The sequence below is a fragment of the Castanea sativa genome, chromosome 6 (assembly GCF_040712315.1).
Source record: "Castanea sativa cultivar Marrone di Chiusa Pesio chromosome 6, ASM4071231v1".
In the NCBI taxonomy this organism is placed as follows: Eukaryota; Viridiplantae; Streptophyta; class Magnoliopsida; order Fagales; family Fagaceae; genus Castanea; species Castanea sativa.
The window spans coordinates 14,186,424-14,330,602 of record NC_134018.1 but is presented as its reverse complement, the minus strand read 5'-3'; the positions used below and the strand labels follow the sequence as shown (position 1 = coordinate 14,330,602).

Below are 144,179 nucleotides of genomic sequence, written 5' to 3'. Positions count from 1 at the left end.
TTTAAGTGATATTATTGGTTTTGTTATTTATTTATTTATTTATTAATCATGAGTTTAATCATGTTTAAAAGACTTAGTTTATTCATGTTTAATAAAACTTAGTATTGTGTAATTTTTTAACAAATATTTTTATCATACAAAATTCTAATGAAAGAATGCTACATAGACATATATATATATATATATTTTCAAGGTTGATTCATACACGGTACATATAACTATGATTAAGTTGTTTTATCACAAACTATTTTTAACAAAATATTTTAATCAATTAAATGTGAATCTCATAACGTGCATCTCATAACAATATATAAAAATAGAATAACATGAATCTCATTAAAAAATTTATCAATTAAAAATCACTAAAATTATGAGTATAAAACGTAAAGACAAACAAATAGGATAAGTACTAATTCCTTAAAATAAAACTTACAGTGAGTTGAGAAAATTACACAAATAATCTTTGATATTTGAAGAATAATGGGATTACAACTTCCTTTCGAAATTGGATAAAGACTCGTGCTGATAACGTGTTATGAAAAAGAAAAGAAACATGCAATATCAATGATAGAAAAACAAAACAATTATATAATTAAACAATAAAAATTATTGACAAAAAGAAAAGAAAGTATAGGCAGATGAAATACAATAAACATACAACATCAATCATAGGAAAACCACAAAATTATATAATTAAAAAATAAAAAATTTACACAAAAATGAACGACAGTATAGACAGATGAAAGAAAGCAGTAATCAAACCTTAAGAATGGTTGAAATTTGTTTTGCAGAGCATAAACCAGAACCATGAAAATTGTAAAGACAAGTACAATCGGAATATCTAGAGAACCTCTTCTTATATAAGATACAAAAATACCCAAATACATGCATCATTAATACCGAGAGATTTTTTTGAAATTCTATGTGGAAAAGGGAGGTGAACCTGAAAATACGTGGGTGTGGAAAAGGGAGGTGAACCTGAAAATACACGGGTGTGAAAAAAAAAAAAAGCACATCGGAATTATAAATTAGACTCCAATTTCATATTTACATTGACACGTGGCACAGCAATAGATTAGAATTCTAATTTAGAATTTCAATTGGAGTTTCTCTCTGCTTCACCTACTATATATATATATATAGATTTAGAAAATGCTAAAGTTACAAATTTGTGTGAATTATGATGTGTGTAAATATGTATAGTGTATTATATAAATATAATATAACTTTATATAATTTAATAATTAGGAAATATAGAGGGTTTTTTTTATTATCTATTATTAATAAACTATTATGTAACAATTTCAAATATGAAACTCGTAGAAAGATATTGTAAAATTTTATACATTTGCGTGAGTTTTTTTTTTTTTTTTTTTGTCAATAATTGGAAATCTTCAAATTATTTTTTATTTAATTTAAGTTTCTTAATGGCTACTTCAACGATTGAAGCAAATCTCTTTCTCATCACATCTTGGCATGACAGCCAAAAAAAATAAAGAGTTGAGAATTTGGAATTTGAGGTTTTTTGTAATCCTTTTCAAATTATAAGGTTTAATTTAGTTAAAAATTACTTATGATCTCTACATATAGGAGGTATTTTAATTTTGGTCCTTGTTTTTTTATTATGTCTCAATTTAGTCCTTGAGTTTTTGTACATTTTAGTTCTTATAATTAGGGTTGGACGTCCTTATAATTAGGGTTGTCCAACCCAACCGATGGCCCGATCCACCCAATAAATCTGACCGGACCTACCGACCTGACTACTCTAGTGGTTGGTGGCGGGTATTCTTCTCTAAAATCTGAAACCATAGGTTCGGTCTCAAATCTTCTCCCCAAAACCCAAAGAAACTCGACCCGACCTAGATACATAGCATTTACCAGCGAGATTTTTTAGATCCGGCAAGATCTCAGCTAGATCCATGAAATCTTCACCTAATTTGGCGAGATCTCACTGGATTTGGCAAAATCTTGTAGGATCTGGTGAGATTTCGCCAAATCCAGCAAAAATATCATCGAAATTCATTGATTTTTGCTGTTAACTCGCCGGATTTTGCCGATTTTCAAATCTCCAGCTCTGACTGAACCGACCGCCATCCGTTGAAGGTCGAATCTGCCCGATCCGATCAACCACTCCGGTCAGCGGCGGGTTGAAACCTTGACCACTAGATCTAGTCGGGTCAGATGCGGATTGGGCACAAACTCGACCCGACCTAACCCGTGAACACCCCTACTTATAATGAAATTTGATAACATGGCTAACATGGCACATTAAAAGGTGACATCATAAATGAAATAATAATAAATTTTTAATTAGAATTTAAAATTATAATTAAAAAAAAAAAAAAAAAAAAGATATGTCAGAATGTTAAAAAGAAAAAAAATTCTTTCACCTATTACCTAAAAAAGAAAAAGAAAAACTCAATCCACACTTTCATAGTAACCAAACACCTATACACTACGTAGGAATCTTGAGTTAAAAAAACTTTACTGCACTCTCATAATTAGACAACCAAAATCGAAACACATACCTGTATTTTAAAAAGTTTTTTGGATCTTGGTTTATGTGCTTTCATGTTTGGGACTCCCATGACTTGGTCACTGATGGTGTCACAGTCCACTGTAGGAGTGGGTCCTCAATGTGCGGTGACCTTTCAATTGATGGGTAGAGTGAGTCCACAGTTGTTGCCAATCGTCCAATGTCGTGATTTTGATAGCGGCACAGTGACTGAGACAAGGATGGTGATCGAGCGGCGGCATAAAAAGATCGAGATGAGTTTGTTGCAGCGTAGTGCGGTGGTTCCTAAAAGTTATGGATCTTATTGGTGTCTCTTCTTTGTTTGCAATGTAAGCCTAGGAGATTTTATAGTGTTTATTGGCCTTTTTGCCAATACTTTTGTTACGTTTGATTGGGGAACGTTAAAAAGAAATTAAAATGGTTTTGTTTCGATTTCAAGTTCTTGTTTTGTGTTGTTTGGTTGAAGAGAAAATGTGGGGAAGTGATAGAAAGTTAGTTCTAAATTTATTAGATATTTTCCCTTTCTCTGTTTGCAATGAAATGGAAAGAAATCATGTTTGTTATGAAAGTCTTTTATTTCCCAAAAAAATAAAAAGTGAATGAAAAGAAAATAAAGCAGAGTTGAGTTTTTTTTTTTTTTTTTTAATTGGGAAATGAAGATTTTTCTTTTCTTGATATAGCTTTTTTATTAGTAGTTAATTTTTTTTTTCTTATTATAGTCATGTCATCTGTCAGTATTCCGTCATAGCATTCCATTAGCTACCTTATCAAATTTTGTAGATGAAAAATATTGTGCTAAAAACTCAAGGAGTAAAATGAAAACTATGAACACGCAAGGATCACAATGAAAGTACCCCCTAAATAGAATATAGGGGTGAATTTTTTTTTCTTTTTAATTTATTACACCCTTAAATTGTAAGATTCAAATGCAATTTTCCCTGAAGTATTTTATTAACTAGGAAAGTCTAAAAATACAACAAAATCTCACAATACTTTCATAATTACCATTTTTTTGAGTTGTGGACCTTAATACAATGACAAATTAATGTCTTCCATCAAAAGTGATAGGTTGCAGGTTCAAGTTTGGGAATCAACCTCTCCAATAAATTTGGGGTAAAATAACATATCATAGCTTATTCCAGACTCCGCAAGAGTGAAAGTTTTATGCACTGTATACGACTTTCATTTTATCTTAACCTATGGTGGGTTATCATCTTAATTTATTGTGAAATTTTGTTATGCTCGTAGTAGAATTCTTATTGATTTTTCATTATACAAATTTTAATGGGGAATAGACCAATCCTTATGCATTAATTATAAGCTAAATGCCTAGCTACCATATCTTTCAATAGTTAGCAAAGGCATCAAGCATCTTGTCATGTGTCTTTTTTTTTTTCTGTTATTGTATAAGTAATATATGTAGCTGTTTCCCACAAAGAAATTTATATTCTTCTTATTTCTCTTAACCAAAATAGAGAAAATGAAGAAAAGAATAGTCAAAAAAATGATTAGCCCACAACTACAAAATCAATCCATTACTTGATCTTTATCAAATGGTATCAGAATCAAGCTTGAAGGAGTAATGGTCGTAATAGTTGGAGAATGTAGTGGGTTCTTCAGCCACCAGTCAAATGAAGATATTCAAGAAAATGACTAAGACGTTCGCGGCGGCCTTGACTTGAGTGCACTCTTTAACATGCTCACCAACCAATAGGGCTATTGTGCAATGAGAGAACTCCAATACTAAAAAACAACAATATAGGAGGTCAAGCAAGTGCAAATGGAGCAATGACTCGTGACAACTCGACCATTTCATACCTCCCTAAAATGGTAATTAAAGTTGAACTTCCCTCATTTAACGCAAAAAGAAAACCCTATAAGTTGGAATTATAGAAATAATCAAATACTTGAAGTTCGCCAAATGAGAAAGTATCATTTATTAATATTATAAAGAGTTTTGTAACTCAATTAGTACCTCCTATTATGTCAAACACAGACATCAGGATTTAGATGATCACCCATCTGATGTTGTAATTATCAAATATATCAACAACAAAAAAGACTATTCAAAATGATTTAGAAGCCCAATGGATAAAATTGTGGATGCAAGTAATATAAAACATAAATAAAAAATATTTAAAAAACTCTAAATTGGATCAATTTCTCCTCAAAAAGTGAATTGTATACTTTTCATAACAAAACCAATAAACCCAAAAAAAATGGATTGTTCTAGGATAGATTTTTTAGGTAAAAAAGTGGGATTTGCGTTTGTGGAAAACTTCTAGTAATCAGGAAAGAAAAATAAGTTAACTCAGCTAATCATCTTATACCACCAGTTAATGATATTACATTAAAAAAATCTTTGTTGACACAATTATCAGACATATCATACCAAAAAAAAAAAAATTCTATTTATTTCAAAAAGAATTTTATTAGTTAGGAACAATTTTAAATGAATTTTTGAAGTTAAAATTAATTTTGTAAAGATGAATAAATATGCTAATATAAATAAGACACTATAATATTCTGAAATAATCTATTCTCAATAAAAAATTTGCATTTTTCACAAATCCATACCTATCCATTGAATAATCAGAATTTTGATGTAAGAGTTATATATCAAGACAACGCTAGTTTTTCATAGTAGTACAATAATATGATTCATCTTTTTTATCAAGAAATGATATGTTCATAATATTTTCACAACAAATTTTAATTGACAAATTGTTACTAGTAAGCAAAAGTATAATTTTAGTAAATAGGTTCAAATTAGAACCAATAATAATTTACCACAATATCACCTATGATTTGTTGTGAAAATGTTGTAAATGTAGCATTTTTATTTATTTATTATTGGTATTAGATGAGTATTAATGTTTGTAGTTTGTTATGATAAATTCAAATAAGTTAGATTATATTATTTGTTATGATAGATTCAAATAAGTTCATCTTTTTTTTTTTAGATTTAAATAAGTTTTTTTTTTTGATGAGTTATAATTATTTTTATTAATAGATCATAAGAAGTTAGAGACTTGGAGTTTATCTTTATTTGGATGGAAATCAGCCTTGTATTAATTTTAATTCAGCTATAAATAATGAATAACAATGAGTAATAAAATAAAAATAAAATAAACCTTACTTTCCTTATTTTATTTTAATTTCTTTTAACCCAAATAGTAAAATAAAATAAGTAAGAAGAGAATGATTTAAAAACTTAACCCATAGCTGGCAAACCTCTCAATTACTCGATTTATTACATTAGCACGTAACAAATCATCTACTATCCTACCTTACACCACCCCAAAACAATGATGACAATGTTGATATCAGTAATGGTGAAACAAATAACACCTAAGTAACTCATGTAAGTAATAATCATGGACATATTTTGTAGGTTTGAGCAATTTCTCCGCTGGCTATGTGGAAGCTTCCAAAGCAATTTAACTATTTGAGTAACAAAATTTCCAATTTATAAGTATCACTCTAAAAATAAAAAGGCTAAAATGCAAAACTGAGGGGCTGTTTGGTTTTTATGTTTCCATCACCCATAACTTTGTTTCTGTCACCCATAACTCAAAAATTGTGGGACCCACGGAGAGAAAACTTGTTTAGATTTGTTTTCAAGTTTTGTTTCCATCACTCAATTCTCTGATTTTTGAGTGATGAGTTATAGAAACTGAAAATACATTTTAGGTGTTTTCAAGTTATGAAAATAGAGTTATGATAGCATTTTTGTAAATACACACACATTGAGGGGACCCACAGTCAGTGCCTTGTCACTCTCCTTTTCACAATCCCCACCAACGGCTTTTTCCTTCACACTAAAAATCCAACCCACAGAAACTCTTCTCCATTCCCAAATCCAAGCATACCTCTTCATACTTCATCCCTTTTGGCCAACCACGCCGACTGAGCCCCTGCCTCATCCAACCTGCGGTGGCCACAACTCACATTGGCGAACACGACAGTGAGATAAGACCTTTGAAGAAACGTGACCCATTCGACGAACAACTCACAATGGGTCTCAGTCTCAGTCTCAGACCGATGCTTCGTTTGGAGGGCTCGCCTAGGCCTCCGATGACCAAGCCTTGGGCCACCGATGCTTCGTCAAAGGTCCGTTGGTCGTCGATTAGAGATTTCGGATCTAACTCGATCTGGCTTTGTTGTCGATCCAAAAAAAAAAGGATCTATGAAATGATTGTGTTTGTGTTTGTCGTCGATCCGGCTTTGTTGGGTTTGTGTTTTGATTAAAATGATTGTGTGAGAGATGGGTCTTGATATTTTTCTACAAAGGTTTTTTTTTTTGATTTGGTGGTGTATCATAAATAAGTATGAATGGAGTTTTGATTTGCTGTTGCATATTTTGAGAGTCGGAAAATGGCTTTTGGGTTTGGGGGAATTTTTATTGATGAGAATTTTTGTTATTTGTACTTCTTTGGTTGCACTTCACTGTGACAGTGGTGGTGGCAAAATGAAATGAGCAGTGAAGAAAATGAAATGAAATGAGTGTGAGGTGAGTAGACTAACGGAATTGCTTGACATGGTGCTCAGGTATGGGTCCCACAGAAAGTACAAAAAATTGAGTTATGAGAAGTTGGAAACAGTGTGCCAAACGTGCCACCTTTAGGGAGTTGGGGTATTTTGAGTGAGGAGTGATGTGTGACGAAAAATGAGTGAGGAGTGATGAGTGATTGTTTTTAAAAAACCAAACAGCCCTTGACCCTCTAACTTTTTTTAGATTTCATTTCAGTCCTCTAACTTTACTTTCATTCATTTCAGTCCTCTAAATTTTAGATTTATTCAATTAAGGCATTTCCGTTAACTTTTGTTAAAAATTTTTGAAAATAAAATCTGGAAAATATTTTTCAATCATTAATTGAATTTTTTTAACTTAAAAAATTTAAAGAAAAATTTATAAGATTGAAAAATCACCATAACATATAACAAAAGTTGATGGAAAAATCTTAATTGAATAAACTCGAAAGTTAGAGAACTGAAATGAACAAAAGCAAAGTTAAAAGACTGAAATGAAATCTAAAGAAATTTAGAAGGTAAATTTTGCATTTTATCCAAATAAAAAACCCTTAGTCATTTATGCTTTCCTCGTATTTTTAACATAAATGGACAAATTTCTATCAATCATCATGTAATGTGAAAATGATGTCATATTGCTGTAAGCTTGAGGTGTGAATGCTGACAAATTGAAAGGGGCTTGCTCAACCAGATATATGAGACACAAAGTAGTGATCTCTCCCTAATTTATGAGAGAGAGAGAGAGAGAGAAGAGGGGACAAACCCACACGAATGAGTGAATGAAGAACAAGAAAGACTATGATGAAGTACAAGCTGAGTCTGTGGGGTCTATGAGTCACATTGATGGAAACATAAAACAAATGCACAGCGCATGAGCTGGAGGCGAAAGAAGGCTGCTTCTCTGTTTACATCCATGTGTTTTTGTCATTCCAACAACATGCCTCGTCTCCTCTCCTCTACTGCGTGTCTTTTTTTTTTTTTTTATTCTTTTTTGAGGGGTGATAGTTATATATTGTGCATACCAAACATACAATATTATATTAGCTAAAAACACCAGTTTTACTATTTTACAATTATAATTAAAAGGAGAAATTACACTTTGCTTACTTGTAGTTTGTTCAAAAAACACTTAGCTTCGTTTGTCTTTCATTATCCACCTTTATTAAAAATAAGGGTAAATTTGTATTTTTGTTACCATTTTATGTCTCTCTCCTCTCAAAACATAAAAAACTAAAAAATCAAGAAAAAAGAAGATCTAAAAGCTAGGTTTTGTAAAAATTAAAATCTAACTTAAATCTTCTTTTCATGTATCAACTTTCAAATCTTCTATTTTAACACATTAAAAATTGAAATGATGCATTTTTATGGTGATGTTTTCCGGTTCCCAGACTACAAATCCTTATTTGCTGCTGCCTTTGGTTCTGGCAGCCAATTGTTCACTCTATAAGGATCTTTTTATTTTTATATTTTGTTTAGATTCATGAAGCTTAGTTTATCACATCACTGTCCTAAATGCCCTCTTCATTCTTTGTTTGTATTTCCAGCACTGTCTTCATTTTTATGCTTGCATTGGTTGGTGTATTTTATCCATACAATTGAGGAGCTTTGTTTACTGGTAGTTATATATGCACTCATATTTGAGATTGCAAGATACACATCATCCTTTTTCTATTGTCAACTTGAAGGAAAGAACTGAGTTAGTCTAGATGAATTATGTATGTGTATTTAGCTTAGGCCGTGGTGCTTCTTAGAGTAAGACCCAGTAAACTTAATTGAATTTTTTTTTCCATTCTTTGGTTTAGGTGAGGAAACACATAATTTCAATTTTTAATGTGTTAAATAGAAGATCTAAAAGTTGATATATGAAAAGAAGATGTAAAAGTTAAGTTTTAATTTTTACTAAACCTAGTTTTTAAAGCTTCTTTTCTCTTGATTTTTTTAGTTTTTTTATGTTTTGAGAGGAGAGAGACATAAAATAGTAATAAAAATACAAAAAAAAAAAAGAGGTGGGTAACGGAAGACAAACGGAGCTAACCTCATGTAGGTAAAGTGTCAATTTTTAAACTACAGGTAGACAAAATGTTTTTTGAACAAGCCACAGGTGGGCAAAGTGTAATTTTCTCTAATTAAAATTATGTTTTTAAAATACAATTTTACAGGATATATGTACCACGATTGGGTGGAAAAGGTTTTTTTTTTTTTTTGTTTACTCTCTTTGTTTAAGTCAACCACAAAAGATGGATTGAAACACGCCAGGCGTACACGCTCTGCTTTCATAATGGGTCGGTTTACTTCTCAAAACACATTCACCAAACATACACACATACAGACACAAATGACACAACTAGATTAACTGATTGGCTTGTGGCACTAAAATAAAAAATGAGTCAATCAACACTAACTTAATCTAATAACTTGGATGTGACAGTCTCCTTCTCTCACACACAACTAGATTAATTGTTTAGGGGCTTAATCCTCATTGATATGTCAGAAATACACTAACCTAGTCTTGATTAGTTTGATGTTATAGAATCTTGCAGTGATCACCTAATAGACCATGTGCGTGCCAAAGTCACAAGTCAATTTTAGTTTAAACATTTAAGAGAAGTCAACTGTCATTATTTCAGCTTGACTCGTGAACGTGCAAAGCAAATTGAATGGCCTAGATCCACTGGTTTGACTCTTGAGTTAACCAGTTGCCATCTGTGCAAAACAACAAAAAAAAAATTTTTTTTTTTTTTGAGGAGATATAATTTGAATGCACGCCCAAGGAACACTTAATTGACTCTTGATTATTATTATTATTATTTTAGAAATTGGCTAGTAATTGACTCTTGGAATTGTCAATACGGCAAACTGTCAACTTTAGAAACAATACAAAGCACGTGTTATTTTTATTGCTAGAATTCTATGCTCACAAGTGGCAGTCATTGGCAAGTTTAAATTTGCACCACATACGCAGATAGTTTTTAGGAATATAAAAATTAATAGATTTCCTAAGAACATTAATTTATAAAATTAATTTATAAAAAAATAAAAAAGTAGCTAACCTATTTTTTATAGTTTTTTATATTTTGTCATAAAAGTGATATTATAAAATTTCCTAAAAGTGTTCTAAGTATACCCATTAACAAAACCCTTTTAAGAAAACTAACATGAACAAGGACTACATCAAATTATAACTTCCGAATATTTTTAAGTTACCTCTATTGTTTTTATAGGTATGATACCTCAAGTGATCTTCAAATTATAATTTCCAAATAATTTTAAGGTACTTCTATTGTTTTTACAGGTATGATATCTCTAGTGATCTCAGTAAATTTTTTTCAATTGTTATAATACCAATCATTAATGTCTATTTACGAAAACAAATTGATTACTCTAATGAATGGTTACCATTATATGAGTATTATATCTCTAAATTATTAAAAAATTCAATATGACCAAATAAGTTATTTATGGGCATCGAGTGGAAAAGAAAACCTAGCACGTTAATAAAATTTTCATCTAATCTAAGTACACCTAATAATGCTATAACTACAGGAAAAATTATTGCAACGATGTGGGAACAAGTATAAAATAGATCCTTGCGTGCAAGGAAAAGAGATTTTACAAATCCAAGGTCGACCGTAAACCAAGGCCACTTACACAGTTACACCATATCTTGGGCTCCAAACTAGAGAAGTTCCCAAATGTGGGTCCAAAAGTGATTTGTTTTTTAATTTAAAAAAACATATCCACTTCTGAGAAGGCCTAAAATTATGGATTAATAGAAATTCACATCAATCACCATTAAATAAATTAGTCATATTAAAAAGTAAGAATAATGAATTTTTAAATAAAAAATTATAATATAATACATTCACTAAAATATTATTTAGGTAATATTTAAAACTACAAAAAAAAGGGGCTCATTTAAAGGTTTTTCCTTAAACCTTAAACTATATTGAGCCGACCATATGCAAACCATCAAGTAGACCTCATTATCTTAATAGTGAGCCTAACTTAAATTTTAGGAATATTGTAATTTGGAACTTATGACTCAATTATAATAGATTTTGATTGGAAAAGTCTTCTGCATTTAATAAACACATAGGTTTTCGATTGATGATACTCATTGAGTCTTCTTTTGTTGTTTTTCAATTAATTAGAGTAAGGTTTTTTTTTTAAATAATTCAATTGTTACAAGTATATGAAAATATTTGAACCATAAATTTTTTATAATGGAAACAAAGTAATTCCACTGAATTACAAGCACTAAATTAAAAGCTCTTGGCAACGTGAGTAAGTTCTTGACACTATATTATTTATATAGTTTCATTTTTTTTTCATTCTCTTCTTCATTAAAACAATACTTAACCCACTCAAGTAAGAACCATATGTGTAGAGAAGAATTTGCTAAATAAAAACAAGTAAAAATATTAATTAGAGATTGCTTAGAATATAAACCGGAAAAAAAAAAAGGCAAATTATTATTTTTGTTATTTTGAAACTGCTTCAATATGTGTACTGATCATAACCATGTTAAAATATGGTTTTAAAGTTAAAGCAAGAGAAATTCAAACTTTGTATGATAATAGGATTAACTCTTGTAGCATTTTATAATATAACAATTCATTGAATTTGTTTGACACGCTGAGATTTTTATCCAGCGAATGCTTTGGGTGCATCGCAGCCTCTCATTATATATATTAGATACACCTTTAAACGTGGAGCTAGTTTTTTATAATGAGCCCATCTATTATGAGAAATTTCGATCTGCACCGAATGATATTTCTTGTGATTAAACAGAATTTCAACCGTGCCATATTTTGAGTTGACAAAAATTTGTAACGTGCCTATCTACGTAGACTTTCACTTCTGTCTTTCTTTCTTTCAATCTCTCTTTTGTTTTGTTACGTAGACTTTCTAGCATTCCCTCAATTATGTTCTTCAAAGAGTTTTCCTTTGCCGAAAGGTGAAAGCAATTGGCAGATTAAGATAAACCCTATAGACTTAGATCAAGCCCTAGGGGTGCTGACAAAACCATGGTTATCCTTAAATTTTCCAAGAAATTAGAGGTCAAATTAGAAACGCAACATTCATCACATAACAAAACAAACAACGCAGAAGAAAAGAGCAATTAAACCTGTTGGTCTGAATTGAAAGTTGTATTGGTAAGCTATATTGTTTATAAACTTTTGGCTACTAAATGCTATGCATTTCCTCTGTTTTTTAGTGTATTTTGAGGCTAATAACTGTACTTTTTTTTTTAGCTAAGCATTAAAAAAATAAATATTATAATACTGTGGTTCAGCCCACTCATCATATACTCTTTCTTTAAGGGCCAACTAGACCTCCACTTTGGTCATCTGGGCTACACAAATTAAATACGTACAATAACAATAGTCTTCGACAATCTTCTAACTTTTTAAAAGTTGGCCTCCCAAAGGGACAAGGGTTAATGGAAAGAATTTTAAAAAATTGAAAATAATTCATACATATTATTAAAATAAATGAAGACAAATCCAAATAGTTTCTTATTCCAGTAAGATCCTCAAATGGTTTAGTCACTACTTATATTAAATTAACTTGCTCTTAGTATTTCGAATTATCATCATGATGATAATGTGACATAAAAACAAAAGCTTTAAACGTGTGGTATTAAAGCTAATGTAAAATTTTTCTCTTTGTGAAAACTTGTCCAAATACTTGTTATCCTTACCAACTTCCTCTATACATAGCATAGCTGATCATCACATCCTTCTTTAACTTTTTGTGTTTATTAAATTTATATTATTTGTTTATTAAGTGGGATTACCTAGTTGAAAATTCTCATCTAAATTTTAGATATTTCAGGCTTGTGTTGTGTGCCTTAGATGACCATCTCTCTTGTCATTGACTTTGTTTGAATTTTTCTCAATTGAAAATTTGTTATTGCAATTTCAACCATAAAAGAAAGACCTAAATTTTCAATAGGATGATGATGAGTAAATAAACAATTTGACTAGTGGGCATGTGTCTTATCATCAAAATGAGTCCTTTACCCCCACTGGTGGGTTGACATGGATCTTGACTCTCTTTGATGAAACATTCCTTTGGTCATCAATGGACCCCAACCTAGTGATCGAGCAAAAGCTTTCACAACCTGATTATAATCCTACAATATTTGAAGACTTTGTTTGAAAGCTATTTTATTGCCTTTCTCGTCTGCTTACGCTTTGTTGAAAATACCCATTCTATTATTATTATTATTTCCCTTTGTCCTCTGACACCAGTACTGTAATGCTCTCTTAAAGTTTCTTTTTCTTTGAAGAATAGCCAGTGAAACCTAACTTTAACACAAAATTTCCACAAAGTATATTATCATATGTTTGATTGCTCCAATGTTTATTTATTTATTTTTGTCCAATTTGGCAACAGGTTTAATACTCAATATTATCATTTTATACCACAATGTCATTCTAACGCCTCACCAACTACTGCTATAATTTTTTAAGACCTTATTTTGGGCCATAACTTAAGCCACAGAAGAACCCAAATAACTCAATATTGTTACTGACTCAAATGCCTTTCTACATATGTGAAGATAATCAAATTAATATCAGCAATCATCAAACCAATCATGAAGAATAGCCATTGATTTTTTTTCGAAGCACAGACATTTAGAATCGAACTTAGAGGATTTTTGTGAGACTAAGCCACGTGGATCAGACTGTAGGCCTTCTTGTCTAATAGGTGCACAGCATGACCTCATTTTTGCATCATAAAATGTGTTATTAATTTTTTAAAATTTTTAAGAATTACCATTACCATGCAAAAGCAATTTGAGCTATTTTAAAGGTTTCATGATGGTAATACGAAGAAGAGGGATTGAATGGACCTACTCCTTACATTCCCTTTCTTCACTTGTCATCATTATAATTGAGGGCTACCTCTTTCTATTCAAACCAGTCTTTTTTTACAAGTAAATAAATATATAAATACTATATGGATAAAAAATTTGAACAAATCAAATATACGCTCCGATTCAAAGAAATTGAAAAACAAATGGGCTACTCATGGTTCATTCATCCAATGGACCATTTCAACAATTTCAAGGAAATTAATTACCAAAAGAAAGTCGTATTACTTAGCTGAATGTTGGGATTAATATCTCTCTATATATATAAATTATTCTAGGATGTCAATCCCTGTATACGCATAAGTATATTTAGGAATAATAAAAAAATTATATACACAATTAATTTAAACCTATGACGTTTATTTTATGATAATAATTATTTTTTATCATTATGCCAAAATGCCAATTATAGATACAATTAATTGATGATAATAGCTAAAGGCCTTGTAGCTGAATTGGCACATCCCCATGTACAAAGTGCTTAAGGGTCTAAGGGAAAAGGGTTCAAGCTGCAGGATTAGCAGCATGTTGTAATTATTTCTCAAAAAAAAAATTGATGACAATAGATTTTACTAATTAAATTAACTAAAACGACAGACATAATCAAAATTAGATAAAAATAAAATGTTCTTACCTAAATTTAATATTATCATTTTTCTTTTTCTTTTTTTGAAATTTTTGTGAACTCTTGAATAATAAAAAAATCAAAAGATATCATTTGGTAAAGTATTCAAGTATCATATAGTTTCTTGACTTATACATATATAGTTCTTGATGTAAATTTTTATTGTAAGATCAATTGTGTTAACGTTTATTACATTTTTTAAATAAGCTATAAAAATTTAGTTATTATGAAAATCTATTGAAAGATATTTTTTATATGGTAAAAAAATTTATTGAAGTTTGTTCTTGAGTTAAAGATAAATTTTGGTAAGAGAATTTTGATTACAATTTAATAGATTAGAAATATTTTTGAATTGGGTTGAAAGTAATTTCAAATGGGTTTGAAGTACTTATAAATATATTGGAACTGTTAAAGATAATAGTGGTTCATTATGTATTGCCCCAAGTGATCCAATTTTGCATGGTGTAAAGCTCATCTACACCAAACCCTAGTTGTGTTAGTCTCTATATATACCCTACTAGGATTCATCGTATACCATTATATTTTAAAAATTTATATGTCATGGCTTTGTAGTTGTCTCTCTTTTTCCCTTCACACTTCAACGTTTCTACGAAATTTTTTTTACTTCCCTTCCATTTTAATAAGAAATAATTTTAAATACACTTGAAGTAATTTTAAAAGGAAAATTGGTTTTAGTTACCTCAATTGATAAAGTCTCTTACTATCAAATAAGGGAATTGGGTTTGAATTTTACTTACAAAAAAAAAAATCAATTAATGTCTTGGCTAATCATAAGAACAATCATTATAGAGAGAACTTAATTGGTTCAAATCCAATCATAACTATTTAAAAATTTTGAAGGGACAATTTTCACAAAATTATAATGCATGCAGAATCTAGTTGAAATATACTTCATACGCATTAAAGTGTCATTTAGACACCTTGCTATCTAATGTAATTCATGCTTAAAGGGTATAACTAAATTGACCAAATGGGCTAAACCTGGAGTCCTAATTTGGCCCAGACCTTGTGGTATTTCTAGTTGAAGTCAGAACAAGCTCTTTTTTTAATTACAGTTTGTTATGGTCCTTATGGACATTTTTATACGACTATTTAGCTCCGGTTCATGAATGTCTATAGGCCGAGCTCATGATGCTAGACTAGGGGCAGGAATATGTTTATGTTTAGACAAATATGGGCTTTAAACTCAAAACCCAAAAATTGAAGAATGGGTTTAAAACTCGTAATGATAATTATTGGATGGATTATTTAGCCGAATATCGATTCATTTCTGGTATTTATGAGCCCATATCATGTCTTTTTGTAAGTATTCAATCATGAGTTCGAGGCCCATTCTGCAAGCAGTAGCAAATGGGCTGTATCTGTTTTATGGCTCCGGATTTTGCCTGCCTCTGTATAAAGTACATTTCGTCTGATATTGAAACTTTTGGGCCTTTAATTATATTGGACATTTGGACCCAAAGCACATGGTGTTACATTTCTTGCTGGGCCCAATTGTTCGGCTTGTTTGAAATTCTCTTGTAAACATGGATGCTAATAAGGCTCCCACGGCTTCGTCTGTGGGCCTCTTACAATTTCTTGGGCCCGCCCCCATGTCTAACTTACCCCCACATTTTCAGTTGAGTGTGGATGAAAAATAAAAAACAGAGAGAGAGAGGGGATTTTTTTTATGTTACCATTTTTTTAAGGTAAATCATCTTATTTTTTCACCGCGATTACAATGTCTTCTTTGATTTTTTGAAACACATGATTGACCTTTCCTCCAATTTTAAAACATTGTTTTAATGTTGCCCATGCCATCAATGTTGGTGCTACCTCTAATAAAATTTGCTTGCACGAAATCTTAGACCAAACCCAAGATTATATCAATTACAAGGATCCAAAATTTAAAAAATACAATATATTGTATTCAAACAATACATTGTAACCATCATGATCACTCCCATCAAAATTTCTTGAGAAAATTTAAAACTTCTCATAATTTTTTTTTCCCTTCAATGGGGGAAATCCAATCCAACAAGCAAACCTAACCTAATTTGACACCCAATTTGTCAACTCAGACACAAACCCAATCATTATATGCCAAACTAATTTTGATTCGCCACTAAAGATGCTGACCCAACCTTAACACCCACTGGTCTTGATGCACACAACACGGTAGTAGTGGAGGTCCGGAGGAGTTGATGATAAGAAAAGAGAACCCAGGGGTATTTTAGTGATTTAATATGATAAAAATTAACAAAATACCCCTCAATTGTTCATATCCCATGTGTTTATATGGGTTCTAGATTTTCCTTCATAGTAAAGCTCAAATTAGATGACAGGGGATATTGAAATAAAGTTCAAAAATTATGGCATTAATTGTGTTTTTTGAAAGTTTTGAGAACATTATAGTTGAGTAGGATAAAAAAAATGTAATTTAGCCTCTTTTTTATTTTTTTGAGTTAGAAGGTTAATGTTGGATCATGAGATACAAACAATGCATTATAGATAAAATCAAATATTTCAAAAGATTGGCATAATAACTAAATCCAAACTAGCTGAAACAAGCATATTGATTGACAAAATTCACACATATCTCAAATTGTCTATAATCATTATTCAAACACATATATTTCATTCAAATACATATCTAAGATCATATATATAACAATCAAATTAGGGGTGTAATCGGTTCAGTTTGGTTTAGTCGGTCCTGTTTGTGTTTGTCTTACTGAAACTAAAACTGTCAATTTGTAAAAATCTCAATTGAAACTAACCAAAATGGTTGAAAATCAATCGGTTTCGGTTTTATTTTTGTTTTAGTCAGTTTTCAGCTTTTGTCCATAATTTTTTTAAAATAAAAAATATATATTGTTTTGGGCCAATTGGGCCTTGGGTTTTTTTAATTTGTTTGGGATTTTTTTAAAACTATTGCAATATTAGGCCTTTTTTCTTTCAAAAACCTATTTTGGCCTTTTTGGGCTTTTTACACGTCCTCTTTGTTATTGGACCTTTTAAAAAACCTGCATCGGCCCTTTTTGGGCTTTTTGCAATTTACACATCCGTACAATGCAAAAAAAAATAAAAGCATTTTACACATAGTGACCAAGAACCAATAGAAAAGTCAAATACCAGGGACAATAAATTATTCATAACCTGCTTTATTACAAATTAATTTTTCACAACCTGCTTAGCCTACTTTTGCTCCAAAAACTTTTTTTATATAACTTGCTTCGATTATTCATTAAAATACCTTAAATTAATCTCACATAACCTGCTTTTGATAATAATAAAAAAATCTTATATAACTTGCTTCTATTATTCATTAAAATACCTGAAATTAATCTTACATAACTTGCTTTTGATAATAGTATAAAATCTTACATAACCTGCTTCTATTATTCATTAAAATACAACCACAACAGTACTATCCCAAATATAAAAAATAAAAAAATTCCATACACATACCCATTCCTTACAAATGACAAACACCAAAAACCAACTCTCGTCAGATATGTTAAATGCCAAACAAATTTGGCATTTGCTATAGCGTTATTCTATCAATGGCATGGTATAGTAATTTTTTTTTTTTTTTTTTTTTTTGCATTTTTAATCAACTTTCTCTCTCTTTTACTGATAAAATATTCCTCTCCTCTCACCCATCACCCTCTATCTCTTTCTTCTTCTTATCTTGTCTATCTCTCCTCTCATGTCTCACCATCACTCTTTGATCTCTTGGTCTCTAAAGCTTGGGTATTGCTCTCTCTCTCTCTCTCTCTCTCTCTCTCCTGATTTCTTCATAAAAATTCTCTCATCAAAGCTCTTTCCATTCGGTCAATGTTTTGGGGTGATTAAGGGCCTATTTGGTTTAGGCCTTTTTTGAGTGATATCACTGGAAACTCATAACTCAGTAATGCAAAAAACGTGGGACCCACACAATTTTTTTTTTGTTTGGCTTGATTTCCTAATCTTGTTTTCATCACTCAAACTCAGAAATTTTGAGTGAGAGTAATGAAAACCGAAAACACTAGTTTCTGAGATACATAACTCAGTGGCATTGTTGTAAATATTCGAACTCTGTGGGACCCAGAGCTTCTGTATTGTCCCGTCAGTTCTGTTTGATATTACCGTTGCAAACAACCAACACCACCACAACAAACCCAGTGCCGATCCACTTCACCGAAACACCAAAATCAACCCACAAAACCAAACACTGATCCACACCACCGAAACACCAAAATCAACCGATTCAAGCCACGCCGACCCATAACCCGATCTCCAAACGCCGACCCATCTCCAAACGCTGACCCATAACCCGATCTCCACTGTAACACCACCGAAACATCAATTCAAGCCACGCCGTGACCCATAGCCCAATCTCCACCATAACCTAGCCCCAAAAACCCGATCAACCCACCATCACCAATCCGAACCCACCACTTTAAACCCATTAACCACCGGTTCAAACCAACCAAAAACAACTGAGAAAGAAACAGAGAAGAGAGAAAAAAAAATCAAATACAGATTGAAGAGGGGAGAGACAGAGAAAGCTGAGAAAGAAACAGAGAAGAGTGGGAAAAAAAATCAAATATAGAGTGAAGAGGGGAGAGATAGAGAAAGAGAGATAGAAAAAAAAATTTGATAGGAAAGAGGGAGAGTCAGAGAAATGAAAGGTAAGAAGTAAAGGAGGAAGTTTTTTTTTTTTTAAATGGGACGCAGGTAGCAATAGTAGCGTATTAGTGGTGGGGTCCACGATTTTGGGGAAAAGGTGTAGAGATAAGAATTGAGTTAAAGGTGCCAAACAATGGGTTTGAAAAATTGAGGTATTTTAAGTGATGAGTGATGAAAATTGAGAATTGAGTGATGAAAATTGAGTGATGATAAATTTTAAACCAAACGGGCCCTAGGTGTTTTGAGTCGATTGACAGTGATGGCTTTCTCTCTCTCTTGAAATTGGGTTGTGGTAAAGGTGAATGTGGTGGTCTTTGTTGATTTTGGTCATGTTGATCACTATGTTTGGTTTGATTGGTTGTTGGTTGAACTTGGCTTGGATTGATCAAGTGGTTGGATTTGATCTGTTTTCTGGGATTGGATTGGAGTGTGAGAGAAATAGAGGTACAAAGATATTGGAAACATGGAGTCTAGAGAGAAAAAATGAAACAAAAGAAAATAAGTAATTTGAGGACTCTGTAACTTTAGATATAGTTATCATCAAAGCTTCATCCAAAGGACATATGAAAGAACATGACGAGGATTAAGGAATAATAAAAATAAAAAAATAAAATTGCCATCACTTTTTATGGACATTAAAGAGGAGAAATTAAAATCCACAACTATACCTTAGTCATTTACAACTTCTACTGAGCAAGTAATTTTCATGAATAAATGCTAAAGTGAAATAAACGATAAAAGGATAAAGTGAAAAATGAGTATTTTTGTTAGATTGTTTATATTATTTTAATGGATTGGTTATATTATTTTAATGTGTTGATCTTAATATAAAAGATATGATGTATGACATATTGTAAAATGGTGAATTAAAATAGATAAAGTAGGTTTTAGTGTGTTAAAAAGGCATTTGGTATAGCACAGTTGATGTTAATGCTCTTACAAACAGAATTTATGAATAACCAATACATAACCTATACTTTTTATCCAACAAAAAAAAAAAATACATAACCTATACTCATTAAAATACAACCTGTCAACAGTATATATCATAGATTCATAAATCCAAAATTTCATACACATATCCATTCCTTACAAACAAGATTAATAAACAACCTTTAAAAAATATTAAAAATAGCTTGTCCATAACATATTCAAGATATTAAGATAGCAAAGAATTTAGATATAATATAGAGCAAAAAATTGGTCCAATGCTTAAAAACAAACAAGATTAAAAAATAACTTGAACCAGAAAAAATAAAATAACTTGCGCAAATTTCATAGGTAATATATCAATGTACACATATTATCCATACATGAATACCTACATATAGCGAATGACTCAAAATAAGTCAAAGACTCAAAATAAATTGACCTTACATCAATGTTAATAGGTCATATGTCATTGCCTATTGCCTAATACCATATACTGTCTATAAATAGGCCACTGTCAAAAACTCAAAATAAAAACCCATATCTATATATAAGCCATTGTCTACATATATAACATATCAATATTTCTAGTAAGTCCGCATATCAATATGTTGTCAAAATAAAAATCAACAAAACCTAATATCATTTGGCAAAATAACAACAAAAAGTTAATCTCAAAATCATCAATACCACCAGTCCAAAGAGCAATCCTCAATCATCAACTTCAATCAGTGCTGGTGTGGGCATGCCTAGTTCTGATAAAAATGTAATATCATTGACAAATTCTACAAACAAAAAATGAAAAACACAAAAAAGTCATTTGTAAAATAAAACAATACTTATACCAAGAACTCAAGACATCTAGTTTTTTTTTTTTTTTAATAAAGAAATAAATATACATTCTGAATTTTTTTTTAATAATAAAGAAATAGACATTTATATATTTTTTTGAATAAAAATAATGACAAACATACCTCTATCAAGTTTTCAAACTTTTCAACATCATCCATAGTAGCTCGAAGGCTAATTAGAGCCAATGAAAAATAGAGCCAGTTTTGATCACAAATGAGGGCTTCCACCATAGTGGGAGACAAAGAATTCCGGAAGGTATCAAGAACATGATGATCAGTTGGGTTAAATGCAAATTTTAAGGCTACAATGAATACCGGAATTACAAAAACACATCGTGCAATTTTTGAAAGCACATGGTATTGAGGAGAATTAACCCTCCACCAAGCCAAAATATCAAACTTCTCATCTGAGACATCTACACAACTCTCTGCTAAGTATTTATCGACCTCTAATTTGTTATTTGAAGAATCAAAACCCTTCAAGTTTTTAAATCTCATCATCCTCATTTCCCTCACATTTACAACTACACTAAAATCATCTCTCTTCATTGATCCACTAAATTTTTGACCTTGTGCTTGTGTAGCAGTAGCAGTAGCAAAAAAACTACTACTCCCCAATTGATTTTGAGTATAGCATCTTACAAACTCAACAATACATTTTTTACTCTATTTGCCATATTAGTTGCCTTTTTCTTCTCATACAAAGTAACCCAAACAATATTCAAGATACTGTAACTTGTATCGAGGATCAAGTACTAAGCCAACATACAACAACGATTCATACTATCAAAGTTTCCTCTGTACTTTTCAAATTTGGACTTCATGTACTCCATTTTTTTTTCAACAAAAGACCTTATTTTTCATACTTCTAGTCAATTATGTCTTGAATAGACATGAGCTCCAAAAAAAAACTATTGCTAGTGATATAATTAGCACCTGAAAACCACAAGGTTGCATCATAGAAATTTTTAAGAAATTTCTCAAAGATCCTAATATTTTCATATCCACATCATCCAGTCCCCAAGCAACTTCATGCACATCATTTCCTTATTCATTTGCCCCCTCTTTGATTGTTCTAAGATAATTTGAATCTTCTTCCTCCAATCTCTCAAAAGCCTTTTGATACTTCTCGGCTCTCTCTAACATCAAATAGGTGTAGTTCCACCTAGTGAGCACATCCAAGCACAATTGACTTTTAGAGGTAACTTTTCATTCTCCACACATAACTTAAATGCACTTAGTCTTTGTGGAGAGGATCTCACATATTGCACAGATTTCCTCACTTTCACTATTGTCTCATCCATTTTTGTAAATTTCTTACAAACAATTAAGTTCAAGATATAAGTACTACACTTCAAATGCAAGAATTTATGTTCTAAAATTGTTGTTTTCCAATGCTTAGTCTTTTTTTGAATAAAAGAAATGAGCCCACTATTAAAAGCAGCATTATCAACCGTAATTGTTAGAATCTTGTCCAACCCCCAATTAAGCAAACACATCTCAATCTCCTTCCCAAGTGTCTCACCCTTGTGATTCTCCACTAAACAAAAGTTATGAATCCTCTTGTGTATTTTCCAATCACTATCTATAAAATGGGTAATGAGACACATGTAGTTTAAATTTTGCACGGATATTCGTGTATCTGTGATAAGGCATACCCACTATTCTTTAAGAACTTCTTTCAACTTTTTTCTCTCATCCAAAAATATCTTAAAGAAAGTTTTGTCATTGTTGTGCGGCAATAGATTGGATGGAACCTAGGTTGAGCAACATACATAAACCTTCTAGAAGCAAGTCTCTCCATAAACCTAAAAGACAACTCATCTATAATAATCATCTTAGCTAAAACTTTCTTACATTTCTCAAAATTATACACTTGAGGCACAAGTCTCCCACTACTTTCTTCTTCTTCTTTAGGTTTGAATGCTAGGGTTGATTGGTTATTTTCCACCTCCTTATAAAGATATTTCTTACATAGTGATTGAATATGATTGTAGTGTCATTCAACTAAGTATCATAAGCATAGGTTGAGCCTCAATAGTTACAAGCTGCCTTAGGTTTCTTAGGATCCCCCTCTTCCATCCTAGTGAAAAGACCCCAAACAATAGATCTTTTTTTTTTTCTTGCATTGCCTACTATTGGTGGGAGTGGGGGTTTGCCTTTGTCTTCCAGTACATTGGTTGCCTCTTGGCCCCCTTCATTATCTTGGCTCTCTAAGATTTCTCGTGTCACTCATTTACAATATAACATAAAACAACAGTAAACATAATAAGTTAGCAACAATTAAAAAAATAAGTCCAAAATAAATCTATTTTATAATAAATAAAAAAATATGGCAACAATTAAACGATAAGTCAATAACAAAGAAAAAAAATGAAAAAGAGTCTAGTCTATAGCAACAATAAACACATCAATAAGAAATTAACAATTGAATAACAAAGCAATAATAAACAAATACACCTACATCACAGTTAAAAACAATTAACAAAAGCACCAACATTACAATTAAAAATAAACAAATACATCAACATCACTGTCAAGCACATGAGGTTATCCATTTTTTCAAAACCCTAACATCAATAAGAAAATAACAACTAAAGTTCACAGATATCAACAACAATAAAAAAATACACCAACGATAAATAAATTTAAAAAGCAACTAATTTAAACAAAGGAAAAATATTTTATAAAATATAAACACAACATCACAACAAGCACATGACCTATAGAGTATTTAAGTTTTTAGTTTTTAATTTTTAATAAAGAAACCAACCAATAGAAGTAGCCAAGCACATGGATTATTGATTTTTTCAAAACTCTAACTTTATTTACATATAAAAATTGAAAAAATAAATAAACATTTTACATTGTTACTACTAGGTGTGGACACAATGGGGGGAAAAGTGTCGAAGTCCCCACCTAGTTATATGGTTTAGGAACCATGAATATAGTGTCCTTTCAAGAAAGAACCTTTGATCTTATTACTAGAGTTTGAGTTCGAAGTTTAGGTACGTTCTTGGGAATGTGTTAGGCACTCAAGATCACCCAACCCTAAGGTTGGCATCCCATTATTTTGTCTCATGTCTTAACCTTATTAAAAGCACGTTCGATACTTGTATCTATACTCACACACACACACTGGCATACATTTAAGCATACAATTATGACATCATTCATTCCAAAACAACATACTTATCAACCTAAACCAAGAAAGCCAAACACAAAAGAAACCCTAGCATGTGAAATCCTATCATGAATCAAACAAGGCAGCCACCTAAGCATAACAACAAACATATCATCATAGTAAGGAAAACATATCATAAACCCTAATCATACATTTAAGCATGTTCCACCATATCATCAAAGTGAAACCCTAACACAAATGCATGGACATTGCTAATGTATGACTTACCCTTTATTTACCTCTCAGCAGCACAGTACCTATGGCAACAATGCATGAACATGTGGATGAATGACATTAAAATTAAAAAATACTAACTTAAACCATAATCAAAACATGTGATAACAAACAAACATGTTAAAAGGTGAACAAGCAATTATGAGGCTTAAATCATATGAAAAAAAGGTTACACAAAACAAACATATGAATGCAGATACAAAACAAACAAAAAATTAGGGTTTCTGGGTAATGGCATCATGCACACTAGAACAGGTCTACATACGCATGAGTTCAGCCTGCATGCATAGGCTAGATTATGCGTACGCAAATCCTTACCCAGAAAACCTAAAAACATAGAAACAGAGTAGAAGCCAAACAAGACAAAAAAAAAAAAGAAGAAGTAAATCTAGCAACCTAACATGCTTAAAAACATAAAGAAAGCCTAAAACTAATAAACAAACATATATAAAATATAAACTAAACAAAGAAACAGATTAAAGAAAAGATAAAGGCAAAAATGGAAAAAGAAAATTTCAAAAGAATACCTCAGAGAAAGAAGCTTCCAAGCTTAATTTTGATCGTTCCCCTCAGTTAATCTATTCACAAATCAATAGAAACGTGATTAGCAATCTTAAACGTAAAGGATTGGGACTAGAAAATGTCTCAATCAAATAAAAAATGATTAAAGGGTGTTTTGTGAAAAACTCTCTTTTGATTCACTATTTTCTAGTGAATTTTAAGTTTTTCTCGTGGGATTTCTAAGTGTTTTAAAAATTTACCATGTAAAGCTTTTTATAGTTGAAAAAAGGGTTTGGAATGGCTCCCAGACAATGTGGGGTTCGTTCTAAACCTCAGTCATTATTGTGGAAAACTTACATTTCTTATGCTCCTAAAACCTCAACTGTGTAAGCAGGCACTTTCCTTTATACACATGCTCTGGCTTGCGTACACAAGCTGCGACCCACGTACGTAGGCCGAGGGCTATTTTGGTCATTTTATTTTCAAAAATAGATTTTTGCTTAATTAAAAGGTTATATTTTCCATTTTAACGCTCCTCAAGTTAATTTAACATTTGATTGGGCTCTAAACTGGCCTTGGGCCTTAGAGTTTGATCATCATTGGGGAACGAGGCCCGAGTCGTAAGGGTATAAAATGCAATGTCTACTCTAGGCTATTAGCTTTAATCTCATAAAATAGCATTGATTTAGTATTAAACAAAACCAAAAAAAAAAAGAAAAAAAAAGGAAAGAGCGTTTTTGAGATTTTCAAAACCATAACTTTAATCATATGTAAAAAAAAAGCAAGAGAGAGTGAGAGAGAGAGAGAGAGAGAGTTGTTGAATGTTGAGTTGGTAGTTGATACACTTATATATAGAGAGAGATAATGAAAATAGAAGAGTCATGTGGTTAGAAACGAAGCTGATGAGCGTGGGGAGGCCAGCGACAATAACAAGATTTGGCTAGATTAAGGGTGTGAGAGGGATTGAGGGAGGTTATGAGAGTGCCTAAACGATGAATGTGGGGTAGGGTTTCTAACTCTTTTTTTTTCTTTTTTATCTGACTCAATAAGTTCTAGTTATTTAATTTAAGTTTAATTAGTTAATTTTAGTTAGTCTGATGGGTTAGATTTATTTGCTAGGCTAAATATATTTGGTTCCCCAACCCACACAATAATTCAAGGCCCAACACATTTTATATTATATATATATATATAATAATAATTACGAAACTAAATGTTATGGTTCATGTCAAGTTATCAACCTTCTTAAGTGCACAAATCTCTGTTGCATTTAAAATAATAATAACATTAGATTATATAGAAAATAAACTAAATATAAAATCAAACCTCTAAAAATGAACATAAAAATTTAAGTAAAGAAGAATGAGTAAATATTTTATAAGAATTATACCTCAATCTACTCAACATTGATAGTAGATTTTAGCATTACAAATATTCATACATGCGAATTGTAGCTCAAGTTGGCCAATTTAATCAATATCTTCATCTACGATACAATATTTAATATAACATAAGTGTATCATGAAAGCAAATCAAAGCTTATCAATAAAGGGTTAAAAATGTATAATTTATATGATTCTATTAATAAATTAAAATACCTTTAAATCTATATAACCAACTTTTAGAGTACAATGTAGCTTCCACGTTCTCAGGCAAAAGATGTGATCGATATGGAGTAAGAAATTTTTTTCATGTGCTAAAACTTGATTTAGATCCTTTTTTCTTTCCTATGTTCATGAGATCTCGTGCCATTAAAGAGAGCTCTGGAAACCAGTTGTAATGTTCTTTCTACGAAGAGATAACTTCTAACTTTGGATTTTGCTTTTTGCTAAGTCTAGGTTCTTCGACATACAAGTCCAATTGAGTTTTTTTTTTTTTGGGCATTATGACAACTTTCATAATGCTCAGATTCCTAATCATTAAAAAAAAAATTGCAATTATTTTGTTTGAGTCACTATTGAATTATTTTGTTTTGTTTGCCATTTGCCACTTTGTCAATTGTCACTGACTCACTGTGGCCACGTTTGTGGCTTTGTGCTAGTTATATACTTAGATTAGATAGATATTAACATATTACATTATTACTAGTAATGCCATATTGAAATCAAATAGACAAACCTGGATAAAAAAAAAACTTGGACATGTTGTTAGGTACTTAAATAGATATTAGTATATTATTATTCATTTTGTATTTTTTTTCCCTTTTATTTAACTTTTTATTTTTTTTTAGTAAATGATGATACATAGAAAATCAGTAGACTAAATACTCCCTGTTTTAATGGGCTAGTGGTTGCTTGGAAGGCTTGAAAAGAAAAAAACACAAGATCAAAGGTGACTGGGGTGAACTGGCCAAGAACCCTCCGATGCGTGAATTAGTTTTTTCTCTAGAATTTAGGAATTCCAACTTTAGGAGTGGTGGAAACTTACTTTCATTTGATGTGGATGAGTCCTTATATAGTGAGTTTTGGAGTGGTTACTTATTTAGCAACTTCCTCAACGTGAATGGAAGTTAGAAAGTTCAGACTTAACTTCCACAATTGCTGTAGAAGTTAGAAGGTTCAGTCTTATCTTTTACAATTGCTATAGGAGTTAGAAGGTTCAGACTTATTTTCTACGACTGCCATTAGAAGTTAAGAACTTAGTAGGAAGTTAGAGTGATGAATAAGGATTTTGCTCATACTTCATAATAGTAAAATCCAGTCTGGATTATAAGCTTTTGGATATAAATTTATCCTGAAATTTTCTAAGTATTGGGAGGTCATCTAGGTGCTTCCGTGGTGAATAATCTTCTTTTCTTTAGACGACCTTCTTATTCTGGACAATCTCTTTATACTCGGACATCCTTTCTGGACTTAGACGACAATGTAGATGAACTGGAGATAGTTCAATTTTTGGTTCACCATCAGTAAATAAGGGGTGAAACTGTCAAAACACACAAGTTCATTGTACATTTTATAATAATGTTATGTACCTAGGAGTACTCTAGCACACCTTGCTAATGCTATATAGTTTCTAAATATTTTTTAGGAAAAAAAAGTGAAAAAGGTGTGTTGCAGGTCGGATTGGGTTGGCCCACAAAAAAAAAAAAAGGGGCAGGCTGCAAGTTGGCCCATATTTAATTTGTAACAAAATAGGCGGGTTCGGGTTGGGCCAACAAATTTCAACCTGTTTTGCCATGTCTAATGTTAAGTTTTCCAAAGACAATCTATAACTTGACCTTGATAAGCTATTTGGGGTCATGTGTGTGTGTTTGGACGAGGTAATTTTTGTTATCTTATTTAATTTATTGTTTAGAAATATAAATGTACCTTAAAATGTGCAATGCTTTAAAAAGATGCATATTCCATTTTTAAATGAAATTTAGTTGAGGCAAACGAAATCTCAGAGAAATTGTATTTCCAAAAGACAGCAAATCTAACTACAAAGGACTGAGCATAATTTTTTGGGAGAAAAAAAGTTACTTGAATAAAATTGTAAGCTTGTAACAATGAAACTCAGAATTTGTTTGAGAAGTGATGAAAAGTTTAGCTGATTTTGAGTTTTTAGCTTATTTTTTGTATTATTTATGGGTCTCATTGTAATTTTTAGTACTATTCATTGGTCCTATTGTACTATTCAATAAGTTTTTAACTTTTTTATTTTTACATTTTGAGCGAAAAGTTTTCAATTTCAACTAAATAATATGTCCCAAACCCACCTTAGTCTATGATGAACATCTCCGGGCTTTGTTATTTACATGATACTAAGATAGCAATCAAGCCCGAATGCCAGTCAAAAGTATTGGGTTTGAGGTCTTACGGCCCATCATACTGGGCCGTATCCAATTAATTTGACCGCAAAAGCCATTTTCTAGAGAGGAGCTAGAGAGAGAGAGAGAGAGAAATCTGTGAAATCCTAATTAGCGATGGATCTTCTTCACAATGCGTATTCCACTGTTTCAGATGACGAAGACGAAGACGAAGACGAAGAAAAATCCGAAACCAAGCATCAAATCCTGTCACTCCCTTCTTCCAAGCGACCCAAACCCGATAACCCGTATTCCACTACCACAACAAGTACCAGTATCAAGCCGCATTACCCGAGCCCGAGCCTCCAAACCGAAGCTCCGGTTCCTGGCAGATACGTCTCCAAAAGAGAACGCGCACTCTTCGGTTCGTCTCCTAGGGTTTCCGACCCGAACCCGAACCCACCTTCCACCACCACATCATCCTCTGCCTCTGGTACTTGCTTTCTACCTTTTATAGATTAGCGTGATAAATTTATCTTAAATCATTGTTAATTGTAGAATATTTTGTGGTTTAGTAATTTACATTATGGTTAATTTGAAAGGATATTATAAATTAATTTCTTTGATTATTAGTGTGGATAGCTGTAATTAATTGTTTTACATTGCAAAATGATAACTTTTTTTATATTAATCAAATGATAATGATGTAGAAATGATACCACAGTAATGAGATTATTTTTTGGTGCTAAATATGTTCTATGAAACCATTTAAAAGCTGAAGGTCAATTTCCTATATCTCTGTCACTTTTTTTGGGGGGTGGGGAACTATACCCGAAATTCGAATGTCCAAATGCGTTTAAAAGATGATAGTTTTTGTACCTTTTGATTATTAATAAGTACCATTTTCAAGGGAGCAATGCTATGGTGTGAAATGTATATTGGTTGGGCCATGATTTAGGTATAATGGAAGTTTTTGTGAAAATTGCTTGTAACTTGTAAGTTTGCAAGAGCTAGACAACTTGGGTTCGATCCCCACTAGGAGTTCCCTTGGATTAACTGATACACAGTTCTGGTGGGAGGAGTCATGTATTCGTGGTTACTCTGCAAGGGTCAAGGGCTTTGCGTTGGTGAGGTTCAATGGCATCTTAAAAATTAAAAAAATAAAAAGTTTGCAAGACACACATTTTCTTTTTTGGAAGACAGGGTATGAGTTGTGTTTCTAACTTCATACCAAGTGAATTAGTAACATAAAATTTTTGGAAGACCTATTGATTGGTGGTTGGTCATCTCTTAGCATATGGTCTGAGTTCAACCCTGTTGGTAACCAAAGTCGTTTTAGTAATTATGATGGTCTTATAGATTAGTCAAGTGCTGAAAGAATCGAATTTCCAGAACTTAAGCAAAAAATAAAAGCTCCTATAAGCTTTGAAGATAAATGAGGTTCTAAAAATTCATTGTTAAATGAGTGGTTTGAATTTTGACACACCATCAACAACTTAAATAGATGCCGAAATAGTGTTAATTGTTTGAATGCATTGATGTGGAAAAATTGAAATTACTCATTTAACAATGAATGCTTAGGATTTTAAGAACTCTATGGCAGAGTTACCTTAGGAATTTTAGAGGATCACAATCCGTTATACTTTAATCTTTGCTTTCTTTTAAGTACAAAATTATTAACTTCTTGAATCATGAGCTAAATTACTGCACCAGTCTGCCATTGTCCGATGGTGTAAACATCAGAATGAGAGAGTAACTGAAAGTGTACTGCATCTGACAGCCATTATGGATTTGGTCATTGATGTTGACATGGCTAATGGAGATCTGTCTATATAGCATGGTGTGATATGCACAAATCAAGACATGGAACCAAACTTGTACTTATTGGCCTCTTTCGTAGTATTTGGGTTAATACTTCTCACATGTCATATTATTTGCTATTACTAACTAATCAAGTTCTATATCATGTGTTTCACATAAGTATACTAAATATTTATATTGTTTTAGGTGTTTATTGCATTCAGTGTTAAGGGGTAAACTTGATTTAGATGAATATCTTTATTATTGGTGGAAATATGTTACTGTTGCTAGTCTAAGCTGTTCTGTTATTGTTCTCAGTTTTTGGGAGTATTTCAGATTCAAATATACCACATGATATTATGTTATCATTGAGATGTCAAGGAGAGGATCGCACACGGCTAGGACGAATATCTGAGAGGCTAACTATAGCTCTACATGGCCATACAAAGGCTGTCAATGCTATACATTGGTCACCAAGTCATGGTAAGTTCTTTTTGTTAATTAGATGTTGATTTAATACTTGCCCTATTTTGTATTGTTATTGTACCCTACAGTTTGAAGTTATCATTATTTGCAGGTAACTTTATCAAGTAATCTGTAATTTTAATTTATTTTGACTTGCAATGTGTCTGCTACAATATTTAATAACAATATTGAGCAATATTTATGCTTATTGTATATATTGCTTGCCTCATTGATCTGTTGAATAGAGTTAGTCTACAGCCCATCTTCTTGCTTCTGCTGGGATGGATCACTCAATCTGTATATGGAATGTATGGAGCAGAGATCAGAAGAAGGTGCGTGTGTTAAGCTTCCACAATGCAGCAGTAAAAGATGTGAGATGGTCACAAAAAGGATTGTCTGTGCTTTCTTGTGGATATGATTGCTCATCAAGGTTAGTTGATATCGAAAAGGGAATAGAGACTCAGGTTTTCAGGGAGGATCAAGTTGTTGGCGTCATAAAGTTCCATCCTGACAACTGCAACCTCTTCCTTTCTGGGGGAGCAAAGGGTCATCTTAGATTATGGGATATTAGAACTAGCAAGGTGGTCCATGAATATATACGAAGTCTAGGCTCGATCCTTGATGTTGAATTTGCCATCAATGGAAAGCAGTTTATCTCTTCTAGTGATGTTTCTAGAAGCAATGTCAGTGAAAATTCTATTATTGTTTGGGATGTCTCTCGACAGGTTCCGCTTTCTAATCAGGTAAGTGAGTCACTCAACATTTTCCTCCTAAACTGTTGGTGGGAGTTTCTTTCTCATCTTGTTGGCATCATTGATTCGCCGTTCCATTGCTTAATGGAAGTGACAGAGGCATTGTGGAGTGGATCATAACTCTTTTATCCCAAAACTGTGTTCATTTATCTTATCAAAAAAAAAAGAAAAAACTGTGTTCATTTATTGCTTACTATATAACCCACTTATCTTAATTTTGGAGTTTAACTTATTGAAACTTGTTGAAATATATCTTTTTCCATACTCATAAGTACTGCTATCCATTTAATTAACTTCATATCTTGCTCAGAATATGTCCTTAAAGCCTTGCCAAGCATATCAATTCGTTGGGTATAATCCAGTATGATTCTTTTGTGGATAGGTAACAATTTCTTTTTACAAGTCAATGATTTCATTTGAAAAGAGCAAAAAGGGCGCAATTGTAGTACATGGGAAGTACTCATCGGTAGTGCCAAAAAGGGGGAAAAAATACAATGTATTTAGAAAAATTCATATCAGCTAGAAACTCTATTCAAAGTTTGAGTCGGTAAAATATCCAGTATGAAATTTTATCCACCAATGAGTTTATTTCCCTTTTGGGAAATTTTCTTTTATTTGAACTTCTATGTTTTTGTTATTCCTGTTCTCAGTCATTGGTAGGATGTGATTTTTATAATGACACGAAAAAATTGCAGGGTGTTTTTGTTTTGTTAATATCAAAGAAAAATTTTGTACTGTAGCAATCGGTGAGTCATTGACTTAAATGAATTGGTTTTGACTTTTGATGATATGATCCATGGTGCTTTTAGTATTGATATTAGTATAGTTATCATGCTTTTGTTATTTGATAATGGTTTGAATTAATGGAAGCTTTTTAGCAAAACACTTTTAAATAGAATTCACACTCATGTCAGAATTGACGCTGCTCTTTCTTTCCTTTGAAGAGGCATCTGACATGTTGGCTGCTTAACAAACACTTTGTTTTTCCTTCACAACAGAATTTTGTAATTTTAGCAAGGATTAATGACTGAGGCCATCGGGCATAGTCAGCAAAACATTTTTTTTTGCCTACTGAGAGTCTAATGGGCAGACACTTTAGTTCTTGAAATTTACAAAACATTGGTAAGTCCCCTAAATCATTTAATTTGTCACAATCAAGTCCTTTCGTCTACATTAATAATGCCAATAGATGGCGTATCACATTAAATAATTGATATGGTGAAGTAGGACAAATTTAGAAAATGGGTACTCATGTGCTTGTAGTGGGTTTAGGCTCACGGAAATTTGTGGATCTAGGCTTTAGATTTGTAGAAGAAAAGGTCAGGCTCAAATTTCACCAGAGTTTGATAAAATGGAGAAATGAGGGCAAGAATACTATTTCTCTTGAAGCAAACAAGTAACTAGAAAATTTTGGACAGCATTTGTGTTTAGGAATCAAAGTTTGGTTTGATGAGTTATTTGATGGTTTTAGTAGATAAAGTGCTTGAGGTTTTAGGATTTGACAGGTGAGAGGAAGCACTTGATTTGGAGTTGTAAGGAGGAAGGATATAATTCTTTTTATTTTTGATTTGTTCATACTGTGAGTAAAATTTATGGTGTTGAGGGGCTATATGAACACTACCACAAGAATATAGAGAAGAAAGGAACAAAGTAGGAGAAGTATCACACTAGGTAACACATGCTTCTCATAACCAAATAATCAATTCTTATTACTCAACTCCTCCAATTCTTTGACTACATTGAGCATAAACATATAGGACTTCTTTCTTGTACTACTAGCATTAGCACTCCTATTTTGACTAGTAAACCAAAACCCAATAATGCAATAAAAGACTAACTTACATTCAAAGCAAATAAACATAAAATATGTAGAATCTCATAACTCAACTAAATTGCCAAAATACACTTAATGTGCAGGAGTTATGGAAATTACAGTTATACCGCAAAATACAAACTAACCTTAACCCTAAGTTATTTATCAAAACAAAACTAACCTTAACTTGTAAAATAAAAGCCCAAATTAAAAACTATCTCAACCCTAGAATACTTATAACTCGACCCTTAAAACCATGTAACCTTTGCTTCAATTAGACTTCAATCATTGACCCTATAAAACAATCTTAAATAGACAATTTCAAAGTGTCAATAAATTAGTCTTCCATGGCTGCATCACATGGCATAACTTTATGATGATTTGGCAACTGGAAGTTCATAAAGAAGGGCAGGAGAGGAAGAAGGGGAGCAGGTAGAGGCAAGCCTTTTCAGACACTTGGAGGGAACAAAATGGTCTATGTGGATTTCCAGTTATGAAATCATCACTAAGTATTGTCATTTCAGCTATTTAATGGGACACATCATCTCTTGGCACTAGTGAGACAGATGTAAGAACTTGATTGCTACAAGCCAACAATTTAAATAATTGAAGGGACTTGATTGTGCCTTTTTAAATGTTACAGACCAAATTGGAACCTCTTCTCAACTTTAGGGACCAAAATAGGTGTTTACCCAAGTCTAGTTGGTACAGGACCATGTACAAGTAATTTATATTGCTGTATAAAAGTAGGGATGGTTAAAAGTGTGGGTTGTTATAGCACCTAAAATTCTTGTCCTACGAAAAGGCATTGCACATTAGGATTAGTCACGATAGATCCAACTTTTTAATTATTCCCTCAAGATTTAGTGTAGATACAATCTATCTTATTATTCCACCAAGATTTAGTCAAGATCTAACCTTTTTATTACCTAATACTTTCTAAACCTTTAAATTTCAAACCCCATTCAAGAATCCCTTTAGAACTTATCAAGAATCCTAAATGAGTGATGAATTTCTAAAGATCCTACATCAAATTGGTATGAATACCCACTAAAGCTTTTGTCTTGTGCCAATCATACTCTTTTTCTTCCTTTAAAAAAAAAAAAAAAAAAAATCAATATTTGAAATTCTAGTTTTGGTCCTTTCAGTTGAGAAAAAAGATGGTAATACTTTAGCCTCATGTCAACATATTATTCCACTGTGTGAATCTTAGTTTTCACTTTTATTGCTTGGTGAAAGTAAGGGAGGTCTCTGTTTTCTCTTGGCCATTGACGATGTCCATTCCTGATAGGCATACAAAATTTGGGATAAGGTCTAATAAACAAAATAGTCGAGATACTGATGCCATGTATTAATGACAGGTTTTGATCCTGAGGATTCTTAGAATTTTGGTTTATGCGTGTACTTTAATACAGTTGATACTGTGTTTACAATGCTATATGCATTTTGGATTTGGAGGGTGTCTTAAGATCACATGAATGTTAATTCCATTCCATTGTTTTTATCAATTGATTAGATATTTTATAAAACTTCTTTCTTTGCTAGCAGGTTTATGTGGAAGCATACACCTGTCCTTGTGTTAGGCGCCACCCATTTGATCCATTTTTTGTTGCCCAGTCAAATGCAAATTATATTGCAATCTTCTCTTCTAGTCCTCCATTCAAGCTTGACAAGTACAAAAGGTATGAGAACCATGGTGTCTCTGGATTTCCAATCAAATGCAATTTCAGCTTGGATGGGGAGAAGCTTGCTTCAGGCTCCTCGGATGGTTCTATTTACTTCTACAATTACAGGTCCTCCAAACTTGTAAGAAAAATCAAAGCATATGAGGAGGCATGCATAGATGTTGCTTTTCATCCAATCATGCCTAATGTAATTGCTTCGTGCAGTTGGAACGGAGATGTTTCAATATTTGAATGATTGGCCATTAATGATTATTTTACAATTGCTGGAAGGTTGGACCTGCTAAAGTAAAAGGAAGGATGTCAAAGATGAAAAGACAGGCCATAGTATGTCTGGATGTGCACTTGTACAGTGTTAGCAACAACGCTTTGCTTTGCATCTAATCTTTTTTGTGTGCAGTATCCTTTTTGCAGCATATAGTTTATATGTGTAAGGAAATGTTATAAGGAACTTTATCATGGCTAGAGAGAATGAGAAGAAGAAAATATAGGAAGGGCCATAAGGCGTGCAGTTTTGGCTACTATTAGCAACTATGCTTGTGTGCTTTGCATCTAATCTTTAAGTGGTCTAGGATGTGTTGTATCCCTTTTAAAGCATAAATGTATTTATGTTTGGAAATGCTATAAAGAACTTTATATCTCGCGTAAAAATAATGCGGAGTTCCATCAAACAATTCCTTCCAAATGCAAATACAAAGGACCCATTAACATGTTCAAGATATACAGGAATCAGGTTGACCTTCTAAGAAGCTTGATAGATTTGTGCCTTTCGTTTGAATCAAATATGCTTTTCTGAAGATAAGGTGAATCCAATCTGATTCTCTGGAAGTTGTTGAGGTGTTTAACTTGTCACAATCACACCTATAGTCCCTTGAATGTGATTGTGGTTTCTGATTAAGCAAGCTTTCATAAATCGTGGGTTAATAAAGAAAATGACAGTCAATAGGTCACCATCATCAGAAATATCGTCAGGTTGCAAGACGTAGGATTGCGCATTGAGACGTCAGGGCTGGCTCACTCAGGTGCTGAAAGTTATTTGCATGGAAAGTGGTTTTTTTTTCAACGATGAAAGAGGTTTTATTTTTAATTTTAACCTAAGGGGAAAGCACGCATAAGAGACATGTACGCTACGAAGAACAACCAGATAGCTTCTCAAAACTTTCTTAAAAAAAAAAAAAAAAAGAAGTAGAAAGAAAGAAAAGAAAAAGAAAGATATATAGATAGCTGCAACACATGTTTTGGCAGAATTTTCTCAAAAAAAAGAAAAAGAAAAGAGAGATAGATAGCTGCAACACATGTTTTGGCATTTTCAACATAAATGTCCAGGTTTAAATTCTCCTTCCACTGTAATTATCAAAGTTAAAAAAAAAAAAAAAAACAGACACCTATTGCATGAAAACATTATTATTTATTTTACTAATCAACTATCCTTTGTTCTTGCCCCCAAAAAATGGGAGTGAAAAAAAACAGACAACTAGGAGGAGTAAAAAAAAAAAAAAGGTCCATTGGGGTATTGCCCTTTTTATGATGATTGTCCAAAAAGGTGTATAGTGTATGTATATTTTTGACATGCTGAATCTAGGAGTTCACATAGATATATGTATACACTTTTAGAAAAATAAAAAATAAAAAATAAAAAGGGAATGGAGTAGGATTATTAGTTATGTGGCAATTTGGATGTGGTGCTAACACCAATGTCTAGGTACTTCTAACCAAAACGTACCATCATGGAACAGAGATGTGATTCATTTGAGCAGGTGGTGTGGGGGCATACACAGAGCTGTGCTTTTGTTCCTCCTCCACTTTCCTTTGATGAGAAAGCAAAGGAGGAGGGGCCAAAAAGATAGTTAAACAAGACACAATTATGCAATTTCCTTTACATTCTTCATGGGGATCAATTGTAGAGGGGACATGACATTCCACCTCTCTCCCTTTTTAGATGCATATGCAAATGGGACCAAAGCTCCTATCCTTCAACCACACCTCACAAACACAAGAGTCATATAATTATTCTAAAGAAAATTTTTTTTAGAACATGGTTTATATATATATATCTTCATTTCTCCACAGCACTATCTAGACAAACCAACAATTCTTCCAAACATTCGTGGACCACAATTCCCTCTTAAATTTGTTTTTATTGGAAAATTATGGCTATCCCTAATCTTATTCAACGCAAAGGAACACTGTTTTGCAGCCTAGCTACTAATGTACATTATTTATTTTTTTCAACTTCTATATGAATATGTTCCCCACCTTAACTGGTCTCAAGCACCCCCTCCCTCCTCTTATGTCTATATCTCTTCCTCTTTGTCACACCTATATTATCAAAAAACAATTTTAATGAAAAGGCTCAAAAAGGAAGAGCAAAGAAAGATGAAACTTGTTGAATGCAAGCTCAAGTATGCCCCTACTCCATATGACTGCAATCATCATTTAAAAGAGAAAAGAGAGAAAGAGGCTTTTTTTTTTCTTTGCGTACTTGTGGTCAAGCGGGTGCTCGCACCATTAGGTCCCACTAGATAGCCCATTTAGCGACATGAAACGATGGGCTGAAAGGTTTTACCTAAGCAAATTGACCTCTAGCTAGGATGGGACATTAACTCCATAGTCTATATCACTTTGATGCATTTGCTTTTGATTAGGAAACCAAAAACAACAATTATAGGGAATCTAAGGTCACACTTAGCGATGGACAGTCCTTTGCTTTGGAATCACAAATCCCCCCTAGTCACCTTAATTATCTTTCAAACAGTAAAGCCGCACAAAACAATGTTTACTGGCTTTCTCCACACAATTACTAATGACTATGACAAATTGCAATTGAAACAACATTATTTTTACATGTACTTATTATAAACATTGCTTTTATTAGCATCAATTACAATGTGTTACTTCAACACTTGTGAAATAATTTGTAAAAATTATTGTTTCCTTAAACTTTTTGATTGATTTGGTTGATGGTTGTAATTTTCTTCAATCTTTTATCATTCTTTTCATCTTTCTTAATTATAGATTAATTTTTTTCCTCCCCTACAAAACCAGGCCATAATCAAAATGCTTGAGCCTAGGCACAAAGGTTTATCACTTGTCTTCCAATCCAGGCCAAGAAAAGTAGCCGACAAACTCATTTTATTGGTACTAGCATGTGATTTGTGGCCTAAACCAAAGTCACCCATTTGGTTAATTCTTCTTTTTTGTACCCCCAATGCCTCCAGAATTTAAATAAATTTGGCCAGGCACCAATCATGATTTTGTTAAATGTCGTTTTTTCCTAATTAGGAAGCATTCCTTATTAGGTCTTCTGCGTAGGCCATATAGCCATTAATCTAGTGCTGGCACTTCATTATTTTTTATGTATTCTAGAATAAATCCCTTTTACCAAGTTTTATTTTTGCTCCACATACCTGGCAAACATGATTATAATCTTAGCCTCAAATAAGATTTCCTAATGGTAATCATATCTTAAAAAGCTATGGGCAAAATGTTTGATCTATGTCACCAGTTGACGCCAAGGTCTAGAAAGCTGAGTACAGCTAGAACCCAGTTGAATTAGATTCTTTAGGATTTGTTTGCTTTTGATTTTGTGCAAACAAGATATAATTTCAGCTTTTCTGAGATCTGAGGACTTCTTTTTTCCTAAACACTGTTTCAATAGTAATATGCTTATGCTATTGCGCTTACATGGACTACTTCTAGTCAACTATAAATCTTTGTCTAAGGACACTGTTAGCTCTATTATATGTTATATATAACATGAGTGCTAAATTTCAAAGTCGAATCTGTATATTTGTATTTTGGAAATATCTTCATAGTTATTGAATGTGTACTTTAATTGTATTCTCTCTTTTGCAAACTTAAATGCGTTAAAGATAAGATCTTTGAAATATATACTTGGTTTTTAAGAAATTTTTAATAAATTATTCTAAGAAACTATTTTAAGAATATTTTTATGAGAAAGCGAAAAAGTGATTAATTTTTATGAATGCTTTTTCAATTTTCAATAAAAAGTTTTCTAAAATGGATGATTAATTTGTATCCTAAAGATATATATTAACCGGACTCATAAAGGTTTTGTGAGATTCATGTGAAATTCACGCCGATGGAAAGCAACTCTTTCCCTCCTATGATTCAAATTTTTACATGTAAAAGTTTTTCCATTGAGTCTTCTTCAAATTTATTACAAGTTATGATTAGCAACTTGCGACAATTTTGGAATATGAGTCATTATACGAAAAAAAATCTAATACCTCAAACTAATAGACAATTTCTTTGCCACAACTATGATGCGGTAAAGTGGTAAAAAAAAAAAAATCAAGTCATTTGTAAGTAATAGTCAACTACTCATAATACTAAGTTAAAATTGTGGTAAAACGTTATAGAATAATTTGCAGTCCTAAAACCCCTCGTGACATACATGCACTTACATGCAAAATTCTTGAGAATCACTGACGGAAACATCATTCTATTGCTAGGACTACAATGATAAAGAAGAATCATATCCTTTTGGCATGTCAAAATATCATTTGAGCTAAGGGTACAAGTAACTTTTACGCCAAGCCAAGGGTAATTTGATCCTGATCGAGTCTAGCTAGTCCTTATGTGAGTATTTGAAGTAACAGAATTATAGGTAGAACTTCCTTTGTTGGTGAAAGGCACATAGACATAAATGATTTTGGATTCTGTTACTAGTTCAGATTTTAAGTTACAGACGCATGAACAGTGTCCCCTAATTTTTGGGGCACTTGACCGACAAGAGTGCACTAACTGTTTGCAGATAAAGACCCCCATAAGCACCATCGATCCATGGAGGGGATTAAGCACCCTCTTTTTTTCTTTTCTTTTTTTGTTTTTGTTTTTTGATAATGAAATGGAAGCACCAATGTTCGACTAATAGGTAAATGACAATGAAAGAAAACAAGATAAAAAGCGCCATGGAAAGCACATCCAAAAGGCCAAAGTTATCGGCAACATTTTTATGGTTTTAACACAAATGGATAAAGTCATGGATAAGGACTTCACTAGTCCATGAGACCCTCATGAGAGTGCATCATATCTGATTGAACTAGGCCTAAAAGGGTGTCTAATTTTGCAGTAACTTTGTGCTAGTGGATTTTTTTGACTGTTCCATTGGAGGGTGAAAATTTTGACAGCTGAGCTTTGCTTTTGTAGTAATGCTGTACTGTGTTATCTATTTGGTGCATGAAGTGGAGGACATGGAATCATACTTATAATTATCCACATAAAGCTAGGTAAACTTTTACTTTAGATTTTTCTTTTTCTTTTTCTTTTCTTTTCTTTGTTTCTCTTTAAAAAAAAATACTTTTCCTCTTCTAAGCCTGCATGGACACGTCCATGATATATATATATATATATATATACACACACATATATAGTACGAGCCAAGTACTTGCCTCTTGCATATTATATATATATATATATATATATATATAGTTATACACTGTCAATTCAATTCTATCTTTTTACATATGATGATCATGAAGATCTTGATCATGTCGGCAAAATGAGCTATATTGCATGTGCAATGGGAAATGTTAGGCCAAAAAGCAGAAGAAGAATAAGCAACAGCAAACACATATCTCCAAGAGGATAGTCTTCATAGGCAAACAATTTTTACGGTCCAAATTTCCATATGTACTGAATTGTACACTTAGCTATATCAAGAAATGTGCCACTGAATTTCAAGTCCTTCATGATGTGAAACTTTGCCCCAATAATAATAATGCCAATGACCTAAGAATAATTGGCTCAAACCCTCAAATCAAAACGCAAACATAATTAATTTCTTTATTATTGCTGCATTAAGTTTAAATTTCTATATAAGATAATTTTTCTGTTTGTATAATGACTCACTAGTCCAAATTTCTGAGTAGTGTCTAGGACTTACTTGCATGAGAAGCAAACAGAACTACCGAAGTAGTTTAGACCCACTAGTAGGGCCAATTAGGCTCAAAATATCAATAGGGAGGGCCATAGAGATACATTGGATAGAATTTGATAGACATAATAAGCATAGCAAGCAATTGCCCCCTGAAGACTTCTTAGCCATATTTTTCCTGTTTTCAACATGTTTCATTACATTCATGATTTTGTTACTTGATTACTTTTTCACCTTAAGAAGATAAAAAGATTCCAACAATAATGCAGCAAGGTAGGGTTGCTAAACTCATAGATGTTCATGTTCAGGGACCTGAGTCCATCATTACAAGAATTGGAAGCTGAGCCTCCTTACTGTGGGCAATGTTTAAAGCAAAACCTAGCATGTATAACCGTGATTTTGTGCCAAGTTGGAAGGTTAAAAATTTTCAAAGCACAAGCTTCAAAGCCCTTTCTTCGGTGTGTCAAAAAGGACCACTACTACCTTTAACCTTGACTCTTGCGTTATACATATGAAAGTAAAAAGTTGCATGTGATTAGCAAATAGTTTACAATTTATACATTGATATGAATCTTTGAATCTTTTATATAGTGAATTAAACTTGAGTCAGACCCACGTACTTTAGGTAATCATGGTAATTAACCAAAATGTCACGTTAGAATTGGATCCATTCCTGCCTTAACGATCCAGTGAAGATTTTTTTTTTTTAATATTAATTTTTTATGGATAGTTGAAATGTCTCTTTTTGTTAGTACTGTTTGTAACAATTTTCTCCATGTTACACCCAAATGGCAACATGATATTAGGGACCACATTATAGGTTTCATAAAGTTAATCATGTCTTAAAAAGCTGGTTTGGCCAAAATGTAGAAATTCAATGTGCTCTAGCCTGGAATTTTGTTTAAAATCACTTGGATTTTCATTTAATTTCTAGCTTCACCTCGTGCTGCAAGATCTCATTCACACATTCACTGCCCCCACACGATGTGATACTATTATTGACTGAATTACTACATATGCAATTAGAGAGTGACTTCAAGATATAGTTGTACTAATCTATATGCATATTTCTCAAAATTAATTACAGCATATTCAAAAGTATATGCTGGTAATGTAAATAATGACTCTAGGGTGTCATTTAGAAGCTATTGAACCTTGAGTTTCACTCTAAGGACTTCAACCTTTGATCATGTCCATATGAGAAGGTTATCAATACCTATCACAGTTAGTAATTAAGCTTCATGCCTCTACGTAATATCGTCCCTGTCATTTTCTAATTAAGTTGTCATTGAAAAACATGTCCATGTCTTATATTATATACATTTCATTAGCATAACATATTACATACGTGCCATATTCACCATATATATATATATATATATATATTTATCTTTTATATCTACGTAACCTAGCTAGTTTTTGGATATTTGATTCATTATGATTGTAACTCACATCAATATGCACACCTTTTTTTTTCTTCTTATTTTTGCTAGATATGCACACATCTTTTTCATTATATTATAGTAGAAACAACATAATTAAAATTAAGTCTAATTAAAAAAATCATGGCCACAATGATTATATCAAAAATATCAAAAAATCTTTCTTTTTTCTTTTTCTAAAAAAAAAAAAAAAAAAAAAAAGAGTTTTTCAGTGTAAACTCATTCTCGTGGGATTCTAAATTTCTAAGTCTATTTATATAGGTTTTGGCCACATTCACAGTTTCATACTTCCAAAAAATTAGAGGTGCGTGCCGTATTCCTCTTAGAGGACATTAGTAGTCAGAATCAACCACTGGTGGTTGGCTGCAGCCCTACAATAAACACATTTACTGCAATTATATATACGTTGGTCAAACATAAGTAACTTAATTTAAAAAATTTCTAAAAAGCATCTGATAGAGTTATGCATGTACTCAATTTTCTCCAAATATCTATCCCTATCCTTAGCTTTAATAATCACCATGTCTACTACATATATAGTTCTATATCACTTTCAGCCATATCTTAATATATCATTCAATTTTACTATAGGGTTTTAGGTTTGCACATGACTAACCCATGTTATTATAAGCTTAGCTAATTAATTATCATCTTGATTCTTGATGTTATCAGTCACAGAGTTCTATCTTTCTATGTTTATTGGCATCATATTCCCTTCTCGTTATATTACTATTTTTGTACCAACAAGGGTTAACTGGCATCTTATCTTTATGAACTTATTAGCTGGCATCTTTATTACCTTATCTCATTTTGATTCCCTCTGCCAAGATAATTGAATTCTGGTGATTTTAATTACTATCATATATAGATTGTGACATACATTTATTTAACCACAAGAGAAACACATTTAACAATTATTATTTCAATCAAATATTCTTCCTTTACCAAAAGAAAGGTTGCCCAATCTTCAATATTTGGCTCCAAATCAAAATATTTCATCCTTCATGTGAACCCCTTAATTACAATGAACATGCATTGCCATAAAGATAATGAATAATATATAGTTTTAACAAGAAAAGTGCATGACTTCAGGCTTGAATCATACGATGTATCCAATAATTAATGGACCTATCTGACTTATGTGCAGTTTTTACTCCAAAAAAACCCTTCTATTCACTTGCAGATTTCTATAGTTTATTTGATTAAAAAAAAATAGAAACTTGGGTAATGGGGGACAGGGGAGAAGAGCAAGGATTTTGGGATTTTTAACTTGCACGTTTCCTTTTTTTTTTTTTAACAAGTTTAGTACTATATATGATTATTAATATACACATTCTTACCATTTCCCTCGAGATGTTAAATAAAGATGTAAAAAATGGGATAAAAGGTCAACGGTCAAAGATTTGCATTACTGTCTGTGTCTCCCATAGTCCCTTCACACACATAAACACACATACACACACCCCCATTCTCTCACTCTTCACTCACACAACATTCCCAAAATCCCTCGCTCACACCAAGCACAATGCGTCCCACTTGGGTGCTGGCCTACCTGCTGCCTTGGTGCACCCGCCTTCCCCCAATTTCTCCTCCCGCCAAGCAAGAGGGTCTCACACTTTTTTTTTTTTATATAATATATATATATAGCTTCCTAGCCATCCGATCATATTACTAGTCAGAGAGTTTGACCGGTCAATTCGGCTGGGTATACAACACGTGCCGTCCCTTAAGTTAAGGGTCTGTTTGATTAGAGAAGTGGAAAAATGAGAGGATAGAAAATAGTGGGAGGATGAAAAAGTGAAATGATAGAAAATATTTTAATTTCTCTCACTTTTTTTTGGTTGGAGGTGGAAAAATGGAGGGTTAGAAAAAGTGAGTTTGTATAAATTTACGCATACACCATTGTTAAAAAATAGTGACCAATTAAAACAAAAAAGTGACAAACAACTAAAAAAAAATAATCACCCAATTTATTAAAAAATAAAAAACATGTTCTAAAAAAAGCAAGTCTAGTTAAACAAAAAAAAAAAAAAAAACAACTATCACACAAGAAAAAAAAAAAAAAAGCAATGGGAAAGAAAAGAAAAAAAAAAAATTGGTACAGTACACCCCCAAAGCCACGGCCCCAGGAAATTATAAAAAAAAAATTTTAAAAGCAACGTACAGTCATCCAAGAAAAAAAAAAAAAAAAAAAAAAAACTAGACAGAGGCAACGTGCCCAGCCACAAAAAAAAAAGAACCGAACATAGGTATTTTTGTCCATTAAATAGTCTCATTTTTTTTTTCTATTTTGGAGATAAATTTTTTTGGTGAATCCAAAGAGAAAACACTTAAATTCAACAATTTAATTTATTTCCTCCCCACCTAACCAAACACACTAAAAAAAAAATTCTTCCCATTTTCTCTTTAAAATTTTTCATCCACCATGATTCACCTTAGAACAAACACACTTTAAGAGTCTTATGACGGGAGAGTTAAAGAAAGAGTAAAAAGGGTGAACAAGTGGCGAGTGTCACGTGTAAAGATTTGACATATGCTTAGGTGGAGGATTATGTGATAATATGACAGTGACGTCAACTTGAATACCTTTTATCCAACAACTTCTCTTCAATTAAGGGTGAATGGGGATTAAAAAATTGGTGTGAAAAATACTTTTCACTGTGGTTGATGCATTGAAGTAGCACATTCACATTGGGTTCTATCCAATAATTTATTTTATTTTCTTGATCATTTTTTCTTTGTAAATCGTTTTGACTGTTTTTTCACTGCAATTATGGCCCAAAATGATATAATGATTAATCATTTTGTTTTAAAAACATATTTTATTTAGCAATGGAATATAAAGTCAAGGGTAAATTGGTTGGCTCAAATGTAATAGCACCAACTCTTGTTCAATGTGGAGGGAGATCACTTCAATAAAAGTAATGGGAAGTGAAAATGACTAATTTGTTAACACAACTTTTTTGTCCAAAAATTTATGAGAATATTATAAATAAATAAATAAATATATATATATATGGCTGTCACATTGAAGAAAATTGGTCAATTATGTTCGGTTATGCATAAGTATCAAATGGTTTGCTATTATCTTTGTTGACATTTTGGTGGCGTGTGTTGCGTACAATTTGTCTTTTGACCCAAAACAACATACGGATACGTTAGGTACCGATTACAAGGACAAGAAGTGACTGCTGGTGCTGCCTCCACTGCAATATTGTTTGTTTTCTTGGCGTGATTTTTCTGAATAGGCAATTGAAACAAACATACTTTATGTGCAGGGTCAGAAAATATTTCTTTCTTTCTTTCTTTTTTTCTCTCTCTCTCTCTCTTTTTTTTCTTTATTAAAGGTTTCTGTAAAAAAAAAAAAAAGGCATTGAGGGGTGCCAAAAAATTATGATCTAACCTTTATTAATGTACCTTGTCAATATACAATTTGCATGTACATAAATGCCAAAAAATTATTTGAATTGGCACAGTTACCAAGTTTGAAAATCAAAGTTCAGATTGTATTATTGCTGCACAAAAAGATCCCTTTTGATCAACACTACTTGCCAAGTTTTTAGCTAAAGTATTGCACTTGATCTCATTGATTTTCAAATTAGGCATTTTAGAATTGATTAAAGGTAAATAATATACGTTTCCTAGAGGATCACAGAGTCCCAAAGCTATAGCTTTGTTCCGACCTATTTAGTACCTTTAACCTTTTAGCCATTGAAGAGCCAATCCAAAGTTCTGAAAAGTGCATCTATTTTTGGAGGGATGGGGATAAAGTTACTTACACTTAATACAACTTATCAAACTCAATGTGTACCGACCTAAATTGTTTATACAAATTGAGAAAATATTGGCCCCAATAATGCTTTCATTTAAGCCGGCACTCTATACCAATAAAAAAAAACCTTCTTTTTTTTTTTGGGAAATTACTAGATAGAGAAAATCAAAACCACAATTAGAACAACTTTCTGTTAATGGTCTATTTTATCTTCCACTTCTTGAGTCATGGTTAGGTTAACCATACTAAAAATTTCAAACCCCCTTTCACTTTCTTTCTTCACACCTACAAATGGCAATGAATAATCAAATTTTGCAGCTCTTTTCAACCAAACCCATTTAACCGACCCTGCAGAGACCCTTTTCTTTATTCTCTTATTTTTGTACACTGATGTACATACACAGACAATATCATACGGACATGATTGTGTATCTGAGACCAGACTGAAAGACTGAATTTGATCAAAAGAAATGGGAGGAGCAGCAGCAATGTAAGAAAATGTTGCAAGTAGTAAATAAAACACATGACTATTGTACTTTTGTTGCAGCTACAGCCGACTTTTTGCCGAGGAAATGGCACCAATAATCTACACTCCTCCGACCAAATAAAAAACTACGTGAAGCCACAGGCAACTGAGCTGCCATTCGTACACGTGTCATCCTAATAAGTTAGGCAGCCAGCTGGCGCTGTCCCATTTAGATACTTTAACAAGAAATCTCTAAGGTAATGGTTATTGGAAAATGTTAAAAAGACAGGTGCCTGTTAAGGTACCAAAAAAAAATAATAAAAAAAAAAGTCACAAAAAGTAAAAAAAAAAAAAAAAAAAAAACTAAATAACACTTATAAAGTTGAAAAAAATGAGATAAAACTATAAGAAAAACAAAAGAAAAAATTATCAAATTTTTTTAAAAAAAGTTGTTAACAAGCACCTCTATATCACAAGATTCACAACCCATGATTATTACACTACCGTTATTACACACATGTACTGTACACACTTTTAGATGAGCTTCAAACACAATTTTATTTAAAATAAAAAAATTAAAATACAATTTTACTATTTCATAATTTTAATTAAAGAAGCGTTTTTGAAACATGATTTATAGGGAATGTGTAACAAGATTTATTCAATATAAAAATTCATACAATTTTTACCATACATAATTACATAGTATCTCTCTTACCGTTTATTTTATTTTATTGAGAGTAATGACAGCGATAGGGATACAAATCTGCTTATTGGCTATTGGAAGTGAAAATCCTCCTGCTTTGAACAATTATAATATAAGCAATATATGGAAGGCAAATATTTATGACAGATTAAAAATGCACCTATAGAGAATTGCTACTAATATACTCCCAATAAAGCTGAACTTATCCAGGTGTGTATCAAATATTGATGTAAATTGTCCATTGTGTAATTTTGCACCTGAATCTTCTCTTCATTTGTTTACTAGTTGCCAAGTAGCTCAAATTTTGTGGTTTGGGTGTGATTGGGGTCTAAGAATGTTGAATATTCAATTCTATGACCCACACCAATTTGTTAATTTTATTGTCAACCCCCCAAAAAGATTTGATGGTAGAGAAAACCCAACAAGAGAAGTTCACCATTTATGCAGCCTTGATATTAGAAATTTTGTGGCAATTGATGAACAGAGCAGTGCATGAGGGAATCAAACCAAGGAAAGAAAAATTGGAAAGACGTGTTCAAAGAAAATTTCAGGAACATTAGAAGGTTGTGTCCAACAAATCCAATAGATCACCACCTCCCCCTTCAATTAGTATCCATTGGGCGAAGCCTGAGAAGGATGCAATTAAGATCAACTATGTTGCGGCAGTAGGTGTTGAGGATTCATCCATTGCATTGATAGCTAGGGATTGGAATTGGAATTTATGGCATGTTTGGAAGTTTAGAGAGGGAGGAGAGTAGAGGAGAGGAGAGTAGTGGGAAGGAGAGTAAAGGGGAATGGTTATCGTCTACCTTGTTTGAATGTTTTTAAAATTAGGATAGAAAGGAGAGGAAATGATTTGAATAGACAAATTTACTCCTATTTGAAAATGGACTTGCAACATTGGTCTATGATTAATTTGTTAGATTAAATAATTATTGGGATAATTACAGATTATCTACCTGTGGTTTGCCTCTAATTTGACTTGCCTACCCGTGGTTTCATTTTTGACACTTTACCCATCTGAGGTTACTTTCGTTTAGTCTCTGTTACCCACCTCTGTTAATAAAGAGGGGTAAATAAGTCTTTTTACTTTCATTTTATGTCTTTCTCATCCCAAAACAAGGGGGAAAAAAAAAAGCAAAAGAAAACAAGATCAAACTAAGAAATAAACCCAGATTTCCTCAAACTAAGAAATAAACCCAGGTTTCCTCAAACTAAGAAACCCATCATACAAACAAAACCAATAAACCCCTTGAGCCAAAAAGCCAATTCAATCTAACTAGCCCCCTGAAATAGAAATATTCGAAGTAAACCTAGCCACATACCCAAAAAAATAAAACCCAAATCATGAAGAACATACCACTTTTTGGGTATGTTCTTGAGAGTCCGGTAATCAAGCATCACTGACCACCCAACCCTATCTTCGGACTTTTTGACCTTCACCTCATTGTAGAACCTCTTCCCCACTATCAAACCAGTCATAAACGACATCGTCATTGTCACGGACAATGAAGACGTCGTCTGGGAATTGGAGCTCAGCGCCTTAATGTAAATGCTATTGTTATTGTCGTCTTTACGGGTTTTACCATCGGATGAGAATGTGAAGGTCGAGGAAGATGGGTCCTTGGATTAGGGCTCTTGGGCGTTGGCAATGGAAGTGAAGAGACGAGTTTGGATTTGGGATTGGGATGAGAATGTTTTGAAAAATTTTGGGTTTCTTTTGATGGAGTTTAAGGTTTTGATAATCAGTGATATTGCCATTGAATTGAGATTTTGTTTTCTGTGCTCTAGGTTTTGCTGGAAATGTGTTTGGGGTTTTGACTATTTTTACTTCCCAAAAACACTTTTGCATTTGCAGAGGAATTTTGCTCTTAGAAAAGCTTTGGGCTGGTCGATCAGCTCAGTGTTTGGGCATGTGGTGGATATTGTTTTTGGGTTCAACTTCCTATAATTTTTCAGATTTTTGGTATGTTCTTCATATTCTTCATGTTCAAGATTTGTGGGAAGGTCAGATCTTTCTTTGTTTATTTATTTATTAATTCAATTTTTGGATTGATTAATTAGCTATCTGTTTGGTTGTTGAGAAAACTGTGAAAATTGAAACTAAGTAAGCAGGTGTATGATTAGGCTCAATTGTGTAAAGGGAATTCACTTTTTGGTCTGTAGTATGGAAAATCTCAAGCGCATTGCATTGTAGCATCTAGGATCTTAGTTTGGTGAGCAAGTTGGATGGGAGTGAGGAGTGTTTTGATCTGTTTAGGCTTTTGTTTTTGACATATTCTGTGTTAGAGTAACGGCTGAAGGAGAGGTGAGTTACGTATTAGTAACGGAGGGAATCATAGATAGGTAAAGTGTCAAAATTGAAACCACGGGTAAACAAGTCAAATTAGAGGCAAACCACAGGTGGTTAATCTGTAATTATCCCATAATTATTTAATCAACATTCTCATTCCATCAAATACCACTAATAAAAGTATAAAACTACTATTAATTATTATAAAATAATTTTTATTACCTCAAAAAAATTATAATAAAAATTAAAATAAATTCAGTTTTCTTTAACAAAGGCTCCTTTTCCTTTTTAGCATCAATGCTTTCCCGAGAAACAAACACCAACAAATAATCTATTAAAACTGAAATTCTCCTTCCTTAACCACCATTTTCCTACCTGAATTGAAACCCAGAATTATTCACTATGTTAGGACATATGTGGTTCACTTGTTAAGAACATATGTCGTTCTTTTATGTAATTGGCTAATCCTTTGACAAAACACACTTTACTTGTATTTGGGTAGATCTAGGATGTTTTAATACTTCAAGAAATAAGGTTTCAAGATTAAGTGTTAAAGCCATGCAAGTCTATCCAAGAAACAAGTTGAAGAAGTATCTGTCATTAAAGCTCGATAGCTGGCTCGACAGCTATCATCTATCGAGCTTAAAAAGCTGTTATAGCCCCAAGGCTCGACAGCTACTCGACAGCATCTCACATCTCTAGCTGTCGAGGTTTAAGAAAAACAGTTTTTCAGATTTGTTTTGATTTCAATCTGTGAATATGTCATTGGGTCTTCTTTTCTCATAACCCTAGACATATAAAAAGATTATATTTAAGGGCCGTCAAAGTAGACACAAGTTGCACAAGTATTGAGCAAAGTCTGTTCAAGAAATTTGTGACTAGAGACAAAGTATGCTCTAGTTCATCTCTTTGTGAAGAAGCTGCTGTGTTTGTGCACTGTAAGGTTTTGTAACCAAGCATCTTCTTGTTCTTCATTGTGAGGATGAATTGAAGAACTTTGCAGCCAATATCTTTCTCAAGTTGGTCATTGAAGTCGCGTACTGGGATCCGCGCAATTGGTTAGTCACGTACTGGAAGCCGTGCATTGAAATGAGAGATTGTCACTACAGAATAAGTCCAATTGGGTAGAAGGTATTGAGATTCATTTACTTTTAACCGCTTGTTTTGATAATAATGGATTCTTGAGAGTGGTGACCTTAAAATCACCCGGTGGGGTTTTTACCTTAGAGGTTTTCCTCATTCGTAAACAAATCACCGTGTCAAACTTATTTTCTGCAGCACTTTAGTTTATTGGTGATTTGTTTGTGCTACCACACGTTTGCATGTTAAATTGGTTAATTACGTAAACTTGGCTAATTAATCAATTAATCCATCACTAGGGGTCAATACGTTTTTGGCCTATCACACTATTCACACATGATGATGCCTCCACCGCCACTAAAGGCTGTGACACTGACTCACGTGCAGTACCCGAGAGGAGACCATCTGGGTCACTTCCTAGCCTGGGTTTCCTTGGTCCCTTCCAATCAAGCCTTTCATCGAATACCTTGCTGCTGAGGTTAGTCTTTGAATGCCGAGAATATGTGGGAAACTGGGTGTGACTGATTTTGTGTTTCGTGATCGTTGCTTTGTTAGTTTATGGATTTGGGTATTGGATCTTTGGATTTATGCAATTAGAGACTTTGTGTAGTATTCGGTTTTGAGTTTCTCTTTTTTGTTTGGTTGCTGAGAAAATATTGGATAGAAACTATAAAGATATTAAATTTAGTAGAAATTGTGCTTGGTTTGTACGAAAGCACTGAGAAGATTTGTCATTTGTAGTGTTAAATTTTCTCAGGAAACAAACAAAGATTATTTATATAATCGGTTTGTAATTTTGTTAATTTAGAAAGGGTAAATTAGGGAATTCATTTAGTCAATAATTTATCTTCTCTACTCGCCCTCCAAGTCCCTCCAATTTGGTGGAATTAAAAATGAGGGGTTAGAGATAGATGAAACCCTCCAAACCCCTCATTCCTTAAAAAACTTCCAAACAAGGTAATTGAATTACACTCCCTCCCTTTCCTCTACTCCCCCTCCTTTTTTAAACTTCCAAACAGACTATTAGTGTTTGCCTTTTCTTGTAAAGTAAACACCAATATTCCTGTCCAAACGGAGGTAGAAGTGTTACGATGGGCAGCTTCCATTACTGTGAAATACAACCTTGTTAATGTAGTTTTTGAAAGTGACTGCCAAACTTGTATTCAAGGCCTCTCTACCTCTTGTACTTCTATTACTTGGCATATTACTAATATTTTGTTAGAAACTAAGGACTTAGCGTATTTTGTACATTCATTTTCTTTTAGTTGGGTTTCTAGAAGGGCTAACAAAGCTGCTCATAAACTTGGACATTGGTCTCTTTGTAATAGAGTATTTGGATCTTTGGTTCTAACTCCACTCCTCTTGTAGTTGTGAATGTTTTGTTGGAGGATGCTTTCTCTGTTTCTTAGTTTGTTCTTTTACTAAAAGTCTTTGTTTAGCCAAAAAAAAAAAAAAGTGATAGGGATACAAATCACAAATGATAGACTATAAAGTGATAAAACTTAGTAAAACCATTGTCTCTTAAACTTGTTGCTTTTTAAAATATCATGATAGATTGAATTGTGAGGACAATGAGAAAATGTCTTAGGCATGGTCATAGTATCATTTCTTTTCTTTATAACATGTGGGTTAAATACATTGTGGTGGAATCCAAATAGTTTTTTTTTTTAATATGAGATAGAAAAACTATTTTTACACTAATCTAAGTGTATGTGTGTAAAACTTATTTATAAAGACTTGAACTTCGGCCTTTGTCACTCCACCAAACCTACAAGAACTTGTACTTAATTAATAATTATCACTCTAAGAATGCATGATATTGATTTCAAAAAGTTAATTTGTTAACTTAGCCTTTGTTTGGGAGGAGGGAATATAATGGAATAAAAATAATAATTTTAAAATATTATTCCCTTCACTTGTTTGAGAGTTTTTATGGAAGAAATGGAAAGTCCATTATCTTATTTGAGAGTTTAAATGGAAGAGAATTGGATGGGTAGGAGGGAACACTCATTCCTCTCTATTTCATTAAAATCTCAAATTTTCATCCCCCAAAATTGGAAGGAATATGAGGGAATGGAATTAAATTTAATGAATGTTTTACTAAAATCCCAAAACACTCCTATATATTCAACCATTTATTTTAAAATAGAGGTTTAATAGTAATATTGTCATAAAATGATTGATTTCATTCGATTCCCTCTATGTTACTCTCAAACAAGATTAACATTTTATTCACTTTCATTCCTTTATTTAAAATATTCAATTAAGGTTACTTAATTTCATTTTATTCAATTCCTTTCTTTTGTTTAAATATATTCTATTCCTTTCCATTCTCTTATAATCATTCTATTACATTCTATTCGCTAAGGTAAAATATTATTAAATAAAAATAATAAACTAAATTTAAGGTAACTTATATACAGTTATACACTAGATTTATGAGATCATTATTTGAGAGAAAGGGCAAGGCAACGCCATTTTTTGGTTATTGGGAAATGCAATTAGACTTTAACAAAATAAGTAATGGTTCGTTTGGATTGAGAAAGAGGAAGGGGAAGTAGAGTAGAGTAGAGTAAATTTAGCACAAAATTAACTTGTTTTTAGCCAACTCTACTCTACTCTCCCTCTTTTTCCCTTCCATCTAAACAGGCCATAAGGAAATGGGCTGCCGGTATTTTGTAGGACACCCATGTTACAAGCAGCATGAAACCAGTGTACTCTCTGGCTTTTTACCGGATATTGCTGGTCAAAAACTTCTCTCATTTATAACCCCTTGTAGTTGAAACACCTTGAGAAGGTGGATTCTAAATGGTTTCCCGTTCTTCCTTGAATGACAAGCACAAAAACATACGCATTTGAAGCACCACCCGTCACCACCGACCCTTTAAAAAGAAAGACAATTTTAAAATGGTTTTTTATAAAAACCTTTGGCGTGCAAAAGTCAAAATTTAACTTAAAAGGATTTAATTAAATTTTTAAGCATGAAAAAATAGAAAAAAGTGGTAATGTAACATTTGGGTTCATGGAACTTTGCGAACAAAAAAAGAGAACTGGTCAATTGGGTATGGGACTAAAAGATCAAAGGACCTAAAGTACCCTAATGCTTGATGCCAAGTCACTTCAAAGTAGAATTTTTGCGTGTTTGTTTGCTTTTAGAGTTGGTGCTTTTTCATCCAAAGTTTTAATTTGACTAGTGAATGCATGGAAGTTCCATGGTTCTATGTGTCATGGAAGCATCATGATAAATGGAAAAAACAAAATGATAATAAAATGCAGCATTTTACACATATGCCCTTCAATATGTACTCTTCGTTTACTGCAATAGAGCCATCTTGATATCTTTCTCTATATAAGCCCACTTTCTCTCTTTCTTTTTCCCACACACACACACAAAACCATCTTCACCTTTATAACAAACTCTGTCTCTCTCACAGCCAAAAACTTCATAGCTACCTGACCACTCCATCACGCTTCCAAAAAAAAAAAAAAAAAGAGAGAGAGAGAGAGAACAAACACCATGCCTGAGGCTCCAAAGATCTCATTGAAACCCACCGACTACAATCTTGTAGAAAAAAACAAGAAGACACTTCACTTCATTGAAGATGTCACAGCTAACGCTGATAAAGTTCAAGAACGTGTTCTTGGTGAAATACTCACACGCAATGCTAACGTGGAGTACTTGGTGAAACATGGTCTCAAAGGTCACAATGACCGTGAGACCTTCAAGAAAGTCATTCCTGTCAGCACCTACGAGGATATCCAACAGGAAATCAATCGTATAGCCAATGGTGATACTTCCAAAATCCTCTGCTCAAGGCCCATTTCTGAGTTCTTGACAAGGTGTATATATATATCATATATGTTACTTATTATTTTTGTTTCTTGCTTAATTTTAACAGTTTTGACTTTTTTGTGTGGTTTGGCTTAATGGGTTTGTTTTAATTAGTTTTTCAATGGTTTTTGTGAATGGACCATAAAAAAAAAAAAGGAATGGCTTTTTAGGATGGTTGGCTAACTGTGTGTGTTGGTTTTGGTTTTTGTAGCTCGGGGACATCAGGTGGAGAGAGAAAATTGATGCCCACAATAGAAGAAGAGCTAGAGAGGAGGTCACTGCTCTATAGCCTATTGATGCCTGTGATGAGCCAATTTGTTCCTGGCCTAGACAAAGGCAAAGGAATGTACTTTTTGTTCATAAAATCTGAGGCTAAGACACCTGGAGGCCTTTTGGCTCGCCCTGTTCTCACTAGCTATTACAAAAGTTCCCACTTCAAAGAAAGGCCCTATGACCCTTACACAAACTACACTAGCCCAAATGAAACCATCCTTTGCCCTGACTCTTACCAAAGCATGTATTCACAACTTCTTTGTGGCCTTTACCAAAACAAAGAAGTCTTAAGGGTTGGCGCAGTTTTTGCCTCTGGCTTCATTCGCGCAATCCGGTTCCTTGAAAAGCATTGGACCCTTCTTTGCAATGATATTCGAAGTGGAACTATGAACCCCCAAATTACTGACCCTTATGTTAGAGAGGCTGTCATGAAGATCCTCAAACCTGATCCTATGTTGGCAGATTTCATTGAAGCCGAGTGTAGCAAAGATTCTTGGCAAGGAATTATAACTAGGTTGTGGCCCAACACTAAGTATGTGGATGTTATTGTGACTGGGACCATGTCACAGTACATTCCAATTCTTGATTACTATAGCAATAACCTCCCACTTGTGTGTACCATGTATGCTTCCTCTGAATGCTACTTTGGTGTAAACCTTAATCCTCTTTGCAAGCCTAGTGAGGTTTCCTACACCCTCATTCCCACCATGTGCTATTTTGAATTCCTTCCTGTCCACAGAAACAATGGGGTCACCAACTCTCCCAACGTGCCCAAAGCTCTTACTGAAAAAGAACAGCAAGAATTGGTGGATCTAGTTGATGTCAAGCTAGGCCACGAATATGAGCTTGTTGTTACAACTTATTCCGGTAATTTTTTATTTTTATTTATTTTTAATGTGGTTAATTATAAAATTTGTAACATATGGCACTTGATTTTGCTTAACATATATTTGATGTTGCAGGACTATATCGCTATAGAGTTGGTGATGTGCTCCGAGTGGCTGGATTCAAGAACAAGGCACCTCAGTTCAACTTCATATGCAGGAAAAATGTGGTCCTCAGCATTGATTCTGACAAGACTGATGAAGTTGAGCTTCAAAATGCGGTGAAAAACGCTGTGAACCATTTAATGCCGTTTGATGCAACTATTTCTGAATATACTAGCTATGCTGACACCAAGACCATCCCAGGCCACTATGTGCTTTTTTGGGAGCTTAGCCTCAATGGGTCAACCCCAATTCCACCATCAGTGTTTGAAGATTGTTGCTTGACCATTGAAGAGTCCCTCAACAGTGTTTACCGCCAAGGCCGTGTTTCTGACAAGTCAATTGGGCCCCTTGAGATCAAGATTGTTGAGCCCGGAACCTTTGATAAGCTCATGGACTATGCGATTAGCTTAGGGGCTTCTATTAATCAATATAAGACCCCTAGGTGTGTTAAATTTGCACCCATTGTTGAGCTCATGAACTCGAGGGTTGTTTCAAGCTACTTTAGTCCCAAATGTCCCAAATGGGTCCCAGGACACAAAAAATGGAACAATGGAGATTAAAGGGAATCAGGGACTGTGGCCAAAGACCAAGACCAAGACCAAGTAGTTAATTTAGAACTGTTTTTGTGATGTTTTAGGAAAAAAGTTAATTCATCCTTTTTTAGGTTTAACCCCATGTTTTTATGTTACCCTCCTCTTCTTTTTTTTCTTTGAATATTTTAGTCTTTGTCTAGTATGCATAGAGACTTTGAGGTAGCCTGTGTACAAAAACAGTTCCTGGTTCAAGGAAAGCCTTTCTTCTTTTTCTTTTGAATTAATTAGTAGTATCTTTTTTTCTTTTTTTCCAGTTGTTCAGCTATTGTTTCTTGCAATAATCATCACGTTTCATGGGAATTTGATTCTTAATTCTTGGCATGAATCATGACCACCGAAGTTTCATGGGTTATCTAACTTACTAAAACGGCAGAGAGAGAGCCAGCTCCTCTGAACTCCTATCTTTTTCTATAATTTTCAAGAAAAGGACACCAACTTTTCCAATAGTAATTGAGTTAGTCTAAGAATATATCACAGTCCCATAAAGATAAATTAATCCATTTGTTTAGTGAATTGTCCACAAGACAAAAACTCTCTCTCTCTCTCTCTCTGAAATTAAACTATATTACTGTATTATGAAATAGAAGCATCTTTTTCTTTTGGTCGGGGCATAGCTTTCTCCCCTTGTATGTTAATGTCAAGTGACCAATAAAATAAATTCTAACCATGTTGCAAATAGAAAAAAGATGAAGAGCAAATTTATCAAACTATATCAACATTTATCAACATATGGGGATTCTATTTATTGATCAAAGCATATGAATTTAATAAAGCTATTCCCTTTTCATTGAAACAAAACATGCAGCCTTGCATGTGCTTGGTTGGTCCAGAAATTAGGGCTTATTAGTCTTATTAGAGATGGCTATAGATAAAATTATGAGATGGCTATAAATAAAATTAGGGCCCTTAAAGAAAATAAAAGGGATGTGGTGGGATCATATTATAGACACTATTTGAGGTCTATGACCATTTCCAAGCGTAATTTAAAAAATTGAAATATGTCTGCACTCTCATGCACCAGATCTTGGGATTCCCTTTTTAAAAAATTCTTTAGGTCAAAATCTCGATTTTATATTCAACCTTGACCAAGTATGCTGCAATGTTTAAGCCAAATTGCTTGTGCAATAATACAGTAAGTCCTAGGATACAAAGTTTGGTATAAAGTGATATTCTTCCAATCATAGTTATTCTCCTATCCTCCTGCTATGTTCTTAAAATTAAAAATAAATAATTAAACTTATTGTTTCCCTCAATAGTTGTAAAATATATTAAGACCAATTTATTAAAATATACCAATGAATTTTGCTAAATTGCATACATCTTAGAACAAAAATCCTATACTATAGAACTAAGTCGTTACTTCTTTCACAATTTGTTGAGATAACAAGTTTTTAGTCGTAAAAAGGGAAATTACAATTTTCTATCCTAAACTATTGAAATGTATAATCGACCCTCAATTTCAAATATACATTATATTTACCCTCGCGCTAAAATGACTTTAAGGTAGCGTTTGGTTATGATAAAAATTGGGTGGTTGGAAAATTGAGAGAAAATTTGCATTTTCCCTTATTTGGGAAGTGCAAAAAATTATAGGAAAAATAAGTAGTAGTACTTTTTTGTATTTTTCTCTTTATCTTGTTTTCTTAAAAAGGCATAATAATAGATTTCACATTTTCATCATTCCATCCAAACACACATAATTGAAAATTTTATAATATACGACAAATTACTCTCACTTTTTCATCTTTCCAATCAAACTAGTAAATTATAGAATAAATCCACCCATGTCTATTCAGGAAAAAAAAAAAAAAGTATTTCTAGGACGGTAGGACTTCAGCCAAAATCTCAGTTCCGGCGATGAAATCAATACTAAGCGTAGGCGGGAATGAGCACAAGCTGAAGCTGTCAAAAGACAAGAACTGGCAATTGAGGCCAAGAAAGTTTTGTATTGAAGTGGAAGGACAGATAAGGTAGAGTCAGAATGCTGTTTCCCAGTATCCCCTTGTATCAGAAAACAAACAAAAGCAGTTTTTGATTTCAGAAAATGTTTTCAACTCTCTGCCAGACAAATAACCATAAAATAGTGCCTCCCAAGACAATCCCAGAAAAAACATAGAGACAATTTTTTCAGGTTGCAGATTGAAAGAACAAAAAACAAAAACCAAAAATAACTTTGAAAGCACTTATGCTTGAAGATAAGGTCCCTTTTCTTTTTTGGTCGTTTGTGTTCTTGTATCACATCATATGTGATATGTCTTTGTCTTCTGATTTTTCGATACGCATCCAAAGGGACACAATATCAATATGTTCACGCCAATTCCACACCACACAGATACAGTCAGAGACGAATTTGGTCATTGACCATGTAGGACCACTTATTTTTACCATACATGTTTTTGGTAATTTTATTTTACAAAAGGTAAAGAAAAAATTACATTGGATTTGAATACTTGGTCAGTTGGGTAAAATCCGAGGGGATGCTGGCCTTAGTCTTGCCCTGCTCTCCCACTATTGCTATTGGGCACACAAACGGTTTAATTTAGTGGTGTCATTTCACATAAAAGTTTCATGGGACCAATGGACCATCCAGCCGTATATAGTCAAATGCTGTTGCAAAAGAAATATTTTGAAATATATATATATATATAATTAAAACAAAGGAGTCAAAACTATAAAGATTTGGTTAATCCTTTGGACATACGGGTGGAAAACTCAATAGATTCAAAAGATGTGGCATAAACTCAGAAATTCCAAGTTTCATCAACTGTTAATAAGATTTTTGAAATGTTTGATGAATATCGAATGAAACAGTCTTACATCAAAAGACTGGAGTCTAGGACTAGGACACTGCTTATGTGAAAGGAAAAAAGTGAAAGATACCATTTTGGTAATCACCAATAGTTTCATGGTTTTAAGAAAAAAAAATCTGGCAGACATAAACTGGATATTGTCAAGAGTACAACTGGAATCCTTTTTCACAACACGATTGAAAGTTATGTTTAAAGTTCAATGGTTAAAAAGAAGGTGGAATTGAATGACAAAAACCATCTAATCTAGTTGTCTTCTCATAGTGTGAGCCTGTGAGGTTCAGGCAAGTGTAGCATTTATGTCCAATCTTACCACTTACCAATATAGTATTAACTCAGTCTGTTCAGATACTATCATTTCAATAGCATAATGCTTCTTGATTGTCTGACATTGATGATAAGGCTGATATTTGGATTTGGATGGGTTTGTAATCAGTAGACAATTGAAAGCAACTTCAACTATGAACTTTCGTTGTTGCTAGAGTTGAAATGGTGGTTTAAAAAAACCCCCCACCCCCCAATTTCTCATAAAATTGTTTATGCACTTGTAACTTCGGTGCTATTATTCTCAACCATTTGACAATGTTTACAAGAGATCGAAGTTGGGGTTTTATGAGAAGCAACTTATGAATTAAAAGAGGAGGATAGAAGTTCATAAGGGCCTATTTGGTTGTGGTAAGATTTTATTTAATTTTGAGAATTTGAGCATGTTTGGTTTTTAAGTTCATACTTACATTTTTGCGTTTTAAACAACATTATACACATTTTTACACATTTTTTCACTTACACGTATTTAAAAAAATTACAAAAATCTCATCTCAAACTACTCTACCAAACACCTCTAAGATTCTTGTGAGTTTAAACTCATGACTACTTGAGTTTTTGAGAAATTAAATCTTAGTACTGGGTTCTAAGAAACTCATTGTAGAAATCTTGGACTTTAATATAAGTTTCATGGGATTCTTTAAAAAAAAAAAAAAGGTTTAATGGTGGGAAAACAATTCACTTGGTCATTATGTCATTATGGTAGGTCATACCTAATATAGAATGTTAACTAGTTTTAGGAGTGATTTGTTACGATTCTAATTAAATGCAGGATGCAGGAAATTAAAATTCTTAACATTTAGGTAAGATTTTAGAATCACATGAACTATGGGAATGGAAATATCCTTACAATTTTCAAACTCCCACAATATTAGTTAACAGAGCACTCATAATTCTAGTATCTCCTTAGAATTTTGAATTCTCACTTTAAATTCATGCCAACTAAACACAACCTTAATGAGTTTCCAAATCCATCTTAAAATTAGTATTATGATTCTTAGAGTATGTTGTCAAGGCTTGGTAATTCGGTGGCATTACATGTTTTTTTTTATAAGATAAACCCAAGGTTTGAATATTCTATTCCTATTGTTGTAACTATCGAAATATCCAAAAATTAAATGGAGATAATATTAGCATCATGATTTTTTTTTTCTATTGAACATGATTTATCTTTAAGAAAAAATTGCTATACAATTTTCCGAACCATGGCAAAGGAGTGCTTTTAAATTAATAGTTCATTAGGAAAGTTAGGAGCTAATTAGCTAAGTTCTTTTAGTTGAAAATGATAATTAGAGAACAAACACAACTTTTTTTTTTTCTTCTTCTTAACTTAAAAATATATTATACTTTGAACAATATTCTTTCAAATGTATGGTAAAGAAAAAGTCACCATAGTATAATGAGAAACTAAATTTTCCTTGTGTTAGAATGAAGAATTTTCAAAATGAAGTCATTAGTATTATGATTCTTAGAGTATGTTGTCAAGGCTTGGTAATTCGGTGGCATTACATGTTCTTTTTTATAAGATAAACCCAAGGTTTGAATATTCTATTCCTATTGTTGTAACTATCGAAATATCCAAAAATTAAATGGAGATAATATTAGCATCATGAAGTCATTTAAAATGGGTAAATTTCAATCATATTAATTTAGTTTTTCATTATTTGGATAAGTTTAATGTATAATATATGTATATATAAAATAAAAAAAATTGTAGCCTTTCTTCTTCTATTACTTCCATATAAACTTTTAAGATCTCACAATTTTACATTGCACTAGTTAATGGCCAGTATCAAAAAATTAAAAATTTAAGCATTATAATACTTGCAACGATGATAATAATGATTGTATCCTTATCTTGGTAGTGGCGGTGGTGACAATGGTTGTGGTAAAATGGTAATGCCAATGATTAGTGGCGGTGCTCACAACAACGGTGGGTAGTGGTGATGGTAATGGTGCTAGCGATAGTGATAGTAGTGACGACGGTGGTGACGATGGTGGTAATAGTGGTGATGACAGTATTGATAATGGTAGTGACAGCAATAGCGATACTGACAATGATGATATCAGTGACAATGATGGTGGCAATATGAAAATTAGTAATGATAGGTGTAGTGGGTAAAAATAGATCTTAACACAATTTATTTATTCTGAGGTAAACCACAACAATATCCAAAAATCGGGTATGAGTTAAAAACTTATTGAATTAAAATGGGTTTCTATTCCTATAACCCTTACCTTATTTTTTTATTCAGTGTTCGTGTAGGTTAACGGGTTTGGGTCTAACTTTTCTAGGTCTAAACTCTTTAAATATTTTTAAATACCAAATAATCTTATTCAATTTTTACAATCCCCAAAGTTTTACCATTTATATTTGAAAATCTCAAACCCACCCGTATATCTTACAATGCAATGGGTGAATAGATCAAGTTGGTTTAACACAAAATTGGGCGCCTAAAATACTACCGTATTTAATTAAATTTAAGAATTAGTATTCACTTTACACTAAATTTACCGCATTTATAATACAATATAAACATTATCAAAAACTATAACTATTCAATTTTTATCATATTCATATTGTTCAAAGCACTAAGCAAATACTAAAAATCCAATGTAATGTTTTACATTATTTCATATCACTTAATTTCAAGTCTTCAAGTTCTAACCATCCAAAAAAAAAATTACCTAAAGTATTTTATAAACCCTAGTTTTATTAAATAAAATTAATAATAAAGATTTTTTAGACCTGATTATTTTGGGTACTTAAGGTGTTAGATGCAAACCCTTTTCAAAAAGTTTGGACCTGATTATTTCCTAAACCCATTTAAAAATTTCAAAGATCTCTTACTATTATTATTGTCAGAAGTGATAAGCAATTTTTTTTTATTTTTTTTAAAGAACAAAATCAACCCTATTGTGACAGATTACCAATCAGTCATATGAAACTCTTTATGTGCAACCATTGTGCACGTGTTTGAATTGTTGGGGAGATAAACACATTGAAGATTTTCTTTAAATAATTAATGTAATATATAGAGACACAATTTAACCCAAAAAACTTAAGCCCACAAAAACGATCTTAGGAAAAGACCCAGTAAAAGAGTATTGCTAATGATGCTAAATAACGGTGTGACACGAGATTTCCATGGATATGGATGTAGGGGGTTTCCATGGATGTATGTGTAGGGTTGACATGTGATCCCCATGGATGGCATATAAGAGGCCCATGATGACGTGTTGATGACGAAAAAAGCCCATAAGGCAAGGGGGGGAGTGTGTAGGACACGTTCATGGCCCACGAAGAGGTCTTGAAGCCTATAGAGAGGTAGAGATTCACATGTGAGAGGGAGATTATTGGGTATACACATGTGAGTGAAATCTCACGTTAAATAATGATGAGAAGAATGAGTGGTTAATATAACATAATTGAGCACATATCCATTAGACTTAGGCCTTTTGGGTTAATGTGTCTCATAGGTTATATTAACTACTCAAGGAAGCTCCCCAAGATGTTGATATTCTCAACAGGAACCCTAAATGGTTAAGCATGAGCATGTGTAGAATTGAATTGATCACATGCATGTTTTATAGTTAGTTAGGGAAGCTAGTTGTTTTTAGCACGTGCGAATTATTTGGATAAACTCAATTGGTTTAGTTGTTTGAAGTTAGTTGGTATAAATTGATTACCATGTACTAATTGTAATTCCAAACCTTTAGCATGTACTATTGTAATTCCACACCTTTAGCACATGCTAAATTGGCCAACCATTAGTGATCAAGCTTGGTGATCTATATAAATACTCTTGTAATCAATTGAGTCATAATAAGAAAACTAAAGCATTTTTTATTTATTTATTTTTTATCTCTTTTCCCTTTAAAGTTCTCTTTCTCACTCTTAGCTCTCTTATATGACCCGTTTGGATGGAGGGGAGAAGGAGGGGGAGTGGAGGGGAGTAGACTTGAGCTGATTAAAAATAAGCTAATTTTAGGCTAAATCTACTCTACTCTACTCTATTCCTCCTCCCTCTCCCTCAATCCAAACGGACCTGTAGGGTCATTGGGCCCAGGAAATATGTGTGGGGTGGCCCAAGAGTATTCTTTGGGCTAAAGGCCCAGTCCGAGGACACTGAACGGTCCGAGGGTGTATGAATGTTAACTCATAAAGGCAATACTAAATAAAAAGAGATAATGTCTGAGCAAGTATGTCCAAGAAATTAGTCCGAGGAAGATTATGACATCGGCTGTGTGAAGCCAAGGTAGGACAAGAGTTGGTTAACATCCACAGACTATATTCTAGAAAATCCTATAGGTAAGGGTAGACACGGTAAACGTGGAGGATAAGGAGAAGGGCGGTGGAATATCTGAGATAAAGCTGTTACCACTGCTCCCGCATTGAATGCTCTGCAAACTGCTATTTTGGCCGCATTAATGGAGAAGTGAGACCTGAACATCAGTGTGAAACTTTGCTCCTATCTCTAAAGACTTCAGGGGAGTTGGATAGGACAAGTATCTAAACTAGGAATCTAACCCTGACGTGGAAGATGAAGAAGAAAAGAAGAAGGGAGTATAAAAGGAAGAAGGGACCTTCAGCAAAGGGGATCGGGGAGAGGAGAGAAAAAACACTGCAGACCTCACTATCTATAATTGTAATCTATCTTGAGAGAAAGTAATATAAAGTCATCCTTGGCTTGTGTCCGAGGAGAGGATTTCTTTCATATTCATGTAAACTGTTCCTTGTGTGTACCATTGTGATCAAAGCCCATCATTTTTGTTATCTAAATATCATTAGAACCTAGATTTCAAGCTCACTCTCTACAAATTTTATTGTAAAAAGGTCTTTCAAGCCCATCCCCTTTTGACTGTGGGTTCGGGCCTGAATTGTGTCCTTACAGGACCCATAGTCTTGTTTCTCTTGGAGGTAGACTGACTTAAGGTAGTCTTCATTACTTGCACATCCATCCCTCGCTTTGATACCAAGTTAATACATTCAATTTAATTTGTATACGCACCTCTCAATTCTCTGTCTACCTCTCCTACCTATTTTGATTGGAATTAGGGTAAGGAAAAAGATAAATGTTGAGTCTACAAAATGGAAAGCTAAGAATGGTTTTCTTTAAAGGAAACGAAACCTCCAAAATACTAATTTGAATAAGCTTTTCATGAACTTATTTTATTCATGACATACATTTTTCATAGGATATAAAACTTCTAAAGAAAACAACAACTTAATAATAAAAATTGTTTCAAACTCAACTTTGATGCTACTACTTTCCATGACATAAATGCATTGGGCTTTGGGGCAGTCATTCGAAATGAGGTGGGAAAAGTTATGGCTTCTTTGTCAGCAAGAGGTCCAACGGTAATTGATTATGAGGAGGTGGAGGTTCTGGCTTGCCGCAAAGCGCTGGAGTTTGCAGTCGACTCAGGTTTCTTAGAGATGAGCATCGAGGGAGATAATGTAACTGTCGTGAAATCCATTTCTTGTTCACGGCCTATTCACTCTCGCTTGAGACACTTGTACGCGGATATTCATTGCATTGCCTCAGGTCTACATTCCATGTCAATTAATTGTGTGCACCGTATTGCAAATAGTGTAGCACACTCCTTATTAGCTTGATATACTAGATGCATATATGATTAATTTGTTTGGCTGGAGGACTCCCCTCCAAATGCATTAGAAGCGTTGTATTTTGATTCTCATTAATTTAATCAAATGATAGTTGTTTCGGTTTCGGTTTCAAAAAATAAAAATAAAAAATGCTTGAAATTAAATGATCCCTATCCTAACCTAATAACTATTTTGGATTTAGATCCTCTACATTTTCTAGGGTACTCTACTAAATAGATTTCCTTAAATCCTAACCACTCTTTAATGATTTAATGGTATAGATTTTACCATGTCAGCATTCCACTAACAATATTCCTAAAATAATAAAATAATGTTGCAAACAAAATAATTAAGATTATTGTTAGTGGAATGCTGACATGGCAGAATTTATACCATTAAATCATTAAAGAATGGTTAGGATTTAAGGAAATCTATCGGTAAAGTACCCTAGAAAATCTAGAGGATCTAAATCCAACTATTTTGGCTTAAGTGATAAGACTTGTTATTTAAATGTAAACATATATTATAAAACCTAGCTACGGCCAATTACCTTCTTGTCTTCTACAGTAATATCAACATACATAATAGACACTTTTTGACATATAAAGGATAGTTACATACGTATACTTTAGTTAAAAATTTAAATACATTCATAAGTTTTTGTTTTTTTTCCCCCCTATTTATAAAAATTTGGTGACGAATTGTGCTCATGCTCACCTAATGGCAGGCAGCATGTTTTCAAAATTTCTTCTTTCTGTCATCATGAAGAAAGTGATTGGGCAACCATATATTGTACCACATTTTGCACTTTAGGCCGTAAAACTTTATTGGCATTGTTTTGCCATGATTATTTCTCTAAAAATCAACTAGTTCTTCTTTATTTTTTTTCTTTTCTTTTCTTCTTTCTTCTTAAATTGAAAACTTATTAGGCAAAAAAATAAAAATAAAAATTGAAGAGTGACTGTAGGATAATTTACGAGAGTTTTGTCCCTTCCGAGACAAATAATAAAATTGGAGCTATAGAGTGAATTTGTGAGAGTTTATATCATAGGATAAAGTCCATTACGTTTTGTGTTGATTGGAATTGTTTTAACACTTACTCCATTGCATCCATAAATTTAAAATAAACACTCCTTTCCACGGAGAATATAAAATTAAGGTTTTTCTTAAGGTTAAATTATAACTTATCCATATGTGGTTTAGCTAAAATTTAAGTTACTTAAATGTGATTTGAAATTTGACACTTTAATCATTTAAGGTTAGCTCAGTTAGAGTTTCGTAACTTATCTATGTTAAAAACAGGGCTAAATATGTAATTTTGCTCTACTTTTATGTCTCTTTCTTTCAAAAACACAAAAAATATAAAAATACAAAATCAAATAAGATAAAAAAAAAAAACCTAGCAGAACACTTGCATTATGAGATTTCAAATTATAGGTAAGCAAATTTTATGTCTTTTTCCTCCAAAAACACAAAATCAAATAAGATAAAAAAGAACCCAGCAAAACACTTGTATTATGAGATTTCAAACCACATGTAGGCAATTTAAATTTCGATTAAATCTTAGATGAGAAAAGTGTTAAATTTCAAATTACAGATAGACAACTTAAATTTTGATCAAACCACAAGTTGATAAGTTGTAATTTACCATTTTCTTAAAAAAATTTTAAAAAAAAGATGACAAAAGGTCAATTCAAATCTTCATAAAAAAGGCCATTTTATAAAATAGAAAAACAAATAGAAATATTTAAAGTGTGATTTTTTTCTCCCTCATATATAGTTTGCAGTGAAATACAAAATGTCAGACTCAAATTAAGCTTGCAACTTAAGGCTAGAAAGATATTACTTTAGTTCAAATTGTGTTTGAATGAGAAATTTTGATAAGAATAACTATGTGAAAGAATAAAAAGTGTATTTGAAGGAATGAGTAAATCTTTTTTAAGAAAGAATAAAAAATGATATTTAAATAAGATAGAAAAACGCTATAAAGTTTGTAAAAAATAGTATTTGAATAAGTATATAGTTAAAATTAAAAATAAAAAATAAAAAACCTTTGCCCTTTTAACTTGGTGAGAAAATACCTACTCGGTTGGAGATACTTGGTATAAATGTAGTTGAAAAAATAATTACTAAACTGAAATTTACTTTATATTTTCACCGTATTTCTTTCCTATTTTCTTCTCATAAAAAATAATAATAATAATAATAATAGAACTTAAGATAGTATTTTCAATCAAAATATATATATATTTTTAAAGTTTTAATTTATGATCAGATTAAGACATTAATAGATTTTTAGTGTAGGAAAAGATTGAATCCAAAATCACTTATTTAACTATTAAAAATTTTATCCGAGGAATATTTAGAATTTAAATTTTACAGCTTGAATTATGAAATTATCTTAAAAAGAAAAAGAAAAAAAGAAAAAGAAAAGGGAAATCGGCGAGGATAGGAGTTGGGCAACGAAGGAAGGAAGGAAACATATCGACGTAAGCATGGGAGGTGTAGGGTCCGTGCACGGTTCCCCAGAAGCGTGGAATCCGGTAAAAGAAATATTTCTTCAAGGGGGGGACCGCACCTAGGATCTTGACACGTGGCAAGCTCCAGCGTTGACCTGACGTGTTCTCTGAGGGGTCACTCACACCTCACTTTCTTTTAATACTACCAAAAAAAACGAAAGAGAAAGGGAGTGCATGGGACCCCTTTGGATTTCGCCAATCACACCACAGAGATCCACGTGGGGCTGTCGTTTTTTACTTTTGTTTTGGTCGGCCCCAACTTATAACACTGTTTATTTTTGACCCCACTTCAGATGGATATGCTTTTTTGTTAGTTGGATTAAATTCTACTGTGAAAATTAAAATTATTAAATTTAGTAGGATGGGATCAAATCCAACAGTTTATTTTGTGTGTATTTTTTTTTTTCATGTCTATATTTGTGAAGAAATGATATCTCACGAAATTATTAGTGGCAATTACTAGTAGATTAAAAATAATAATTTAATATTAAGTTCAAATTAGAACTAGTAACAACTTACCACCTATAATTTGTTACTAAAATATTGTGAAAATAATATTTTTCATATTTTTATATTTAGGAGTTTCTAAAACAAAAATACAAATAAAATAGTTATAAATTTATTGTTCACTATCAAATATTAATCCCCAAATATATGCATAGAAGAAATATTTTTTCTATTATTTTTTTTTTTTTTTGTTGAGAAACACACACACACACATATATATATAGGGAAAGGGAGATGAGATAAGTGAATGACTCAAATGTTGTAATGTTATTAATATTTTAAAGGATATTGATTTTTTTTTTTGTAACCATTTAAGATATTCATAATGCATTAAAATTTGAACCATTATTAAGAGTCTTGTACCTCAATTGATATATATATATATATATATATATATATATATATATATATATATAAGGTTTATATCTTTTTTTTTTAAGTATTAAAATTAAAAAACACACTGAATTGTTCTTTTTTTTTATGGTTAAGTGATCCTATAAACTATAGAATAACTTTCCGCATTATCCATATTAAAAAATATTGATTAACATTATTTAATATCAATTTAAGATAAATATGTTAAGTGAAAATCAATCATTTATTTAACCATTTAAAAAAATTTACCAAAAGCCTTATAGTTTACTTGGTAGGTATGAAGTTCAAATTTCTCTACTATGTAATTATCAAAAAAATTATTCAAATTAAATAATAATAAAAAAAAGATCTAAGGGGAAATCAGATGCTGCCAAAACTCGCAGTGGTAGGTGGTCTAGGCATAATAGGTTATTTTCATGTGGAGAAAGTAAGGTAATAACAATGACATTTTCCAAATTTCAATTGCTATCGTGGTCGTGGATGGAGTTGAGTGGGGGAGACCATCACTCATGGTTATTCTGATCTCCATATTACTTCAATCATTAGGTTACAATTTTTTTGTCCCAAATTATTAATAGTCCTGTAAAACTAGCTGAAGTGCTCAAGGCTCAAGCTCGACTATATATATAAATATAATTTTCTCGATAGTAGTAGTACTTTCTCAGTACATTACTGTACTATATTTAAATAATGAACAACTTACTGCACTTTGGGAAAACAAAAGCTGCTTATGCTTTGTTGGCACTTCTCTGTCCGAAGGATTTCTGGGTCAAATATGTCTTACTCAGAGCTAATTCCTCATCGTTCTAAGGGAAAAGCTGTGAAAACGCCCCAGAGTATTATCTTTCACATATCAAATTGCTGCTCTAGATTTTGATTTCATTTTTGTTCCTAGATATAGTAATATATTTGGCTAGATTAACCCTGGGTTGGTCGGGTTGATTAGACCCTCGGTTTTAAGGTGATTGTACTAGACTCAACTGGGTGGGTTCTCTAGTTCGAGTCTTGCTACCTGTATTTTGAAAAGAATTTTTGAGCTAGCGCTTTACCCCTCTATGGCCAATCCGGCGCGAACAGTGATTAGTCTCTTTGATTGAAAGTTTTGAAAAAACACTGCGGAAAACCAAAAAAAATATATTTAGCTAGATTTTGGAGATGGAATAGATAAACAACATAATGTTTAAGATAGTGTTACCACAAAACTAAAACACATAAAAATGATGTAAAAAAGTAAGTGAAGATATTAATATCATCAAGATAGAACGCTCATCTGAGATGGTTCTTCTTAGATATTTTTGAACAAGTTATTCTAAATTTTACAAACCAATATTAAACTTAAACAATTAATGACTTAAGAATTCTTAATTATAAGCCTGCTCAAATGGATGAAAAGATGCATAGTAGGCTTGATGTTCATGCACCTCATGAAGTACTTTTCTCAAAAGTATTGCTCTACTCTATCCCCATAGTTTGTCCACTTGTACTTTTTTCTTGTTTTTTCATTACTTTTTTAATGTAAAATTTTCTACAATCTTTGTATAAGTACAATAATATTTCTATTAGTTTATTCTTAAGCAAGATAAGCTATAACACACAGAACCAAATATATATTTTCAAAATTTTTTTTTATAAAAAGTTTCTATGAACTTTTTTCCCCCACTATGAGAGTAGGAGTGACATTTTCTGCTTCGATCGTCATTGCAATAATTTGGTGGTGGAAAGCTACATCTATGACATTTTATACGATAATTAATTGGTTCACGTGTAAGTAAACAATAATAAAACAAAAACATAATGAGAGAGCTTAATTGGTTTCAGTGAGGGGAGAGGATTCCTAAGCATCTAAACAGCGATGGTGAAAACACAGTTCTGAGTGTGATTGAAAGATATATGAATGAATGAACGAATGAATAGGGATCAGATGGAAAGTTTTGAGACTACTTGACAAAAAAAATTTAGCAATGCTTTTAGCGACAATTAGTCCAACACTGACAGAGATAGCGAGCACTTATAACTGCATTGAGCTTGATGACAAATCAAAAGTGAAAATTTATATTTCAGGAAAAAAAAAAAAAATCGATGGATAATGAAAGTTGTGACAATAATTAACCATAGATGATTCACTGTTCAGCAAGCAGTCAAACTCGTTGCAAGAAAAGTTAATTAGCTGAAAAAGTGAAAGAATGGCATGGGAATCGCGATTTTTGAGAGTAAGATGATAGATATATAGCTATAAGATTTAGATGAAACCAAGAGAATTTTTTTTTTTGGGGATATAAACATTAATAATAATAATGATGATGATGATGATGATGATGATGATAATAATAATAATAATAATAATAATAATAATAATAATAATAATATTATTATTATTATAGTCGGATTTTTGTTGCCATCTTTGTCCTTAGCAAAATTATAGATTTATTTCGTTGGACTTACCAAAGAGCTAAAAAATAAATTAGTAATGTGAAATTAAATAATAATATTAATTCCATCCAATATTGAAAACATTGTAATGGCTGATTTAGCTAGGAAAGTTTTGGTTTCTTTTTCTTTATTAGTTTGAATGAAGTCAGTACCACCTGACATTAAAAACATTGTAATAAATGATTTACCAGCCGTTGAATTTATTTCAAGTTATTTTGTATCTAAAAAAATCCTTTAAAAAATTAACAATATTAATCACTTAACTCAATTAAACAGTTTTTTTACTAGATATATAGGGGGAAGGAAATATCAAGCACCTCTTGAACCTCACTCAACTCAGCCTATTAATTCCAATTAAAAACTCCAAAGCAGCCCAAAAAAAGAAAAAGAAAAAGAGAAAGAAGAAGAAGAAAACAAAGACATAATAATTTTCATTGTATAAATATAAGCACGCAACTCTGTCTTTCCAAATGTGAAATGTTTGAAGGATGCATTACAATATTCCATATATAAGAACTGCAATTTGTTTGTTTGGTCAGAAAAGAGCTGCAACCCTACAAGTTTTATTTTCCCTTAATTTCTTTTATTATTTAATTTATTTTTTTGCCCTCTCATCTGGGTGTTTTCTTAATCATCATGCATGATAAGTGTTAGATAGTTCAGTTTACCATTATCCAAAATTGAGCCAAAAAGTTGAGAATTCAAACAAAAAAGAAGTCCCCGTAGTGGGTAACATGTATATATTAACAAAATATATATCATACTACATTATTAGAATATTAATATGAGGAGCCAATACTTTTAGAAAAGATATATATATATATATATATATAGGTGCAGTATTGTTGGGCCAAAACACACGTGAAATTGTAGGGTTGAGCACGCACGATGAAGGCGACTTGGGTGGTTAAAACGGCACAACTCCGGTGGACACGTCCGACAGTGGACACAAAACACGTGTGCCTCCTAAAAGAATGTTGACTTTGACTGGCCCACCCGCACGTGAGGAATATAATCAATGTTTCCTACATGGGCCCTTATCATGGGTTTTGGTCGGCCCAGTTTGGGCCCAAATACTTGTCATCCACAGTGGTCTTAAAGTCTTGTAACTATATCATTGGTTATATAGCCTTCTTCCATAAAGATCGACTCCAAACCGGTTTGAATGAATTGAAAGAGATTCATTATGTGATAATTTATAAGCTCTATTCTTATGTATTATTAAAATAAGTTACATGATTTATTAAAAAATTATGTGAGTAAAATCATATGTAAACAGTTTTTACTTCATCACATAAGGATAGAGTTTGACTACAAACTTGGTTGTAGTCAATGGTTACAAACTCTTACTAAAAAATATTAATGTGATTACATATTTTAAAAATCTAGCTATTGAATTGCATATTCTTTATGTTACATGTGTCAAATTTCATATCAATTAAATATTATTTAGTATTTAATTCATAAACTTAGTTTTTTAAATATAATTTTAAACTACAAAAACTTGAAATTTAAATATTTAATTGATGACATAGCTATTTATCTTTGATCTTTTTGAAAGTTTACAAGCATGAAAGATATAAGAAGACAATATTATCAAATGATGGATTTGGTAAAATTCACATCTAATAAAAAAAATATAGAGTGGAGTTGTAGCCAAATTCTATTCATTACATAATATATTGGAGCAAGATAACTCCCAACCTTATTGGAACTAAACATTGTCCTATAACCTTTGCTTTAAAAATAAAAATAAAAAACTATACCTCCAAACCGGTTAGGAAGAAAAAAATTTCAACCCACCACGTGGCGATTGATAAAACCATCTACATATACTTTTAGTCACATAGAATATTTAATGAATTATGACTTATTTAAATAATATACAATTATGGTTTTATGAATTATCACTAATTTAAATATATCCTTTTACCACTAATTTAAACACACTTATTTAAATATATATATATATATATATATATTTATTTATTATGGATATAGTCAAAATTGAAGTTATGGATGGTCATCGCTCTATAATGATTTTTTTTATTATCAAGATAAAATATCAATTAATTTTTTTATATAAATAAAATTTAAATGTATATTCTTTTATTCGCTGACTACTTACTTTACGTGTTGGGTTAACTAGAAGTCTAGAACTAAAAGCCACGACAAAGCATGCTTCTTGTACTCATTCTAAGAGTTAAATCCCACTTGCATATAATTGGTTCCAATAATTGCAGGAGATTTAACTATTATGGCAGAAAAGAAACAAAGACGCAACTATTATGATAGGAAAGTGGTTTAAATTTGTTGCCGTGGATGTTGGACCTGTGTCATAACAGAGAACAAACAAGTATATTGAAACTACTTAATCAAAGTCAGATTTTTATACAATTTCAATGAAGTATCTATGTCTAACAAATAGCATTATGACAAGATTCATATACCGACATTAAGTCTCACACAATCGGCTTCAACATTAGTTTAAAAGATCACACAACACAATCATGCCATGACAAAACACCTAACTTATCCAAATATTATTGGTCAATGACAAACCCAATCATAATTAGGTTCATTTGTGGCGTGTTGTTATAGCAAGTTGTAGCATAACCTTGGAATTTTATGGGTCCTAAAAATTAAATATATACACAGACACCTTTTCTTTTCTTATACATATTGGTTTAGCTTTTTTAATGTGTTTACAGAGAACATGCTTTTTTATATATTAGCATGGGGCTAAGATTCTTCACTAAATGACTACAATGTCATAGTATCATTAGTAGTAATGGTATCTTTCTTTTCTTTCATTTCTTTAAAACTCTTTTTAATATTATCTTGTTGAGGACTGTTGAGCAGTTTATGTCTTGTGTCCTTCTAACATCTAGCACTGTTGAATTCAAATAACACCTGATAATTACATGAAAGCTATAGAACAAAAAAGAATAGGGATTAACAAATAAGAAGGAAGTTGATGTTGAAAATAGATAAGTGAAAAGATATTACAGAATATTAATTTGAAAGGGGACACTTAGACAATATGGATAAAGAATAGTCACCTAAACACAACCATTGGTTAGTTATGGATCACTCCAACCACATCTTATCTTTTTTGACCACACAAGCTATTAAAACGAAGTCTTAAAACCAAGTTTCATCACTGATTACTATTTAAAACATTCTTAATTACATAAAGAAAAGGACGTTCCTTTTGTTTTCAAATTAATATTGCACTCTCATAGTCACCCAAAAGAAAGAGCAAAAAAAAAAAAAGGAAAAAAAAAAAAGTGTCATAGTCTAGGATGGTGACCTCAAGCATTACATTCATGAACACTTTGGTTAGCACCGAGACTCTTTTTTTATACATATAAAAAAAAATTTCCCTCCCCTTTCTAGTTTCTTCTGCTTCTTTTACCCTTATTTCTAACTTGTTTAGGGATATTGATCTTTTCAATATGGGGTCTGCGCATGATGCTACAATAGAAGTGGAAGCCTAAAACCTGATAAGATTAAATTCACCCCATATTTGAGGCAGGTTGTATTGAAGCCTTGGACCACTCCAATCATGTGTTAGCTTTTGAACTGCAATGTGCTTGGGTTTTTAGTTTCTATGCTCTATTAAATGTGAGTGAAATGCTTGGATTCTTAAGTACATGATTGGAGTATTAAAGCATAATTACTGGTTAATAATTGTTATCTAGTTTGGACCATCAGGAATAGTATATATGTGCATATCTAGTGTAAAATCACTTTAAAATTGAGTCAGGTTCTATTCATTGTAGCCTTTGGACCACTTAAAATAGTAGGCTAACTCCTGAATCACATTGTGTTTGGGCTTTTCCTTTCTTCAACTTTCATGAGTTGGACATGCTTATGCATGCTTCTTTGGTATATTAGATTACTGCTAAGATTCCACAATATTTGCCTGCTTGAAAGTATGATTGATGATTAATAATTGTCATTATTCGTTCAGTTAGGGCTGTTGAGGAGCATATATATGTCTTCCTAATATCTAAAACAATGCAAAATTAACTAACTCTTGTTTTCTTAGCCAATGGCTATATCCTCAAAGCTATTAAACAAGAAATAATAAATTGATTTGTGTTGATGATGAGGTTTTAAAGGGGAAGAAAACATAATAATATGGTTAGGCAGAGTGTAGTAGACAAGTTTGATAAAGAGGTAGCTACGAGAACCATTCTTTTAGAGAGCTAATTATATTGTTGTTTACTTCTTGTTGTTCTCATTCTATGAATGGACCACATGGCTGCTAGAAAATGGTGATAATTTAAACTTTAGGTAACACTCTCCTGTATGATTACTGCCGAAAAGACTTAAAGGAACCCAATTGAAAGTAGGAGCCAATTCTTTTCTATAACACACTAATTTTTGTTTTTGAAATTATCAGTCTCATCTGGGGATGTAATGCTTTTGCTTCAAAGAAGAATCTATTTAGAGACATGAGAGTTTGTCTTCTTATTAACTTTTGTCTTATCTTGTTCTTTTCTCCTTTTTCTTCTTCAAATGGGGATTGGTCTCATTATTATTCTATACTCCATTATGCTTTGGATCACACATGCATGATGACTTTAAGAAAATATTTTACGAAGCAAAAGGAAGATCCTGTAATACTTGTTTTAAAAATAAAAAATAATAAGTGAACGGTCCTAAAAGGAGAGGAAATATTATACTCTTCTATGATATTTTTTTCTAGCATTAAAACAGTCTTATTTGGTGAGGTTGTTTTTTACCTGAAAAAGGACTATATATGTTTAAATGTGAGATTTTCTGCCTTTGTATTTTTCGAAGTTTTTCTTTGCTTTTTACTATTCTTTTCATCATAGTGTCCTTTGCGCTTGTAAAAAGATCTAGTATTGAAGTGGAACATTAAAAACAAAGGGCATCAATAATTAATAACTAGCAGCCTATGCTCTTTCCCTCCACACCAATGGATTGGATTCAAGCTAGTAAGAAAGCTGAATCTAGACACCATATTCACGTTAGATTCCCCAAGAATATCGTGAGCATTGATGTCACAACGAAAGTACTTGTATACATTATTATGAACATTTGATATAACAAAGCACTTCGAGTGTTATAGGCATATAGTCCTTTTTTCATGCATGATTAATTCCAAAGTACCAAATTCAATAGTGTGGACAAAGGAAGAAAAAGGAGCGAGGGGGGGGGGGGGGGATTTTGCATTTTTACGTACAATTTCAACAAAATTTCTTGGTTAGCACGAGACAAAAATTACATAATAAGAGAGAGATAGAGAGAAGTTGCTTGAGTTGAACATAATCACCGTACTTATATTATTGTTTTTTTGCATGCAATACCATTTTTTTTTATATGATTCTTTGTCTTTGCTAGGATAGATTCGAATTTCGACTACCATCACATTACCCCACCTCATTTCACATGCAACCAATTTTATAGCCCCTTTTTTTTTTCTTTTTTTTTGTGATAAGTATAGCCCTTTTGTCACAATGGAGAAAAAGGAGGCCCTCCCTTTATGTTGATAAAATTATAATTTGCTTAAAAATAGAGAAAAGAAAAGGCAGTAAAGTAGAACATGAAGTGAACTGCTTTGGCATGGGTAATGTGCATTCACCAAAAAAGTTGTTTATATGTTATTGGATTTCTCCTCGCTCGACAGCCTCCCTAAATTCCATCCCACCCCCATTACCACCTGACCCAATGGACCACTGGTAATAATAATACATGACTCCAACTTTGCATTATGTGCACAAGAAAGAAACATAGCTCCTCCCCACCCACCACTTCACCCCTTTAGCAAATTATCTATGAGAAAGAATGATTTGATTTAAGTCAAAGAGAATGAAAAATGAGAAAGATTTATTTGATTCAAGTTGAGAGAACAAAAAAAAATACCATTAAAAAACATATAAAAAATACTAAAGAAATGACATGTTAATTAAAAACGTGACAAAGATTATGATTTTGGATTAAAATTATAGAGAAGAATATGAGATGAATGGCCCGATTAGTCTATCGAAAATCCAAACTGACCTGGTTGTTTTTAGGGGGAAAAAAAAAACTTGGAGGGTGTTTGGTACATGCACTTAAAAATTGAAAACATGTGTAAAAATACGTGGGTAAAAAAGTGGATGAAAATACATATAATATTGTTTAAAAAATGAAAACATGTGTAAAAATACGTGTGAGTAAAAAAGTAGGTAGAAATATATATAATGTTATTTAAAAAACGAAAACATGTGTTTGAGTAGGTGTACCAAACAGGACCTTGGTTGCTCTTTAGCAATGCACCAAAATCGTAATACTCTACCCCGGTTCCAATTCAGCCCATTTTCAATCACAAAATTGTGGCAAGGTCCAAGCCCAGACCAGACTAAAAGTGTTCAATTCGTGTTATTAGACTATCCATTATCCATATGAACATAACATGTGAGAATGTAGAAAACTGGTTCCAATGAAACCCGAAAAATGTGCAGATCGACGAACCAGGCCCAACCAACTAGGAATAAACTCAGATAACAAAGACAAACCCGCCCCAAATTCTATCCAAGCACGTTGTAGAATGAGATTTTAGTAACCCAACACAATAGTAAGAAAAGTAACTCAAGGCCAATTTAAACACTAGTGAATAGTGATTAGAGAGTTTAATCTGAGCAGGAGCCTCCACTGGAAAATAAATTCTCTGACCGCCCAATATGATTATTGAACAATTTCCCAGTGTCTAGCATTCCAGAAGAACCAGTAAATAAATGGGATTCAACAGGTTTTCAGGAAAATAATGTCAAATTGTTAATCTTCCTTTGTAGTCCATTCATAACCTAAAACGTACTCCAACAAGCCCATGTCTTTCACTTCACCATTCATTCATAGAAAAGGAGGGAGAATAGACTCTCAAACCTTGCAAAGACAACAATTATATTCAGGGATCGATTTCTTGGTAAAGTAAAAATACAAATAATAATAAATTTAGATAGTGCAAGTTTACAACACTGGCTTCGGGAAGCAAGACAAGAAAATATTTCTCTAGATTCTAGAGGGGAAAGAAAAAATATTTTAGGAGATTTCAGACAAGCATTGGCTGCAATGAGGAATCTTCAACTAGCTATGAAGTTTCTTTTTAATTTCAAGAATGACTCTCTAATGTAAAAGAACCAACATACCCTGAACGCAGATTAATAATTTTAGTTAAAAGAGTAACATTCCATAGTATGTAACTATGTATTGCTCATGTACCTATGGATGCGAAGAGCAGAAATAAACCTTATACAAGGTAACGGCATTATGCATGACACGGTTCAAAATTATTGCTTTCTGAATTCAAAGAATTTGACGACGCATACCATAAGCTGGGATGGAATTCTGTAAATATTTCCACCAGAAATAAATTTTCAACAAAAAAGATAAACTAGCAATCCTCACAAAAATATTTGCGTTGAAAACCAATGCTGAGTCATGTTACACTTACAGGGGCATTTAAACATCAAAAGGAAAGATAACATGAATCTGAAATTGTAGTGCTTGGCCATGTGAGTAAAATTTCTGTGGTAGCACTGCTCAAATTTGTGAATCTTTGTAATAGGATAATTCCTTCTGTAATGACAAAGTAAAAGGTATTAGTACCAGTCTACCAGAGCGTGTGCTGTTAGCAGACAAAAGAGGTATTTTTCAAAATGGAGAGAGGCATTCATAATAATAGAAGTAATTCACACAAAATCAGATTTAAAGAGGTGCAGGTTCTTATAACTCAAGCCAATGGTTCAGTCCAGCTCTGCACCACGACAAATTCAAAAACCGTGAAAAAATCAAGAAATCAGTATGGTCTATGTGCATCCTCTCTAAACCAGTGGGCTAGCAGTAATAACAAATGACACAGACCACATCACCCATCAGGCCACTTATTATAAGACACGCATTCCCAAAATCAGCAAAGCAATCCAGGTGGATAACCAGAAATAAGTTAGAGGAAGCACCAATTTGCATCTGGTTTAATTGCCTATACAAACTTTATCAAGTTAAAGAACATAGATAATGCCACCATTCAAGTGATGTGCTATTGAGTGGAAAGCCATGAGCACAGCAGTTCAATTTTGTGGATGGTTTAGGATTTAAGGAAAATAAACTCAGCCATTCAGTGTCACAGGCTTCAATCATGCAGATTAAAAAGGTAAATTTTTATTATCCATTTTGAGCTGACATCAAACAACTATCTTAAAATGGCTTGATTTACTCAATCAAAGCTTAAGGAGGTTAAAAAATATATAAAAAAAGGATAATAGAATCAGTGACTATTTAACAAAAACTTTTATTTAAGAAAAAAAAAAACCACCTTTTACATATCCCACTATTTGAGAGCTATGAAGCACAAGTGCTTCCTATGGCCCCTATATTTTAGGCACCAAAGTTCCTATAAAGAGATCCAGCATTTGAAACCAATCAATGGCAAATACAGAAAGAGATCCAGCCATGGAAAATTAATTTATTACTATTTCACAAATTCATCTATTCAAGACTAAGCCCTGTAGCCTAAATGTCTACTCTACTTTCCAAAATAAATAACATATGGACACTATAAAGGGACATCACAAACCTCTTACATATGCAAGTTAAAATTAAATCAGACTACATACATTCCAACTCTGATCAAGCAACTCAGTGGCAGAAATAAACTTAGAGAGTGATATATTTTACAAAAATATTTTATATAGACAATTCAATGAACTATTTTAAAAACCTAAGACCAAGTACTTAATTTCTACAAAATAAAATATAGCTTCCACCTAATGAGATAGATAACATGGGTTGACGGATTGCAAATGGATTTTCATATTGGTGTGTAGTATAACTTGCCCCATCCTCCCTTAAAAGTTACCATGGCTTTTCATTGAAGTCGTGGTGTGCCTTTGTGTTAGAATCCCTTTCCCTCTCCCTTGTATGTATGTGTGTTTGTTTCTCAAAAAAAAAAAGATTTATTTTATAAGTCCCATATGTGAAATCCAATTAAAGTAAAAGTTGTATGGTTTTAAGGGCCTAGCTATAGTTAAAACAGTTTTTAATTTGGGTTATTATTTTACAAGTTATGTTTAAATTTGTATTCAAGGGCAGAACTGTAGTTTATGCAAGGCAATCCCTGTGAAGTAAGGGTATTTTGGTAATTTAATTGAATATAGAAATATCTAGGAGATTCTAAACATCCTAGATATTTCCAAGTCAATCTTTTGTTGACCTTATTAGGATTTTAGTCTTCTACTCAAAGTAGGGATCCTAATGCTACCAGGACAAGAAAGAGGCCTATATATTCAAGGGTACCTAAAGAATAAAGAGGGTTGAATAATAGGAATTCAGCATTTTGGTTGTGAAAGGCATGTGTGCCTTCGTGCGGTCTTTACTCCTTTCTCATGTACTATTCACGGGTACTGTTCAGACAGCTTGTGAACACCCATAATTTTCTCTGTTTCCCTTCTTTCTAACAGCTTCAGATCAAGTCATTCCTCATACCTATCTAAACCTAAAACTCCATGTACTTTCTCTATTAAATAGCAATCAAATGGCTCATCAAACTACCATTTTATTCCTAAAAACTACCACTGTCCATAATTTTCTAGCAACTTGTTTACTTCAATTATTCTTGTCCTTTTCCCCCATCTTATCAAACCCTAGATTCACAAATTCTCTTAACATTAAACCCACCACAAGCATATTTAGATAGGTGTCCCCAATTTTTCATACATCAAAGATACTACGGTTACCAACCCACATTGCATAAAAGCATATGTACTAAATTCTGTATACATTTCTTAAGAGATATAAGGCAACTTCGCTTAATATGCCTCTATTTAAAAGACGCATGTAGAAAATCTTAGGAACACGGAGCAATGCTTTTTCTTTTTCTTTTTTTTCTTTATAAATAATAAGGAAGAATCTCATGCACTCTTGGTGAAAACTAGTCCTAAAGAAATCGGGAAAATAAATGAGAATTACAATCGAAAAGAAAGAAAATTAATAAAATCCATAATAGTGTGGATCCCGCTATGGCCCAGAACACAACCATTTGAACAATGATATCATTAAAGACGATGTTAATCTAACAAATAAGAGTTTTGCCTCTTCCAAAGTTTGCTGGTTCCTCTCCCTCCATACTGTCCAAAATTAGACACAAAGTAGTTAAATTCCAAACAAAATGAGGAACATTTGTTAGGAACGGAATGCGGCAATAAAGGCAAACATTATATAGTCACCTTGCCTTAGATTGATGGCGCAACCATAGCATATCCTCTTTGGAAGCTTAAGATTAAGGCAAAGCCCAAGAGTAAGCTTCCATGGTAGCTAAATAGGATTTTATATTTTATATTATATTTTATTTGGTTATTCTGGAGTCAATGGTGTTTTCATAATTCTACAATTGTTGGGTATGGGAATAGCTCTAGGCCTTGGTTTTCTTTTATTAAGAAGTAAGTCTTATTTAGTTCATGGGCCTTTATGTGGGAGCTTTAATTCAATTCAATTAGGATTTGGTTTACTAATCAAAGTAGAAGACCTTCTTTCACTAGGAGACGTTTAAGGTCTATACAATGAATTTTTTTTCCAAATAACATAAAATATCAAAAAATTTAGTTAGTTGTCACGTTTCAAAACAATGTTGTAAACTAGCATCTCGAATGTTTAAAACTCGAGTTCCAAGATAAAATCGAGTTTTTAAGTCTCGATTTGTAAGTCGTGGGAGCTGATGTGGAAGAAAATCCACATGGAACTCGAGTTTTTAAGACTCGAGTTTCACCATTTTAACTTCTTCTTCCTCACGTTCTTCTAAGTTCTGACCCAACATCCTTCTTTGTGTAGATTTGAAGACCAAATCGTCCAATCACCCACATAGCCTTCAATCGTCCAATCGGAGCTCCAACGTTATTGGTTCTTCCTCTGTTCTTCGTCGTTAGATCACTGTTCTTCATCGTCAGATCGTTCCTCTGTTCTTCTTCAGGTCTGTTGTTCTTCAAGTACCAAAATTGAGTCGTAGAGACTCGGTTTTGCTTTTTAGAACTCAAGTCTATAAGACTCGAGATCTATCTGGCATCATATTTCCAACTCACCAAGTGGGAATCGAGTCTTTAATCCTCGAGTTTTAGACTGAAATCGAGTCTGTAAAACTCGAGATGCTAGTTTGCAATTTTCTTCCAACCGCATGTTAACTTATGATATTCTTTCTTCTCACTTTGCTAGTCTGCAAATTCCCTCCTATACAAGTGATTTATTATACTAAAAAAATAGGAGTTTGATTTATAAAATATTGAGTGTTTTGAGTATTGAGGCATATTGGCCTTAGTGTTCCTTTTCCTCTCTTTCTCTTCTTTCTTTTCTTGTGGTACTTTTCACGGTATTGGTCACGGACACTATCAAAGATATGAAAAAAAATTCTATTTCCGCATCTTTTTCTTCATTCTAAACCCAAAATTCACAAATTTCCCCAATTTTTCCTATTTCAATTTGGTATCAAAGCCAAAAATCCTACCACATGTTCTTTGCTAAAAATTTCTTCCGCCAACTACGTGACAAAATTTCTCATCCAAAATAATTGTGACTAACAATTAGAATCTCTTTTTAAGTCTTCTTATCAAGACTAAAGAGGACTTTTAACTAGTTGCGTGAGAAAGGGAATTCAGTGGAAGGAAAGCTTGAAGAAATTATCCATTATGAAAGGAACTTTGGATAGACTATCAGCCATCATTCTTGGTAAATTTTTGTTGAACCCACCATGATCAAGACCCCAAATCCTATAAATCAAGTCCAAGTTCAGCCCCAATATTTCCCTCAACTTCAACACCTGTCTCCATAAATTCTTATGGACCAAGCACAAACCAGATGCCACCATAGCAAACACAATCCAATTTTGTGTTCACACATCAGCCTTATCATCTCAAGGCGAGCCTAGATTGGCTGGTGCAAATGGGGTGATAGACTAGAAGTTGATGATTTGTTTGGAGAGGGCAATCCAAAGGTGTTCTTTGATTGGTTGCATAGTGTGTGTGTATATAATAAAAATTTTATTGAAACCAAGACAAGCCCAAGTACACTAGGGGTGTACAGTGGGAACAATACAATCAGTCTCTTACAATGCTCAACATATCAAAAAGATTACACACAAAAAAAAGATCAAAAAGCTATACTCCAATCAGGCAAAGTATGAAAGAAAAGGGACTTAATCTCAAGGATATACCATTCACATTCCCACCAAAGACACCGCATAATATAATGTGGCAAATCTTCCAAATAGTGATATTACGATGCCAGCCAAAATTACCCTGTCAAGATGCTAACAAATCTAGAACCCTCTAAGGCATATCTCATTGAACTCCAAACAAACAAAACACCATGGACCACAACTTGCGCTATAGGATAGTGAAGAAGAAGATGATCTAGCGACTCCCCCACTCCATTTACACATTGTTGATACCCATTTTCACGACACATTTTCTACAAGTCCAATTCAACCAAATCCAACTTCCTTGTGGGATCAATTCATGTATTATATTATATTTTATTCTTTTAAGCATGGCCCAAGCCCATGTGACTTATTGGGGAAATTAAGAAAGTGTGGTTTGGAGGATATGGGTCGGTTCCTTTTGGACCTTTTGCATTAGCCCAGCTCATACATGCTACCAAGTGGGCAAGGGACACTGGTAGCACCTCTTGCTCATAGAGGAGGTCTTGTACCTGAAATTTCCACCCTAAAAGAGCTTTCATGCTCTGGCTGATTATGGCCTAAAGTTTCTGCTCGAACCCATTTTTGCCTTTAAATATAGTTGGCTCCCATGGGCCAACTCCATCTGCTAGCCCTCACTTAGGTGAGCCTCCCAATGGTCTGAAGTTTTTGACCAAAGGCAACCAATTAGAGCAAACCCACTTTATTTCCAAAATCATGCTAAAAGCATACCAACCTCTTCCCTAAACAAAAGCAACCCAAGCCAAAACACCAAATTAGTATCATAGGGGATAAAAACCTCTTCCACTACGCAAAAACTAGTCATTAGCAACACTTCAAACTCTATACAAAACTCTTTCTTCAGCTCAAAATTGAACCAACCACGTTTTCCCCATAGAGCTAAAACTTGAGAGTAAAACCCACTGAGCCAGTAAACATTCTCACAATTCTGAACCTTAGGGATGGAAATATGGGTACAGGAGAACCTTCCCTCTCTTCCTCACAACCTCTCTCAATTTCCTCTTCTCGCTGACTGTGGATCGAAGTTTCAGACCTGTTATGTTTTTATGTTTATCTGCACTTGTTAATAGCATTTTGATTCTCTCTTGTCAAAGCACCATTAGCCTTTTGTTCATTATACATTTCAAATTTTGGGCTTGATTCTCCACGATAAACACTTCTCAAGAACCCAAGGGGAGATTTGGGCCATTCTCACATTTTTGCCCCTTGTTGCAAAAACATCCCTAACACACATATAGCACAAACCTAAAACAATACTGCTTCTCTTCCGTAGATTATCTAGAGACAATCTTTTCCAAGACAAGTGCATGAAAGGGGACCTTCGATCTCCTCACAATTTTCCAAGGAAACAACATGACATTAGACGAAGATGAAAGCTTTTTCAATTAGTATAGCTTATGTGAACAACAAAACCTCTTATTCACAAAGGCTAAACTCAAAGACATAGCAAGAATACAGTGGGAAGAGTATCAAAAAGCTCAATATTAGCCATTTGATCTTGGGAGAGCATTCAAAATGCTATGACTCGTTACTCTGTACCACATAATTACAAGCAATGAGCTCATTTGCAATTTACACAAATGGGGCGAGGGGGTTATTCCATTGAAGAGCACACCAACAACTTCTATAGCTTGCCTAAGAGGTCAGGTTTTCCATGAAATGAAGATGTTATGATTGCTAATGTATAAGAGTCATTCCATTGAAGAGTACACCAACAATTTCTAATGTAAAGGAGTTGTTCCACACTACCATCGTAGAACAAAATGGTATCATTAGTGAATAGTGAATGCGAGATTATTTGTATCCTTTCTAACTTTAAACCAAGTGATTTCCCAATTCTCCTCAACATTCTACATAATACCCCCATGAACTATATAAAAGGCAAAGGCAAAGGCAAAGGTAAAGGAAGATTACCTTGCCATAGATTGATGGCACAAGTATAGCATGGTTGGAGAAGAAATATCCACTTTGGAAGCCTAAGGTTAAGGCAATGCCCAATAATAAGTGTTCATGATAGTTAACTAGGGTTTTATATTTTATTTTATGTTTTATTTGGTTATTCCAGAGTCAAGGGTATTTTAATAATTCTACAATTGTTGGGTATGGGCTATGGGTTTTCTTTTATGAATAAGTATCATATACAACTTATGGGTCTTTTTTGTGTGGGCTTTAGTTCAATTTAATTAGGGTTTGGTTTACTAGTCAAAGTAGAAGTCCTACTACTAGGAGAAGTTAAGGCCTATATTAAGTTTCATATTGTACTCAAACAAGGGGAGTTTGATCAATAAAATATTGAGTGCTTTGAGTATTAAGGTAAGTTGGCCTTAGTGCTCTCTTTCTTCCCATTATTTTCTTGTCTTTTCTTTTTCTTCTCTCTTTCTTGCAGTATTGTTCAAGACATTATTCACAGATGTGAAAAAAAATTCTATTTCTGTTTTTCTTCTCGTTTCAACCATAAATCAAACTTTTTTGTTTAGAACCCTAGTCCTTCTTCCAGGAGGTTCTAAACCCAAAATCCATAAATCTTTCTAAGCCTTAACCCATCACAACCACACGTAACTAATTGCCTAATTTTCCCTTCGTCATAGACCCTTGAACTTGTTGAAAAAACCTATTGGGGAGCTATTTACCATCGCTGAAAATCATATTATAGTCACACAAAAGTGAATCCGTCATTTCTACCTATCACCAAAACCTATTCTCTCCATCAAATAGAGTGGAGTATTCCATTTTGCCTGATCATAACGTCTCCTTCCACCACCCACCAATAGTGTTGAAAAAATGTCGTTGTAAAGCCATCAAGTCCAAAGACTTTATCTCCCCTCATCTCCTTGAAAGCCTTTATAACTTCTTCCTTCCCAAATTCCCTCTCAAAGAACGACTTATCTTCCTTTTCAATCGATGAAAAATCTTACATGCCGACTGATGGTCTATGATCCTCCAATTCTTCGTACAAAGATTCATAGAATTGGACAATCTGGTTTCTTACTCTGCTTCCTCCTTGTAAGTAAACCTGTCCACCTCCAAGCTCTCAATGCAGTTTGTTCACCTATGTGGCTATGTGAGTCACCAATTTATGGAAGAACCTAGTGTTGTTGTATGCTTTTTTTTTATATATATTGCCCTTCTATCTCCTTGAAACTTCCTCCAAAATTTCCACCCTCCCCACTTCTGGTTTTAAATTTTCCCTGGCTCCCTTCCTCCTATGACAACCCGTTTTCTTCTTTCTCATCTATGCTTAGTATGTCCCATATCCCCAGATTACCATTTGCTCCATTCCTTCAAATCTTCTTTTCGGGTTTTAAGTTTCCTTGCTAGAGTGTAGCTTAGGAGGCCATTAAAAGTGCACCCATTCCACCAATTCTGAATTCTCCACAAACCCATCCACTAGCAAAAATATTTTCAAATTTAAAAGAACACTGACCTCACATCATAACCCCTACCCCTACAAGAACAGGGCTATGATTGAAAACTAGTTGTCGCATTTGCCTTTGAACAACATCCATGAAATGCTCTTCCCACTCCAGTGAAACCAATGCAAGGTGAGCATGGGACATGGATGGTGGATCATAATTATTTACCAAGTAATGTGCCTGCCTCAAGTGTCAACAAAATTTTGTTCTATTATGAATTTGGAAAACTTCCAACATTGCAGAACCATTACAACAATACAAACTAGTATTTTGCTAAGAAATCTAAACACATTAAAAGTCACTTACTACACACCATGTCATTACCCACTTCTACTTGACTTCTCTCAACTCCTCCCATAAGTTGTTCCATTCTCTATTATCAATCGGGCTATAAACCCCATTGCACGCCAATATAAAACCACCATCTATATTTTTAAGTAAGAAAGACAACAAAAGTCTACCAACCTAAATGTCAATTCTTTCCACTATTCATTTGTCCCAAATCAACAAGACTCCCCTTGCATTAATTATATCAAGTACCACCTAATCAACAGAAAGGCTTCTAACAATATTGAGATCCATGCTGTTAATTATGGTTTTCTGACGACAAAAAAAAATCAAATTTCTAATCTTCAACATGTTCTTCATCCCATTTGTTTATTATGGTCATTCAACCAAGATTCTAGGACATCTTACATAACATCATTTGATGTAAGTTGATAACCTTGGCACTGAGGCACCCTCTCTCTCTTGCAGCTCCCTACTCTTCTTTCATTATAATTAACGATGGATACCATGTTTCTAAGCTCCTGGATACCGCTTGATGCTGGATTCACTGTATGACAAGAACTGTCCGTCCCTGTTGGCCTCTTACAATACCCTCAACAATTATTCCTCAAACCCGTCAAATTGGAAAACCCAAGTACTTGTTAACGCCTCTCAACTTCCTCCCCACCCATTCTGAAGCTTACATTCTTCCTGTTGGGACACTAGCAGTAGGTTTTGTTGCATCCTTGTAATCGGGTCCATTCGACTTAACAATACAGTAAGGGGCTTACCTCCTCCCTTCTTGCATTAAGTATCAATACAACGTCAGGATTAGAATCAGGCTCCCATTTTGCAGATTTTCTACCCACAAAACCTGGACTGCATTTGCGGTCAAACTCATCTTGATTGAAGCTTCCTTGTGATTTGGGTTCATTGCATTTGGTTTTGCTGCCATAAATTCGTCCTTGACTTGACCTTCCTCCAACAACTCATAGATCAGCGACAATATCAATGCCCCTCAACTTATTTCCTTTTCACTGATGCCTCCTACAACTGGATGATCTTCCATCAATTGGTCTTCAAAAAGCTAGGTAGAAGAAGATCCAAGTTTGTTTGAAAACGTTGTAACTTCTTCATTCAATAACCGAATGATGTCCCGTGGAGCTTGTGCTAGCTCTATTTCTTCAGCCTTGATTCTCATGGTCCAAGCTTCTCCTCATTACTAACTGATACTTTACCTTTTAGATCTGAGTTTATTTTAATCCCAATTTTAGGCTTGAACCCATGCTTCTTTACCCACCAAGCTGCCATTTACTCAGGTCAGCCCAGCAAACTTGCATATTTCTTGTTGGTTCAACTGTGATATGCAATGTTTCTTTAAAAGTATCGGTTTGAAAATTGAAATTTCAAGATGGCCACATGTTAATGGTATAGCCTTGATGTGGACTATTTTCCCTACTAGGCTTTAACATTGAATTACCTCCCTCTGTGCTTAGAATAACATGCTTTGTTTCCTTACCTGAGTAGGTTCTGGGAGAGAATCATGTATAGCAATTAATCTTCAATGTGCAGAACACCACTGTGAAGGGCCTCAAAAATTGGCACCTTTTCACCAGCGTGGCATGAAAATCCCTCTTCCCCATTTTTACGTGTTACCTATAGATAGCCCTTCAGTACAGTGTCAAAACTTTCCCACTCATTCCTTCCAGACCCTGAATAACTCCTTTAATCCTTTTCACGACTTGCATGATTTTCACAAATTTCCACAAACCACCCTCCCTTGTTCATCCTACAAATCATCTTGGTTGCACAATAGTCATCCTGACAAACTTAAAGGTCTTGCTCACATTCCTCCAATCCCTTAACTCTTCCATGCAACTCATAAGACATTTCATGCTCCCCAATCCCATACAATCAGACCCTCAACATATACTACTCCTACTGCTTGCGTCTCCCAACATTATAATTGAGAGAGTGAATGCTTTTGATTCTATTTTAAACAATGTATCTCCCTTATTGCTATTAGGGAGTTCTGTGTTGATAAAGGCGTATGAATCTCCCCATATGTTTTCTGGCTTTCCCAAAGCATACGAGTTTGTGAGAGATGAGGTATTGGTATTAGGTAGGCAGAAATAATGGGTTATAGATGATTGGCTTTACATGATATGGGATAATCTATTGATGATAAAAAGTTGGAAAATTGGGTATAGGTTGATTGGGTCAATTCCATAACTTATGCAGTGGTTGAGGAGAGGGACGTTAAATAGGTTTACTCAACTAAAGGTATTGAGGTTGGTTTTAAGTTTAGTTTGCTGGTGGGGGTGTTTATTGTAGATGATGGCAGAGGGTTTGTTGTAGTTTGCAGCAGAAAGTTATTCACTTTCAGATTATCTTCTCTCAATAATATATTAGTGTGAGACTTGGGGTTTGCAACTTTGATTGATTCTCCTACTATCAAGTGCTGCTTAAGTCAAGCACCCTCTACAAATTACCACAATTTAACTCCAAGAACTAAACAAGTAGGCACAGCAACCACACTCAATACTTAGCCACCTCTAATTAGTAACAAACCTATTCCTCTGAGATAAGACACTTTCCTTAGTTCCTCCCCCAGCCACTTTGTATAGTTCCTTCTTTCACATTGGCTTCTCTCTTTTCTTTGGGGAAAAAAAAAACGTGTAAGGAGCTAGGTATTGAGGCAACAATACTTCTCAAATACAGTGGGATTAAATTGGGATGACAATATAGGCTTTCCATGTTTTGGGAATCAAAATATATAATACAAACATGGTGAAAAGGGGTTGCACACGTGGAGATGCTAGGTACAAATTTTTTTTAAGGAAATCAAAATACATGCCACAAATACGCATCAGAATTATTCAGAAAGTGCTTAGTAAATTGAACCATTTGTGGATTTATTCTATTAAACCTATTTTCAGCTTTTGTAGTTCAGGTTTTAGATTAAAAAAATAATTAATAAAACAAAAATGCATCTATAAAAAATAATTGCACATCACATATCTATATCATATTGCATTGGAGTTTGACGTAATAGAGCTAGGGCATTTTCTTTTTCTTTTTATAAGTAAAGACTTATTATTTTAAGACATTAAAACTAATAAGACTTTACTTTAAGAAAAATGACATGCCAATTAAGTAACAAAGAGTAGGACTTCAGATAGAATAGAATGACAAAAATAAATACATGTAATCTGACTAATCTGTTGAAGATCTATAACTGAGCCTAAATTTTTAAGATTAAAGTTTCGTTGTTGTTCTTCTTGTCATCTTATTATTTTTATAAGGAATCATAAATAATAAGAAGCAAAAAAAATATTGTTTTCATCCTTAAAGTTCACATGAAGTTAGGTTTTTGTCCCTAAAATGTCAAAAGTTTTTTTTTCCCTTTTTTTTGATAAGTAAAAGAAAATTTATTGCAAGAGACTACTTCATGTCCAATTGACATAAAGAAGTCTAAATAATTACAGATAAGCATAATAATGTACATAAAGACGACGACTTTATAAATTTTGAGATGGAATTGGTAGTGATGAATCCCCAAACGTGAGACCAATCAAATAAAGAACTAGTAAATAGAGCTCATAAATGAGTCCCTATAGTTTCTGCATCCTCAAACATAAAATTCGTTCCCGCCATATTGTCCACATCAAACATAATGAAACTATGTTCCAGATATCCGAACCCAATTTCTCCACCCAAGCAAAAGATCAATAACCTTTTTCCTGTATCACCCCCTGAACGCCAAGTGATCTAAAGGCAAAACTCCACAAATCAAACACAACAGTACAATGTAACAAAAGATGATCCACTAATATCCCGGTGCACCAATACATACAACACTACCCAACAAGCATATAACCTCACTTCAAGAGATTATCACACAAGTATTTTCCCCAAAATTACAGTCAATACTACCCAACAGTAAACTCTATATTTCTCCTCAACCTCCACTGCAATTGGTCCCCAACTTCTCTAAGTGGGAGGTTTGAACAAAGAAGATACAATACCAATTCAAACATCCAATCATTAAAGTCTCAGTGAAAACATCCCAACCCCTCCCATCCCCCTCATTTTGTCTTACCAAAATGGATTCCACTGACATATCTCTAGCTAATGAACAATTATAACAAGACTGGAAATGCCTCCCTCAAAGGCAGATCTCCAAACCAACTGTCATGCCAGAAATGGACCCTGCTACCAGTGCCTACTTAAAAGTGAAAGTATTGCATGAACCTATCCCACCCCTAGTGCTCTTACATAAACACCATCCATGAGCTCTTCAAACAGATTTTGTACTCCAACCACCCCAATCCTCACTGAACTTCACAACTACAACATTCTGCCAAGGGCATGTTTCCTCCATTTCGAAATGCTATAACCATTTCCCTAGCAGAGCTTGATTAAAGGTGACTTAACTACCTAACTCTCATTCGTCCAGGTGCAGCCTAGTAGTTGGAGGCTTAGAATGAGTTGTAACTCAGACATCCTAGGTTTGATCCCAACTAGGAGTTCCCTTAGATTACCTAATACACAATTCTGGCCAATGGGGTTGTGTGTCTGTGGTTTACTCTCCAAGGGTGGGTCCAAAGAGCCCTACCTTGGTGAGGCTCCACATCATATAAAAAAAAAACCACTTTACTCCCAAACCCCCATTAGCAATCGGAGTGCACACCGTGTCCCATCCCACCAAATGATATTTGAAATCGTCACCCATGCCACCCCACAAAAAATTCCATTGTAATCTCTCAATCCTAATTACCACACTAGTAGGAATGGTGAATGAGGAACTATTGAAAACATTACATGATATCCTTCTGTCCACATTTGTTAACTTTCTATCCTACATGTCTAACAAAATGCCTAGGTGGCATTACTTAATCTAGCATTCACCACTAAATAATAAAATAGAGCATTGTTTTATATGACCTAGACCAAAACATTAAAAAAAAAAATTAAATCTCTAAATATATCAATTTCCTTTCCTTTCCTACATTTACTCAACAACCAAACATAAGCTTCCAAAAAATCAAAACTCAAACACCAGAACCGTGGCCAAACCTCATCAACCAAACCAATCAGAAAGGCATGTAAGTATCAAATAAGGGTACCACACTAGTCAAAATTGCTAAGGTACTACGTTTCTAATCAATGTGGAAGAAGAGAGAGCTACAAGCTTTTGAATAGCGCATGGGAGCTACAGATCATAGCTTTCCATCTTTAATTCAGCTCTAATCTTAACTTAGCTCTCTCTCAAAATGTTAGACTTCAAAAAATTATGAAAGCTCATCAGAAAAACAGATTTGATCATAGCCATCATGTTGGTATAATATAACTTCAGCTTACAGATTGAGAAGCAGCTAGCAAGGACTTCGAACCTGGGTTGTCAATCTGTTTCACTTTAAACCCTCTTTTTTTTGGGATAGGGAAATAGTTACAAATTTTATTTTGTTTCTTTAATGAATTTAAATAATAAACCATACGGAATTTTCAATGCACATGCAACTTAAAGTCCAATATTCCCTGGCTGCCTCTTCCCTACATATTCTCTAGACTAGTCTTTCATGAACCTGTTTCTTTCCCATTGAAGCCAACCCCAAAACAAAGATTCAGTGGGTTACTTTACAATTTCGTGAATATCATTGACACGCTTATAACTTATTTAATTTCAAATAATTCTGCAGTTGCATCAATAGTGCCTCAAAGTGTTGGGAATGCCACAAAGTTGGACACATATACGGCAAACATAAATGCATGCCAAACAGTAAGAGTGACTCTGCTTGCTACTACCTTTTTAGATTAACAGGAATAGGAGTCATGGCTGGAGCTGGATTAAACATCTGCACAGTTGAGGGACTTAACATTGGAAGTATTGATGAAATAGTGTGATGCCAGAAAAGCAGGCCATTACTAAATATTTTAATTTTTTTAATGTGTTTGTCCATGTCATATCAAGTAATGTTTTTTATTTATTTAGAGCTCCATTTCAGATTAATTAATGTCACATAGGCATTCTGTTAGGCACGTAGGATAGAAAGTTAACAAAATTGCATAGAAGGACATAGAGCGTAATGTTTTCAATAATATTTAGGGACAAAAAAAAAACTTTTAATAGGTTAGGGACCAAAACTGAACTTCATATAAACTTCAAGGACAAAAACTATATTTTTGCCATGAAATAACCATAGCCATGCCATATAGCTCCTCAGCATGAAGGAAATGTGGCTTTGTAATTTGTGAAATATTTATTATCTTCTCAAAAATACTCCATATTTAGTGTCAAACTTCCGATATGAAATATACGACAGAATGAATTAAATGCATTTGCATCTAAGGTGGAAAATGTATAAAACTAGCATCCAAGAAATGGTCCTAGTTTATTTCATTTCCTTATAAGAAGAACACACACACATATAGAGAAAGAGAAAGAGAGAGTTTTATTTATTTAGTACTCTATGTCAAATTAAGTAATGTCACATAGGCATTATGTTAGACATGTAGGATAGAAAGTTAACTGAAGTAGACAAAAGGACATAAAGTGTAATGTTTTCAATAGTTTAGGGACAAAAAATAAATTGTTGATAGTTTAGGGACAAAAACAAAAATTCATATGAACTTCAATGACGGAAACAATATTTTTGCCAAGAAATAACCATAACCATTGCATAAAGCTCCTCAGTGCATGAAGGAAACGTGGCTTTATAATTTGAAAAATATTTATTATCTTCTCATAAATTCTCTATATTTAATGTAAAACTTCAATAATGTGTTATCAAAATGAATTAAGTGAATTTATTGCACCATTAATATACATTTAAAATGAAAAAAAAAAGTAGCAAGAACACCATAAATATATAAAGTGAAATCCAACAATGGGATTTTCAAAATAAATTCAATAACAGGTTATTAAGTGATGTAACATTACTTAGCATCACACCAGATGTAACTTGAGCCCAACCCATATATATGTAGTAAGAGAGAGAGAGGTATCAATATAGTATATCATAATTTTAATGATTTTAGAGCTACATGAAATAAACTTATAAAAAAAGTGCATGAAATAATTCAATGAAAAAAAAAATGAAACACCATATATGATAACATTAACCCATTTGAAATGCTAAAAATATTGTCATTCCATATTCTTTCTTTAACACACTATTAATTATGTTCTAATATATCATTATTAAAAGATAAATTAAAAATGAAAAAAAAAAAGAGAGTTAAAACAGCATACCTTTTTTTTAACCAAGAATGGCATTAAAATCATTGCAAGACACTGCAATGGTAGGTTGGTAGCCATCAAGCAATACAAACACATGCCGAAAAGAGGTTGCAGTGTTGCACACGTCTCTTTTCTGTGACTGACTTATCTTTTGATATCTATATATGACCTCAGTCTCTCAACTTCCATGCATCTCCACGGCTCTCCCTTTCATGTTAATTCAACCCTTGATGATGAATTAGCATCTCCAATTTATTCCATTACTCCCCTGCAACAATCGCTAGAGGTAAGAATGGTTTAAGGTTGCCTTTCATGCTTTATTATTCTTTTAGCTTCAATAATCATCTCTCTAATGAATATCTTGTCAATGGAATCTCCATGGATTAGTTCATACTAGCAAATAATCAAAGTCACTCATTTTAAAGAAAAACTAATGGGTAAGCTTGATTTGGTTACCACCCAAACTTTGCTATCTAGATTGTTTGGAACTTTGCAGCAGAAGAAAAGAATATGATAATAATCACCAATGTTCAAGAATAAATATAATTTTATGGGTAAGCGGTAAGCCTTAATTTGTTAACTACTCCACTATGTTTCCAAGATAAATGATACTGACTTACTTTCCCATGAACTTCCCAGCTTCTGATTTTTTTTGGATATTCTATCTCATAATTTTTTTTTTTTTGGAGTTATTTTCCATTTATGAAGCACATAATAGATCATTCATATCAGAAATTTTTTTAATTCTTTAAACTTTACTTTTGTTCCATTTCATATACAACCCCCTACTCCAGAAAGCAATTTCCATTATATTACTGATTAGGAAACTTGGACTTTAATATTTTTTCAATGCTCACTATCTAAATACATGATTGATTTGCCATGATCTGACTATTGAAACGAATTGACAAAAGTTTCCATAAGATTTCTTTTCTTTTCTTTTTGCATGTAATTAAAAAATTTCATGGAGGTTAAAAATTAAAACACCAGTTTTAAGCAAGGAGTCAGGCACAAAGGATAACATAAGGGAACATACCATCACATGTGCTCTTCTGATATAATGTATAGTTTATTGATTCTTGTGCCTTAACTTCATTGATTCACTAACTTGTCCATGAAATTAAACTCCAATCTAGCCTAGTTAGCTGATTGATAAATAGCTCACCAAGTATATAGGCAAGCAACAAGTTTTCTTCCTTTAATTTTTGATATTCAAATTCATACCTCCCTCATATGTTAACATTTTTTTACACAGCTCTCAATCAAAGATCAGTTCTCATAAATGAAGAAAATTAGAGGCAGCAATAACAGTAACAACAAAGGCAAAAATGAAGGTAGGCAAAGTAGAAGAGAGAACAAATCTGAAGGAATTGATTACATAAGCCACTTACCAGAAGCAATTATACTTCATATCCTCTCATTCCTGCCTTTAAAGGAGTTGGTTGCAGTAAGCTTTTTATCAAGACTCTGGAAAAGCATGGTACTGGCCCTCATCTCAATGGTACCATCAAACTTAAATCTTGATGAAATTAAGATGATGGGAAAATATGTATGTAGGAGAGAAATCTGCTATCCCAAATATGGCGATGGTCATACCCCCGATAGTGCTCATCAATGCCTATGCCATTCAGTACGAGCAGCAAGGAGGAAATTCAAGGAGTTTGTGGACCGAACTCTCCTGCTTCACACTGGATGCACCATTGAGAAATTACGATTATCTATCTGTTATGACCAAAACATGCCACTAAAAAACTCTACTGACACTTATGATGCACACAGTGAATACACCAAAAGAATTGACAAGTGGGTTCAATTTGCTTTTAAAAATAACATCAAAAATTTGGAATTAGACTTTTCCAAAGGGAAAATGTTTGAGCCCACAGGCTGGGATAAAATATATGACATGCCTCATGGCAATTTTGCACCCAAAAACTTGAAAACTTTTATTCTCAACTACTGCAAGCTAAGTCCATCTATTTTTGTAGTTTTTGGTTCTCTTCAAAGGTTATCTTTTAAGCAGGTGAAAATTTTTGGCTGCTCAGTACTGACAATAGGAGAGCTTGTAGCCAAATGTCCCACTCTAGAAGACTTAAGCCTGGAATACTGTATTATTCCAAATGACTTTATGGTAAGTGACCAAGACATGAAGATCAAAAGATTGTCACTGATCAACAGTAAAACAGATGAGTGGCCCATGTTTCCTATAGAAATATCAACTCCAGACTTATTGATGCTGACTATGGTAGGAGTATACCTTATGAACTCAACCGTTCGAAAAGCATTGAATCTAGCCAATGTTGTAATCGACATCAAACAGAAATATGGAGACCATATACAAGGAGATGCTCTAGGTTTACTGCTGACTAGTCTAAAGCATTGCCAAACTCTTACATTGAGCACTTGGTGCATTCAGGTACTAATCTGTGCTCTTTGTTAAGTATTTTTACATATTTAATTTTGATATATCTTCTGTGAAGAAATTTCCTGTTCTTGTCTGTAAGGTTCTCCCCACTGGTGAAAATTTGCTACAGCAATTGCCAATTCAACTCCTAAATCTTAGGCACTTAAAAATTGTAGCGGGCTTAACAAAACAAGAATATCCTGGAATAGCTTGCCTATTAAGGAGTTGCCCCAACATGGAGAGATTGACTCTAGATATGCGTAGACCTATGAATGTTGTTTGGGTGGGCATTACTAAACTCTCCTGTTTGTTTTGGAATTTTCTGTTGGAAACTTCTTAATCTAAGGCTTTTATATGTTATTCATTTAACCATACAGAATGCACTCCAAGATTTCATTCCAAACATATTTGACTTTGAAGAGAACAGCTATTGGCAATCACAAAATCTGCCATACAAGTGCCTGCAACACAGTCTCAAGAAAGTCGAGGTGAATGGGTTTGTTGGAAGAAGCAATGAGATGAAGATGATTCAGTTTTTACTGGAAAATGCAAGAGTACTTGAAAAGATGGTCATCTCCTTCATTGGAAGGAATGCTTTTGCAGCGAGCACCCAGCAACAACAAAATAATTATATGCAACTCCAGAACAATTCACTTCAGCTGTTAAATTTCCCAAGGGCATCTTCTCAAGCTCAAATAGAAATTTTTGGAAACCCTTACAACAACACCATGTGATATTTTCTAGAATTCTCTTTGACCTTGTCCATTGTCCTGAAGTATATCATCATCAAGCATTTCTTCAACATGAAGAATATGACTGTCCTATTTCAGTCTTTGAAAGGCCGTAGGTGTCATATGCAGAGTTGTCTGTGTTTCTGTGTGTCAAATCTGATATAAACTTCTTCTTCTTTGCAAAACTGGAAATCCATAATATTCTCTAGTCTATTTTATATTGATTCTAGCTAAGAGGTAATCCATAAGAAATCATTTACAATATCTTGGTCTATCACCCACTGGCAAGAAAGATCTCATCTGAAGGGAAATGAGTGTATTATATTTGTGTTCCAGAAGGGTTGGTATGCCTCCAAAAACAAACAAACAAACAAAAATAGATTATACTGAAAATTAAGATTTTGAGACATATGAGCGTTAACATATAAGAAAAATTAACCCATGAAATACATTCATAAAAAGTCAGAGGTGCCACCAATCAAAGATAGAATAAGGGAAACTCTTGGTTCCATCTTTTGCAATTATAACTAGTGAATGAATAGGATTGGAGGCTTTGTGAGAAAGACGCAAGGATGCATAACATCAAGTCTATTTGTATATAGACTTGTAAGGAGAAAAAGAATGCTGACAATAATAAGAATAAGTAGAAGTTGAACCATGAGGCTTCATTGAATTAAAAGAATAAGTACTTATAAGTATTTCTTCACATTTATCCTCCTATATGTGAACTAGAGCTCTTTATAAGCATTGAACCCAACAATCAAATTTCATCTCAACAAATAATAATAAAAATTTATATCAAATGCTAAAAAAGACAAGATAAACCCATTTGAAATGGCAATCAAATGCAATGATATATTAGTATTTAAAAGTACCACCATCAATCAAATTTTATAACAATCTGTGACAACGAAAACAAAATTAAATTCCTAGAGTTAAACCAATTACACAACCTAAAAATATATATATATACAGCAATTGGAAAGTTCATCACATAAAATCACTACAAAACATGTCTCACAAAAGAACTGGCCTACCATGAAACAGTGTATCAAAAGAAACAATGTGTAAACTAATTACAAGAACCCATTTGAAGATTAACACTTTCCTTGAACAATTAATGTCAAAAGTTCAAAATTAAAAAAAATTAAAAAAAAAAAATTCCTCCAAGAATGTGATTTTGGGGATGCAGTAACGCTTGGGAATGATAAAATTCAAAAATAAAATAAATTACATAAAAGAAACAACGTTTGCAATAGAATTTAAGGAAGTTAAAAGGCATAGTTACCGGTAACGATTAGTGTTTTTGATAATTCCGGAAGAAAGCGAGAGGGGGGCATAGAATGGTCCTATGAATTCAAAAGCAGAGAGAGAGAGAGAGAGAGAGAGAGAGAGTTAAACTAAACATTGCAAAAACAAAAACAAACAAAAAAAGTATAATAACATTGCTAGCATTAAAGCGGCGTCGTTATGTTCAGGCCCTGCTAGTGTGTCAAAGTTGGGCCGGTACACTCCAAGACTGGTCTATACTGGACTTTCTTGGATTAAGCTGATGGGCTGATAATTGGGCATAATTGATAGCAAAAGTACTCTAAAACAATGTTCTTCTTTTTCTTTTTCTTTTTTTATTCCAATGAAAAAGCTTACAATTTTATAAATAAAGACTTTTACTCTAAACTAACCTCACACGTAGTTCGCGTTTACAATGAGACCTTTTTTTTTAGCACAAAAAAAAACTCTATGTTTTCATTTTATATATATAATTTTTATTTTGAGGACCTAATTTATAATAAGTGGATAAAGTAATTTGAAAATTAAAATAAAAGTGGTTCTATTTTTTAGGGAATATTTTAGTGGGAGTTAAAGTGGCATTTTTATCAGATTGTCCTTTAGTTTTGTCTCTACTTAAATATAAAGGTGTAGGGGTATTTTTAAACTAAAATTGAGGAATCTAAACAAGAAAAACTCCTTATATAATAGTATATAGATATTGGGGTTTCTATTCTGTTGTGCCTCTCGTTTTAAATTTAGTTATTAAAGAATTTACACACTTATTTATTGATTTTTCCTCGGCTAAGAATTTGCATACAACCAACCAATTTTTTTGTTTCTCATAACAAAAATTAAAAACACCAACCAATTTGATAAGCTGACCCAACGCAACTCAATGCCCCAAGTTTTTTTTTTTTTTCCTGGGTTGAAGACTTGGGTTCGGTTCTAAATATATATATATATTTTTTTTTTGAAAGATTAAGTTCGTGTTTAGTTAATTTTTGTATTTTGATTTAATTTTAGTTTGTTAAATTGATTCTTTTAGTATCTTAAGAACCATTTTTATAAAGTTTGAACATCAAGCACAATTGTGTAGATTTTAATCATTTATTGAATAATGAACTTTTTTTTTTGAGAATCTATTGAATAATGAACTTAAATAGGTTAAATTTTTCTATTATCATTTATTAGGCCAAACAAAATGATCCATTACTCAACTTGATAACCAAAACAACTCAACCTAACCTAACCCTCATGGATTGGATTGAGTTGGTTTTTAAAGCTACCATGAGTTGTGTTTGCAAATTTTTTAACTCAAAGTTGGATTGGTTTGAAAAATACTAATAACCCAACCTAACTCATACATAGGAATGACAACAGGTCGTGTTTGAGGCAGGTTTCTTTATGCCCAAACCCATCCTGCGGGCCTGCTTTTGTAATCCAAACCTACCCCGTTTATTAGACGAGTTTTTTTTAACCCTAAACTTGCCTTATCGAGCTCCACAGGCCCGCGGGCCCTACCAACCATGCCACCTCTGGCCTAATTTATGGCCCAACCCATGGCCCAATAAATAAAAATTGTCTAAATCTTTAAGCCATGTAGAATAGCATAACATGAACATAAGCCATCACAAGAACAATGCAAAACAAAGTAAAATGCACAAAGATTCAGCTCAATAATACAAATCAGAGTCTAACACCATAAATACAAATCAGATGTTTCATAAAAAAAAATAATAATAAAAAATGCAGATCAAATCAAAGTCTCAACCTACCACTATTTCAACCCCTCCAAAACTCTAAAAACAGAACTACGAAAAACCCCAACAGATTGGAGTCTAAGACCATAGATACAGATCAAATCTTTCATAAAAAAAATGCAGATCAAATCAGAGTCTAAGCCTACCACTATTTCAACCCCTCCAAAACTCCAAAAATAGAACCACAAAAAACCAACGAAAATCCCTCATTTTTCCAATCAAGACAAGGTGAGAAAGGTAAAGAGGAAGGAGCGACGTCTGCGGCGAGGTGGAGGAGTGAATAGCGTGGTGAGGGAGGCAGGGAGGAGCTAGTGATCTCTACGGCGAGGTGGATGAGTGAGCGACGTGATGAGGGAAGCAGAGACCGACAGAATCGGTGAAGTGGAAGGGGGACCTGCGACAGCAAGTGAGAGTGAGAGTAAGGGAGAGGAAGGGTGGTTGAGAGTGAAGGATAGGGGCCGGCTGAGAGGTGAGGGATTAGGGTTAGGGAAATGAATTTAGATATGAGAAAGAGTAGTATTTATAACTAGATTTTTTTTAATTTTTTTAATAATATTATATATACGGGCGGGTTCGAGCCGAGTGTGCACAATACCCGAACTCGCTACGAGTTGAGTTTATTGATGGGGTTCAAATTAAAGTTAGTTCATCCATAGTGGTCATCCATGACCAGACCACGTCCAGAAGGTTTTGCGAGGAAAGAAACCCAACTTAAGCATCATGAGCATGAATAGGATCCGTCCATGGGTAACGAGATCATCCAATTTCGAGATAGTCATCCATGACCTAAGGGCATGGATGACCAAACGACACTTAGTGAATTTTAAAAGAACTTTTCAAAGGTTCAATATAATCAGATCATGATGCACCATTCCTAAAACGTGGAGAGGATTCCTCATAATCCGCTCCACATTCTCCACGTTCCCCATTAACTCCACACATCTCCTATGGTGGTAGTGGATCCGAATAAGTAAACCCACTCCTAACTCTTTATAAAAAGATCAGGTCACATTCACCCAAGGTAAGTTCGACCATTCAGAGTTTCCCATCCTAGTGTTCTAGAGAGAAAACTAACTTAACTGTCGGAGGGTACTTAGCCAGGTTACACCGGTCACCCATGATAGCCCTTTCTTTCTTTTTAGGTTATTAAGCCATCACTATGGTCCAAAGCCTTTTAGCTTACTAATTTTCCACCATCATCAGTTCGCACCGTCTGTGGGAAAGTAGGTAGTGAGCAAAGTTTCTAAGTGCTAACCGCCTTACTTTCCAAGATTGTATGATTCGGACTAAGCAAATGGCCACCAGTCCAGAACACTAGGAGAGTTGAAACGCCTCTAGTCACCCAAACCATGCACCAACACCACCACTAACCGCCAAGCAATAGTTGCAATCCATGGCAGCCGCAATGGCAGACTTAACATAACAAAATCAGGAGTTAACTAGAGAAGTTAATAGACACCGTTGATAGCGACGTGGCGAGGAACACAGGCAAAATTCAAAGAATGGAAGGGCAAAGAACGTTGCTAAGGGAGGCGATTAGTCTAGAAGTACCATCACTTATAGGGTACCACACTTGGAGAGAGAGATGGATCAGATGAAAAGAGCTATGAAGGAGATGAAGGACTCCAAGAGGAGGGCAAATCACGTGGATGACCTTGTCCACAAGACTGACTCTCCCTTCATTGCGTCCATCACAAGTCATCCTCTACCTTCCAAATTCAAAATGCCTATCTTGGATTCATATGATGGAACATGGGATCCTTGTGATCACATTGCCACATTCAAGACAACCATGCATTTCCAAGGTGGTCTAGATGAAATCATGTGAAAAACCTTTCCTACCATGATGAAAGGCCCAGCTAGAGTATGATTTGGTAAGCTACCACCGAACGCCATAACTTCATTCCAGGAGTTATGTTGTTCGTTAATAACTTTGTTGGGGCTAAAGGCATAAGTATTCCTTGTCCAGCTTACTAAACATAAAACAAGGAGAAAATGAGAGTCTGCATACTTTCATTAGTCACTTTAACAGGGAAGCCCTATTAGTAGATGAGATGGATGATAAGATCCTCTTGGCAGCCTTCTATAATGGGGTTACTTTAGATTTGTTCATCCACAAACTGTATGACCAAGAGCCACAGAAGATGGCTGAGTTAATACACTTAGCTCAAAGTTTCATGAACGCTGAGGACGCTATTATTGGCAAGAAGAAGAAAAAGGTTGAATAAGTGGAAATTAGCAATGTAAATCATCCTGAGTAAGGCCCTCGTCCAAAGAAGGCCAAGATAGGGGAAAAAGGGATCGAGACAGCAAGAAGGCAGGGTCGTCCTTAGGACAATACTCCAACTACACTCCCCTGAATATCCCACTTGACCAAGTAATGATGCACATTAAAGATGACCCATCCTTGAAATGGCTCGAGAAGATGAAAGGAGATCCTAGCAAGCGAAACAAAAGCAAGTACTGTTGTTTTCACCAAGACCATGGACATGATACGAACAAGTGTTACAACTTGAAGCAGCAAATTGAAATTCTCATTAAGCAAGGAAAGTTGAAAAATTTCCTTGGACGACACCACAAGAACGAAAGGTAGCCATTAAAAGGCAAAGCAGAAGAACCAGTGCGTCAACCACTTGGAGAAATAAGGGTTATTGTATAAGGGATGTCAATTGGAAGCTTGTCTAAAGCTAAGAAGACCTACTTGCGGGTAGTCCAGAATTTTCAACTAATTGACAGACCACCAAGGATGATTAGAGAAGACGAGCCTCCCATTACTTTCATAAATGAAGATGTGAGACAGCTACACCATCCTCATGACGATGCAATTGTTATTACTTTGACGATTGCAAATTATACAATTAGAAGGGTGTTCATAGACGATGGGAGTTCAGCAGACATCATCTACTATCCAGCCTTCCAGCAAATGAGAATCAACAAGAAGTTACTTCTTCTAGTGAATGTACCTTTAATTGGATTATGAGGAATGAAATTTCTACCAATAGGCACTATCTCTTTGCCAGTCGTGGTTGGCTCTTACCCATGACAAATTAATAAGGAAGGAAACTTCCTTGTTATGGATTGTTCGTCCTCGTACAATGCCATTAAGGACAGCCAACTTTGAATAGTTGGAAGGCCGTAATGTCCACCTATCACTTGTCTGTCAAATTTCCAACAGAGTATAGCATTGGGGAACTACAAGGAGACCAACAAGCTGCTAGAGAGTAACTTAGCAATGTCGGCAATGGACGAGCAAATGTAGACGATGAACATTGATGAAAGAAGAACAATGGTTGAACCGATTGAAGTATTGGAAGACGTACCGTTGGACGAGTCTAACCCAGAGAAGTTTACTAGGATTGGAACAAGCATGGAAAAGAAGACGAAGCAAGACCTTGTCCAATTCCTCAAAAAAAGCACAAATGTTTTTGCTTGGAGTCATAAAGACATGCTTGAGATTGACCTAAGTGTGATTACTCATCGTCTAAATGTGTCATCATCTTACAAGCTCATCAGTCAGAAAGGAGAGTGTTCACCCTATAAAGAGACAATGGCATCAAAGAAGAAGTCTAGAAGTTGGTAACAGTAGAGTTCGTTCGGGAAGATGAACTCTAGTACCCTGATTGGCTAACTAATGTAGTAATGGTTAAAAAAGCTAATGGCAGATGAAAGATGTGTAAGGGTTTGTGCCCTAAAATCCAATTTATTGGCATGTCATAATTAATTAAATTATTTAATTATATGAGACTATTTATAAATGAACTAATAGGACATTATCATAGTCCATGAGATGCATTGTATGTGATTTATGTGATTTATGTGATTTAGTTTTAGAAGATGTAAGTCACAAGTTCCTTATAAACTCAAAATATAGTTCGTAGTCGATGATAAAATTGGGCGTTACATCTACAAAGACTATAACACATCAACTAAGATTATAACACATCAACTAAGATAATTTGTCTTGATCATGATAGTGGAGACTTCTAGTTGATGTGTTGATATGTCTTAAGAGTTAAGATATATTGAACTGGACTGCTGTGAGATTAATTATTCAATCAACAACTGTCACCTGAATAATTAATCTCACGACTTCTAATTTGATAGACTTATAATCCTGAGAGGGTAGTGAACCCGATCATGAAATGTAGGTTACTTTGATATATCAAGAGTGAGATCTAATATTCACGGTCAAAACCTTAGTATGTTGAGTAACCACACGTAGTGTTGAGGGAACACATATTTTCAAGATGGAATGCATAATCTCTTTTGTAGAGACACGAAATATCCCTTTAAGATAAGTTTAATGGGAACTGGTTATTCAGGGCGCCCACTTTAGTAAAGAATTACTAAAACTTATATTTATTGAAATTAGATTTCAATGAATGTGAATAACTAAAAGATTAAACCGGGTACTCAAGGATAAAATAGTTGTTTACAAAGTGACAGTTCATTATGACTTTGCTCACTATGGATATTTCATGGAGGGGTCAAATGATATTATTAGAGTCTTGGAATATAATTTATTAATAAGGCTTAAAGTGCAATTATATTCTAATCTTTTGTTTTAAATTTCACTACGCCAAGGTACGCTATATTGTTCTTAAATTCTGAAATTTACATTGTGCATGTTATCAATCACGAATGAAATAGATTCATGTTTATTGCTTCCGCTGTGTGTTTTGTATGAGATACAGAACCAATTTTTTCCAACAAGATGTACGTGGACTTTACAGATTTGAACAAGGCATGCCCCAATGATAGTTATCCTTTTCCACGCATTGACCAGCTGGTGGACTCAACAGCTAGACACCAACTGTTGAACTTCATGGACGCATTCTGAGATTACAACCAGATTAAGATGGACGATGCAGACTAAGAGAAAACATCATTCATCACAAGCCAAGGTTTGTTTTGTTACGAAGTAATGTCATTTGGTTTGAAAAATGCAGGAGCTACCTATCAAAGGCTAGTCAACCACATCTTTCATCCACAAATTGGGCAAAATGTTAAAGTATATGTGGACGACATGCTGGTCAAAAGCACAAAAGAGACGCAACACCTGGGCGTCCTCCAGGAGACTTTTGACACATTTAGACGATACAACATAAAGTTAAATCCAAACAAGTGCGCCTTTAGAGTTGCATCAGGAAAATTCCTTAGTTTTATGGTTTCACAAAGAGAAATTGAAGCAAATCTTGATAAAGTCCAATTAATTTTGAACATGGAGTCCCCAAATAACATCAAAGATGTCCAGAGCCTCACTGGACGAGTAGCAGCCCTTAACATGTTTATCTCAAAGGCTATTGACAAGTACCATTTTTCAGAGTGTTAAGGAAAGCACTTGAATGGACGAACGAGTGCCAATGAGCATTTGAAGACCTTAAGGCTTATCTCACTTCAACTCTGTTGCTGAGCCCGTCTAAATCAGGTGAAGAGTTATATCTCTACCTAGCGGTGTCCCCTCATGTAGTGAGTTCATCCTTAATCAAGGAAAAAGGAAAGGTACAGAAGCCCATTTATTACACTAGCAAAGCTTTAAGAGGAGCTAAAGGACAGTACCTATCTATGGAAAAGTTAGCCTTCTCATTGGTAACAGTAGCAAGAATGCTCAGTCCTTATTTCCAAGGTCATGTCATTAAAGTCTTGATAAATCACCCGCTAAAGAAGGCTATAAATAAGTTGGAAGCCACTGGACGATTGATCTAGTGGGTAGTGAAACTTAGTGAATTTTGACATGAGATATTGGCTAAGGGACACAATAAAAGCTTATGCCCTTGCAAACTTCATTGCCAAATTTACTTCTGCCTATAATCAGCAGAGCGAAGACCAGAGGGCAAAACAATAGGTCCTCCGTGTGAACGGCTCATCCATACAGCATGTAGGAGGAATTGGAATAGTATTGCGATCACTAGAGGGGGATCATGTGGAGTATGTCATTCATCACTTGGAGCAAATTCAGTTCTTGTCTAGGGAGACTCGCAGCTGGGGATAGGCCAAGTGAACAGAATGTGTGAAGCCAAGGAAGAACAGATGAAGAAGTACTTGGGCAAAGTTAAGCAGAGTATCAAAGGCTTCATAACAACCTAGTTTCAACAAATACCAAGGGAGGAAAATGTGGAAGCTTACGTCCTAGCCAAGGTAGCATCTGCAGACGAGATGATGGGCAATCAAATTAAAGTTCAGTACGTCCCAAGATAGACGTTCTAGAAGTGAATCAAATAAATATAGTAGCCAACTGGACTACTCCCATCATGTCTTATCTCAAGGATGGACTCCTCCCCGAGGATAAAGAAGAAGTAAGGAAGTTAAGAGTAAGAGCAGCTAAGTTTGTCCTCTTGGACGAAGTACTATATAAATGGGGTTTCTCTCAGCCCTACCTGAGGCCTTTGACTCCAGATGAGTCCCACTACATCCTAAGAAATGTCCACGAAGGAGCCTGTAGAAACCACTTAGGGGCCAGATCTACTAGCAGTCCATACAGGCAAATGCCAAAACTTATGTCAAAGCGTGTGAAAAGTGTCAACGCTACAACAATATACCTAGACGACCATCAGAATAGCTCACTCCAATGGTGGCTTCTTGGCCCTTTGCCTAGTGGAGACTTAACATCCTTGGTCCCTTTCCCATGGGGACAAGGCAAATGAAATTCTTGGTGGTAGAGATTGATTATTTTACTAAATACATGGAAGCAGAGCCATTGGCAAAGATCATCGAGTAGGACATTAGAAACTTCGTCTAAAAGAACATTATCTACCATTTTGGAATCCCTAGGGTGCTTGTCTTAGTCAACGGACGCCAGTTTGACAACACACCCTTTAGAGAGTTCTACGAGTAGTTAGGAATTAGGAATCACTACTCCTCACCCTCCTACCCACAAGCTAATAGACAAGCAGAAGTTGCAAACCAATCCTTATTGAAGATCATCAAGACTCGGCTTGAGGGGGCAAAAGGGATATGGCTAGATGAATTACCCTATGTCATTTGGGCCTATAGGACGATAGTGAGGACTCCTACTAGAGAGACTCATTTTAAGCTAGCATATGAAAATGATGCGGTAATACGTGCAAAGGTTGGTTTGGCTAGCTACACGGTGGCCCACTATAAGGATGAGGAGAATGAGAAGCAACTCCGTCTAAACCTCGATCTCATTGACGAGTTAAGGATGGACATGGAAAAAAGGGTGGCATGCTACAAGAACTTGACGACTAGGCACCATGATGCATTGGTTAAATCAAGGCAATTCAACATTGGGGACCTCGTCTTAAAAAGGGTGTCTCTAGCTACAAAGGATCCCACTCTTAAAAAATTGGGACCTAATTAGGAAGGACCATACAAAGTTATCAACTATAAGAGATGAGGGTCATACTATTTGGAAGCCTTGGACGGATGAAAGCTAAAGCATCTGTGGCATGTGGAGCATTTGAGGAAGTATTACTAGTGAAAGCTCATCAGGAAGGTTAGCATGGATGAGACTAAAGATTACTAGTGACCAATAGTAGTCTATTTATGTTATCTTTCAGCACTTATATTTTTTAGTAGTATTTTATGTTTTCTAACATTTGAATTTCCTAAAAAACACTAGCTACTAGCATGTGTTATGTTTATGGACAATGTCATGAGCGAAGTCCTTTTATCTATAAAGCAATTTGAATTCCCTAATAAAGAACTAGGTACTAACATGAATGATGTCTATGGATGATGTTATGTACAAATTTCTCTATTGTATATAAAGAAATTTGAATTTTCTAACTTAAGTGTTGATGATTCTCTATGAAAATAAAGTCCATAAAAAGTTAAAGACATCTAAAATCTCTGGACGCAGAGATGTATTGTCATGAGCCATCCTTAGACGAGGAAAAGGCAAATTATCATAAAACCTTAAGGTAAAAACATAAGTACAAAGGGAAGGAACAGAAACCTCCCAGTACACTTGTCCAATAACATAGGATGAAGAAAGGCATGCATGCAACATACAAAGAATTTCTATGGATGACATATGTCCAAGCCACTGAGTAATCTAAACTATGGACAAAAAGAAAACTTAGCCAATTAAAAATTATAGAAATAAGTCCAAATTAAGGACAAGGAAATATTTAGCCACCCTAAAGTAAAGTCCTAACTATGGATGAGGAAATACTTGGATATTAAAATTGGCAACAGAAATAAAAAACAAGCATTCAAACATGTACGGAAATATATTTATAAATAAATTAAGAGTAGACGACCATCGTCCAAAAACCTTTTAAAGTAATAAGCCTAGAAAGGCAATTGTATGAAACTTTGTCCTTAAACATGGATGAGGTAATGTACTTGAAGAAATTTAAATGGTCCAAAACAACAGATCCTAAAAAAAAAAAAAAAAAGAGAAAAAAGAAAGCAAATAAAGGAAAGTAAAATTTTTGCTTGAAACTTAAATTTATTGAGATAAACTATTAGGGGCATCGCCTCCAGACTTTGGGCCGTCCTTAGCAGGATGAGGAGTGGAAGCATCATCCTCGATATTCACGTCCTTTAAGCTCGTCTGAAGTAAGGAGCTCTCAGTTGTAGTATAGAGCTTGATAGAATCAAATTCCACCCTAGGAAATGATTCAAGGGCGTCCATATGAAAATTCTCAAAGCCCGCAGCATAATTTTTGTCTAGGAGGTCGGTGAACTCCTTGGACGTCTTGAATTCCTTAATCACTTCATCTCTAGATTTGCTCAAAGAGGACCTGAGCTTGTCATTCTGCTTCTGAAGGTGGTCTAGACAAGTGTCCTTCTCCACAATATCAATCCTAAGCTCCTCAGCTAGATTCTTTAACTCTTTCACCTTGCCCTCTAGCTTCATCCTCTCCCCCATTTTTCGTCTAGATTCCTTCTCCATGTCACAGACCTTCGCCTCTAGCCTGACTCTATCCTTGTCCAATTCATAGGCCTGCCTGGACACTAGCATAAACTTGGACATAGCTTGTATTAGGAAATATGGACGTGAGATAAAAAGAATAAAGTTCAATATTAGCATCACTAAGGACGAGTCAAAATACCTAGAAGAGGTCATGAACTGTGGATCGTTCAAACTCCTTCATGGACATGTCATAGCAGATGACAATGTCTTTATTAGTCACTACCTGCTTAAATTTGTCCCAGGCAAGACCTTCACTTCTTAGGAGGGTCATTGGGCCACTATTAGGAGGACCAATAGGAGGAGGCTTGGACAAATCTGTGTCAAGATGAGTGAGAGAAGCATCAACTTTAGGCTTAGCCATAGGAGCAGCATGGTCAAGAACCACGATAGGAGTGATGGGCAGCGTTGAAGAGTAAACCTTTAGTTTCTTGTTACCTCAACAACTGGGGAGATTATCCATGTCCAATCTCTTGGACACCGTCTTCCTCTTTTCCGATGAGGTTAAAGCGATGGGCTTCACTATGGATGAGGTGGGAGGACGAGTTTGGTCAAGAGCCTCGTCCCCAAACTGTACAACCTCATCACCAACAATACCTTTCCCTTTGTTCTCTTTCATGGTTGTCATTCCTACACACACACACAAGTATATATATATAAAGGACTCATTAGAGTCTGGACAGACTAACTAGCCAAAGTGCAGTAAAAAAAAACTTACATCGACGGGTCATAAGCTCGTGGGCTAGTGCTTCTTTAGTAGGCTCGGGTCCAAGTCCCTAACTCGCTAGACCGCGAAGTGTCACCAAAAAGTGAAAGGTTCTATCTACAAATGAGCGTGCTCATTGGATGCAGTCTAGGAAGAATCTGGTCAAAGAGGGTCACCTTATAGCTGAAAAAATAATAATAATAAAGCTAGATAAATATAATAAAACAAGTAAGACAAGCAATAGAAAACAATGTACCCTCAAGATGTAGACGACCCATCTCACCAAAGTAGGAAAGGAATGGGTCCTTACCTACCTCAATAGGGCTCCCTGCCCAAAACCCTAAGATGAAGAAGAACCCCGTCTTCCACCTCCTATCAGATGAAGGAAGGGACCTTATCAACCTACAGCAAGAACCTTTGGCTAAAAATTAATAAAAACCTATGGATTGGCTTATTTTAGAAGTTTTATAACAATATCAGAACTCATCCACAATAAGAGGATGGTTCCCATCAAAGGTCTCTCTCTATAACACTTGCATGGATACAATGAGTCTCCATGCGTTGGGGTTAAGTTGGTTCATACCTATACCCAGCCTATGGAGGATCTCCCTAGAAAATGCATTAAGAGGTAACCTAAGACCCCCTAACAAGTAAGCCTCATATATACCTACCCCAAAGTTTGGAATACAACATCATTCACTAGGGATGGCTAGACGGGGGTTAAGCTCATTAGGAATTTGATATTTACCCCTAAGTGAATAAAGCTTTTTTCTCATCTATTTTTGAAGAAATACCTACGGCACAATAATATAAAATATCCTCCTCCTCACTTGGGGAGGGGATGGATGCTGGGACACTAGTGGATGGACCAACAGACGACCTTGATGTCGTCCTTCACCTTAACTCCTCCTTTGAACCTCTAAAGGAACCCGAGGGACCCCAAACGAGTACTGCTTATCTAAAAAGCCACTATCACTACTACTATTGTCTCCACTACTATCACACCATAATTCTAGTCTTGATATTCGTCTATCTCCCTTTCGTCATTATCAACAGATGAAGACACTACTATCTCAAACATTTTTGAAAAGAATTCTAAAGAAAAACCTATAGACGAGGAAAAGATGATACCTAATTCTAAGCGAGGATGACTAAGAATGAAAGGATACTTCTAGACGAGGTGCAGGACGACTAATGTCAGAGAAGAAAATATAAGAAATGTGAAAGGGTAGGAGAGATTGCCCTATTTATAGTCAGTAGGGTGGGACATTGAAACGACGTGAACCAATTAGAATGCGCCACGTGGCAATTTTTTGAAGAAAAAAATGACACAACTGGTAAGCCATCAGGATTATGCCATGTGTCAACATCTTAAACGTCTGATTTTAGATCACCCTGACATGCCACCTGGAGAATCCTTCAACCAATGAAAACTTATCATGTGTTAAGCCAACAGTAACATGGATGACACAAGGATAAGGGGGCAACTGATAGGGTTCAAATTAAAGTTAGTTCATCCATAGTGGTCGTCCATGACCAAACCATGTCCAAAAGGTTTTGCGAGGAAAGAAACCCAACAGAAGCATCACGAGCATGAATAGGATTCGTCCATGGGTAACGAGATCATCCAATTTTAGGATAGTCGTCCATGACCCAAGGGCATGGATGACCAGACGACACTTAGTGAATTTTAAAAGAACTTTTTAAAGGTTCAATATAATCAAACCATGATGAACCATTCCTAAAACATGGAGAGGAATCCCCGTAATCCGCTCCACGTTCTCCATTTTCTCCATTAACTCCACACATCTCCCATGATGGTAGTGAATCCGAACAAGTAGACCCACTCCTAACTTTCTATAAAAGAATCAAGTCACATTCACCCAAGGTAAGTTCAATCATTCAAAGTTTCCCATCCTAGTGTTTTAGAGAGAAAACTGACGTATCCGTCGAAGGGTTCTTGGCTGGGTTACACCAATCATCCTTGACAGTCCTTTCTTTCTTTTCAAGTCATTAAGCCATCACCGTAGTTCAAAGCCTTTCGGCCTAATGATTTTCCACCATCATCATTTATAAAACATGAATTCGCCCCATTTGCTTCGCAGGTCGAGTAAAACCCGACCTAATAGGGTCAGGTTGGGAACCCGCAGTTGGGGTTTTCTTGCCATTCGTACTCATACATACCCCCATCTTCACACTTCACTATACTCCTATTTTTATTAAAACAATAAAATAACACTTAAGCATAAGTGTTAAAAGATAAACTTAAAATTCATTTTAGTTATAGTTTGATATAATTAAAGAATTCGGTAGCAGAAAGTTGGACTATGTTTATGTATGTATATATATAATCTAGGAAAATTTCTTTAAAAAAAAAATCTAGGAAAAGGTTTTTATTGAAGGAATTTTTATGCCACCCACTAGGTTTTGATTAAAAAAAAGTCCAAGTGTACTTATAGTCACATTACATTTTTAATGAATCATATAACTTAGTGAATTGCACATAAACTACCACGTAGTGGATTGCATACAAATTCTTGCAATCTAGGTTGCATACAAACCTTACTCTTTAAGAGAGAGAGAGAGAGAGAGAGAGAGTTGTGTCAATTTAATTATTGCTCATTTATTATGAGCTAACGTCAAATCAAAAAACAAAGTCACCAACAAAGAAACACAGTATAATCATCATTGACTATAATTATTTTTGTCTTTTTAACAGATACATAGTCTTGACTATCCCATAAGTTAATTAAAACAAATTGATCAAGGCAAGTGTTCAAAACAAGCAACATAAATGCACTCATTTTCGGCAAGTTAAACTAACCTTTACACTTCTTTCTCAAAAAAAGAAAAAAAAACTATCCTTTACAATTTGTTTATTTTATTGGAAAGCCTTCTGTGAAAATAGTTTTTCACATTTTCTAATATTTGGTACCATATAAAAAATTAGTCAACGGAAAACTATTTTTAATTAATAAAAAACTCTAATAAATATAAGGCTTATTTTCTATAAATTGTTTTCCAAAAAAAAAAAGAAAAAAAAAAGGAAAACAATCTCTTTCTCACGTGTCACATAACTCCTATAAATATTACCTTCTTTTGTCTGTAGATACATTATGTAGAGTATTTAATTTTTTATAGGTTGGGTTCAACTCTCTAATCTTTATTTGATTTTGATTTGTACATGTTGGATGTGTATGGGCTAGCGTTGCAAATACATTATGTAGAGTATTTTTTGAGTAATATTTGTTGTTGTATTGTATTAATATTTGGCTGTTTTTCCCGTCAAAAAATATTTGGCTGTTTTTGGGCTAATATTTCTATAACCAAAAGTTAGTATTAATATTTACGTAACCTCATATTTACTCATCCATGTATCTTGCTTTAGTAACACATCCATGTGGGATTAAACTATTCTTTTGTTACTAAATTTCCGTTAATGATTTTAGTGGGAAGTAGAAATAGTTTATCGAAACAACATATTTACCATATGGAGTAACTAGAAATATTGAAGATTTGTGGTTGAACTGAGTAGAAAATTAGTTTTCCAGCAAAAAGAGTAGACAATTAAATAGCATAAGTAATTTATTGATAGTGTGCCATATGCCAAGGAAAGGGAGAAAAAGAATAAAAAGTTATGCATACCAAACATGAGAAAATGTTCTCAAGCTCATTTTTGAGGTCATTACTAAACACTAGGAAATGAGATATGATAGTGACGTTTTTAAGAATGCTGAGAGGAACACGCAACCCGTCAGCCAGGCTCATTAGGATGCCACCTTTTTAGCATTCATAGCCATGCCCCTTACGCAGCAACGTTAAGCTGACGGATCACGTGGACGAGTCAGGGGTGACGACCTTGGCTGTAAGGTCTTTGGCTGACGTCCTTGGCTGACGGATCACGTTGGCGTACGTAAACTGACGACAGTATAGGAGGTACACGTGGGCTGACGACCTTGGCAAGTGAAGGCTGAAGGAGTAATCCAACTTTCATTTTTAGCCTATCTTGACTTCTGCTTATGTGAATATAAGGAAAGTTCTTGCGCTACACGTTCGACTTTAGTCAAGAAGATTCCTATAAGGAAAGGGCTCAATACAATAGGCAAAGATCCGCGAATTACTCTTTTAAAAAGGAAAGTACTTCTTCACCAAGGCGCATATTTCGGCCTCATACCACTATATATACCCCAAGACCCTCATGACCCAAAGGTACGCACTATTACCTCAACTCTGGCACTCTAGGGTTGTTTTAAAGACTCTAACTTGATCGTCGGAGGGTCTTTGGCCGGCACCACACCGGTGCTCTCTGTCGATCACCTACTTTCTCTTCGCAGGTGTTGCTTCAATCGGAGGAGTACTCGCAGCTTACTGGTGATTTCTTCGGCATCATCAAGATAGATTTCAAAAAAATGCTTTATGAAAAATGATTTATTTTTCAAAAAGCATTAATGCTAAAACAAATAAAGCGTTAAAGTGAAATTTCCCATAATAAGAAGATTGTTTCAACCTCCTTTATTATTCAACACTTTTTTTGAAAAATAATCATTTTCTTTTTCTTTTTCTTTTTCTTTTTTATCATTCAACATCAAGACATATAAAAAAGAAAGTTTAAAAGATAAATATAACATTCTAATTTAAAAGAAAATCATATTTATCTACTACAATTAGATAATTTTATACATAACTAACCAAACAATCTATTCCACCCTATATATATCTTCTTCTTTTTTATGAATGCCCTTATCTATTTCCCCAATTTCAAAAAAAAAAAAAAAAAAGTCTGTGGCTCAAATTTCTGGGATGTAAAGAACATATGAAATTGATATCCTAAAAAGGGAAGTTAGGTAATAACTTTTAGCAAAATAATACGGGATTCTTGATAAACTATCAAAACATGTTGTGCAAACTCAATTTTTATTTATTTAATAAGGCTCTTTTTTTTTTTAAGATTTAGTGAAATAATGTTTAAAAGTAAGATCGATAAAGATAGTTTCTTAATTTTTAAGATTTTGATAAAAGTTTGAAAGCCTAAAACTTAGAAACTCTTCTAAAAATAGTAAATTACTCTTTTCATCAAATTGTGTTTTTAAATTTAAAATTATTGAAATAAAAAATAAAAGTATTTTAGAGAGTTTAAGAATTTGTGTAAGGATATTTTAGTACGTTAAAAACCAAATAAAGAATCATATTATTAATAGTATAAATAGATATATAATCAAGCCTACAGAAAAAGAACTTAACCCGTAATTATAGAAGTAATCACTGGGAACCTTTAAAAAATTCCTATTTTGTAGATAAAACTTAAAAGAGATTTCTTTGAAAAATGAAACATCAAAAAATTGCCTCCATGCAGGATCGAACTACAGACCTTCAGTTTACAAGACTGACGCTCTACCACTGAGCTATAGAGGCTCACATACTGTTACGCAATGAAATACATATTTTTACCTTTTGTTGAGTTGTTAATGGATACGTGTACAGGTGCAGCATTGATAGAAATGACAACCATTGATGGTTGTATTAGACGGTCTGATCATGCCAGGCAAATGATGTTGGTCAAAAGAGTAGCAAAAGTTAAGAAGATTCTGACTTTGTATGTACCAATCACTGGTTATCTTTGAGTGAAAGCGACTAGGGTCATGATATATACATGGGATACGAACATAATGATACCTTGACTTTTCCCTTGAGCCATTTTCGTCAAATACTGATTTACACTGGCAAGAAAGATCTCATCTGCAGGGAAATGGGTGTATTATATTTGATTATTTGTGTTCCAGAAGGGCTGGCATGCCTCCAAAAACAAACAAACAAAAATAGATTATACTGAAAATTAAGATTTTGAGACATGAGCGTTAACATATATATAAGAAAAAATTATCCATGAAATGAAATACATTCATAAAAGTCAGAGGTGCCACCAATCAAAGATAGAATAAAGGAAACTCTCGGTTCCATCTTTTGCAATTATAACTAGTGAATGAATAGGATTGGAGGCTTTGTGAGAAAGACGCAAGGATGCATAACATCAAGTCTATTTGTATATAGACTTGTAAGGAGAAAAAGAATGCTGACAATAATAAGAATAAGTAGAAGTTGAACCATGAGGCTTCATTGAATTAAAAGAATAAGTAGTTATATGTATTTCTTCACATTTATCCTCCTCTCCTTATGTGTGAACTAGAGCTCATTATAGGCATTGAACCCAACAATCAAATTTCATCTCAACAAATAATAATAATAATAATAATTTATATCAAATGCTAAAAAAGACAAGATAAACCCATTTGAAATGGCAATCAAATGCACTGATATATTAGTATTTAAAAGTACCACCATAAATCAAATTTAATAACAATCTGTGACAAAAAAACAAAATCAAGTTCCTAGAGTTAAACTAATTACACAACCTAAAAAAAATATACAGTGCAATTCGAAAGTTCATCACACGCAATCACTACAAAACATGTCTCACAAATGAACTAGCCAGCTATGAAACAGTGTATCAAAGCAGTAATTACAAGAACCCATTTGAAGATTAACAGTTTCCTTGAACAATTAATTTCAAAAGTAAAAAAAAAAAAAAAAATCCTCCAAGAATGTGATTTTGGGGATGCAATAACAGTTGGGAATGCTAAAATTCAAAAATAAAATAAATTACATAAAAGAAACAACGTTTGCAATAGAATTTAAGGAAGTTGAAAGAAGTTAACGGTAACGGTTAGTGTTTTTGATAATTCCGGAAGATAACAAGAGAGGCGCAGAATAGTCCCATAAATTCAAAACCAGAGAGAGAGAGTGAAACTAATAAACATTGCAAAAATAAATAAATAAATAAATAAACAATAAAAAATAATAACATTGCTAGCATTAAAGCCGCGTCATTTATGTTCAGGCCCTGCTAGTGTGTCAAAGTTGGGCCGGTGCAATCCTATACTGGACTTTCTTGGATTAAGCTGATAGGCTAATGATTGGGTTTAATTGATGGTAAAAGTACCATAAGAGAATGTTCTATTTTTAAAAAAAAAAAAATTTAAAATTCCAATGAAAAAGCTTACAATTTTATAAGCAAATACTTTTACTCTAAATATTGGGGTTTCCATTATGTTGTGCCTCCCGCTTTATATTTAGTTACTACTTATGAATTTACACACTTAGGCCCTGTTTGGTAGAGTTATTTAACAACATGTTTTCAGTTTTTAAACAATATTATGCGCATTTTCACATATTTTTTTATCCACACGTATTTCAAAAAAATATAAACAACATTACTAAAACAATGTTACCAAACGGCCTCTTATTGATTGATTTTTCCTCGGCTAAGAATTTGCATACAACCAACCAATTTTTTTTGTTTCTCATAACAAAAATTAAAAACACCAACCAATGCAACTCAATGCCCTGAGTTTTTTTTTTCCTGGGTTGAAGGCTTGGGTTGGGTTCTAAATTTTTTTTATAAGATTAGGTTCATGTTTAGTTTATATTTGTATTTTGATTTAATTTTAGTTTGTTAATCTGATTCTTTTAGTATCTTAAGAACTATTTTTTATAAAGTTTGAACATCAAGCCCAATTGTGTAGATTTTAATCATTTATTGAATAATGAATTAGGAGAAATTTTCCATTATCATTTATTAAGCCAAACAAAATTATCCATTACTCAACTTGACAACCAAAACAACTCAACCTAACCCAATCCTCCTGGATTGGATTGGGTTGGTTTTTAAAGCTACCATGAGTTGTGTTTGCAAAATTTTTAACTCAGAGCTGGATTGGGTTGAAAAATACTCATAACCCAACCCAACTCATAAATACCCCCATCCTCACCCTTCACTATACTCCTTTTTTTTTTTTTTTTGAGAGGAAGGTAAGCGAAACTTTATTTAAAAAATTAAGACAAATTGGATTGGAATACATCATCCAAATCCCCAGGCAGATCTTCTACCCAAATATTAGTGTTTGCAAAGAAAATTGCTCTCCTAACTAAACCATGAGCTTGCTAATTCCCTTCCCGACGAACATGCTGAAACCTACATTGCCTCGAAAAACCCCCTAACCTCTTAGTCTCATTGACAATGTGACCAAACAAGGTATTACAACACCCTGGACAGTTCAATGCCTGAATAACCCGAAAGAGCAAAAGAAACACAGTATAATCATCATTGACTATAATTATTTTTATCTTTTTAACATATACAAAATCTTGACTATCCCATAAGTTAATTAAAACAAATTGATCAAGGCAAGTGTTCAAAACAAGCAACATAAACACACTCATTTTTAGCAAGTTAAACTACCCTTTACACTTTGTTTGTTTCATTGGAAAACCATCTATAAAAATAGTTTTTCACATTTTCCAGTATTTTGTAGCATATAAAATATTGGTCAACGGAATACTATTTTTAATTAATGAAAAACTCTAATAAAAATAATACTTATTTTCTATATATTGTTTTCTAAAAAAAATGGAAAACAATCTCTTTCTCACACGTCACATAATTCCAATAAATATTATCTTATTTTGTCCATAGATATTGTGGGGGGTAAAAGCTATTGAATAAACGTTTGGGTTTTGGGCCTGATCGGTTGGTACCGGTCTGTTTTGATCAGGGCCTCTAGGCCCACAAGTCAATCCGCACTGTAGTAGTCTGAGGAGTTGTCTGAGGAGGATTGTCTCCTCGGACAGGTCCAGCAATGACCCTAGGACTTGCTAAATGGGTTAGAGGCAGAATGCTGGAAGAACTAATGCGTAAAAGGGTGATCCAAGCACCCTATAGAAACAGGGACATGTGAGAAATATCTAAAGAAAAAGCTGCTACCACCGCATTAAAGGTCCTACATCTACCTCCCTGGCCGCATTAATAGGAAAATGACATCTGAACAGTAGAATTCAGCCTTCCTGCTATTATTTGAAGACTTCAAGAAGGTGGTGGATGGAATAAGTATCCAAGGGAAAGATTTGTATGACTCGTGGATGAACCAGTGAAGAGGAAGAAGTATATAAGAAAACGAGAGAGGAAAGAGAGAGGGATCTGCACTTTCTGCTGAGAAAAATAGGAACTAAGAATTGTAAACTTTGGCATAGAAAGAGAATATTTATACAAATCGTACTCGGCTTATGTTCGAGGAGGTCTCTTTATCATATTCGTTTACCATTTGCATAGATTGTGGTACTATAGTCTGTTAGTCAAACTTCCAACATCCCGAACCTAGATTTCAAATCCATACTCTACAAATTTTATTGTATAAGGCTCATTGGGCCTGAGTCCAACACTTGTTTTTGGGTTCGGGTACAATTGTGCACTTACAGATACAATATGTAGAGTATTTGAATTTTTATATGTTGTGTTCAACTCTCTAGTCTTTAATTATTTGATTTTTATTTGTACATTTTGGATGTGTATGGGCTAGCATTGTAGATACGTTATGTAGAGTATTTTTTGAGTAATATTTGATGTTGTATTGTATTAGTATTTGGCTGTTTTGGGCTAGTGTTTCTGTAACCAAAAATTAGTATTAATATTTAGGTAACCTAAGGATGGCAATGGGGCGGGGCGGGTCTAAAGGATGGGGTCTTCGCCCCCGCCCCACATGATTTTGTTTTACCCCATCCCTGCCTTGCCCCGCATAATGAAAAAAATTTTATTTCCTCATCCCCTCCACTTGGGGCCCTGCAAAGCCACCCCACTATGTAAAACTCTACTTCTTGTTAATTTGTCTACAACTATTACAATTTTTTTTAATAAAATCTGTTTCATTAATAAAAATATACTTGAAATTACAAATGAATTTATCCCATCAAATCAAACTAATTTCTAGCAAAAATTGAATAATATTATTAAAGTGTTTAACAAGACAATATCACAACAAAAACAAAAATCTCAAAATACAAAATCAATGATTCAATAGTATATAAATTTGTTTATAATAAAGACAAAAATGTTAAGATTAGTGCCCTAAAATCCTATTGTATGCCATGTATGACATTATGTTTTATGTAATAAACTTATTTTATTATTATCTAAAATAATGGTAGTATGAATGTTTGGACATTATCATATAGTCCTTAAGATGCATAGTGATGATACTAAGAAGATCAGTAGGCTGGATGCTTCGGACTTGATAGGACTACTTGCTCTCTCTACGGCCTGAAGAAAAAAGAGAAGCTAATCAAAGGCGACCGGGGCTGCCGGCCAAAAACACTCCGATGGTAAAGTTAGTTTTTCTCACTATGTTTTTGGAGTTCCAACTTTTTTGGAGTGAAATTCACATACCTTTGCTTTGTCAGAATCAGTGTTTATATAGCATTCCCATAGACGGTTATTGAATACTGGAACCTCCCCTGGATTCGAGGAGGCAAAAGGATTAAATGTAACTGCTATAACCGTTTAGGAGTTACATTTCCATTTCACAACGGATATATGACAGTTATGCGTAGAATAAGGGATTATCATATTATGTTCGGAGATTTTTCTAAGTATGATATCTTCGTCCTGGAATTCTGTCGAGTGTGCTTGAATTCCAATTGCATCCTCGTCCACCAATCTTTATGTGGACGAGTCCTCCCGGGATAAACCGTGCGCATCCCATGGACGAGGGATGGAGTTTCGCCATCATCCTCAGGACGGCCTTGCCCGTTACCCTCGTTCTAAGGATAACTCCTGGACGGCTGCCGAGGTGACGACCGTCCAGGAACGGTCAGCGTTTTCGTCCCACATCACATAGTATGTGATTTAGTCACAAAATATATAAATGAGAAGCTCTTTGGAAACTCAAAATCTTAGTTCGTAGTCGATGATGAAATTGGGTATTTCATCTGTGAAAACCATAACATGTCAATTAAGATGATTTGTTTTAATCATAGAAGTGGAGATTTTTAGTTGATATGTTAATATGTTTTAAGTGTATAAAACATATTGAACTGGACTGCTGTGAAATTTATTATTCTATTAACGATTGTCAAATGAATAATGAACTCACGACTTCTCATTTACATAAACTCTTAATCCTGAGGGAATAGTGAACCCGATCATGAAATGTAGATTGCTTTAATATATTAGGAGTGAGATCTAGACAAACGGTCAAAACCTTAGTATGTTGGGCAACCACACGTAATGTTGAAGGACACATATTTTCAAAATGGAATTCATAGTTTTTTTATAGATATATAAAATATTTCCTTGAGATAAGTTTAATGAGTTTGGTCATTCAGAGTGTTAGGCCTAACCACTTTAATAAAGAGCTACTAAAGTTTATATTTTATGAAATTAGATTTCATAAAATATTTATATGAATAACTTAAAGGATTAAACCGGGCACTCAAGGATCAAGATGTAGTAATTTTCAAAGTGATAGTTACACATTATGACTTTATATTACTGCAAATATTTTCATGAAGGGGTTAAATGTTTAATAAAGTCTTGTGATATAATTTATTAATAAGGTATAGTGCAATTATATTTATATAGTGGTATTAAATATAATTAATGGTAAATTTGGGCTTGTCAAGAGTTGACAGATAAGTCCAAAGCCCATTGGAGTTAGAGCTTTATTTGTCTCTTTTGGTCCCACTCCAAGCCACACACTAAAACCCAATTGAGCTAGCTCAAAAGGCTAACCCAATTAGTTAATCAGTTATTTATTTAATAAGAGTTATTAAATAAATGTAACTGCCTAAGTGCAGTGATATATGTGTGATTAAAAAGGAGAAAGTATCAGAATTCTTCTCAAGGGAGACACTTGGTTATTCTCTTGAAAGATCACATATAGAACTGATTGAGAGACCACACATCTTGGGCACATTGTGGAATTGGAGTGAAGATTGAAAGGCATCTCAAGTCAAATATTCATTTGTTTTGAATTTCACTCCATCAAGGTACGCTCTCTCATTCTTTGTTTCTGAAATTCAGATCTTGCATGTTATCTCACATGAATGAAGTAGACCCGTTATATTCCGATACGTGTTTTGTATGAGATACAAAACTGTGTTTTTCATGTGTTTTCCCAACAAAAAGAAAATATTAAAATTGGTACCTTATTTCCAACCTTGCGAAAGAAAAAAAAAAGAGAGGCAAAAAGCCTTGTTGGATAGAACAAAATAAATTGATGATGTGTTTTTTTAAATAGTAGGGTTTTAGGGTATGAAAAATTTACAAATTAATTCTTATCAATGCAAGGCGGGGCGGGTTGGGTCTAAAAAGTCTAAACCCATCCCCCCTACCCCATGGTACGGGGCTAAAATCTCGCCGTATTCCTGCCCTACCACCTTTGCAGGGCGGGAAAAACCTGTGTGAGGCAAAACGGAGAGGGGCGGATCAAGCGAAGCGGGACAAAATTGGCATCCCTAAGTCGTAACCTCTTATTTACTCATCCATGTATCTTGCTTTAGTAACACATCCCTATGGGATTAAACTATTCTCTTGTTACTAAATTTTCGTTAGTGATTTTAGTGGGAAGTAGAAATAGTTTATCATATTTACCATATGGAGTTACTAGAAAAATTGAAGATTTATGGTTGAATTAAGTAGAAAATTAGTTTTCCAGCAAAAAGAGTAGACAATTAAGTAGTGTAAATAATTTATTGATAGTGTGCCAAAAAAGGGAGAAAAAGAGTAAAAAGTTATGCATACCAAACACGCCATTGAAGAGTTAAATATGGCAACGTTTTTAAAAACGTTGTAATAGACCTATAGTGATGGAAATATTGTGGCATTTTTAAACTTTGCAAAAAAAGAAAAAAGTCGTTGTAGACCATTTGTGTCTACATCGACATTTTTTGGGTTTTTTGTGATGTTTTACATTTGTCGCCTAACCCAAAATTTTTTTTTTTTTGAGGAAACAATATTACTTATTAAAACACATAAATACGAAAGTAGTATATAGAGTTTTTTAAACAAGCATATAATATATTACATAACCAGAGTATCACTAGAAAATGGTCTAACCTTTGTAGTAGTAGCTTAGGGTTATAAGGACTAAAACTCTAACATATACAACCATTGTGGGATAAAAATCTTCTTTTTTTTTAGGAAATATTAATACTTATTAGAACACACAAACACGAAATAGTATATAAAGTTTTTTAAACAGCCTAAACACAAACTTCTTGTAATGTGAAATCATTACCAAACACTAGAAAATGAGATAGTTTTTAAAGAAATATTCTCTAAAAAATGATTTATTTTCTAAAAAACATTAATACTAAAACAAATAGATAAGAAGATTGTTTCAACCTCCTTTATTATTCAACACTTTTTTTTGGAAAATAATTATCTTCTTTTTCTTTTTTTTATTATTCAACGTCAATTCATATTAAAAAAAAACTTTAAAAGATAAATATAACACTCAAATTTAAAAGAAAATCATGTTTATCTATTACGAGTAGATAATTTTATACATAACTAACCAAACAATCTATTCCATTTCCACCCTATATATCTTTTTCTTTTTTATGAACGCCCTTATCTATTTCCCCAATTTCAAAAAAAAAAGAGTCTGTGGCTCAAATTTCTAGAATGTAAATAGCATAGGAAACTCAAATCCTAAAAAGGGAAGTTAAGTAATAAATTTTAGCAAAAAAATACGGGATTCTTGGTGTCCATTTGGATAGAATTTATTACTGAAAATTAAAAATACTGTAGCAAAATAATTTTTAAAAGTGTGAATAGTACTGTGGGACCCATTTTTAATATTTTTTTTCTAAATAAAATGCTTGTGGGTCCCATGAACAGTGTATGAACAGTAACTTTGTCTCCCGCACAGTAACATCATGTGCATGAACAGTACCCGTTACCGTTCATAAGAGCTGAAAAAAAAAAAAAAAAAAGCTGAAAGCACGCAAACGCAAAACGTAAACGCTGAATCCAAACCTATCCTTGATAAACTAACAAAACATGTTGTGCAAACTCAATTTTTTTAATAAGACTCTTTTTTATTTTATTTTTTTTTATTATATTAGGTATAGGGAAATAATGTTTAAAAGTGAGATAAAGATAGTTTTATAATTTTTAAGATTTTGATAAATGTTTGAAAGCCTAAAACTTAAGAATTCTTTTAAAAATAGTAAATTACTCTTTTAACCAAATTGTGTTTTTAAATTTAAAATTATTGAACTAAAAGATTTACTCTTTTAATCAAATTCTATTTTTAAATTTAAAATTATTGAACTAAAAGTTATGGGTATTTTAGAGAGTTTAATACTTTGTGTGCGGGTATTTTAGTACGCAAAATGTTGAAAACCAAACAAAAAAAATCATATTATTAATAGGATTTATACTGCTTATAAGAGGATTCCCTTATTTCATCTTCAATTTTTGGAGTGCAAAATATCCTCATACAAATTCTGAAATAACATACCTTTTAGTTTATTTTTTTTCCTACACAAAAAAGAAACAAAAAAGTTAAAAGAATAAAATTATCTCACATACAAAAGGGAACAAAGCTGTTATTCTTATTTATATTCAAATGTCTGATACTTGTTTGTATTTGTTATCTATTTGATTCAAATACTTCAATTATGTTTATCAAAAAAAAAAAAAAACAAAATTACTTCTTCCAAGAAAAACTCACTACCTCACATAAAAACTACTCATTCTTATCCCGCATTCAAATGTCTGATTTCTATTTGTATTTGTTATTTATTTGAATTCAAATGCTTCAATTATGTTTTAAGCTTTTTCCTTTTCTTCTCCATTCCTTTTTCTTCTCTACCTTTCTTTAAAAAAAAAAAAACAATATATCACTTTTAAACATTATAACATTAAACCAACAAAACAAATAAATTAAAAGGGAAAAAATATTTATTCTAATTTATATTTAAATGTTTCATACTTATTGTAAGTGCACAATTGCACCTGGACCCAAGAACAGTTATGGGCTCAGGCCCAATGAGCCTTAAACAATGAAAATTTGTAGAGAGTGGGCTTGAAACCCAGGTTAGAAGTGAGTGAAGATTAAATGACAAACTAAAGATTGCCAGTATTAGGAAACAGCAAAGAGTAATGTAAATAGGTCTCCTCGGATGTAAGCCGAGAGCTGTTCTTATATTATCTCTCTCTCTTTGTCTTTTTTCTTTTTAGGTTACAAACAGTTCCGTCCCTCTTTCTGTTCTAGGTCCTCCCTTAAATACTCTTCTTCTTAATACTTTATACACGTGTTGCCCTCAACTCCCCCTTAGTATAGATATTTCTTTTCTTAGTGCCTTTGAACAGTAACTCAGAAGTTTCCCTTCCACTGTTCAAGTGTCACCTCCCCATTAATGCGGCCAGTGGTGGTAGGTGTAAGTCTTTAATGTGGAGGTAGCAGCCTTTGTCTTTGTCATTTCTTCAACACTCGGTGCTTCGGGGCATTCAAGGGTTCACCCTTTTAACCATTGGTCTTGACCGTGTCATTCCCTAACCTCTGTACCATGAAGTCCCGGTTCTTGGTGTCGTAGCGAGGATAAGTTCACCCTCGGCCGAGTCCTCGACTCCTGGGCGCATGGGCCGACCCATAGTATTAACAACTTCCAAACCCAGGGTCGTCGGCCTTTCCTTAACACGGCCCAAAAGGCCCACGTTCCCATCGGGATCTTTTTACCCCCCCACAATAGCCCCTCAAAACTCTAATTTTCAACGTCCGAGGAGAAAAATAGGGTTTTGATCCGACGAGAACCTCGCTCTACACACTTTATAAGTAATGGCACGTGTGGAAATCGTTTTGCGTCCCGAAGATGACACTTGGCGGTTTTATTTTCGAAAATGCGCGCATTTATTACCGTAAGTTGCTCTTTGTCTCCCACGTTCAACGGAGATGGGCATCCAACGGTTCTCATTACTCCACGAAATTTTAGGCGGGACAGACATAATTTCGAGGCCGCCTTTTCGCACGTCGTGACGCTTCGGGAACCCGCGCCTTCATTTAATTCCTCGTGGGTAATCCCATCAAGACATCGCCCATCATACATTACTTCCGTAAAACCGTGGAGATTTGCACATCTTCGACCTTGTAAGTTCTTACTCCTATTCTAAACCTTTTCTCCTCAATATTTGTCCTCGGTACCAATACAAACACTCTCCCTTTTAAAGTTTAGTCTATCGTCTCTCTATTAATGGGAAAATTCAAGTGTCTAGTTGATACCGCCGCGGATGGAAGGCTTTAGAGCCAAATACCATATTCCCGCCGACGTAGGGTTAGAATACCGCCGGCAACGCCCGTGGCCGGTTCTAGGAAAGAGGGAGAGGTTATCATCCTTATGATAGCCTTCATAGAGGGCGGGATGACCCTTCCAATGAAACCCGTAATGAGGGAAGTATCTTCGCAACCACAGGGTTCGTGTCCCGACCAATGCCTTCCAAACGTTTTTAGAGTTCTAGGTAGTGTAGATGCTCTAAACGAGCAGATGGGTTTAAACCTCACATGGCACGATGTCGTGTTCCTATATGAGTCCCACAAACTTTCTAAAGTAGGTTATTATATGAAATCTCTGGCCTAGCACCGTTAGGCTAATCTCCCGTCCGCCCAAATCAAACAAAGGCATGAAGGACGACTACTTGATCGTGTCCGGAACCGGCACGATGGCTTTCACCGCCCCGCCCCGGGGGGGATCCAGTGCGACGCCGTAGGATTAATCTCCCACAACACAACTTCTCCTAACACACACACAAATGCGTATTTGTATTTACTTAAACTTGTTAAATATTTGTGTGAATCTAATCAGTTTGTTTGTTTTGACGTCTTTTTTGCGTATAAGAGACGTGCGTCCTCGTCCGAGTCACTCGTAACGTTGCCGATTTAAACCGAGTACTTCGCTCCGAGGTGTTCGTTAGCGAAGACTTACAACTTCGGGCGGCTCACCTCATTCTCGGATACACTCCCCTTTCCAAAGACTTCCAAGAGATAGAGGACGCCATTATTGCAGGCGACCGAAGACGGAAGAGGATCAACGTAGCTCGGCGCCATTTTCTGGACGACCGTGACCTCCCGGACGCTCCTAACACCATTCTGTACAACCGGGCGATAGCAGCGGTCCCTTGCCGTGCACGCACAAATGCTCGTCATTCCGTAAGAAAGAGCGTGTCTTCTTCACACACCCTTGACGACGAGATAGATCGATTCCATCTCGAAGACACCGAGAGACCTCGCGGGAACCAGTTTGTAGTGCTTTCCGACGAGGAAGAAGAAGCAACCGAGGCCTCAGGAATTGCAGGGTTTGTAGTTGCCCTTCCCAAGGACGAATCCGCAGAAAACATGGGACGAATGGAGGGTCTTCTCACTAATAGGGCTGCCAAAGTTGCAGAGAAGAAGAAAAAGGGGACGTCCCAAGTTCTCCCAGTTTTACCTCCTCCTCCTCCTCCAGCTGAGCCCAAACTGCTAGCCGAGGATCCCAAGAAGAAGAGGAAAGGGGATGATGAGGGGACGACTAATAAAGAGCCCAAGAAACCACGCCAACAACTCCCCCCGGCCCATCAGTAGAAGCTGGATAAGGGCAAGGGTAGATCCCGTTCAGTTGAACTCGGGGAAATCGATGGACGAGGGTAGTGCACCGAGCACCGGCCACCCGGTCCCCCGATCTAAGGCCGGACGCGCGCTCCTATCTCCTGCCGCATAAGGGCGACCAACAAGGCCACGCCCACCACCCGGCCGAGGTCCTAGAACGCCCTCTTCTGCTGCCCAAGGACATGGAGACCTTGGAAAAGATGGGCCAACCACAACTATTCCTCTCTCTAAAAAGAGACTTAGCGCTGGTAAGTGTTCCTCCTTTTAACAATATTTATAAGTAAATTAGTTTTTGTTATTCCTAACTCCATCATGCTTTTTACAGTGCTATTCAGAGGTCTTTGTAGCCGAAAAGTTTATTGAAGACGCTCGGAAAGTAGCCGTGGCTGAACTCGAAACTAGGGTGGAGACCGAGAGGACCTTAGGTACAACCCTTGCCGAGAACGAGAAGCCGACCTCGGAGGTAGCAAGCTGAGGAGAGAGAAGAACGGGGTCGAGTCAAACTTGGAAGACCATGAAGACCCAATAGAAGGACAAAGCGCAAACTCCTTAAGGAAAGAAATGAAGAGCTCTCCCAAGCTCAAAGGGAGTGCTCGGATCTTAAGAAGCAACTAGCGCCGATGAAAGAAGAAGCCAATTCCTTCCAACTCTCTCTCCAAGCCGCCAAGCAGGCAAGTTTTGATGAAGGGGTAGCCACCACCGAGGAGCGATGAGGAGTTCGCGGCTTTATGCCGCGAATACCGTCAAAAGTATGGGGAAGCTCTAAACGTAGCAGGGTTCCTCAATCTTCGGATTTGAGGAAGTCCGAGAACGTTTGGCTTCCCCTAGAAATACAGGAGATTGAAGAGGCTCCTCGCCGCTACTCCTACCCCCGAGACAACTCTTCCTGCCCTACCTCTCGATGGTCCCACAGCAAATTCCCGATCCTACGAACCTTTCCGGTTCCAATAAAGAGAAGGAAGGAGGAGGGATGCAGAGAAGGACTTGAGCCGAGGCAAGTGGAACCCATCGTCCTTTCAACAACGACGGTGGGATAAAGGAAAGCAGATTATGACTCCTTTTGAGCCGGAGTCGAAAGACCGAGTGGCACTAGCACCTCTCAAAGAAGATCCTCCTCCAACGCAAATTAGGACTTAGCTTAGGGCTTCTCTTTTTCCATTCTTTCTCGTTTTTTTTTTTTTTGAACATATCTATTGTAATGTATATTCAATTTGATTAAAAAAGTACAATATCGTTTGCTTTTCACTTGGATTGTGTCCGTTTTTACTCTATTCCTTTTATTGTACTTATTACAAAAGTTTCCCATTAAGTCATATCAAAAGTTTCTCAGAGTATAAAAATTTAACTCCAAGGATTGCACAATCGTAACTTCCACATAATCATGCGTATATTACTAAAGATTTAATACGAGGTGACATAGTTAACACGCTTGAACAATGCCTTGATAAAAAAGGAAAGAGGACCTCATACAACGATTAAGCCTTTATAATGCATAACACTGTTTCTAGTAGGATGTAAGATCCGAGGACCATTCCTCACACAAATTCACTCAATACTTAAAGATATAAACCTTAAGATCCAAGTTAATAAACAATAAGGTATTAACATGCAGACACAATCAGAAGTTAACTTTAAGCAAAGTCATAGTCCGAAGACAAATCTTAAGCAATCTTTTGTTTAACTGTAAACGTTAGTTTTCCCAAAGTAGGAGGTCCGAGGACCCGGCATAACTAAGCTTCTGTTTAACAAATGACAAGACATCAATTTCCACAAGGTTTGTGGTCCGAGGACCGTACTTAACCAATTTTCTGTTTGATTCTTTAAAACAATAACTTCACATGTTAATTTTCCCAAAGTAGGAGGTCCGAAGACCCGGCATAACTAAGGTTCTGTTTAACAAATGATAAGATATCAATTTCCACAAGGTTTGTGGTCCGAGGACTACACTTAACCAAGTTTCTGTTTGATTCTTTAGAACGCAACTTCAAACGTTAATTTTCCCAAAGTATAGGTCCGAAGACCCGCATAACTAAGGTTCTGTTTAACAAATGATAAGACATCAATTTCCACAAGGTTTGTGGTCCGAGGACTACACTTAACCAAGTTTCGTTTGATTCTTTAAAACAATAACTTCACATGTTAATTTTCCCAAAGTAGGAGGTCCGAAGACCCGCATAACTAAGGTTCGTTTAACAAATGATAAGACATCAATTTCCACAAGGTTTGTGGTCCGAGGACTACACTTAACCAAGTTTCGTTTGATTCTTTAGAACAAGAACTTCAAACGTTAATTTTCCCAAAGTAGGAGGTCCGAAGACCCGCATAACTAAGGTTCTGTTAACAAATGATAAGACATCAATTTCCACAAGGTTTGTGGTCCGAGGACTACACTTAACCAAGTTTCGTTTGATTCTTTAAAACAATAACTTCACATGTTAATTTTCCCAAAGTAGGAGGTCCGAAGACCCGGCATAACTAAGGTTCCTTTAACAAATGATAAGACATCAATTTCCACAAGGTTTGTGGTCCGAGGACTACACTTAACCAAGTTTCGTTTGATTCTTTAAAACAATAACTTCACATGTTAATTTTCCCAAAGTAGGAGGTCCGAAGACCCGCATAACTAAGGTTCGTTTAACAAATGATAAGACATCAATTTCCACAAGGTTTGTGGTCCGAGGACTACACTTAACCATTTTTCTGTTTGATTCTTTAGAACAGTAACTTCAAACGTTAATTTTCCCAAAGTAGGAGGTCCGAAGACCCGGCATAACTAAGGTTCTGTTAACAAATGATAAGACATCAATTTCCACAAGGTTTGTGGTCCGAGGACTACACTTAACCAAGTTTCTGTTTGATTCTTTAAAACAATAACTTCACATGTTAATTTTCCCAAAGTAGGAGGTCCGAAGACCCGGCATAACTAAGGTTCTGTTTAACAAATGATAAGACATCAATTTCCACAAGGTTTGTGGTCCGAGGACTACACTTAACCAAGTTTCTGTTTGATTCTTTAAAACAATAACTTCACATGTTAATTTTCCCAAAGTAGGAGGTCCGAAGACCCGGCATAACTAAGGTTCTGTTTAACAAATGATAAGACATCAATTTCCACAAGGTTTGTGGTCCGAGGACTACACTTAACCAAGTTTCTGTTTGATTCTTTAAAACAATAACTTCACATGTTAATTTTCCCAAAGTAGGAGGTCCGAAGACCCGGCATAACTAAGGTTCTGTTTAACAAATGATAAGACATCAATTTCCACAAGGTTTGTGGTCCGAGGACTACACTTAACCAAGTTTCTGTTTGATTCTTTAGAACAGTAATTTCAAATATGAGAGCCAGCCATAACTTTGAAACATTAATTGACGAAAGCTTATTTGATTAATAATAATACCTTCTAAGATTATTTACATTCCATGGACGTGGTACAACTCGTTCATCCAGGTCAACTAACCTATACGACCCTACGCCGCTATTGAAACAATGCGGTAGGGGCCTTCCCAGTGTTAGGTCCTAGCTTACCCCATGCCGGGTTCTTAGAAGTGCCTACAACTTTCCTTAATACAAGATCACCAGGCGCAAGTGGCCTTAGTTCACGTGGGCATCATGTCCTTGTTTTAGCTTTCTGCTGATAATAAGCCATTTGGACCATAGCTGCCTCACGCCGTTCTTCAAGTAAATCAAGATTTCTCTCTAGAAGTTCCTTGTTATTCTCAGGACTAAAAGAACTTGTCTTTATAGTAGGAAATCCGTACCCAATGGTATCACCGCCTCGGCTCCATAAGCCATAGAGAATGGCGTTTCTCCAGTGGACCTGCGCGGAGTGGTCCGATACGTCCACATGACATGAGGGAGCTCTTCCACCCATCTGCCTTTCGCATCATCCAACCTCTTCTTGAGCCCGTTGACAATGACCTTGTTAACGGCCTCGGCCGTCCATTTCCTCGAGGATAAGCCAGGGTAGAGTATCCGTTTGTGATGCCCATGTCACTACAAGCATCGCCTAAAGGCGTTTGCTGTCAAATTGAACGCCATTGTCCGAGATAAGAGTATGTGGTATACCAAATCTAGTAACAATATTCTTCCAAATAAACCTCTTGGAATCAACATCTCGGATATTGGCTAAGTGGCCTCGGCTTCGACCCATTTAGTGAAGTCTCGTCCCTACAAGCGGCCATCTTTTGTTTCCAAGAAATCTCGGGAATGGCCCTACAATGTCCAAGCCCCATTGTCAGGCGAAAGGCCAAGGGCTAGACAGAGGATTAAGAACCCTCCAGTTGGTGGATATTGGGCGAACCTCGACACCGATCACACTTTCGGCATAATCCTCAAGCCTCTCTGCATATTAGGCCACCAATAACCCCGAGTCGTGCCTCTATGGGCTAAGGACCTTCCCCCGCATGACTCCCACAAATTCCTTCATGCAATTCCTCCAAGAACGATTCCGTTTGATTCGTGGTGTACACACAACAAATACGGTCCCGAAAAGGATCGTTTGTATAGCTTCGATCCTCTGACAACCGTAAGCGCGGCGCCTTTCGACGCACCTTTTCTCGCTTCAACTTTGTCTTCGGGAAGGATGTCATTTTTGAGAAAAGATATGATCGAATCCATCCAACTTTGGACCAGGCCTTATTAAATGGATGCGAGGTGCGTTAGCGGCTATAAGAGAAGGTTCTATCGATCCTCAACGAGAATCACCCTTGGTAGACCTTGAGCCGAGGATGTGGCCAATGTAGCCAAAGAATTCCATGAGTGTTTCCACTCCTAGAGACATGAGCTAAGGCAAATGAGTCGACCACTCGCCGACGTTTAACTCCGGGCCAAATATTCTTGCATTCTCGGGGTCTCTAGCCTCCATGGTCCCCATGACTTGGCCGACCACTAATTGAGAGTCCGAGAACACATGGATTTCTTTGCCACCCATCTTATGTACCATTTGCATGCCTACCAAGATCCTTCCATACCGCCTCATTATTAGTAGCCGAGAAGGCCAATCTCAAAGATTTTTCAAAGACAATCCCTTCAGGGACACTAGAACAAGCCCAACACCGACCCTCTTTGATTAATAGCCCCATCCACGTGAACTCTCCAAACCGAGGGTGATACATCCGTGATCACACCAACTCGATTTTCCACCCATGTGTGTTTCTTTTGAAGTTTCTTCTATCAATGGTTCAAAACTCTCGCCACCAAATCTCGCGAGGACCTCCGTCCTTCACCGATGTGCGAGGCCTGTATTTAACATCAAAGGCTCCCAAAATGGTTCCCCATTTCGCCACCTTGCCGAGAATAATCAAGCACTACGCAACACGACTAGAGGCAACTGGGTCAAAACAACCAGCGTATGAGATTGGAAATAATGAGGAAGTTTGCGCGTGGCGTGGACTACAAACAAGTGCTTTTTCCAAGGGCAAATAGCGCACCTCGGCTTCATTCAAGGACTTACTAACATAGTAGATCGGCCTCTCACCCCATTTTCATTCCTTATAAGGACTAGACTCACCGCATGAATAGCCACGGCCGATAAGCGACAACACCTCGTCCACCTCCTCAGGCGAGATAAAATGGGTGGCCGAGATAGATATTGCTTAAGCCGTTGGAAAGCTGACTCACAATCCTCGGTCCATTGAAATCCTTTCCACTTGTTCAGCAACGAAAGAAAGGACGGCACCTGGCCGCGACCGAGAAATAATCTGTCAACGCAGAATCATTCCGTCAATTTTTGAATATCTTTGGGTTTCCGAGGCGGGCAAATTCTGAATAGCCTTAACCTCGCACCGGGTTCACCTCTATGCCCCTATGAGTGATCATATACCCTAGGAACTTTCCGGATCCCATGCCAAAAGAACACTTGGAAGCGTTAAGGCGCAACTTATACTTCCTCAAGATTTGGAAGGTGTCGGCCAAATCCGTCATGTGCGAAGGTACTGTCTTACTCTTCACCACCATATCATCCACGTATACTTCTATGGTTTTCCCCGATTGCTGTTCAAACATTCGGGTCATCATTCTTTGTTAAGTAGCCCCGCATTTTTTAACCCAAATGGCATGACCTTATAATGATAGTTCCCTGGAGTAATGAAAGCGAGTTTCTCCGATCCTCTAACGCCAAGGGAATTTGGTGGTAACCCCGAAGGCGTCCAAGAAACTCATCCGAGGATGTCCAACGTAGCATCTACCGCCTGATCAATCCGTGGCATTGGGAACGAATCTTTAGGACAGGCCTTGTTCGATCAAGAAATCTACACACACTCTCCACCTCCGTTCTTCTTCTTAACGACAACGTATGAGCCAACCATTCAGGGTAGAAAACTTTTCGATAGCCCCCGCCCTTTCGAGTTTAAGAACCTCTTCCTTCACGGCCTCGAATGTTCTCGGGAAGATCGCCGAGGTGGCCGCCTCCTCGGAACAATGGCCGGATTGACGTTTAAACGATGACAAATAAAGCTCGGATCCACGCCTGGAGCCTCATAAGGGTCCCACCCAAAGACATCTATATTGTCCCTTAGGAATTTCACCACCTCCATCTTCTCTTGGTATGGCAAAAGTATGCCAACTTGGAAGAATCTCTCTGGATCATCTCGCTATTACAAACTTCTCTAACTCCTCGCAAACCGCCTCATCTTCGCCATCGCTCCAGGTGCCTCCGAGCCTGTTAATTGCTATGACTCCCGGATGGCAAGGTTGATAACTCGATTTCTGATCGGCGAAGCACGCGCCGATATGCATTCGCTGGCCACTACCTGGCCGCCGAGGATCTCCTCAACGTGTTCCCCCGAGGGGAATTTAACCTTAACGTGCAAGGTGAGGGAGACGGCTTCCCGAGCGTGCAGCCATGGTCCGGCAGGATGGCCGTATATGGAGAGTACGCGTCAACCACAATGAAATCTACTTCAACCGTTTCGTGCCGATTGAACGGTAAACGGATTCCTTTTGGCACAACGGCTCTCCTTCAAAGCCGATAAGGGGTGAGTCATAAGGAGTTAAATCTTCCAACTCCAACCTTAACCCCTTAAATAGATCGTGGTACATGATATTCGCACCGCCGCCCCGATCTATCATCACCCTTCTCACATCATAGTTGCCTATTCCGAGGGTAACGACAAGAGCATCGTCACGGGCCGGATAGTCCCTACCTTATCCTCCTCGGAGAATCCCAAGACAGGTAAGGTGCTCCTTAATCTCTTCGCCCGCTACCGACATCCTCGGCCCTGCGGATGAGAAAACCGCCATAATCCTAGTGGGACCCCGAACCGGTCCTACCGTGTGCAGCGAAGATAACATTAATTGTTCCCAATGCTGGCCGAGATGAACCGTCTCCTGGTTGTTTGAACCAACTTGGCTTACTTGCCCAAGTGGGCTGACACAAGTGCTGCTTTAACTTTCCCTCACCGACGAGTTGCTCCAGGATGGTTCCGCCGTGGTCCGACAGTTCTCGCAGTATGACCCACATCCCGATGGTACTGACAAAAGGTTTTGATTTCTTCTCGCAGGTCCCCGCCATCTTGCCGGGCCATCTAAAAAGGGCTCTTTACGAACTTTTTCTAATAACCGATGCACTTGGTTCTCGGAACACATGATTTACAGCCTGGGGTGCCAAGCCGAGCCGGATTGTCCGAAGTAATCCCTCCTCGGCTTGTTGTTGTGATATCTCCTGACCTGAAATCCCTTCTCCGGCGGATAACCTTCTCCTTTCCTTTTCCTTGCCGTCCGGTCTTCCTCTACCCTTTTATATTCGTCGATACGATCCATAAGACGGCGTACGCCGCGGACGGGCTTTTTCGTCAAAGACTTTCTTAGGTCGTGATCGTAGGAGGCCTACCTTAAAGGTATTAAGCGCCACCTCATCAAAGTCGCCATCTATTTCATTAAACATCTCCCAATATCTCTGAGTATGCTTTCTGTCTCCCCTCCTTCATGACCATGGATAGCGGCGAATCCAATGGCCGAGGGACTCGCTACACGTGATGAAGCGCGAAGCAAATGCCCTAGTTAACTCCCCAAACGAGCCCACGCACCCCGATTTGAGACCGTTAAACCATCTCATAGCCACAGTCCCAAGCCGGGAGGGGAAGACTTTACACATCAAAGTCTCGTTATGGGAGTGACCGCCATCCTTTGGTCAAGTGGCTCACGTGTTCCACCGGACAGTCCGGCCATTGTAGATGGTAAAGGTGGGCTGGGTGAACCTCCTGGGAAGCCTTCCCCTCTCAATCCTCCGCGAAAACGGAGATTTAGAGAGTTGGTGCAACGCTCTACTCATGGTATCGTTGCCTAAGCCCCTAGAACGAAACTTCTTACGTCTGCGAGTTGATTGGTCGTCCTCCTCGCCGGAGGATGTTGCGCTAGTGGGGGAATATGACCTTGAACTGTAGCCAACCCCCCCATCCTTCTCTGAGGAAGAACTAGACGAGGACGGAGAAACCTTACGTTTAGCACGGCGTAACTTCTTCTTCAAACGATTAATTTCCTTCTGCATGGATTTAGAGCCCTCATCGTGGGTAGTGCTACCCCCTCGAGTATGGCTATCCCCCGGGTATTCTGATGGACGCTTCCCTCACGATCCCTATGACGTTCAAGACGTTCGAAATGATCTTCCGTTGTGATCCTTGTGACTCGCATGGTGAGAGCCTAAGCCCCGCCATAATATCTCTACTACTTCCAGACTAGATTCCCCACGTACGGCGCCAATTGTAAGTGCACAATTGCACCTGACCCAAGAACAAGGTTATGGGCTCAGTGCCCAATGAGCCTTAAACAATGAAAATTTGTAGAGAGTGGGCTTGAAACCCAGGTTAGAAGTGAGTGAAGATTAAATGACAAACTAAAGATTGCCAGTATTAGGAAACAAAGAAATAGTAATGTAAATAGGTCTCCTCCTGATGTAAACCGAGAGCCGTTCTTATATTATCTCTCTCTCTTTGTCTTTTTCTTTTTAGGTTACAAACGGTTTCCGTCCCTCTTTCTCGTTCTAGGTCCTCCCTTAAATACTCTTCTTCTTAATACTTTATACACGTGTTGCCCTCAACTCCTCCCTTAGTATAGATATTTCTTTTCTTAGTGCCTTTGAACAAGAACTAGAAGTTTCCCTTCCAGATCGTTCAAGTGTCACCTCCCATTAATGCGGCCAGGGTGGTAGGTGCGGTCTTTAATGTGGAGGTAGCAGCCTTTGTCTTTGTCATTTCTTCAACACTCGGTGCTTCCTTCGGGGCATTCAAGGGTTCACCCTTTTAACCATTGGTCTTGACCGTGTCATTCCCTAACCTGTACCATGAAGTCCCGGGTTCTCTCGGTGTCGGTCCGAGGATAAGTTCACCCTACGAGTCCTCGGACCCTCGGCGCATGGGCCGACCCATAGTATTAACAACTTCCAAACCCAGGGTCAGGTCGGCCTTCCTTAACACGGCCCAAAAGGCCCACGTTCCCATCAGGATCTTTTTACCCCCCACACCTATCTGTATTTGTTATCTATTTGAATTCGAATACTTCAATTATGTTTTATAAAAAAAAAAAAATACAAAATTACTTCTTCCAAGAAAAACTCATTACCTTACATAAAAACTACTCGTTCTTATCTCGTATTCAAATGTCTAATTCCTATCTGTATTTATTATTTATTTAAATTCAAATACTTCAATTATGTTTTAAGCTTTTTCCTTTATCTTCTCCATGACTTTATCTTCACTACCTTTCTTAAAAAATAAAAATAAAAATAAAAATACAATATCACTTTTAAACATTAAACCAAAAAAACAAATAAATTAAAAAAGAGTATCTTTACACGCACTCGTGTAATGAGTCTATTAAATATATAATCAAACCTGCAGAAAAGGAACTTAACCCATAATTATAGAAGTAATTCACTGAGAACCTTTAAAAAATTCCTATTTTGTATATAAAACTTAAAAGAGATTTCTATGAAAAATGAAACTTCAAAATTGCCTCCATGCAGGATCGAACTACAGACCTTCAGTTTACAAGACTGACGCTCTACCACTGAGCTATAGAGGCTCACATACTATCATGTTATGAAATACATATTTTTACCTTTTGTTGAGTTGTTAATGAATACATGTACAGGTACAGCATTGATAAAAAAAAAAAATGACAACCATTGATTGTTGAATTAGACGGTCTGATCATGCCAGGCAAATGATGTTGGTCAAAAGAGTAGCAAAAGTTAAGAAGATTCTGACTTTGAATGTACCAATCACTAGTTATCTTTGGGTGAAAGCGACTAGGGTCATGATATATGTACGGGATACAAACATAAAGATACCTTGTTTTCCTTCATGCCATTTTCGTCAATACTGATTTACACTGTTTTCACCATGTGTACCTTTTTATGAGGTCTCATTGCAATCAATATCTCACAACTCAGATTTTTAAACCTAGGGGATTGCAGTCTGGAAAGTAGAAACTTCATTATTCAAATTGAAATCTTCATATCTCACGGGGATGAAATTTCCTGGAAAATGTTGTTCCCACATATATAGCTTTGCTTCAACAACAAAAAAAGTGAGGAAAATGAACATAAATACTTCTTCTTTTTTCTGTTGAAAAGAAGGATTTGAAAAATGGATCAATTTTAGCCTCAAAAATAAAATTTGAAAAAGAGAACAAGGGAAATATACATTATACATTAAGTTGTTAACATGTTTATTATTATTTTTTAAAGGCAATTTGAGTTTGAGTCTTTTTTTGAAACTCTTGAAAGAGTTTCAACTTATAATGTATTTTACTTGAACACGGCATCTCAAGTAATTATATTATATTCTGCTTTTGTCTCTATTTTAGATTCCCTGCTTGCAAAGGGAAAAACTTCTAATCTTTTCGACTTTCAACAGGTCTAATAATTATAGCAATTTTCTAGTTCACAGTTAATTTTTTTGTCCTCAATCAAGTGATATTTAATAAATTATATTAAAAATAAACATAATCAATGATAATAATGATATTGGCTTGTAATGGGTCAGGATGGGGCATAACTATCCCTCCATTAATGATGTGAGTGAAGCCCATGGCATTCCTTATACTTTCTAGAGTCTAATAACTCTAGGTATATCCCACTAAAATTTATATATATTTTACAGAAAATTTTGCTTATGTGTGTTTTATAGGCACATAATAATTTTCATCTTTAAAAAAAAGTTTCTCAAAAATTAAAAAAGTATTGACAATTTTTTCAATTTAAAAAAAAAATATTTAAAAAAATAAATAACTAATAACACACATTAACCAAACCTTTTTACGAATCACACTATCTTAAAAAACCCATATATAAATTATGTTAATAATCAATCAATTCAGTCCCATACGACCATACCTAACCACAATTTTCTCCCATAAATGGAAAAAGATCTGCGGGATAAATTGGGCCAATTCTCATTATGTTCTGATAAGTGCTATACCTGCCGCTGCATCATTTTGCTTTGACTTTTAACCAAAAAGAAGAACAGATTCCTCATCAGTCAGTCAGTCAGTCAGTTTAAAGTGTAAAGTGTAGGGCATGTTAATAAATTGGCTTTGTCAAACACAAAGCTCTATAATAGATCCTCAAGGATTCCATGTAAAAAAGGAAAATTTTTTTAATATTTTTCTCGCAATACATATAAATAATAGTTTTAAACAAATTAAAAAGCCTGCCATTTTATGGAAACACACCCAGAACGAACAAACAATCGCCATACAGCAGACAGGTTAAGCAGAAAGACCCTGATTTTCACAATCCCATTGAATTAAAGACTGTGCCACATAGGTGTTTTTGGCAATGTGTTACAGTAAACGACACATTAATGAAGCATCATTGGAGGTATAATAATGATTGACCTGTGAACTCCTTTATGTTGGTCCTCGTGGTTGTGGCTTGATTAGGGTGTCTCTTTTTCAGGTATATACTCTCTTTCGAGCATCTAACCTAGTATCATTTTAATATTTTTTTTGATGAACTACCACTTTAATATTTTTTAATTGCAGACTGAGTCCCCGAGGCATTTTTTTATTGTAATTTCCCCCAACTAAATATTGCCAATCATTTTAGCTCACTTTTTTATATTTTGGTGCATTGGATGCTTCCAAGCCCCAGCTAATATTGAGCCTTTGAGCTATTCATGACCACCTTTAGAGATAATAATATTTTAGAACCCAAGCCACAATTTATTTGAGCATTGGCATCAAATCCGGAAAAACCTAGCTTACTCCACAATTTAGCAAACCAAAACCCAATATCATACACCCATTAGACTTTTAAGTACTTGGTAAATTTTGTAAAACCTAGTAGTCTAATACAAACCAAGCGAACCACTATAGTTAAATATACCCATTTTTTTGAAAAAAAAAAATAATTCTCTTTTGCAACTATCACACAAGCATCCTTGCTCAACACCAACTTTGTTTAAGTCATTGGTATATTTTATAAAGGCTTAAATATAAAAACACTCACTAGGGTTTGGGTTAGTTGCAAAAACACTTCTTAGAGTTTCAATTCTTCATTGTAATTCTACGAGGTTTCCATATTTGTTAAATTGACCTTTATGATTAACTTTTGTTAACTCTTATGAAAGAAAAAATCATGTGACTATTATATGAGTAGTGACATGAATCAGTTTACAAGTTTTTTAAATATGATCACATAATGAAGAATTAAAACATCAGGAGTGTTTTTGCAACTAACTCAAACCCTATGGGGTGTCTTTACATTTTAGCCTTCCATGAGTTCTATCAAAGCTAGTACCCAAGCAAGCACTATAGCTCAATATCCTCCAATTTCAACAATTTTTTTATTCTCATCTCCAACAATCACACAATCATCCTCATTATCGAGAAGTTTAATACATAAAATCGCAACGACCACATATGATGGCTCAAACTCCAATCCCCCTTTCAGATACTGTTAGAGCATTTTAATATTAAATAATTAAAATGTTATAACATAAATGTAAAGATATGAGAGTGAATATGGAAGATGAGGAGTTAGTGAAAATATTTAATCCCACATTGAAAAGGAGAGAGACTATTTTGTTCTTTTTAATTGTGGTGATTAATGGGCTAACATGAATTGTCTCAAATATTGGGCCAGATACGTGCGCAAGAAGGAGGTGAAGGGTAGAGGTGTCAAATTTGGACAAAACCTCTTCGGTCTTCGTCCATGGTAGGGTTGTCCACGGGTCGGTCCGGGTCGGGTTTGTGCCCAACCCAGAACCGACCCGCCGGAATCGGGTGGCAAAAAAATGCACCCGTCGCCAACCGCCGGAATGAACAGATCAGGCGGATCAGACCATCAGATGACGGCGGACGGGTCGGTCAGGGTCGAAAATCCAGAAAACGGTGAAAACCAGTGTGAGAATGGCGAAAAACGGCATGAAAACGGCGAAAATCCGGTATGAAAATGGCGAAAATCCGACGAAAATCTTTGAGGTTTCTCCAGATCCGGCCTAATTTAGGCCATTTTCGGCAAGATCTTGGCCAGATCCGGTGAAATCTTGCTGAGATCTTGACGAAAATGGTTTAGATGTCACCGGATCTACCAAAATATCGCCGGTAATCTCACAGATCAGTCGGATCGGTTTTAATCGGATTTTGGAGAAGGAAAACCGACGTCCGACCCGCCAAACTCGGGTTTTGAAGGAACAAACCCGTTTTCGACCGCCGGAGAAGTCGGATCGGTCGGCGGCGGGTCGGGTTTGGTCGGTGGCAGCGGGTGAGTCGGGTTGGCTGGGTCTCTGGACAGCCCTAGTCCATGGTCTCTTCAAATTAAGAAATTGGCATTCCTAAAGGTGTGAGATGATAGAGAGCTTAAGAAGAAAGAAATTGAAAATAAAAGGTGGGAAGGCTCATACTTAAAAAATATAAAGAATAATAATATTTAAATAGAATAAAAGAAAAGAAAAAGCTTTATTTACATGATGAATATGAAAAGTTGGCTAACTAATTTATTTATTTTAATGTCAGTTTTTAACCACAATTTAATGATCTCAACAACTTAAAATTATGTTCTACATTCATTGCGGGGATTATGATTCTATTTTGTTTTCTTTGGCTCTTAATTAAGATTAAGAAGAAATTCTACTATTGCAAAAGACAAAATAAGAAAAAGATCAATCATATATATATATGTGTGTGTGTGTGAATATTACCCTCACTCACAGACAGTTCAAGTGAATGAATCGCAACCTGTAAATGACACTGAACACTACCACTTCCTTTTCACTTCTATTCCACCTTTTAGGACCAAGCCTCTTCGATCATAATTGAAACTTAAAAAATCAAATATGCCCCATGAATCCATCACCACTTTCAGTACCACAAAATAGTAAAGTGATAGAGACAAATTACCCACCGACCACCGTATATAAACTTGTAAGTCACTTTGGTTCGGATTTTTTCGCCTACATATTTATTATACCATAAATTGTTAATGCGTAAAAAGCCATAGCGGAATATCTAGCTACTAGCTAGATTATATTACCTATTAAGGACTGAAGTGATTTACTAAAAAAAAAGACTGAAGTGAAAGGTCGAAGAAAAAAAAAAATCCATGCTCGAGTCTTAGCAACCTTCAACAGATCAAGTGATCAAGATATTGTTCAAATCTAAAGAATGAAAAATAAAAGATGAGATGAAGTTTTTCTAACAATGCTTATTAAGTATTACTGTATACTTTTTTATTATTATTCTCTGGTATTAAAAAAGAATCAATTTCAACAAAGATTTATGCAAATATCGCAAATCTATATCATATATGTATACTATACTGTTATATCAAGCCAATTCTCATCACTTGAAAATTGAAGTTGTCACTTATCAATTGTTTTTTTTCTTGGAAAAGCTCAAAAGCCCTTTATTTATAAACACACACATATACATACATACATACATACATACATACATATATATATATATATATATATATATCCACTTTATTTAAGTTTGCAGAAAAAGTAATAAATTTAATTTTCAATTCGTAACCAAAGTGTAAACAACCTTTCACTCTCTCCTACCTACCCAAACTACTACTTAAAAAATTGAAGCAAAAACATCCACAACCTATCAATTTTTCTCAAACATAAATTAACATCCTCTCTATCCCAGTTTTTTTTTTTTTTTTTTGGGATTATAAAAAAGGGTAGCTCTGTACCAATTACTCAAACTTGTAGATGACCATTCCCTTTATCCATAATGAAGAGGGGGAGGAACAGATATATTTATCAATCTTTTTTCCCTCTCTTTTCCAAATTCTTTACACTCTAACTGTCAAACAACAATATTTACCACTAATAAACAGTAAGAATACAATAAAAAAAAAAAGGATAGAAGGAAATTAGTCCTTTCTATAATTTTTATGCATGATGAAAATATTTTTTAATCAAAGGGAATATTTATTTATTTCTTCAGCAAAAAACTTTATGTATAGCTCAAAATTACTAGAATTTGGAATACGCTACACATAGAGGATGAAATTTAGGAAAAAGTTTTTAGGTCAATGCAATAAAATAATGCGTAAATTTAATTAAGAAATTTGACATACAACAATTAAGTAACTGTGCCTAAATTTTGTCTTCCACATAACTCTATGATACATAAAAAGATACCTGTGGTAGGTATATTGAAAGGCAATCACTTGATTTGTACATTGATTCACTTTTTTCGGTACAATGACGAATTGCGGGTTGTCAATCTCTAGATAATAGGTGCCTGCAGTAAAAAGATTTAATAGCATGAGAAATCATGTCATCATGTTAATGGTTATAAGCTGATAAGTGATAAATTAGTTGACAGTATCAACCATCAAGAAAAGGTCAAAGATATCCTAAATTCCTAATTCCAAGCATGTAGTTGTTAAATTACCGATTGTTTTAAAAGCTTATGTTATTGGAATATGGTAAATTTAATTGTTTAACTCATATTTTTAACGATATTAGGTCATGAAATACTTATACACACAACTGTCGTGTTGATAAATTACGCCAAGAAATAGAGTAACAAATGATCAATTAGTATTGATATGTATGAAAGTGGGTACAATTCTCTCTATGATTCATTATAAGGAAAGAATACAATGAATTCCCCTAATTCAAGCTTCAATACACTTTATAATCCAAGAGATATGAAGCTTGATCTTGAATCGGTTATTGATATCTTCCAACGAGATGTACATGTGTAGTTGGAAGTGTTGGATTCAATGTTGAGGATCATTGGCTTGATCTCTGCTACAATTTATGACTCAAGGGCTATGAGCTCGAGCTAAAATGGTTTCATGCTATCTTCCAACTCAAAGTGTATATGGAATCAATCCATTCTTATTTAACTTGACTTAATAGTGAATATCACTAAAAATTATAACATGGAGTTGGCCTAAGCAGAGGCTCAATAAGAACTAACTAGATGAAGAATTACCATGAGTCAATATTCAAGAATTTGCAATACCACCACACACCCTTTGTGCGGTGGTCACTCTACAAGTATAAGTGCTTGTCGGGTGTGGGAGGAAAGAATTAGGTTCAAGTCTCAAAGAGGAAGTTTCATACACATACACTTAAATTATGCTAGATTAAAATTTCTATTTTGTATATAAAAAAAAAATTGTAGTGAATATCAATAAATATTGCTCAAATGAAAATGTGAAAATTAAATAACACATAAATTGACGTACTTATTAGCTAATTTTGAATATAATAAATAGAAAATAAATAAAAATAAATTGGATAATTTTTTTTTTTTT

The 144,179-nt window shown here is 34.5% G+C and overlaps 2 protein-coding genes, 1 long non-coding RNA gene and 2 other non-coding genes across 7 annotated transcripts; 2 read left to right on the top strand and 3 right to left on the bottom strand.

Annotated features, from left to right (window-relative positions):
* The first annotated feature begins 28,801 nt into the window (after window positions 1-28,801).
* LOC142640914 (uncharacterized) lies at window positions 28,802-35,803 on the top strand. Its single transcript, XM_075815233.1, has 4 exons — window positions 28,802-29,150; window positions 30,776-30,940; window positions 31,181-31,665; window positions 35,036-35,803. Exons 1-4 carry the CDS (start codon window positions 28,835-28,837, stop codon window positions 35,405-35,407), a joined length of 1,338 nt encoding a protein of 445 aa, XP_075671348.1. The 5' UTR covers window positions 28,802-28,834; the 3' UTR covers window positions 35,408-35,803.
* Window positions 35,804-54,205: 18,402 nt separating this feature from the next.
* LOC142641430 (indole-3-acetic acid-amido synthetase GH3.6) lies at window positions 54,206-56,761 on the top strand. Its single transcript, XM_075815870.1, has 3 exons — window positions 54,206-54,667; window positions 54,871-55,799; window positions 55,895-56,761. The coding sequence occupies exons 1-3, from the start codon at window positions 54,345-54,347 to the stop codon at window positions 56,479-56,481; spliced, it is 1,839 nt and encodes a 612-aa protein (XP_075671985.1). The 5' UTR covers window positions 54,206-54,344; the 3' UTR covers window positions 56,482-56,761.
* A 20,739-nt stretch (window positions 56,762-77,500) lies between these two features.
* On the bottom strand, window positions 77,501-98,760 carry LOC142638893 (uncharacterized). Of its 3 annotated transcripts, none has more exons than XR_012845080.1 (5): window positions 98,648-98,760; window positions 95,619-95,915; window positions 94,240-94,495; window positions 78,324-78,680; window positions 77,501-77,987 (listed from the first exon to the last, which is right to left on the bottom strand). It is a non-coding gene; the product is annotated as an uncharacterized LOC142638893 (long non-coding RNA). The 3 variants fall into 3 exon arrangements; XR_012845081.1 differs by having other exon boundaries at window positions 77,503-77,987; window positions 78,556-78,680; XR_012845082.1 differs by lacking the exon at window positions 77,501-77,987 and having other exon boundaries at window positions 78,011-78,449; window positions 78,556-78,680.
* A 16,558-nt stretch (window positions 98,761-115,318) lies between these two features.
* Window positions 115,319-115,390, bottom strand: TRNAT-UGU (transfer RNA threonine (anticodon UGU)). The gene has a single exon. It is a non-coding gene; the product is annotated as a tRNA-Thr (tRNA).
* A 22,008-nt stretch (window positions 115,391-137,398) lies between these two features.
* TRNAT-UGU (transfer RNA threonine (anticodon UGU)) lies at window positions 137,399-137,470 on the bottom strand. The gene has a single exon. It is a non-coding gene; the product is annotated as a tRNA-Thr (tRNA).
* Between the last annotated feature and the right edge of the window lie 6,709 nt (window positions 137,471-144,179).

What these genes read in the sequence shown, in the direction of transcription:
- LOC142641430 (XM_075815870.1), top strand. Translation starts at nt 54,345, where the DNA reads ATGCCTGAGGCTCCAAAGATCTCATTGAAACCCACCGACTACAATCTT. An exon ending in ATTTCTGAGTTCTTGACAAG is followed by an intron (nt 54,668 to 54,870) that starts GTGTATATATAT and finishes TGGTTTTTGTAG; the next exon opens with CTCGGGGACATCAGGTGGAG. An exon ending in TGTTGTTACAACTTATTCCG is followed by an intron (nt 55,800 to 55,894) that starts GTAATTTTTTAT and finishes TTGATGTTGCAG; the next exon opens with GACTATATCGCTATAGAGTT.
- LOC142640914 (XM_075815233.1), top strand. Translation starts at nt 28,835, where the DNA reads ATGGATCTTCTTCACAATGCGTATTCCACTGTTTCAGATGACGAAGAC. An exon ending in CACATCATCCTCTGCCTCTG is followed by an intron (nt 29,151 to 30,775) that starts GTACTTGCTTTC and finishes TATTGTTCTCAG; the next exon opens with TTTTTGGGAGTATTTCAGAT. An exon ending in ACATTGGTCACCAAGTCATG is followed by an intron (nt 30,941 to 31,180) that starts GTAAGTTCTTTT and finishes GTTAGTCTACAG; the next exon opens with CCCATCTTCTTGCTTCTGCT.